The 144,179-nt window shown below is 37.2% G+C and overlaps 2 protein-coding genes across 7 annotated transcripts; one reads left to right on the top strand and one right to left on the bottom strand.

Annotated features, from left to right (window-relative positions):
• Positions 1–27,610: 27,610 nt before the first annotated feature.
• Positions 27,611–138,905, top strand: LOC137247475 (uncharacterized). 6 transcript variants are annotated; one of them, XM_067778403.1, is made up of 5 exons: positions 32,498–32,648; positions 36,766–36,979; positions 90,513–90,598; positions 93,352–97,226; positions 138,753–138,905. In XM_067778403.1, exons 4-5 carry the CDS (start codon positions 93,497–93,499, stop codon positions 138,755–138,757), a joined length of 3,735 nt encoding a protein of 1,244 aa, XP_067634504.1. In that variant the 5' UTR covers positions 32,498–32,648; positions 36,766–36,979; positions 90,513–90,598; positions 93,352–93,496; the 3' UTR covers positions 138,758–138,905. The 6 variants fall into 6 exon arrangements, with proteins under 6 accessions (XP_067634507.1, XP_067634504.1, XP_067634506.1 ...); XM_067778405.1 differs by having other exon boundaries at positions 32,498–32,661; positions 36,907–36,979; XM_067778402.1 differs by having other exon boundaries at positions 32,498–32,661.
• On the bottom strand, positions 115,014–124,047 carry LOC137247474 (uncharacterized). The gene is made up of 2 exons (XM_067778401.1): positions 123,974–124,047; positions 115,014–123,912 (listed from the first exon to the last, which is right to left on the bottom strand). The coding sequence occupies exon 2, from the start codon at positions 120,109–120,111 to the stop codon at positions 116,896–116,898; it is 3,216 nt and encodes a 1,071-aa protein (XP_067634502.1). The 5' UTR covers positions 120,112–123,912; positions 123,974–124,047; the 3' UTR covers positions 115,014–116,895.
• Positions 138,906–144,179: the final 5,274 nt, after the last annotated feature.

Below are 144,179 nucleotides of genomic sequence, written 5' to 3'. Positions count from 1 at the left end.
GTCATGTGATTATCTTCTATTGCTATTGGTGATGGTAATCGTTATACTAGATGTAAAGGATGAGATGTTTTCCGCCATTTTAATAATTAGGGAACTTAGCATTTACTCGGCTTTACTCCGGCTATCAAAGCGCTAAGCTCTGCACCGTGAGGTGTAGGGCTATAATGGTTTGCTTGAATTCACTTGCGGTTGCTTAGTGGTACTTCTTGATAAAAAATAAATTATAAGGATATCCTTTGCCGCTGTTATGTTGATCCCTTTGCTGAGCAGGTATTAGATACCTGAGTTTGTCCACTAGTCGATACTTTCGGATTCCACTGGCCACTTTCTCTCTATATCTGTGACCTAGTAAAAATGACCATATCCCGGTTCAAAAATAGTAAGGCGCCGGAAACTACTAACTACGAGCCGAGGTGAAGACGAAGAGTTGGCAGAGAGCATGCATCAACTCATATGCAAAATATGGTCGGATGAGCGCATGCGTCCAGTTTTGAATTTAAATGGTTCCGCCCAATTCAAGTAAAGAATGTAATCTTTCAACCCGTGCCTACTTAATATCACATAGCGCATTAACGAAAACTTAAGCTCTAAGACAATGATCTGATCAGTGCGTCACCCGACCTAGTATATGTACTTTCGACCAGATGTTCACTACACGTCAAATCTTTGAAAATACTCATTGTCGACTTCATAGTAGCTTTGGATATCGCGAAAAGGGGTTGTCTGTATGCTGCTATTTATATTCCATTGAAACTTTACTTATAAGGGTTTACCAAATGACGTTGAATTACACCACCTGCTCCATAAGGAATGCGAAGGACCTCTCGGAGCCATTCGAAACCAGGCTTCAAACAAGACGACTCCTTAATACGAGATTTCCGCAACAGCAAAACAACGCAACTATTTAAACTAACCAAGTTTTTCTTTAGACTGGGAAGGAAATTGAAAACTTAAGTCCCCTCTCGTGGGGAAAGTTGTATCGGAAAGATGTATGGACAACAGCTTGTATCGGCGAAGGTTTAATGATGGGCTGTGTGAGCTATACGCAGATGCGAACATATTGCCCAAATAAAACCCCTGATGACTCCCTCCGGTACCCATATTTGGAAGCAGAGGAGAAGGGTGTTAATTCGGAGAGGTAGATACAGAAAGTTGAACAGGAGTGCTTCTCACATTGCAATGCAAACTCACAATATCTGTTAAATAAAATTCAATAACTTGCAACTATTATTTGAAGTTTTGAATTGTTGAAATTTTCGAACAACCCAAATTGCAGAGCTTCCGTAGTATTTCGAGTTTGACGTTCACCACACATGGCATTTTCTTCAATCAATTAAATGCAAATTAGGACCTCAGTTGAAGGCAAAGACATTATCCGAAATAAGATTTTCCCACACCTTTGATGCAGCTAAAGTTTTTTAACCAAAGAACTCGTAAGCATATGCAATGCATGTGAGTATACAGTTACATATGTACATATGTTTTTACATACACGACTGCACGGATTGTGGTACATGGTACATGAGAAGCGTTCCTTTCAATTTCGTTGACTCGTTCATACTGTAATAAGCCCTCAAACACTAAGCCAGAACGAACACGCCCCACCCAAAGAACTATTCAGTAGCCACAACTGTAATTGACCACAAGTTGAACGATAATAGCCAATCAATCGGCAAAAAAAAATGCGGACAAAACACAGATCACCAAAACATACATATTACAAACAAAATGCTTTATCATTAACGGTCAAACTGAGCCCCAAACCCAGCTATGAGCGCACACCCACCGCATCCCCATGCTACCCATATGCTGCACATTTTATGTGAATGTAAATCACGAGACTCAAATTGCGGTGTGATAAACCCAATTCGGTTATTTATTTTCATGTGAATTCTCAGAATTTACATACTAAATTCCAATAAAAAAAGTTAAAAACGATAAAAAGGAAAATAAGCTATCGTTGGGATCAATAGCAGCGATGGAATATTACGCTTTGGATCACAAATTATGTACCGGCATCACAACTCAGTTGTGTGCCAAAACAACAAGGTATACAGGTGGACTATCAACACACACATACACACACACATATTACAAACAACCAGTGCCGTTTCGGTACGCAACTGCACTTTCCTTAAGAAAAGTTCCGAGTTCTAAATCTTCCAACCAGCAGGCAAATGCAACCGATCTTCAGCATCGCCAATAGCATCCGACTTCTGCACGCACAAACATACAAGCACACATCAACACACTTTTGTTCATACCCAAATGGCGTAACTCCCTTTTTTATTGATTGTAATTATAAAATGAACAGCTTCTGGTCTTTATACATTTGCGTATCTTACAACTTACCTTGCCAATGCCGTTTGAAGGCTGCGATTGCGTCAGTAGCTGCTCCTGCGCATACTGCACATTTTATAGTTGCCAGACACAAGGGATGCGGTGAGACACCGGCATTCAACTTTCTCAGGCTTTTGTTGATGGGAGTGTGCTGAATGTGTTGTTGTATATACATATGTATATATATTTGTGGTTATCAACAATTGCCGGTCCTGGTGGCGGTCTGCCGTAGCTGTGGTTGGATTGATTGTAATGACGTTGTTATGGCTGTCGGAGTATTATTAGTTGACTAACGCATACTTAGATCAGAACGGTATATTCATATTTAATGCCGCTGAAGTCTCACCATTTCACCACTCAAACGTCTATCCGTTGGAGGTGTTTTCCAATACTACTTTGCATACCAACAACCGGATTTGCAATGATTCTGTCTTACTTATATACACACACACACATGTATTGAATCCAAATGCTGCCAATGAATAATTCCCAAGATCGTTACGTTACTCGTTACTGTTTAATATATGTACATATGGATAAAGCGTTCAACTACAAATCCGAGTACAATGTTATCCTTTTTCAGCCGCTCGTAATTAGAATACAAATTATAGTGTTGACCACAGATTCGGTTGAAAAATTACACATTGTGTATTTTAGTTGTATGTAAAAAAGTATAAAAAAAGCAAGGATAAGTGGTGGTTTCTAGATAACTTATATAGGAGTCTAAAGAGCTTTAAAAAAATGTTGTCACCAACTAATGGATGCCAATGTTTTTAATAGTTATGTATATCCATCTTCTTGGGGGATATATGTATTCGTAAAACCAGACTGAGACTTTAAAGGCTCCAAGGAACCCTATAACAAAAATTTTCGGGACTATTCCTATTGCCCTTATTGCGTACTGTTCATAGTTTCTTTTTTCACAATACACAGTACGTACGTAGTGGGTGAGAAAAGTGCGCTCTCAGTGAGTAGGTGTGAAAGCCGATTAGCGAATTCATCAGCTGTTTGTTCCCTGACTCTTCTCGACAAGAAACTTTCTTTGGCATGTGCTTTTCTCACTGTGGTAGAACGAGTTTCGTGTTCGTCGATCGGGAGACAGCCAAGTACTTTGGTGGTATTTGGCAGATGGCCATATTTCGATTCACGGTAAAGTTGACCAAACTTCAGCCCGCTTAGAAGATATTGTATAGTGATGGCTAAACTTTCCAACGGCTTCGTTGCCCACCCAAGCTTGATTTTAATGCCAAGGTGGGAACGATGACTGTTCTACGTCTTTCACAGTGTTTCCTAAAACAAGTTCGTATCTAACTATGTATCACCGATTGACATGAATGCACAAATAAAATTGGTGGTGTTAGCGTGCTCCTCCTACCACACCGAAGATCCTGGGTTCACGCCGCGGGCAAAGTACTATCAAAATTTTAGAAACAAATTTTTCAATTAGAAGACAGTTTTTCTAAGCGGGGTCGCCCCTCGGCAGTGATTTGGTAAGCACTCCAAATATATTTCTGCCATGAAAACTTACTTACTTAATTGGCGCTTAACCGTCTAAACGGTTATGGCCGTCCAACAAGGCGCGCCAGTCGCTCCTTCGCTCCGCCAACCGGCGCCAATTGGTCACACCAAGGGAGTTTAAATCGTTTTCCACCTGGTCCTTCCAACGGAGTGGGGGCCGCCCTCTACCTCTGCTTCCATAGGCGGGTTCCGATAGAAACACTTTCTTGGCCGGAGCATCATCTTTCATTCGCATAACATGGCCTAGCCAGCGCAGCCGCTGCGTTTTAATTCGCTGGACTATGTTGATGTCTGCGTATAGCTCGTACAGCTCATCATTAAATCTTCTTCGGTACTCGCCATCGCCAACGCGTAGAGGTCCATAAATCTTTCGAAGAACTTTTCTCTCGAACACTCCCAAAGCCGCTTCATCTGCTGTTGTCATGGTCCATGCTTCTGCCCCATATAGCAGGACGGGTACGATAAGTGACTTGTAGAGTATGATTTTCGTTCGCCGAGAGAGGACTTTACTTTTCAATTGTCTACCTAGTCCAAAGTAGCATTTAGTAGCAAGTTTGATTCTGCGGTGGATTTCAAAGCTGATGTTGTTCCTAGTGTTGATGCTGGTTCCCAAATAAACGGAGTCTTTTACTATTTCGAAATTATGGCTGCCAACAGTAGCGTGGTTGCCAAGGCGCATATGCGCTGACTCTTTGCTCGATGACAGCAGGTACTTCGTTTTGTCCTCATTCACCATCAAACCCATCTTTACCGCTTCTTTTTCCAGCTTGGAGTAAGCAGAACTAACAGCGCGGGTGTTTAGGCCGATGATATCAATGTCATCAGCATATGCCAGTAATTGCACGCTTTTATAGTATATTGTTCCATTGCGATTAAGTTCTGCAGCTAGTATAATTTTCTCCAGCATCAAATTAAAGAAATCGCACGATAGGGGGTCACCCTGTCTGAAACCTCGTTTAGTTTCGAACGGCTCGGAGAGGTCCTTCCCAATTCTGACTGAGCTGATGGTGTTGCTCAACGTCATTTTGCACAGCCGTATAAGTTTTGCGGGGAAACCAAATTCAGACATAGCGGCATATAGGCAGCTCCTTTTCGTGCTGTCGAAGGCGGCTTTAAAGTCGACGAAGAGGTGATGTGTGTCGATTCTCTTTTCACGGGTTTTTTCCAAGTCTGCCATGAAAAGCTTCTCAGTAAAAACTCATCTGCCTTGCAGATGCCGTTCGGAGTCGGCATAAAACATTCTTGCATCGCGCGTGGGTCAACTAGAAGAACAATGGGAATCTCGCCAGTTTTATCTCTTTATATGAGTTGAACTGTCTCACGTTTTTACTTCCTTTATATTAGTTTTATTTCACATTTTTTCGCAGAGTGCAGTACATAATTGGGAAATCTTGAAATAAATTTCTGAGTAACTTGCCGTGGAAAGAGTCCTTAAATTTGGAGCATACTTCAGAACCTGAAGACAGTTTAACATGAGGGTGAAAAAAAGTCGTCCGCGTTTGGAAATTTCGCGAGTAAGTTTTAAGCTAGAGACTTCAAACTTTGAACATATCCTAAATCCCTATTAAGATGCAATATTAGGATAAGAAGATCTAACATATTGGGCAGGTATCGAGATATTTTGAAATATTTTTGAAGTTATCTTCTCATTGAACTGGAATATCTTCGTAGAGCTTCGGAAAACTATTCGCCATTCACCTACATATCGTGTGAATGAAGCGACAAAGATTCAGTGAAACAAGCAGTCAATCAATTTTAACATTTACTTTAAAGGTCTATGCTGCTTGCTGCTTCTAGATCCGATACCTGTAGGGATTGTTTAAAAATTTTATATTGTAACGTTTTTACTGGAACTCCGCTTATTTTACACCTTCTGTGCTTTTGCACCTAGCGTGCTTAAATCAAACTCACTGCCCATGCCTCAGCTGGTGCTGATTTTATATTCTTCGGTTTCCTCGTTCGCATACTTCTAGGCGTTTCTTCTTCTAGAATTTACTACTTCTCTCAGCTCTTCTTCCAAAACACCAATGGATTTCTTCACATTTCTCTCCGCATCGGCATCTATCCCAAACTTCAAATCAGCTGGCAGTCGAAGTCATTGCCAAATTTACTTTTGCAGTGGTTTGGCTCGTTGTCTCATGCACTGCTGATCGGTAAGCCATCAAGAATAATGGTATGCGGGTATCCCACTCTTTATGGAACTTGTCCACTACTTTCCTTAAATGCTCCTCCAATGTTCTATTGAATCGTTCCACCATACCATCGGACTGAGGATGCAATGATGTTGTCCATGTTTTTCGAATGCCCAATGATTTACACATTTCCTAGAACACAGCTGATTCGAAACTCCTCCCTTGGCCAGAATGTAACTTTATTGGTTCACCATACTTTGCAACCCAATTGTTTATAAACGCTTCTGCTACTGTTTTCGCTTCTTGATTTGAGATTGGGTATACCTCTGGCCATTTGCTGAAATAATCCATAACCACCAGTACATATTTGTTTCCGCAGTTGCTAGTAGGAAATGGACCTGCGACATCCATAGCGATCCTTTCAAATGGCGCACCTGAGTTATAATGCCATAACTTCGGGTTTTGGGCCCTTTCGCTCTGCTGCAAACCTTGCAGTTTGCAATCCACTTAGTGACCGACTGACGGCATCCAACCCAATTTAACCTCTGTTTAATCTTCTCGAGCGTCTTCGTGATTTCCAGATGACCTCCTCTTGGACCATTATGCAGCTCGAAACGCGTCTTCAACCCGGGGCCTTCGGTTTAGTAATCGAGCAAGCTACTTCCACACTACGGTGACTGCCATAAAGAGACAAAAGCACTTGAGGATCCAGGGGGCATGGGCATCGAATCGATCTAGCTTTTTTTGAACGAAGTTAGCTGCTGGTATGATGTGAATTCTTACAAACAACTAAAACCACAAAATTACGAAGGACGCCACAAAGCAACAACAAATGTTTTTCTCCACCGAAAATTAGAAACTTCGCACAACAAAACCGATCGTGAGTAATTTGGCATAAATTTCACAAATAACATAGCACGTACTAAATACAACAAAACCGCACATCAAGGTCATTATACATAACTCCATTTGTTGATATACATACCTTTATAAAGAAATGCATGGTACATCAAATTGACGTCTCTAATGAACCCGAGAGATATTTTTTATTAGACCACGCATGCAAATGCATATAAGAAACTGATTCTGCTTCCGTCTAGACGCAAAAGAAACTAATTAGCATTTGGTTCAAATGTTTTTTTTTACTGTCCATGTATCGTGCGTGCTGCTAGTGTATCATATATGTACATACATACATACATCTATCAGGAGTGAACCAGGACTGCCGTCGTATTTGCTGGGTATTCGCATGTGGCAAATAGAAGTTTTTGTATACAACATTCAAGAGGCATGTCCTTTTAATTATCATATAAAATAATAATACAAATGAGTAATTAATATAAATAAAATTTAAAAAATTATATAAAGAGTAGAGATAATTGTTTTATGTATCAAAGGTGTACAGAATATTATCTTTACTATTTTCAGAAAACGCAGTATTTATTTTTTAAAACGTTATCAGCCCAATTCTAAATATTCCTAAGAATTTTGTTCTCGCGGATTTTTTATTCCCGCGGAAAAATTCCTAGAATTATTTTTTTCTAGGGGGAACAATAAATGTGGGAATAGGAATTTCGAATTTTCGAAGTCAGCTGATTTGCCAACTGAAATTTTGTTGCGCATTTCTATTTTTGTTTAACAAATTGAAAAGTTTAGTTATTGTTGCGAATTTCTTTAAAATTGAGAAATAAACTATAAACAAAGCACAATATTGCATTTCATATGTTATTGACTGAAATGAGTACCGAATTGGTGCCACGCCATGGCAACACCAACAGAGGAGCATAGGAAAAGGACTGCCTGATAACACAAATCCGCTGGAGTTGCCTGCTTCCATTCAGCAAAACAATATTCTGGCGGCCAAAATCGATTCAAGCCTTCCTAAAAAATTGTTGCGCAATTTCTGGATGACTGCATCAAATTTGCTAAGAACTCTTGCGTTGCTTATTTATACATATTTCTTTGGACTGTGACAAAGAGTTGTGTGGTAGAATCAAAGAGGATAAAGAAAAATATTTGCTTATCTATATATATATGTAAAAAGAAGTGTACATTTTGATTGTCACTCCATAACTCGAGAACGGATAGAAAGATTGCCATGAAATTTTTAGGAAAGATACAGGAAGGAGAGATGATGGTTAGTTGATTTTGAAATCCCAAATCGGTTTAGCCATTCTTGAGTTATGATTTTTTTTTTAGAAAAAATTCAAAATTTGAAAATTTGGTATATAAATTTGCCTATATTTGTATTTACGATCCTTTTTTCCGGGAAGTTAACCAGAGACGGACTGGGACTGGGATTAGAACTAGGACCGGGACTGAGACTCGGAGTGGAACTGGGACTGGAACAAAATACATACCACCCTCTGGGACAGGCAATAAGGGATGAAGAAGAATGAGAAGAAGGTGTGAGAAGATAAAAGAGAGAAGTAGAAGGATACTGAGAAAGAAATAGAATGAGACGAATATGGAGATAGATGAAGCGAAAAAGACGGAAGGAGGAGTGAATAAAAGGATCAGAAAAAGTGAAGAGGCGTGGGGAGGGCAGAGTTAGACGGAAAAAGCTTATTAAAAAATGCAGATAGGCCAAATTTAGGGCAGAACAACGTCTGCCAGGTCTGCTAGTATTTTTTAAAATCTTTGGTAGAATGTTAATATATTTTAGCACAAATTTGTACAAATTAGTGTTTTTTCGTATAAGGAACAGTAAACTTAAACTATTTTGATGCATTCCCTTTAATTCAATATGCAAAAAAAAACTAAAAAAATGGCAGAGAAATCTCCCTTTTATTACATTCATAATTCATAATACCTACTTTTCTCTAATTGCAATAAAAACTTACAACTGGCTTTAAAATAGCGAGTTTTTATAATCACTAGAGTACATTCCCGGAAGATTTTGTTCTTCCCGAAAATAAATTTGCCTACATTAAACAAGTGGGCCGTGAGTCTCTATCCCATTTTCTTCTACTTTATCTTCCCTTTTTCTTCTATTTTTGTCCATCCCTTACTGTTATTATTTGGCTGCTCAAACACACCCATATTAATTGTGCATTAAATCTAAAATATAAAACTCAAAAATGACTCCGGTTGTTATGTCCGCAGCATTTATTTGTTTCAAAGTCACAGCCCATAATAGACAAAGCCATAATAGGGGGACTCATTAAAGCATATAAATTTATAAGGTGTAAAATTATATCGCTGTTATATGAACGCACCTAGTAATATTCTTGATAAACTTAATTTTCGATCAGCTGTATTAGTATTATTGCCAAAAAAATTTTAACTGTTATACAAATTAAAAAATGCTAAGATTAAGTGAAAAATCAAAACTAAAACATCTTTACTAAGAAATTCTTGTAAATGACTTGCTGATGTCGGAGATTTCTGATGAAAAGGACGGTAATTATGTTTGCAAGGTTGCATTCCTTTAAGTTTACCGCGTTTACACAATGAAATGTGCACGTAAATTTATAAAAATTTTTTAAATAATTTTTCATACAAAATTTGTCAGTTCGTTTACGCACTAGATATATTTATACGTTTATTCACTTTATAAGGCATTTATAAGGTTAAATGAGCCCCCCTGATAATTTACATGGGCCATCAATGCTTTCTCTGATTGAAAAGCGGAACTACCAGCGCTGCCGTCTTAGGAAGCATTTATCCAATAATATGTTTCGTATCAATTTATTTTTTCTTTTTTCCACTTGTGGTTCCAATGCCGCTCGTTGTTTTATTTTTTATATATTGTCCCTTCATTATACCCATGAATCAGGAAAGATGCCCATTTCTCCCAAAACAGCCGATTTTACCAGGCAATCAGAAAAAGGGAACAACATATTTGCTCGAATAATATTTCCACAAATTCCCCATCCTCAACTAACTTTCGAATATCGAATTTCCATATTGTCATCTTCCTCATCTGCATACAATTTTATTTTTCCCTCTTCCTCCCTAACGCATCATTCGTATTATTTTTCGAAATCATAGAAATTAGAAAATTGCGCGCGCAACTTTTATAAATTCTGAGTTCGACTACCGCGTCGAGTCCATTACATTTATTTATTTTTTAATTTTTTCTGCTTTGGTGGTTGAAAATCATTCAAAAACCAATAAAAATTTTCTTTTTATAAGCTACAGAGGAAGGCAGAAAATTTGAAAAAGAGTCCGATCAAAGACTCTCTAAATATAAGATGGTACATTGTAGAGTTCTAAAGCTTTGTGGAAATCTTCTCTCTTCTACGCTCTTTGGTCCGATTCACCAGGCCATCAGAAAAATATGTAGGGTTACTGGATATAATATAAATTGCATTTCGCATCTCTATTTACTAAATGAATGCTGCAAAGGAAAAAGTACTATACAAACCAAAGAGGATAATAAAACTATAAGTTTCGAAGTCAGAAATTACCGTTTGTTTTCACGCAACTGCTTTTGTATGTTATCATCCCTGAATCGTCTCAAATCTTTGTTACGGGCTTCCTGTGCTTCCTCAGAAAGTTGACCAATAGGTAAAATTGCTGATTTTATAATATCAGTACTATGCACTAAGATTTTATGAACTGTAACAGGTATATTAAACCATGGATAGAGATCTATGTATAGTTTTTTAGTCTCGACCGCAAATTTTTCAAATCTTTGGATATTTATATTGTACCCAGATGCTAATGCGCGAAGGAGAGTGTCGAATCTTTTGATGAGCGTAACATGAAGTCCCGTAATCTCAGCACCAGCCTCAGAATTTTCGAAAAACCTACGAGCAGTGTTGCCGTCATTAGTATTGCCGAAACCTGGTTTTGGTTTATCTACTATCAATCCAAGTTTTGCAGTATTTATATTACATTCAGGTATTGGCGTAGATGCTACAAAATGGGGTTGTTTTGTGTAGCGTTCCTGTGTGGTTATACCTGCATTAGGATTGCTTTGTATGTACCTGCTTTTATGCCTTGGTGACTGGTGCGGTAGGTTGTGGCAGGTTGAAGTCAGTGATCTTCGCCTTTTTGCTTTTGGTGTGCCCTTGTTGACCTTGCGCGTTTATTTTTGTGTGTTTTATGGCTACGTGTTTGTTCCCTGTACCTGGGAGTTGGTTTTGCCATTTGTAGATCAGCTTTAAAGGTTCAAATATCTCGTCGGAGCTGGTACGTACATACATCCTATTTTATATGTAGAGATAACTAAATCTACAAAAAAAAAAATTAAAAATAGATGTGCAAAGAATTCGCAATGGTTTTTTCTTTCGACTATTAGAGAATACTTGCGACTATAACATATGTAAAATTTAGCCCGGATGTCCGCGGATGTATGTAACTTTTTTGTCCCTAAAGTTAAAAATATAGAGAAAAAATACCTTTTCTTCTTAATAACGGAACGTTAAATATATTTAAAATACTCTAATTGCGAAATAATTACTATTAAAAAAATTTACTTACCTTAGAGCTTAGAATCCAACAAAAAAATTATATAAAAGTGTTCACTTAAAAGAAATATGAAGCTTAATATTCAACAAGAATTTTGCAAATTAATCAATGTATTTTACGGCGACTCCTGCCTTCTTACTTCAATTACTCAATATATATGTAGAGCAAAAATATCAAAAAAAAAAAAAAGCAAAAATCCCGTTATTTTGTTTGTTTTCTTTAATTTCTCATTACACTTTTCTTGGAATAAGAACTTTGTTTTTGTCCAGCTAGCTTGTTCTACACGAAACACTGTGCATTGTTGAATTACTTTCAATTGTTAGAAATTGTTCTCAAAGGTAAAAAGGGCATTTCAAGACCATCGAAAGCTGGCATGGTAAGAGGCGATCATACAAAATAGCAACTGTCGCTAAAAATATGCAAACATTTTTCCTAACTTCCATACCCGCCTTCACCCTAGAAAAATCCAATCTTGCTTTGTCTTCAAAGGTGTAAGAAAGAAGAATCATTAAGCAAGAAACATTTTTATATTACCAGGCACTCATAAAAATTGGCGCGTGTGTAAAATGTATGAAAATAGTTTTTTGGCTTTCGTACGCACATATGCAATTCCTTTTGCGCATGAGGCTATACCATACAAAATTTCATATTTCCATTTCTTTTCTGATATTTCAAAGTTTCGAATGAGGAGAAAAAAATCTTCTGTTTCCTCGCCTTTTCCTGGCCGACAAACAAAATAGCAAAAGCGAAATATTTTTGTGGTCGTTCGCACTTGCAAGCGCAATTATGCATGGTCAGTTGATAAGGTCAGAACAGAGAATTAATTAGGCCAGAATAAGGTAATCAAAGATTTGAAGCGCAAAATAGTCAAAAAGGGAAAAAATTGGCGCAATTTTCTATGAACTTGTCATTTGCACTTTGTTAGGGTAGAATTAAAATGTATACTTAAAATATTATTTCAAATTACACACTTAATAAATATAATTAACAAAACTGAATTTTTTCATACATTTATATTTTTATTTTATTTACATATACTTAACAAAAATAATTTAAACAAGCCTGAAATAAAAAAAGGGGAAAAAATTGTTGACAAACCTAAAACGAAAAGAGAAAATAAGATACAAAACAATTAGAAAAGGGATGTAATAATAATTATTTAAAAACCTGAAAGGAAAACAAGAATAATTAATAAAAAAGCTGAAGAGAAAAAAAGAATTATTAAAAATCTGAAAAGAAAAAAAGGAAAAATTAATTAAATATATTTAATCAGTTGAGTGAAAATTGGTATAAATAGACACGATTTACGAATTCGCCAGACTCTTAATGGCGAATTCTCTCAGGATATAATCAATTAAGATTAAATCATTTCTCAGAGAAGCGAAAGTGCATATTCTCTGATTTTTTTTACCTTGTTTACAAAAACGACTAATATAAACGATTTTGAAAACCTAGGCTCGTGTGTCAAATGTTTATTTTAAGAGATTTTTTAAAGGTAAACACGATTTGCGAGTTCGCCTAACACTTAATAGCGAACTCTCACACGATTTATCAATGAAGAATACATCATTTTCACGATGTAGGTCCCGCGTTCCGTATACATATGTATTCCATTTAGGAATATGGGCGTCAAGGGCAATGCCCAAAGCCGCCCTCCACTTCACGTCTTGAGAAGGCTTTACCGGCCAACGGAAGACCGGCAACACCCACGGACAACACATTTGCGTACGCGCGACATCGTAATTTATTGATTAAATTATATTTAAACACGCGTAACTTTTATATCGATCGCGTCAACCGCACTTTAAAGAAAACTTTTTGGAATGAGTAAAATGACATCGACTTTTCGGCTTTTGCTTATCGGAAATTCATAATTTGATATTTGAACGGGATTTCCCATCAAAAAAAAAAAGAAAAAGCCTTATTGAGACTCGAACCTGAAACACCTGCAGCCCCAAACAAGTGCCGAACATGTGCGGCAAACGTACTACCTTTTTATTTTTGTCTTATATGCTACTTAGGCCGTTCATACGTATTTGCAACGCCGCAAGGCCATTTTCAACCCTCCATTTACCATTGTTATTAAGCTTTTTTTGCTTTTTTTATAATTTCTAAATTATTGTAGTTAAATTCAAATTCATATTTTAATCCTATTAAATACCTATGTTCCCACAAAGAAATCATCTTAAGGAGAAAATCAAAAAATGTTAACACTGTTGAAACTATTAACAGAGAATTTTCTGCTGTTAACAGGCATGGCAGGTTAACATTGAAATTGGAAGGTGTGTGGTGAAGTGCAAGACGTGTTTACATGCAAAAAAGTTGGAATGAAAAAATTCTCGGCTATATGGTGTATGCACGCTCATCTCTGGTGAATACACTATCAAATAATGTGTGGTGAGTAAATTACTTTCATAAGCCATGATACAACCGCAAAAAATAATCACATGTAGGCGTCGCCGAAATGAATCATTACAGAATTCAACACAGATGCCGCAGTGCGCAGTTGCAGTGGATAACAGAATTTCGTGCTTTGGCAGGGGAATAACAGAATTCTGGTGTTGGGGCAGAGGGCAGCATTTGTATGAATACGGCCCATTATCCTTTTATCCTTAGAATTAGACTTTACTTTAACGGGGATACCCATAGCATTTTCATGACTAATCATGCATCCTTTTACAATAAAAATCTAAATAGAAAAATAAAATACAGACATTTATTTTATAAGTCCAAAAATAAAAGTTAAATCCGGACTTTTATTTTTTAAGAAAAGAACTAAGATACGGTTCAACCAAATGAAACGAATTTTTTACCACTCCATTCTCGTAAAACTGGAAACTTGTTATCGAAAAACTGTAACCAACTGTTGTTGTTGTTGCCTTTGTTTTAGTGATATAGATCCAGTACGTTCCGGTAACAAGCACCATTAAGTTAAAAGCCCGACCATCTCGGGAACGATTTAATATACCAACCCCCGCACCCCCAAGCTATATATGGGTTGAAAGGGTTGCACTACACAGCCCCTTCAATCACCACTAAAACAAACTCTCATAGTACTATACTTATACTTTTCCATAATAAGTTTGCATCTGTTTTTTGCCTTAAAGTATGCCCCTCTTTGCCCCTCTTGAAATTCGATACACCGCCTTTTGTTGCGACAAGAAAGATTCTGTATATTACATACCCAGCTGTACACTTGTAATGCTGTTGTTGTTTGTTTTGTGTGCTTAATAGTGTTACAAGGCTGCGAACTAATTGTTGTTTAAAATAAGCAAAAATGATACAGAGGCTAACACCAAAGACCTTGCGCGGGTAATAATGCAGTTTTCCTTCAGATATGGAGATTTCCCTACTTTTTATTTTAAAATATAGATATAACAGAACAATAACCATAAAGACACAAGTGCCATCGTACTAAAAATTACAAAAAAAAAAGGGCAGGTTCATTAACGAAATTTCCTAACTTTTACTAGAAATAGCTTATTGCCTGCATCTACGCACTTTCACAAAATCCTTTATATAAAAGAAGGCGATTTAACCGATTTAGTCCATTTTTACTGAAAATATTTCCTGTTAAACACCAAATTTTTCGTCGAGTTGGCTTCAGAAACGTTGGGAAATTGTAAGAAAGGGGCAGTGCCACGCCCATTTTTCAAGATTTGAAAATTTTCCCATTTCTTGTTATAATGGCACAAAATACGATTGGTACAAAACTATTTTTCGCTAAGATTTAACTTATTATTTTTGCCTACGACCCTATTTAAAGTCATTTATATAAAAGTGGGCGTGGTCCCAAACCAATATCTTATCCATTTTTACTAGAAATATTTCCTGCTATAGGGAAAATTTGTGCACCCAATTTTATTACGATCCGTTAACTTTTCTTCGAGTTATGGCTCCCGAAACATAGAGAATTGCCTAGTCATAAAAGGGGCGGTGTCACGCCCATTATTAAAATTTGAAGTTTTTCGTATTTATTGTTATAAATTCACTTGGGAAATGAAATACCATTGATATAAAGCTCTTTTTTGCAAAGATATAGCTTATTTTATTCGTCCAAGAACCTTTTAAAAATCTTTTATATAAAAGTGGGCGTGGTCCTTAACCGATTGCGTTAATTTTTCTTCAGAGCATTCCTTATAGTAAAGGCAACCTCTCTGCCGAATTTTATTACGATAGGTTTAACGATTTTTGATTTATGATTAATAATATTTGTAAAATTGATTTTATCACAAGTGGGCGGTGCCACGCCCATTTTAAAATTTTTTTCAAATTTTTATCCCAGGTCTCAATATCAGCCCACAAGTCAAATCTCAACATTCTAGGTGTATTGTTTACTAAATAATCAGGGTTTTTGTGTTTTCCAAAATGTTATATATATAACAAGTAAGGAAGGCTAAGTTCGGTTGTAACCGAACATTACATACTCAGTTGAGAGCTATGGAGACAAACTAAGGGAAAATCACCTCGTAGTAAAATGAACCTAGGGTAACCCTGGAATGTGTTTGTATGACATGTGTATCAAATGGAAGGTGTTAAAGAGTATTTTAAAACGGAGTGGGCCATAGTTCTATAGATGGACGCCATTTAGGGATATCGCCATAACGGTGGACCAGGGCTGACTTTAGAATTTGTTTGTACGACAAGGGTATCAAATGAAAGGTGTTAATGAGTATTTTAAAAGGGCGTGGGCCTTAGTTATATAGGTGGACGCCTTTTCGAGATATCCCCATAAAGGTGGACCAGGGGTGACTCTAGAATTTGTTTGTACGATATGGGTATCAAATGAAAGGTGTTAATGAGTATTTTAAAACGGCGTGGGCCTTAGTTCTATAGGTGGACGCCTTTTCGAGATATCCCCATAAAGGTGGACCAGGGGTGACTCTAGAATTTGTTTGTACGATATGGGTATCAAATGAAAGGTGATAATGAGTATTTTAAAAGGGAGTGGGCCTTAGTTCTGTAGGTGGACGCCTTTTCGAGATATCCCCATAAAGGTGGACCAGGGGTGACTCTAGAATTTGTTTGTACGATATGGATATCAAATGAAAGGTGGTAATGAGTATTTTAAAACGGCGTGGGCCTTAGTTCTATAGGTGGACGCCTTTTCGAGATATCCCCATAAAGGTGGACCAGGGGTGACTCTAGAATTTGTTTGTACGATTTGGGTATCAAATGAAAGATGTTAATGAGTATTTTAAAAGGGAGTGGGCCTAAGTTCTATAGGTGGACGCCTTTTCGAGATATCGCCATAAAGGTGGACCACGGGTGACTCTAGAATTTGTTTGTACGACAAGGGTATCAAATGAAAGGTGTTAATGAGTATTTTAAAAGGGAGTGGGCCTTAGTTCTATGGGTGGACGCCTTTTCGAGATATCTCCATAAAGGTGGACCAGGGGTGACTCTAGAATTTGTTTGTACGATATGGGTATCAAATGAAATGTGTTAATGAGTGTTTTAAAAGGGTATGGGCCTTAGTTCTATTCGTGGACGCCTTTTCGGGATATCAACATAAACGTGGACCAGGGGTGACTCTAGAATTTGTTTGTACGATATGGGTATCAAATTAAAGGTGATAATGAGTATTTTAAAAGGGAGTGGGCCTTAGTTCTGTAGGTGGACGCCTTTTCGAGATATCGCCATAAAGGTGACCAGGGGTGACTCTAGAATTTTTTTGTACGATATGGGTATCAAATTAAAGGTACTAATGAGGGTTTTAAAAGGGAGTGGTGGTAGTTGTATATATAAAGGCGTTTTCGAGATATCGACCAAAATGTGGACCAGGGTGATCCAGAACATCATCTGTCGGGTACCGCTAATTTACTTGTATACGTAATACCACGAACAGTTATCCTTCCAAGATTCCAAGGGCTTTTGATTTCGCCATGCAAAACTTTTTCATTTTCTTCTACATAATATGTTAGGTGTCACACCCATTTTACAAAGTTTTTTTCTAAAGTTATATTTTGCGTCAATAAACCAATCCAGTTACCATGTTTCATCCCTTTTTTCGTATTTGGTATATTATTATGGCATATTTTTCATTTTAAGTAATTTTCGATATCGAAAAAGTGGGCGTGGTAATAGTCAGTGAGTTCAGATAAGTACGTGAACTGACTTTAGTAAAGATATATCGATTTTTACTCAAGTTATCATGTTAACGGCCGAGCGGAAGGACAAACGGTCGACTGTGTATAAAAACTGTGCGTGGCTCCAACCGATTTCGCCCTTTTTCACAGAAAACAGTTATCGTCCTAGAATCTAAGCCTCTACCAAATTTCACAAGGATTGGTAATGTTTTGTTCGACATATGGCATTAAAAGTATCCTAGACAAATTAAATGAAAAAGGGCGGAGTCTTACCCATTTTGCAAATTTCTTTAATTTTTGTATTTTGCTGCACCATATCATTACTGGAGTTGAATGTTGACATAATTTACTTATATACTATAAAGATATTAACTTTTCTTTTAAAATTTGACTTTAAAAAAAATTTTTTTTAAAAGTGGGCGTGGTCGTTCTCCGATTTTGCTAATTTTTATTAAGCATACATATAGTAATAAGAGTAACGTTCCTGCCAAATTTCATCATGATATCTTCAACGACTGCCAAATTACAGCTTGCCAAACTTCTAAATTACCTTCTTTTAAAAATGGGCGGTGCCACGCCCATTGTTCAAAATTTTACTAATTTTCTATTCTGCGTCATAAGTTCAACCCACCTACCAAGTTTCATCGCTATACCCGTCTTTAGTAATAAATTATCGCACTTTTTCGGTTTTTCGAAATTTTCGATATCGAAAAAATGGGCGTGGTTATAGTCCGATATCGTTCATTTTAAATATCGATCTGAGATGAGTGCCCAGGAACCTACATACCATCAAGATACCTCAAAATTTACTCAAGTTATCGTGTTAACGGACGAACAGACAGACAGACGGACATGGCTCAATCGAATTTTTTTTCGATACTGATGATTTTGATATAAGGAAGCCTATATCTATCTCGATTCCTTTATACCTGTACAACCAACCGTTATCCAATCAAAGTTATAATACCTTGTGTACAAGTACAGCTGGGTATAAAAATACTTTTCATTTGGATGAGCCGTTCCATAGTTAAAAGGCCGGACTTTTATTTCGTCTACTTAAAAAAAAATAAAAGTTCGGACTTGTAAAATAAAAGTCTGGATTTAATAATTTAAAATCCCGAAACAATTTTATCTGAAGGACGTTTTGTACAAAAGGAATAAGAGTTTGGGTCCCTGGCTATAATTTGTATAGGTTTCTATTATGTTTTTTTTTATTCTTGTAAAATTTGATGAAATATGCATCCACATTGAACTGTCGTATACTTGCGAACGTTTTCCAATTAATTTAATTCAATTACGATTTTTAAGGTTTTAATGAATCTGAATAAGAATACTTTTATTCAGCGAAATTACAAAAGTATATATATTTGGTTTTAAATATCAATTTCTCGAAGCGTCGTCTTTTCTCGGTCGTTCACTAAACTCTACGGGTTGCCGTCTTAATCAGCAGGGCTGTATTTTTCAAGATGATGGGAGCAATTGCCATCTGAGGTGACAGAACGCAGCTCTAAATATAACCATTATCGACTGTCTATGGAAAATTTAAATTTTTTTCACGAAATGTAAAGATTCTTCAATTTTTACTCAAAAATCATAAAAAACGACAGTAAAAAATGATGTGAATGAAGCAAACGCAACCCAGAAGCAAGTGAATATTTTGACAGCAAAAATGAGTATTCGTGACACTTTGCGTCGCTATATAATACGAAAAAACGTAAGAGAATCACCTGCAGTCAGTCACCGATAGTCACTGAGAGTCACTGAAGTGATTGAATGCTCTTATATGATACGAAATTGGTTTCACTTGGGTGAAAGTGACTCCTCGCGTTGCGTTGCGTTATACATAATAACGCCGTAAGTGTTCTTTACCCAGTCCACAAGAAAGGGGATACTGTAAACTGCGCCAACTATCGCGGATTCTAGAAGGCTGATATCGCATACACGGTCCCTGTCAAGTGTATTGTGCGAAAGATTGAAGCCCACCGTGAATCGGCTGATTGGACCTTATCAGTGCGGCTTCAGACCTTCTACCATCGACCAGATTTTCACAGTACGCCAAATCTTGGGAAACCCCTGCAAAAAAAGAATCGACACACATCACCTCTTCGTCGATTTTAAAGCCGTTCGACAGCACGAAAAAGAGCTGCCTATATGCCGCTATGTCTGAATTTGGTTTCCCCGCAAAACTTATACGGCTGTGCTGTGCAAAATAACGTTGAGCAACACCATCAGCTCAGTCAGAATTTGGAAGTACCTATCCGAGCAGATGGAAACAGATCCCATAGTGAGAACAAGGTGAATTGGTAGTCCACCACGCCACCACGTAAGGGTTCTGACAAACGCAGTGGATTATGTACAACCAAATGCATTGAGTTTAGATTGACAGACGCAATAAACCGTATCATTGCAATTGAATAATATGGCCGTGTGGAATGAATATGAATAAATGTGGCAAATTTTAGGCTAATAATTGTTGTAGGTATTAATGCATTTCAACAACGCTTCATCTAAAAATCGAAAATGAAATATTATACACGAAATGTATGTGCATTTATAACTGCATTTAGAAGGTGATATCACTCGTTGCATTTAAACACTAAATGGAAATATGTATAACTTGTACGGCTAGTGGCCCAAACACCATGAGTAGCGATAGAACGATACGAATACTGAGTGAATAGTATCGATACTTTTCCAAAAAGTATTCGAGTGTAGTCCAGGATCACTAACAAAATTATGAGTTCATTCAGTTGATTCAAGGGGTTGTGTAGCGCAACCCCTTCAAGGTGTTGCCAGAGCAAAATATAGCTTCTCCAACCCAATTGTCAATCTCACCTACCCGTGACGAATCCTGTTATTTTAACAGCCGAGGCTCTGGCGACCCCAAGTTCCTCCTGGGTGGGAGGGCGGTTTGGCCTTGAAGGTTTCATGTACTCATACCAAATCGTACCCGAGATGGTCGGCTGGTGCCTTAAGTTACTGGAACGTACCGGATTTGCATCCGGCTAAGGACCATCAACATCGATAACACTCACCAAGGCCTTCGGGGAGAATCATTATCACTACAACAACAGGTTGTGAAACTTGAGGAGTGGTTAAAACAAAAAGTTACGATGTACAATACAGAAATTTATTACAATTTTGTAAAATAGGCGTAACAAAATACGATCTCATTTTAACAAAAAGTTGCTTCTCTTTCCGAAGTATTTACTTGGATCTAGTGTACTCGATACCTTTTACTCAGTATGAGTACTAGCATGTATACTTTGATCCGAGTATTTTATATATATGAGTACCGGTATCGATACTTTTTCTAAAAGTTTTATCACTAACCATGAGATAAGTAAGAAAACCGTTCTGTCAAAATCAAATTTCTCAGCAAAGGTTAAGGCTAAAGTTATGAAACTAAAACGTTGGAGCTTTCTATAGGGGGTAAAATATTTAGAGATTCCTCTGGACAAGAAACTGTCCTGGAGACCGAATGTGGAAGATAGGGCGAGGAAGACCGCGGTTGCCTTGTACTGCTGCATTGTGCTATCGGCTAGAGATGGGGCTTTGTGACTTCGTCACTCTAGGCTTCTTGCCGGGTGCGACTTTATCCCTGATAGGATGGACTATTGTGTGCGGATAACTACTCCCTGTGCAACCTTCCCTACAGTCATTCCTCCGAGAGATGGATGGGGAAGGGGACTCATCTGGGGCAGGGGATCAATTACCTTGTTTTAGAATAGGTCGAAGCTGGATGGAAAGTTTGGTGGAGGTTCTTTTGCCAAGAGTTGCAGTGGATGAAATATTATCCAGTGCTAATACGGTTAGGGTATTTAACAACTACTGTGATTGCCAAGTGGTTATTAAGACCTTGAGTTCAACTATAGTGCGGTCGAGGGTCCTCCGGGAGTGCCTGACCTCGTAAGCGTTTGCATCGAACTATTTTATGATTGAGATTATCTGGTACCGGGCCATAGTGATATCCCGGGCCACTGGCCAGCGGATCTCTTGGCTAGCATCGGTACAATTGAACCGTATGAAGATAGCTGTAGGAATTTCGAGATTCCGCTGGCCACCTGTGGTCTGCTCCTGTATAGATGAGCCTCGAGTCAGCTCAGCAAGCGTTGGGCGGACACAACCTCTTGCAGGGTAGCAAGATCCTTCTAGCCGGAAGTGGATGGCAGGAGGTCTGCTGAAATCTAGGCTCACCAAGGCTGATATATCAATGGTCATCGGGGTTTTGACAAGGCACTGTCAAATGGGAATCCATGCGGTACGTCTCAATTTATTGGAAACCCCATTCCGCTACAGCTGTAAGGATGATGATGAGGTGGAATCAACGAGTCATTTTATGCTTGATTGCCTAGCTTTTGCCAAAAGTAGGCAAAAGTATTTCGGTCGCGACTCACTTGGATCTCCGGAGGATTCATTCAAGGTTGAGATCGATCTGGTTAGAAACCATATCGTTGCTACGGAACGCTTCTCTAGGTAGCCATAGCTACGTCACCGTTATTCTATGCGGTATCACAACGGGCCTTCATGCTCTCCAAGTGAGTTTCCCCTACCAAAGCAGCTATCAAATAAAGTAACCTAACCTAGTTCGCATTTCGGCGCTGTTGTATATTTTAATTTTTTTGCCAAACTTGGTTACGCTTCCTCTTTCGATTTCAGATCTCGCTTTAGTCCCGCTTTCCGTTCCAGTTTTGGCTTTGGTTTCCTTTCCTATTTCAATTCCATATTTGATATCAGTTCTGTTTCGGCTTCTTTTCCGCTTTCGTTTGCGCTATAAATTTCTCCAGTTACGGTTTCCGTTTTGTTTTCTATCTAGATTCCAGAGTGGTGTCGGTTTCGGTTTGTTTTCGATATATGTTCCGGCTGGTATTTTGTTTTGGTTGCACTTTTGAGTTCGGGTTTCGATACCGATACCGCTTTTGTTTTTGATTTTTTACCTATTCTTTCTCTTTAGCTTCTTTCCTTTACCATCCAAGAACAGTTTTAGTTACATTACTTTATTTTTTCCTTAGTGATATTAGAGAAGAATTACAAAATTTGCACACGGCGATGGTTACTAGGACATGTTTTTGAATTTCACTTCTTCATCAGCTAGCTTTCCGGGAGCTGAGTTTTGAACTCGATAGCTTCAAGATTCATCTTATATATTATTTCTATTTGGGCGTTATTAGTCGTAGTGCTTTTGTTTAGCAATATTTTATTAAAATAATTTGTTAAAAATAAACGATTCTGAGTACATAAAGAAATCTGTTTGTACTATGGCAATATTGTGAATATTTGATTAGAACTAACACTGCATTACCGACAGTTGCTGCGCAAGCGCATGTAAGTTAACAGCTCCGACACATAAGCAGTTTTTCATATAGATGAGTTTAACACAAGCTTATGCATTATGAGTAGATAGCACGTATTTTTATGGAGAACGGTAGAATGAGCGACACTGGCGCCATCTGATATTGAAAAGTAGCCAACTCCCCAATTTTGTTCCAAGCAAATCAAAAGAAGAAGAATTTGACATTTGCTTTGGCTAAGGGCGTTGGCACACTTTGCAAGTGAAATTATTTTTCCCACTGGTTGGTAAAATTTCTAACATTTTTCGCAATTGAAAACTGCAATATAACAATCTAATACGACACAAAATATGTTAGCAAGTATTTTTGTTGTATAGGGAGAATGTTTACAACAGTGCTTCGCGAAATGGGCAAGGCGTAATAAACTTCAATTGCCAAGTCTGAAGTTCCTTCATATTTGCAAACGCAAGATCAATTTTTTTTTTTTTTTTTTGCAAGCGAGCTTGAAAAAAACGCTTCAACTAGCTAAACAGTTTCATTATGGCAAAAACATACAGATGGTGGAAGTTTATCAGCTACCTGTTACTTTGTTTAGCTGCTATGACATTTCTACTTCTAGCGCAGTATGTTTTTGACACTCAACGAGAGAATTACAAAAACCAAATACATTAAATGCGTGTGTTTGTTTGTATGTATGTCACCCTGCCGCCACGCTGTTATTTTGTTATTTTTGTTTATCTGCACATTCGTATGTTCATTTCATTCGCTCGTTCACAATAGTGCCCTATTTTTGAATATGCAACACTATACAGCGCTATCAATCAGGTCGACAATTACCTAAGCGGTTTCAACTGAAACCGCTTATCCAACTCAACTCGATTACTTTTTATTGTTGCTTTCCATGCAATTCGGTAAGCTAGCTAGTGTTTTAATTGTAATACATAGTTAGCAACGAAATGCAGCTAGCTTGGTTGATTGTGGCGATGTTATTGGAATGCATAAGTTTGTGTTAAGCCGGAGTCATTGGTGCCGTTTGTCGTATCGCTGTATCCGTATCCCTAACGTAATCAGCTGTTTATCGTTACGACGGTAAACCAAAACCCAATTGGTTGGCTACGATACGATTACGACCTTAGCGGCACCAATAATCGATTGCATTGATTCTCATAAGGTTGGTCGAATCAGCTGTTATAAGGTTATCGATACGGTTACCGATAAAGCACCAATGTCTCCAGCTTTAAATGCATCTATATGAAAAATGTCATTGTGTCACGGCCTTTATAGATCACACACAAGAAGATTGCGCATTGCGCATGTAAACATTAGATCAGCTGTTTTTTATGACGTATGAATTGACTCTTTTCCTTTAGCTCTTTTTTTCTCGCTCTCTTTTTTATCCGCTCAAGAGTCAATTATGACGTAAATGCGCAGAACGAAGCAATTTTGAACTCGTGAATGCGCAATCTGGGTAGGTGATTTGTGTTTATAGATGTTTGATTGATAGAACAGCTGATTTCTGTTGATATTTGATATGAGACTTTTATATTTGTTGTGCAAGATGCGCACGGGTCCGGCTCGTACCTCATAATAGATAGTGTAAAGGCAGATGCCTCTATTCACTCAGCCATATGAATGCCCTGCTGAAGGCTTTGTAATTGGTCGCTAGATTTTGCCTTTTTGTGGCTATTCCTCTTATACATAATTAGGTACAAATGTGTACATATGTGTATATAAATCCGCACTACCACTGCACTGTATTCATATAAAGGGCACGAAATTAAAGTAAAATATTTGTTTTATTCACAATTCAAAATAAAGTTACACAAGGTGAATATAATTATAATTTAAAATGAAAATAAAAACTAGATATTGGCGCGTAAACTTTGCGCGACGGCGGGCGGGCGATTTTACTTATCGATGACGGGCACGATCGGTGCGTGATTGCGGGTTGGTAGTTAAGATAAAACTAAAAACAAATGAGAGTCAGAGCGGTGGTGGTTGGCAAGCCACAGCTGAGCTGCACTGCCTGCGCTTGGCCGCACTGGCCGGGTGTTGCCAGACGGAGGGGGCGGACTTAGTCCGAAAATTGGATCATGTCTTCAACATGCTCCCCCCCCCCCCCCCGCCGACGCGTTGATGGGTTAAGGGCGGCATCAACCCTGTCCAGGGCCGCCCGGGCCTCGGCTACTAATTGTCGTATTCGGTCGTCGCGCTGTCTAGCCGACCGGCTTTGAATTGCCCGTTGGCGATGTTGGGCTGTTGCGCGCTGTGGTCCGTTGTCGGTGCGACGTGGGTTGGTGGGCGTGCGTCGAGCTCGGTGTAGGAGCGTATGATGGCCGAGGGAGCATTTGCGGCAGCTTGATTTTGAGTCACACGCCCCGGTGCTGTGCGACACTGCCAGACAGTTGATGCAGTACCGGTGGTTCCTCGCGCACTCGTAGCGCTCCTCCAGCTTCATCGCGAGGAACGCCCGGCACTGTCTTAGCGCGTGTCGCTGGCCACACAGCCGACATTTCGGCATCTCCGTACGTCTGCGGGTCCTGTAAAGACAAGAAAAGAAAAATACGTATTTTTCAAAAAAATGGGTTAGAAAAATACGTTGGTGAGGGTAGCTTAGATATCTTTCCAGATTGCTAGGGGCATGAAGCAGAGGGTACCAGAGGTAGGGTTGGCACTACTAGGCAGTTGGTAGCACGCACAGTTTGGCAATATTTCGGGTTATTAGTCCGTTTTGTGTTTTGAGTTCCACAACTCGAACATGTTTATCCGATCCAGGGTGTAAAGTGATTACCCGTCCCAAACGCCATTCGTTCGGGGGTAGTAAATCATCCTTTACCACGACTAAATCTCCAACTTGAATATTGCGTTGAGGGCATTTCCATTTGTACCGCTTATGCAGCTCCTTGAGGTACTCGTTCTTCCATCGTGTGCTGAACTGGTGGTGAAGCACTTTCAGTTTGTGCCATTTGTTGACCAAGGTGAGATGCTCTGCAGTTGGCTCCGGTAACGACAAGAGCGGCGCGCCACGTAGGAAATGCCCTGGGGTTAGGACTAGGGGATCCATTGGATCTTCGGACATAGGGGAGAGCGGTCGGGAGTTGAGGACCGCCTCTATGCGTACTAAGAGAGTAGTAAGCTCTTCGAAGGAGAACTTCTGGTTTCCTGCTACTTTCGTAAAGTGTATCTTGAAACTTTTCACGGCCGCTTCCCATAGCCCACCCATGTGTGGAGCGTATGGTGGGATGAATTTCCATGAGAATCCGTGAGTTGCATATTTTTTTTTGCGACGTCTGTAGCGACTTCCTTGAGAAATGTGGTGAATTCCCTTTGAAATACGCGTTGTGCGCCGACGAACGTCTTTCCGTTGTCAGAAAATATCTGATGGGGTAGGCCACGGCGACCAGTGAATCGGGCAAAGGCTGCGTTGAAGGCGTTGGTGGTGAGGTCAGAACACACTTCTAAATGAACAGCCTTTGTGGAAAAACAGACGAACACACAAACGTAAGCTTTCACATACGAAGCTCTGCGAAGGGGAGAAGTTTTTACCATAAATGGTCCAGCAAAATCGACTCCTGTTGTATGAAAGGGTAGAGAATATGTTGACCTCTCGGGTGGCAAGGCTGCCATTATCTGCGTTTTCATCTGCTGTTTATAGATGGTGCAGGTTTTGCAGTGGAAGACGAGCTTTTTGACCTTTTGCTTCAAACGTGGAATGTAGTACTGTTGCTGTACCATTCGGATCATCAGCTGTTTGTCGGCTTGCAGCAGGTTCGAATGGAGGAAGTCTAACAGAAGAGAACAAAATCGAGAGTTTTCGGGTATGATAATTGGGTGCCGCTCATTAAAGCCGGCGGGCGGGCGATTTTACTTATCGATGACGGGCACGATCGGTGCGTGATTGCGGGTTGGTAGTTAAGATAAAACTAAAAACAAATGAGAGTCAGAGCGGTGGTGGTTGGCAAGCCACAGCTGAGCTGCACTGCCTGCGCTTGGCCGCACTGGCCGGGTGTTGCCAGACGGAGGGGGCGGACTTAGTCCGAAAATTGGATCATGTCTTCAACAATATGTTTTTGATCCAAATTGTGTGGAGTATTTTCAGGTGCGTTCAACAGAACGTAATACGCCCTAGTGGGTATTTGAGCCGTATCAAAGAAATAGAGCCTCATTGCAAACATTTATCTTAATGTTTAAAGTCTATTTTTTATTAGTGGGATTTAGTGGTAGTGAATGCCTCTGCAAACCCATCATTTGAATTTTACATGAGAATAGAAAAACTTATTTACACAATTTTCTTTCTTTAAGAACTTTTTACATGAGAAATTAAGGTTTACTTTTTTTTCTAAACATACTGAAGAAATATCTAGTTTTTTTCTCGCTATGCGCTTTATATAAGTGAAAGAGCTTAGATGTCATTTTGTAGTCCAATCTCAATTTAAACGTTATTTTACAAAATTGATATTCAAATATGAAAGTTATGATTTTTATGGATAGAGCTAGATGTAATGGGCTCAGGGCAAAGAAATCTAAGTTTGCCACTTGGTGGTATTTGGGTCGTTTTGCATTTTGTCGATAGATGTTTTTGCAAAAGCATCGACGATTTGGTGATTAAGGTTATATGCACATGTGACGTTTTCAATCCATTCATGTTTCGGAATGCTGACTGGGTTTACTTGGTTATCTATCGAGTACTTCCATACCTTTACCTAAGCTTAATGTTTAACTCCTATTCGGAGACGGCAACTGCACAAGGTGAGATGGAGCTAACAAACATGGCGCATTTCACTCCAGACGCTTGGCGCGATATGTTGAGTCCAACATTCGTGGGAGCTTGACGCTACAAGTTTTCATCTCTATATTTTAAGTGTTTGTTTGTTTATCCTTGTTGTTGTTTGTCTCGATTTGCTTGTGTTTGACTTTTGTTATGATCTTGTGTGTACATTTTTGTGAGTTGCAGTGCGTTTTAATGAATTTGACAAAAGATTCACACATACAGGCACTGTGTGTACACATAAAACAGATGTACATACATACATATGTATGTATGGATTTACGTGCGGGAATAACTTTTTCGCGGCCTCGCTAAATTTAACTGCTTTTTAATTCAAATAACCAATGAAAAAGTGAATTTTATTTTAATTTGTATTGTCGCCAAAACACAAAATCCTAATTAACACCTTAAAGTGAATGACGGACGTACTGCATCTACAGACATTCTTATACACATACATATGTACATATATCCCCGAGTTCATGTGTTAAATGGAAAGGAAAAGAAATATTTAAGAATAACAACGAAAAAACGCGAGCTCAACGAGATCCACAAGAACCGGTTTGAATGTGATTTCGGCTTAGGCTTATGGGTTGTATGGGCAAGTAAAGCTTTACAAGCTCAACAAACAAAAAATATGAAATGAAATGGCCAAAAAATAAGTGAACTTCATTTAGAACCAAACCAGAACAAAAAGAACATAAATAACTACATATGTACGTGTGTACATGCTGTCATAAGCTCAATCACACATCCATACATGTGTATATACATGGATAGGTATATGCACTTAGAGGAAATTATGACAAACGTACGTGAACTCTAACCAAACTTAGTTGTCCCATTTTGTTTGTTTGTTTGTTTGTGTCGGACTGCATTGGCACATTGTTTAAGCCATTTATTTAACCGCCAACACTCTAATTCGTGTGCCGTAAAAGCAAATCTTCAAATAAATATATACATATGTATGTATGTATACAGTTAGTTATATGTGCATATATGTATGCATGTATATATATATTTTATTATAATTATAATGCTTATGCGCAGTCACTAAAAATCCATGGGAAAAAATGATGTGCTCCAAGACATGGTGATTGTGTTAGTGTTAGTGCGTTACGGTAATTAAACTACAAACAAACATATGTAACAATGATACTCATTTCCTGTGATAGCTTTGAAAGTATGTAATTACCGATGTTGTTTGAAAACTTTTCTGATCAGTAAAAGCTCGTGTAAATGGCGCCCGCAAGGGAAATTCACTGTAACGAATTCAAAGGTAAGATTATTTCATAATTTTAGGTACAATAATTAGTAATTTTGACATTTTCGATATGCTTGAGAAATAGGTAAATTATAATGACTTTTATTGATTTTTATACTCATCCGATGATGATAATGATTATACAATAATCTTAAAGCACTACTAAGCACACACATTTAGGCCGAACTTTCCGGCCGTGTTACTTTATAATTCTACCAACAAATTGGCGTAACAGGACCTACATGTTCGGACGACATTTGCAAGCAGATACATTTTAGCTGGGGAGATTTTGATAGAGGAAATACAGTTTGCCAAACCACTGGAAAGGCGACCCCGCTTGCACAATTTCTTTTTAATTGATAAAAGCATTTTTTTTGAGTATTTTAATGTTGCTTCTCTTAGGTCTTGAGCTCAGGACCTTCGGTGTGGTTGGCGGGCACCCTACCACCATTCCAAGACTGCCGACGTAAGCAAAGTATGTATGTATATTAATTTATTCGCCCATCAGCAATTGCCTAAATGAATCGGGGTAAATATGTCAAAGTTCGCTGTGGTTTTGGGATATTTATTAATTAAATTTGTGACCAAAGTGTGGGAGATTATATGAGGGTCATTGTTGAAGTATTTTAGTTTCCACTTAGCCATATGATTGGTAAGCATTTTTGCTCCGATCTTTTACCAGAAGATCAAGAAGACAGACTAAAGTTTAAAAATTACATTTACACAATTTCAGCCAAAACTAAAATTACGACTGTTTACCCCTCAGCTATAGAATTATCAGCCAGCAACTGAATGTAATATGGGGCGTTCTGTTTTGTAAAAACTCAAAGTTTTTTCTGTTTGCTGAGAAAAAATTTCATTTCATTAGAATTTTCTAACCCGACAGCGTCTAGAATAATAAAACTAAAATATAAAATAATAATAAAACTAAAAAACTAAACAGGCAGCTTTCAGCATCTAGATAGATTTTTATACCCATTCATAATAAAGCACCTCAGAATTTACTCTAAAAACTACACATAGAATAAAATAGCTGGGACCTATGCAGAATACACGGTGCATTGCTCCTTAATACTCCAGAAAAAAAAAACACCTAAAATGAGGAAAACATATCCTAGACAAGTTTTTCTTAAATTGAGGAAAATTTCTATGTAATGAGTAAGAATTTCATATTTTTGTATAAAATTTTCATTAATTTGAGGGAAATTTGTTCATCAAAAATACTTGTTTAAATATTTCTCAGAATATTTACATGTACAGGAGAGCTTAGAGCAATCGACTCTGAGGTTAAGGACCTGGACTTGAAATCCACTGTCGTGACAGTTGCACATTAAACTTTATATTTTTAATACAAATTTATATATTCTTAATTTCTTTTTCCTATAACCAAAGAAAAAACTTTAGTTTTTAAGAAAACTACTAGTCTTGATTGAGGGAAGGAAGGATTTCTATGGCGCAAAATCAATCCCACCTTTTCTCATTTCAATAGCTTTATTCCTAGGCTTTAAGATTTTTTTTTTGAGTGTAGGCTATCAAACACTTTCTTTACAAGAGCCTGTCTAGGCCTTCGACAGAGTTATCCATTGGAGGGCGTAACTAAATAGGGCCCGGCATATATATATATTTTCGCAGATAATTTTGTAGCCGGAAGTACCTATTCATGCTTGTGCGAAAAATTTACAAAGGACTTAAAAGTTGATATCCAGACAAAATGTTTAGAATTGCTTTGTTTTAAACAATATTTCATACAAGACTTGTATCGTTTTCGTCCTGCTACAAGGTGCGGATGAACGCTAACAATATCAGATGAGGTGGCTTTAAAAGTGCTTAGTAAAAGGTTAGGTAAGGTTCAATTGGCGGATTAGCAAAGAACTCGAAAGGACTGAATGTTTCCATAGTGTTGCCATGATTTGATTGACGAACAAACAGACAACCCCTATTATGTACCTGGGCTTATATTATAAGAAGTCCGTCCTCTTGGCAAATATTATAAGTGTTCTAAGACTTAGCTTAATCGCTGCCTAGAGATCTGGCAGCTTTGCCGCTCTTAATAGATGGAACCTTGACCTAGCGAGGGCAGAATACGAACACAGAACGTGCTCAACCGGTTCTTCCTACATCTTCTGCTAATAACAAGGCCTAGATTAAAAGCATATGACGCCAGAAGGCATTGTTAGTACGTCATAATATTTTCTTTCTTTAGAGATATCAGCTACTTTATGAGCCTAATATCGTAGGATTTGCATATCCCGCCTTGCCTGTGTGATTGATTATGTGCAACTTCGAGACGTCTACCGTTGATACCAACCCATATTCCTTTTCGTTACATTCTATCCCTTTATGACCGGGAATCCAATATACATGTACGATCAGTCCTGATCTCTTTAATGCTTGTTTGCATTCCAAGACACTTCTTGACGACGTGGGAGATAATTGCCTTAATGGCGGCCTGACTATGCATATATATGAACGCAAGTGCAGCTAAGCACGCTTCCTCTAAAATTTCTTTACGGCTACGATTTCGGCCTGAAGGATAGTACATGGATCTGGCAGAATGGATCTGCATTAGCACAATCTGCTTAATAACCTGAGTCCTTCCGCTAGTATGGAACCATTCATATACACGTTTAGCGTACGTTTGGCCTTAAGCTTTGTTGCATTGGTTAACGTTATATTCTTGGTCGTTAGGACTGCGGGCGGGATGGGCAGAATGGGGAGTAATGGCGAGTTTTTGCGCTTTTGTGATTTACCTGACTCCAGATGATTAGGTACATATGTACATCCCGATGTGCTTAATGACACACCAAGAGTTTGGCTCGTCGTCGAACCGCCGAAGCAGTTTATTGACGACCAGTGTTCAAAGCTTTGAAAACCCCCGTGGATTGATTGATATAGAGCTTTGAGTAGAAAAGATGTCAAATAAATGGGTCTGTAGTATTTAATTTGCAGATGTCTCCGCGTTTGAAGACTAAAAAACTTCTTGAGAAAGAAAAATTTTTCAGAAGTGTATAGGTCTTTACGCTTTGCTGAGGCGATTATCGAAGAATGTTGACCTGTATGAGCTTAACGGAAACCGCTTATGGAAGCATAGGAAGCGAGAGGTATCACTCCGTTAGAAGAACCAACGATTTGAGATTCCTTGGGTAGGCTCGAGTGCTGCACTCCCAAAATCGTAGAAACATTTACCGGCTAATAAGTAAGTTAGTAAGATCAGCACAAGGTAGATTAGTCCCGATTCGCGTAAGTTTCATGTGTTTATGTGTTGTTTTACGTATTGTTTATCAAGCATCTTTAGCTTGGTTGCGCAAACGCTCCACTCTTATTTCCCCCTAAATGAAGTATTATGGCTTTATACTCCAATCGTACAAAATATTGGTAGTTCATGCTCTGGAAGGTAATGATTCATGCTACAATCAGATTTTGTTAACACACGAGGAACGCTCAGAGAATTCAAAGCAAAATACCAATTTTATTTCTTCCAATTGGGAATACACATATACATATGTAGCCACATACGTACGTACATATGTATTAAGGCATATGCCAGCTACCCGCTCCGAGTATTTGGTGGTGAGTTCATTTCGAGAATGAATACACAACGAACAAACCAAAAGGCGTCCGGCACATGCTCGACTCGAACGGCTGATTGGGCGCTTCAGTTGTTAATGAGACAGAACGTGAAAAGGTTGTTTGTTACTCAAAGCAAAAAAAACAGTTCCAAGCTCAGGGCATATAAAATTGTAAAAAGTTTATGGTGAAGGGCAAATATATGTATTTGTGAATGTGTGTAAATAAATCCAATAAGACGGAATTGATTACAAACGAACGGTAAAGGCGCAATGTACGTAACACAAATCCATTAAAAGTAGTGTATTACATACACATGCAAACATACTATACGCAATTAAGTTTTGAATGAAAGCACGTGCGCATGCATGGGTTGGGATTCATATGGATGTGTGTGTGTGTGTGTGTAAGGCATTCGGCTAGGCTGCGTATTTTGTTTGTACGTAAAAGCGGCAGATGTGCGTATGAATGATAAAGCAGTAGTAAAAGCACAAAAACAAAAAGCAAAAATCGAACAAAAGGCGTCATGCAACGGCATACCCAAGAACGTGATGAGTAAGAGCTCGTGTGTGCGTGCCTTTGCTGCTTCCCACCCCTCGTGAAACCAATTTCAATAAAATCGTTGAAAAAAAGCTTAAGAAAAACAAAAACAAACAAAAACATTAGTAGGGGCCTGCGATCGCAGCTTGTCATATCCAGATGTGTTAGTGCCTGTGTATGTGTATGTGTGTATGTAGGATCTAGCTGCCATTGAAGCGTTTAAAAAACTTAACGAACAACAACAAGCTAAATAGGTACATATCTATTATGCATGGTTGTGCAAATATTTGATTTTCCAGAGCTTTTACTGCCGTCATTGCCGCCAAACGAGCGAAGCGCGTACAAACAAAAAACACCGGTGAATTATTGTAAATAAATGCGCATAAATTACACTTTGATATAAAATGTGCAAAAAAGTATACAACAAACCTTTCACAAGCTTAGAGTTTGATTGAAACATCAGATCAAAAAAAACAAAAACAATAACAAAATAGAAATCGGAATTTGCTAATAATCGTACACACGCCATTAGGCGATGCAAATGTTCAATTACTAAGCAAACGTACATGTGAACAATTGAATACAAATTACTATAAACCAAGTACATATGTGCACACCTACTTACATTTCTGTTTACATACATACTTACATATATACACACAATTTATAAGTTATTGCTGCATAATTCGAGCCAGTTTTAATAAAAACTGTTGCGCACCGCATTCGGCTCACCCTTGCTTTCATACCAACAACAACAACAACTATACATATACATAGCATTCATTAAGTGCCAGTAGTAAATTTATTAACAATTTCTAATCAGTGCGGTCGTCTCGCTTAGCTGCCGGTTTTATTTTGTAGTTAAATGAAATGTTGGAAAATTAAAAAAAAACTATAGCAATATCGTGTATAAAAGTATGTGCAGTAGGGTGCACGTATTTTTGTTTAAATTTTGGTTAATCTTCAAATGAAAACTCACCTAGAAATCTTTGCTGGTCATAAAGACGTGATGAGCCAAAATATGTACCTCCTTCCAAAACGTCTGCATGTATGATTAAAAACATTGATCCCTCAAGACATTTTTCCATCACTCTGAAATTCCGAAAGGCAATTTTTTGAAGCTGAATGGCCTTCTCAAATATGTCGATACATGAACATGATGAAATTATTACTATCAATATTTTCAAGTACACCGTTTTCCAACTCAAAATAAGTTTTCAAAATGCTATAATTTTTTCAAAAATTGACCGTTCGGGATCATTTTTTTTTTTAAATATGTTTTTAAATGTACTTTTCGGAAAAAATACAAAAAAAATTTTAAAGTTTTTATTTTTTCAATTAAATAAAAAAAAAAAAATTCTCGGCCCACTCCTAGATTAGTGGGGATGATTACAGAATTGATTGAAGTTTTTTAGGAGAAAAAAAGGGGCTAAATTCGAAAAATCTCGAAAAACTGAAAAAATACAAAAAAAAACTTTAAAAATTTTTTTGGAATTTTTCCGAAAAGTACGTTTAAAAACAAATTAAAAAAAAAAAAGATCCCAAAACGTCAATTTTTGAAAAAGTTATAGCATTTTGAAAACAAAAACGGTGTTTTTTTAAAAATTCATAACTTTTTTTGAGTAGGATGAAAAACTTCTGAAAAACGTCTTTCGTTAGCTAGAAAAGAAGAAAAACTTTCAGCCAATTCTAAAGGGGTCGGATTCAAAATTGGTCGAAATGGGATGGAATACCCCATATATAACAGTAATGAAAAGCAAAAAAAATTATATCAAAAACTATCTATGTCATGATCACGAAATAATCTTGAAATAGTGCTGAAATGGTACCCAATTCCGGAACAGTCTCGGGACTGCCCCAAAAAATTCTGATATTACCCGCTCGATTTGCAACAAGTTTAAAAATGACCCCTAAAAGACCCAGAAACAATCACGAAATCACACCAAAAAATAAAAAATAAAATAGTTTCGAAAGACTCTTGAAATAACCCTCAAGGGTTTTGATTTATCCAACAAAAAGAAATTCGCAACTATACCGAACAACCATAAAAAAATGTACAGGTGATTTGGATTTCCCCGATTCGTGACCAACACTTGTGGCTATTGGTCACCCCAAATGCAGTAAAGATGTAAATGCCAAAATTGCCGTAATTTTTCATATTCTAGAACCGCAACTGTAATAGGTACCTTTTATTTGTAACCAGTATACGGTATGTAATATATACATCAGTTGTAGCCCCCTAGAGTATGCTTCTTGCTTCGCCATACCAAGAATTAATGAATTGTGAAAGCGACTGAAAAGCTGAAAAGTAATGGATGTATAAGTAAGGATGTATAAAGTTTTTCAAGACCAAAATAATGACAAATCAATTTTTAAAGTTGAATTTCAATTTTTTTTTTATAATATGCTGTTTTGGCCATATTAACAGCGATCAAAAGAGAATGTCTTTTTTTTCGAAACCTTCTCAACAAAAGATACACATTTGTGGACGGTCTTAATAGGACAACTTTGCAAAACAAGGTTCACCCTAATGTACATAACATATTATGTGAATGTATGCACTTTTTGTATGTTATACATTCATATCCGCAGGGTCTATCTGGATTCACATTTGTCATAAGACTTTAAATAAGCAAGCTCTTCCCAATATCTAGACGACAAAAATTTAATTCTTAATGGGTACGCATTTGAAAATGTTTGCCAAAATTTCACACCATTAATTGGTGTTAACAATTTTTCAAACTTCGCTTGTCCTAAATTGTAAATTTCTTAATTCAGTGCGTTATATTTAAAATATTGTTTTTTTTTTTGTTAAGTTTTAACTCAAAATGAAAAAAAGTTTAAAATCTCCAAAAAGTTTTTTAAAACAAAACCAAAAAGTTTGAATTTACTGCTGAAAATCTAAAAATAGAAGCAGACATACTGTTTCGTTTGATTTCATTTGTGGAAACGCAGTTTTTCATATAAGTAGATGTGTTTAACTCAATCTTATGCAACATGAGTAGATTGCATTTAGAACGAGAACGGCAGATCGAGCAACACTGGCACCATCTGACATGGAAAAGTAGCCAATTTCCAACTTTTGTTGCGAGCAAAGCATAAGAAAAAGAATTTGACATTTGCTTTGGCTAAGGGTGCTTTCACACCTTGCAAGTGAAATTATTTTACCAACTCGTTGGTAACTTTTCTAACATTTTTCACAGTTAAAAACTGCAATTTAACAAAAGAATAGGATGCAAAATGTGTTAGCAAATATTTGTCTTGTATAGTGAGAATGTTAAAACAGTGCTTCGCGAAATTTTTTATGTGAATGGGAAATGCGAAATAAATTTAAATTTCCAAGTCTGAATTTCCTTTATATTTACAAACGCAACACCTTGCGTGATTGTGGCGATGTTACTGACATGCATACGATTGCGTTGAATGCATATACATACATATGTATGTGAAAACTTCATTGTGGCTGGGCCTTTAGATGTGGTATGTACTGCTATTTCTACAATCGCAGCTGTATAAAGATTACGCAAACAAATATATTACGTACAAAAAAAGCATCTCATCTACATATGTATGTATGTATATATGTACATATTTCTATGTATTTATAAATGACAATATTTGAAGAATATATTGCTTTTAGCAACAGCAACAAATACAATAACCAATAATTGATAACGAAAAAATCAACACTACAAATTACATGCAAACGTTCTATACGAAGAATATTGCATTTATGAAAGAATTCATTATCTAAGTGCACAAATCCATATACATATACTCGTTTCCATATACATACATACATATGTATATAACTTTGTTTACGTTCCCTCACATAAAGTGACACACGTTCGTACCCAAATTGCTTACTTCGACAGACTAATAATTATTTGTGGAACGTCAGACGCTAACTTTAGCAAAACCAGTCACACAAATCAACTGTAAATGCACTCAAGCTTATCATATCATCGTTCGTCTCCAGGCCCACCAACATCTTTTGTGATCCAGTGAAAACGTATTTTTCGTATACATCGTGAAGATCGTTTTTTATCAAGGTAAATATATGCACACACATACACACATTCATACATATGTAGGTACATACATACATATATACTACGTATGAACCTTCAAATTATGGATAAGAAAATTAAATTTGTACACTCATTTAACCTTTTATTTGTGTAGATACGTATGTTTGTGAACACTTATGTATATGTGCATATTACACATATATGTATGTACGTAGATGGCTCAATAGGGAGCTAACTCAAAAATTTGAAATTTCGAAGTTATGAGAAAATCCGCGCTTCCCAATTCAGTTCCTACCGAACTGTATACTCCATTTACTAATATCCCTACTAATCAGGGAGAAGAAGCTTTGTAAAAAAAGAATTGCATTGGCGCTTAAGTAGAAGGCAGTCAGTTTTTCTCGCTTTAATTCCCAGCTGTAATTGTAAACAGGGTATTATAACTTTGATCGGATAACGGTTGATTGTACAGGTACAAAGGAGTCGAGATAGATATCAAAATAATCAGTCTCGAAAAAAAATTTGGTTAAGCCATGTCCGTTCGTCCGTCCGTCGGTTAACACGATAACTTGGGAAAATATTGAGATATCTTCATCAAATTCGGTATACGGGCATATCCAGAATAGGTTGGTATTGAAAATGAAAATGAGCGAAATCGGGCCACGCCCACGTTTTCGAAAGCGAAAAAAAATTAAATAATTCAAAAACGAATACAGCTAAGCTAATGAAATTTGGTAGATAGATTAGTTTTATAACGCATAACATAAATTCTAAATAAATTTGGAATATAGGCGTGGCACTACCCACATTTAGAAGAAGTTTAACAATCCGTAAATCAAAAGCCGTTAAACATATTAAATTGAAATTTGGGAGAGACACTATTCTTGCCAAATTATATAGACTGAGTGAAGAAAATCAAAATCGGTCTTAAAGGTCTAACCTTAACAAAGTTTGCAATAACTCTATGGTATTTTACTACATTTGACTGATATTCTACCTCCATAGTGGTATGGTTAATCTAAGAACAAAACTTAAACAAATTTTGAAAGTGGGTATGACCCGCCCCTTAACGGGCAATAACGCTTTTTTGTTCAATGGAACTTTTGTTTTTATGTTTATTTTTCTGTTGTATCTTTATTTTAAAGTAAACAGTTTTTGATCTGAAGGAAAGCTGCATTTTTACCCGCTGTTGTTGTTGTTGTTGTTGTTGTAGCGATTAGGTTACTCCCCCCGAAGGCTTTGGGGAGTGTTATCGATGTGATGGTCCTTTGTCGGATACAGATCCGATACGCTCCGGTAACAGCACCATTAAGGTCCTGGCCCGACCATCTCGGGAACGATTTATATGGCCACATTAAACCTTCAGGCCATCCATCCCTCCCCACCACCAAGTTCCATGAGGAGCTTGGGGTCGCCATAGCCTCGTCTGTTAGTGAAACGGGATTCGCCGCTCGAAGGTGAGGTTGACAATTGGGTTGGAGAAGCTATATATTGCGCTACACAACCCCTTGAATCCCAGCTGAAGCTCATTAGTATAATTTTTGTTTCTTTTGAACGAAAATGTGTTCAGAATAGAATCATATATGTATTATTGTTCAGCCTTCTAACACTATTAATCGTACAAAGCAAACAACAACAGCGTTTCAAGTGCACAGCTGGGTATGTAATACATAATGTCTGGCTTCACCCGAATTTAGACTTTCTTACTTGTTTAACATGGCGCTTTTTTTAGTTGATCACGGTTTTGATCATGCATCCCTGTAGCAAAATAGTTGCAAATTGAATTAAAGCAGGGAATTTATTTTTACATATAAATATTAAAAACATGAGTTTGTAATTAAAAGCCCCGTCACATAAGCAGTTTTACATATAGATGCGTTTAACACAATCTTATGCAAAATGAGAATATTGCACGTATTTTTATGGAGAACGGCAGATCGTGCGACACGGGCGCCATCTGACATGAAAAAGTGGCCAACTCCCAACTTTTGTTGCAAGCAAAGCATAAGAAGAACAATTCGACATTTGTTTTGGCTAAGGGTGCTGTCACACTTTACAAGTGAAATTATTTTTCCCACTTGTTGCTACTTTTCTAACATTTTTCACAGTTAAAAATTTCAGTTTAACAAATAAAGAGGACAGAAAATGTGTTAGTAAATATTTTTCTTGTACGGTGAGAATGTTTATAACAGTGCTTCGCGAAATTTTGTATGTCAATGGGCAAGAAAAAATAAACTTCAATTGCCAAGGCTTAAGTTCCTTTATCTTTACAAATGAAACATCTTGCGTGATTGGCGCTGTTACTGGCATGCATAAGATTGCGTTGAACGCATCTATGTGAAAAACTTCATTCCAATAGCGATTTTCTTTATTTGCTATTTATACAAAATTCTTTAGCTAGAATTGAGAAGGCAGGCTAACGAAAAGTTTTTTGTTGAAAAGTTAGTTTTAAATGGTTTATGATATAAAAAAGACATTTGAATTGTGAAAAGACAGCAGTTTCGCCAAAAACCTTCTTCGTTCAGTGATACGCACAAACGTCTGCATAAGTATAGACACTTATTTTACAGGATGTGCATGAGAATATGTTTTGTGCAACAAGTTTATGCTCCTCAAATTTTTAATAGTTTTGAATTACCGTTTTGGTGGAAATCCGATAAAATAAATACTGTACGTTGATACTTGGGATGTTGCGAATATTCGCATTCACAAACGTAGAAATTCCGCAGTATCCGAAACCGCATCCACATTGAAACAATATACAGTATAAAGGCCCACTCAAGATGGAGACCCTCTTTCAAAGTACCTTTATGTTAACTCTCAGTTAAAAAATATGAAAAACTGTTAAAATATACGGAGCTTGTAAGCTCCCTTTCTTTTTAGTATCAAATTAAAATTTGGTGCTCCAACAGTTAATGTCTTTTATTCGTATACATATACTACCGGCTTTGTGGTTGTGCTCGTAGAACGTGTGGTGGTTGTTTCTTCACTGAATTCGGATTGGGGATACAATTTTGTCGGAAAGTTGACAGCAAGCAACTGATGCTATTCCTGTGCACATTAAAATGAAAAACTAGTAAAACATCGTATTTATTTACGAACTTACAAATTTTATGGTTAAAATCTGTCCCCTTATTTAATTCAAAGCCCTCGATGGTGTAAGTAATACATTGTAATACATGCACATATTATATAGGGAGTTTTATTCTGGGCAGTTTGATTTTGGCAGTTTATAACGTGATCTACGTATTTTAAGTTAATTACAATAAGTTCACGGATGGAAATGTAATATTAACGCTAAAAAATTTTGGAGAATTTACTCCAGCGGCAGTTCTTGTTTTTCTGATTTAAACAAAGCATATCAATTTTCATCATGCGAAGTGTTTTATAGCGAATGCTATAAAATTTAAGTGAATTTTATTGAAAAGCCCTTTGCTTCAGTAGAAAGTGATAGTTTGGTATCTTTCAGTCAGTTCAAAAAATAATTACTTTCGTGTGCATATACGCCCAATTTTAATCGACAATATTTCTTTTTGTATTTGTCTTCGTACATATGTATGTTTTTTATATGAACGTACATACATACATATATATATATATATATGTGTGATATGTAAACCAACCCATTAGTTAGAAATGAGAGGCGAAAGCCGAAAACCTAAGCATTCACATCTCCGCGGTTTGACAATCACAAAATAATTACAACTTTAAAGACCTCAAAGTTATTTACATTCGTTTAAGTACACTATATAATAGAGTCCGACCGAAGTTGTGTTCTTTGAACCGAATTCGAAAACCGAGCAATAGATTTTGATCAAGTAATCGGCCGACTACTGAAACCGATATGGCGTTCTTCAACCGAGTTCTGAAATATGATGTGTTCAAACTGGCATATTTCACCCAGCAGTCGAAATAAAATAAAGCCTTTAATATGAAAGTCATTTAATGGTCAAAATGACACTACAGCTCCGACGAGATTTTGACAGAGCTTAATCAGGAATTTGAAGTTTGGCAATTTATTTTTTTCAGATCTATCTTGCGGTCTACGAAAAAACAATTTTTTTACTGAGAAGCATTTTATCACAAAAATACTCTAGGAGATCTTGCAACTGTTGTCGAGCGACGGCCTTGTTTTAGGAAAACCTTTTCTGAATTTTTCCTTCCTTACACCTGCTTTACATATAACGAGATTATATTCATTTCCGTACTTAATTTCTTATCGGTAATTATATAACAAGATTTCCCAAATAAATGTTTCCCTTCTACGTATAATCGGTAATTATGAAAAAATTTTGGAGATGCCGATTTTTTTTTCTAGACCTTGAACCATTTCTATGTTGTCATCACTAAATGGAAGCATAAAGTAAACTAGAAACCTGAAAAATTGAGAGCTAATAATGAAGTTCCTAGGGATGTGTAATACTTGAACGCCTAGTTTAACTGTTGTGGATTTATTATAGATTAGTGCATATGTAAACGTGGTCTTATACTGTAATGAATTTCATTCGAAAACAGTTTTAGATTTCGTTATATTAACAAAAAATATCCAAATAAATTACCTAAGTCCAGTACCGGGTTCAACCTGGTTTAGGTATATGTGCGAACACTTGTGTATACAATGCTAAAAAACTTAATACAAAAAATCGCATTCATTTTTTATTTTTTATTTTTAATTACGTGTACATAGGTATATACATATATACATATTTGTTTTTCAGGTGAAACTTAAGCCGTTGTTAATATTAGCGACGCAAAAATAAATATAAATATTCACATAAGTATGTGTGTGCTTACTAAGAGTAAACCAAATTAATAATATTATTTGCCAAAATTGTAACAAAAAATACATACATATATACTTTTGGTTTAAAAAGTTTTTATGTACCTAAAATTACTTTCTTACTCAGCCATTTTTAATACCTAACAAAATTTTATAAACCGACAACAACTTTATGTTCCCTGTTGCGAACATTATTTTCGCAGAGCAAAGATTAAAACTTCATTTCATTTATCACGTTTTTTTAGTCCGCTTTGTATCTTTCTTATGAGGGTTAATGCTTGGATGTACAAGTTTTTAATTTATATACAATGTAGCCGCAATATTTTGTGAACGCGTTGTAAAATACCCGATAAAATGCTTAAATTCCTGTACAATAATAAACATCAGCTCGAGTAAGAAAACGCGTTGAAAATATTTTTATAATGAGCTGTTTAATTTTGAGATGGGAATATGGCAATAGAAAGGAAATTTTGGGACAGACCAAAATCAGACCGAGCTATGCTGTTTGATTACTTGTGTTGCTAAAATCTTGGTATGTTTTCTGAATATGAACTTTACGAGTGAGTACGCTCCCTACAGGAAATATATCAATGTTCAGCTCTTAAGTATAATAGTGAACATGCTTCCAGAAGAGCGAGGATCTTTGTTTTTATAAGCTCGATTGCCAAAGATCACAGGTTGTGTAAATTTTTAAATATAAGTATACAAATATAAATATATTTAATAAAATTTGATCTCTGGAAAACCTTTTTTGTACCCATAAGCTTGCACAGTCATACTCGGTCAAGCAGCAAAGGCGTGGGCCCAAGCGCGGGGCTACAAAGTTTTGAAGATCATGTGCAGGCCTTACAACGCTAGATTGACTGACTGGACGCTGCCTTCTGGTGTCGCATGCTTTCAAGCAAGGTCTAGTACGTGGTAGCAGATGTAGTAAGTGCCGTTTGGAGGAGTAGACGATCGAGCACATTTTGTGGTCGTGCCTTGCGGTGGCCAAGCTACGACGCCAGTTTTAGGTGTGAAACAGCTATCAGATCTAGAAGTAGCAAGCGGCATGGTTCTAGTATTTTCCAAGAAGATGAAATTATTTTATAACATCGGTCCTGGTTTTTAATAGAGTTTTGCAGTTTGGTTGTAAAACAAACTTCTAGTAACACTATGGACTCATTCAGTCTATGTAAGGTCCTCACGCACCGGCCAGTACACCCTTAACTAACCTACCTTAGGAAGTCCAGGATCAATAGCCTCCGCAAACTTTCGAAACAAAGAATATGTGAATAAAAGTCTGTTAGTGTTACCTAATTGCTTAGCTACATATTTCGTTTTAAATATTTGCATTCAATATTGTTACAATAGTAAATATAAATTACCTTTAGCAGCGCTTATGAAAATTTTAATCGATCTGTAGCAAATATCAAGTTTTAAAATTTCCCATTAACCGTGAACAGTTATTAATAAAAGGCCACGAAAAATTACCAGTAAATGCCCTCCATTTCCATCGTCTGGGATGTGGCAGTAGAATTCTCAATTGTAGATATTGAAAAACAATGTCAAGTCCTAATTATCAAAGTAACACATCGCGAAAAAGATAAACACATTCTCAAATGGTAGATATATGTCTATGAGTATATCACACGTATCCGAGCTTCAGCTTTGCCTGCCCCATAGGGAATTTTAATGCAGAAACTTGAATGGTGTTTTTTTTTATTAATATCAATGCACTACGCAAATCAGTAGTTACCCGGCATAGATTTTTAATATCATTTTCCCTGCGAAATTTTCATAAGAGTATTTTTTTACCGAAAATAAAAGCGAGTCACTCTTAACATTTTTGTTGCCGATAAACTGTTTACCATTTATTGAAATTTCTAAATTTAAGTCCATCAATATTAGGTCTGTGTTCGAAACCACATTTTTCGCTGCATTTTGGTCCGTTATCTACTTTTTATATTTTACTTTTTAGTGCTGTCTGAAAAACTACCCAATACTTTCGCAACATGAGAGAACATTTTTTCTTATATTGCTACGTCACATAGTTCTGTATTGGGTTCCATCATGTCTATAGCTCCAGTATTTCAGTCTTTCAGTCGGATCGCGCGGTAGACATTTCGTCTATTAGCGTGGACATTTTCGTCTACTTAAAAACCGATATCAATAAGTATACCACCCAACGGAATTAACTTCTGCTTTTTTTATTTTATTTTGGAGCCCTGTACTATTCCTGAATTTCTAAGGTTGTAGCTCAATGAAAACTTACTTAAAAATTGATCGCAAGATTTCTCAAAAATCTCTAAATATCTCCATCCTTGGGCATATAGAAGAATTTCGTATCCTTAATATATCATGTTCATTGGGCTCTAAGTCGCCATGTTGAACAGTTGTCGGGTTCTAAATGTTGCAGGTTTTAATACTATTGTCCCAGGTGAAGTTACTCACAAGTGACGTAATATAAAATAATAAAAATTGTGTTAAAAAGGACGTAAGAGGTAGTTCCGCACAATTTGGCACAACTAAGAATGTTCGTTTGGAATCTTGGCAATTTCACACAGGAACTTAATCGAATCACCATTTTGTTTAATGAAATAATCATCAATAACTTTAAAGACAATAAAAATGCCATGTAGTGTACTCATTAACCTGGGTCAATTTGTATGGATGAAAGTTAACCGATTTCGCGCCTTCGATTTTTCGATAGGATTTGGGCTCAGGAAAAAAAGTTCCATTACGCGTACCCAAAAAAATTATTTTCGAGCCTGCGAAAAAACAATTGTGAAAGGGTAAATTTTTCGACCAAAACAATCCCCAAAACCCAAAAAACAATCCTATCGAAAAATCGATGGCGCGATATCGGTTAATAAATCGACCCAGTCTAACACTCGTAGATGTTGCACTTAACCAAATATGTTCCAATTCAAAAAAAAAAAAACATTATTATCTTTTGCTTTTTATTATCTGTTGCTTTTTTGGTGTTTCTCTTTTCTTTTTTTTTTGTAAATCATTGAAAATATTTTTTTTTGATAGTCACTTGTTACATTGACAGGAAAATCCGAACTCTTAAGCAATACCATTTGGCATTCAATAAATTATAGTTTAAAAAACTAAAAAAAATACGTTTCGAACTAAAAAATAAAAAAAAAAATAATTTGCAATTAAAAAGAGTTTATATAACAGTAGTAGAAGGTCAAACAATCGTTTATAGTTAATCACCTCAAAATAAAATTATAATAAAATTTAATTTATTAACAGAATAATTTAATTCAGAGTAAAAAGCGTGGGGTGCATTTGACTACATTTCATAGCTTTCCTCTCAGATAGTTGCCAATAGAATGATTGTAACATTCAATATCAAGCACCCCACGCTTTTTACTGTGAATTAAATTATTCTGTTAATAACTTAAATTTTTAATTTTTAAATGAATGCGTTTTTCGCATTATGTGCAAGGTTTCAAATCTATGGTCATTTGGGGTGGTCACAAGTTCAATTGACCTTATGTCCGTTAACCTTATGTGACCCCACCATCACATTATTGCATTGTCATCGAGCCTTGATACATGTGCAAAATTTCAATCAAACTTATGGCCATTCAAAGTGGTAATAAGGTCAATTGACCTTATGGCCGTTGACCTTATGTCACCACACTATCACAATAATGCATTGGCATTGAGCCTTGATACGTGTGCAAAGTTTTAATCAAACGTATGGCCATTTGGGGTGGTCATAAGTTCAATTGACCTTATGTCCGTTAACCTTATGTCACCCCACCATCACATTATTGCATTGTCATCGTGTGCAAAGTTTCAAACTTGTGGCCATTCAAAGTGGTAATAAGGCCAATTGACCTTATGGCCGTTGATCTTATGTCAAAACACCATCACATTAATGCATTGCCATCGAGCCTTGATATGTGTGCAAAGTTTCAATCAAACTTATGACCATTGAAAGTGGTAATAAGGCCAATTGACCTTATGGCCGTTGACCTTATGTCACCACACCATCACATTAATGCATTGTCATCGGTCCTAGATACGTATGCAAAGTTTCAAATTAATCAGACTTCTAGAAACCGGTGAAAATTAAGCTCAAAGATTCCGTTACATACAGGCCAAGCTAATAAAAGCGTGTTAATAAAGCAATATTGAGACTGAGTTCAATAAAGACTTTAAAGTAGAAAATTTGACTACTTATTTCATTTACCCTCGGTGTGAAACTGTTATAAGATACATTTTTGAAAACTTCAGCTCAAAAGCAAAATTGTAGTGCTAATTTGTTTTGGAATATGAAAATCAATAAATAATCAATTCGTTATCGTCAAAATTAGGCTACATTTTTCCTACCATACATATTAAATTACATAACCATTTTAGTGTGCTATTAGTAATGTCAGTGGGTGGAAAGCGCTAATTTACGTCATGCCATGTGCAAATGTACATATGTATGTAGGTATATGCCTGACAGCTCAAACTATCTAGTACGCATAAAAAAGAAACAACGACGCGGAGTATGCCCTTTAGGAAAAATTAATACACTTTTCGTCGGCCAAATATAGTGAACCGCTGGCATTAGTTTGGGTATAGGCCTGAATCGGCTAGTATCAATGGAAAAGATCGGCATTGGCCTATTGTTAGCCATTTCTTTAAAGCTCAGATCGTTAATTTATAGGAGCCTCTCTTCCACAAATATGTTTTGACTTCTATCGCTAATTTACTGACGAAACGAGATGTTAAATTTCTCCAATTGAACTCCAGCTTTGTTATGTTTTGGTAAGAATACGATATTTCTCCCAGTTTAATATTTCTATTCCGAATAAATATAGAATTTGTTTGTTTCAGAATAGTAGCACAGCTGGGTTAAACATCCTGCTGTATGTTTAGCGACTGAAGTTAATATTCCCAGGCATTATACCCGTATGATATCACACTATTATTGCTATTCCCTTTTTAGCGCTTTTATAAAAGCAGACATAAAACATTTGGGTCCTGCATGCGAATTCGTATAGAAAAACTTTAAGTGGCACTCTACAAACGGAACATATGCTCCCAAATCTCTTCGGTCTTATTTATTTATGCAATTCACAAGATCTTCCACTGTCTTATGGTGTATTTTGTTGAACACGACCCTTTTGGACACTACAAGGAATTGAAATACATCCGTAAGAAGAGCCAGTAGTAAAATGCTTTAAAAATCTACATAAATTTATCAAACCGGTAATTTTTATCGATACTTACACTGGAGAAACATAGCGTTCTCAAACAAAATGGGACCTAATTAATAATAATTATAGTTCTCCAATCTAGATCGAATGCATTCCTCTAATAAGATTATACCGAAAATTTAATTTGTAATTGTTCTTTAATTATTCACGACCTGATTACTAGTGTAGTTTTCTAAAAACTTTTTCGAGTCGAAATTACCCTAGTTACCTAACGTGTCTACATAAAAATTCGCTATGTTGGAGAATGTGTTTGTTGGGTATAGGCTCTCCAATAGTATTAACAGCAAAGCACATTATGTAGGGACTAAAATCATATCACATACGTTGATTGATTGACCTTGCAAATCTATATATATAAAAATTAATGTCCGTTTGTGTGAGGCTTATAGAATCAAAAACTATCCTGTCGATTTTGTTCAAACTTTCTCATAAGTTGCGTATATCTCACACGGTGTTTTGCACATAGGTGCAAATGCACAGTGTTTCGAGATATAGGCCAAAACGTGGACCCGGGTACCCCTAGAATGTGTTTATAGAATATGGATATCAATGGAAAGCTCTTGATGAATGCTTTAGTAGAGAGTAATTTTCATACCCCTGGGTGACTAGGGTCTCGAGATATGTGGCCCGTGAATGCCTAAACAGTGTTTTTACATTATGGGTATCAAATTGAAGCTGTTGATGTGTGCTTTAGTACAGAGTAAGTTGTATGCCGCTGGTTGACTAGGGTCTCGAGATATGGGCCAAAACGTGGAACCGGATACCAATGGATATCAAATGAAAGATGTTGATGAGTGCTTTGGCAGAGGGTAATTTCCATATCCCTGGGTGACTAGGGTCTCGCGATATAGGCCAAAATGTGGACCCGGGTACGACTAGAATGTGTTTATAGGATATGGATATCAAATGAAAGCTGTTGATGAGTCCTTTGTATAGGGTAGATGAGTCGTTTAGTATTGGTTAAAGGAAAAAGCGTATTAAAATGTAAGCAGATATACCAAATTTAGGGCAGAACAACGTCTGCCGGATCTGCTAGTTACCTAATAATGTTACTATTATACATATGTATATTGTTAATTTCGCTGCTTAATCTGTTTAATTTTTAAGATATGTATAAGATTTCACTTCTGAAAATTATATACTTACATATTATGTATTTCTTGTATGCCGCTGTGTGTCAGCCTTTGGCCGGATATAAATTCGAATAGTTCCGGTAAAGCAGACTGAAGTGTCATGTGGAGTGGTTTTACAATAACGAAAACTATAATGCCGTGCAGAATACTACAGCAACGCACGTTGACAACGTGGACCATGTGCATATGTACAGTGCCGACCACAAGAAAAGCACTACGTGGCCCATTGTCTGTTTTATTTTTCCTTGTTTTATATTTCGTTGTCCCTTTACATTCTTTTTCTTATTCGTCCGGAAAATTTATTTTAATGTTATTTTATTACGTTATTGTTCCTGGCGTTTCTTTTGTTACAAAGGATTTAACACAAACATTCTTCCGGAATTTCCGCTCAGCTCACAAACTGATTTGCTTAATTATGTTATGTATTGTATTTAAGGATTGGTTCTTCATAATATACATACATACATAAATTAAAATCAGTGACGCAATTTAATTATTATTTGAAGTTTGGAATTAAAAACGTTGCCCGAATTCAAAAATTAATAAAAAAAACGTTGCTTTGTAATAAATTTCAAACGAAAATACGAATTTTGGTTTTTGAATAATAATTATAAGTCAATTTGTATTTTTTACGTTGCTTAATAATTATTACGAACGATAAGTATTTTTTCTTTGGCGGAAATTTTTATTTGATAATGGTCCCAGTCGATATTTGGTCCTTATTTAATCCGTAAAATGCGGTATCTGGAGTTATGCCTGACATTAGTTGTTTTGTCATTGATTGATAATTGATCCATGGATTTGTTTCCGATTTTTTTTTTTTTTTACTTTTTCGAAATTATGGAAACCAACATTAACGTGGTTACCAAGACGAGATTTCGATGATTCTTCTCGTGATAACCCTTTTATATAACGAAAGCTTTCAAAGGCTGAACCAAACTGTAAAACAAACCAATTCGGCCAGATTTTTTTCATACTAAAAATTTTTGAGAGCACTCGCCATCTTGCTCAATGCAATAGCAGGTAGCCTGAAAACTAGCTGTTTATAAGCCGGTAGAATATCCCAAATCACGCAAAACATAGGAAATGAAAGTTGTTATTGTTGTAGCAGTGCTTCGCCGCATCCAATAGGTGCCACCACTTACAAATTGTCATCCATATCCTCTATTGTAAGTTATAATAAGCTTGCAATTTCGACAGGGGCGGACCAGAGTGGGAGCGGTGTTAGAGGCATTGGTTCCACATTGTCATTAAAAAGATGGTTGGTGTCATGTGGTGACACGTTGCAAGCAGGACATACATTCTGTATGTCGGGGTTTATTCTGGATAGGTAAGAGTTAAACCTGTTACAGTATCCAGATCGAAGTTGAGCTAGGGTGACGCTAATCTCCATAGGGAGAGTACTTTCCTCTTCCACGAGTTCAGAGTGTTTATCTTTAAAAACGGGGTTCGCCGGGCGATTCCTGGCATAGATATCTGACGCTTTTTGTGGATATCACTGAGGACCTGTTTGTATTTTTTTTCTGCATACGGCTGTGTTCCCAGGTGCCGTATTCTGGGTATTCAACAGAAACTGTTTGTTTGCTTTGTAAGTGGTAATGAGCGTCTCCTTGTCTTTACCCCAAGTGCTTCCGGCAAAAGATTTGAGGATTTTATTAAAGCTCAGGAGTTAGGGTACAATTTCGGTTACATGCTCGCCAAAATATATAGCCGGATAGAACGTCACATCCCGTATTTGCGTAATGCCATCGACGTGGATGTCCAATATGGTTGACATTTGCCATGTCCAGCAAATGATCGAGCTTTGCTGCATAAATGATCTTGGTACACTCCGGTGAAAGTCTCGACCGAATTGAGACAGCTTAATAAAAACCTGGTTTCCAGGCTAATTGATAAGCGTCAGCTATTTCTAGGGAGAGATTGTTGACCGGCTTTGTTGGGAACAGACAATGTCGTCTCAGAAGCATTGCTATAAAGCAAATCAATAATATATAAGATGGAGAATAATTAGTATTTTGAAATATGAGAATTTGATACTTCCAGTTCATATATCGGTCGCTGAATTAAATATCACCTTCTTTCGGCTGCCGTTTCGAAAACATCTTACCTTTTTGTCAATATTGCCTTATATCAGAATTTCATTGACTAGCTATGTACCTATTTCAAATAAGTGGGCATGGTGATATTAGTTTTTCCACAGCTATGCATATGCTCTAGAAGATGTTACATAACTTCATGGCAACCGTAGCCACAACTTCTGCAGTAATGGGTTTTTTAACTGTCCAGCCATTTTCGCTTGGCGCCGTCATTGTGCTAAATTTTTGTACAAAAATTGATTTTCTGGCAACAAAAGCGAAGCATCAACACATGGAAAACAACAAATGGGCAACTTGCCCGCAGCTGTGATTTTTATACTCAGCGTGCCTCGCCCACAGAGTATATTAACTTTGATTGGATAACGGTTGGTTGTACAGGTATAAAGGAATCGAGATAGATATAGACTTCCATATATCAAAATCATAAGTATCGAAAAAAAATTTGATTGAGCCATGTCCGTCCGTCCGTCCGTCCGTCTGTCCGTTAACACGATAACTTGAGTAAATATTGATATATCTTCACCAAATTTTGTACACGAGCTTATCTGGACCCAGAATAGATTGGTATTGAAAATGAGCGAAATCGGATGATAACCACGCCCACTTTTTATATATATAACATTTTGCAAAACACAAAAAACCTGATTACTTAGTAAATAATACACCTAGAATGTTGAAATTTGACGTGTGGACTGATATTGGGACTCTTGATAAAAATGTGAAACAAAAAAAAAATGTTTAAAATGGGCGTGGCACCGCCCACTTGCGATAAAATCAATATTACACATATATTTTTAATCATAAATCAAAAATCGTTAAAGCTATCGTAACAAAATTCGGCAGAGAGGTTTTCTTTACTATAAGGAATGCTTTGAAGAAAAATTAACCAATTCGGTTAAGGACTACATCCAATTTTATATAAAAGATTTTTAAAAGGGTCGTAGACGAAAATAATAAGCTATATCTTAGCGAAAAACAGCTTTGTATCAATAGAATTTTACTTTCTAAATTGAATTATAACATTAAATTGGAAAACACTAAAACATAACTCGAAGAAAAATTAACATATCGTAATGAAATTGTGTACACATATTTTCCTTATAGCAGAAACTATTTCTAGTAAAAATGGACTGGATCGGTTAAAGACTACGGCAACTGAGATATAAAACAAGTTTAAAAGGGTCGTAGACTAGAATAATAAGCTATAACTTAGCAAAAACTAGTTTTGAATCAATGATATTTCACTTATCAAGTTTTATTGTAAGAGGAAATGGGGAGGGAGACATTTCTTTTAAACGGGCGGTGCCATGTGTTATGTAGAAAAGTAATTTATCTGAAATGAAATGTACAATTGAAGCTCACGCTGAGTATATAATGTTCGGTTACACCCGAACTTAGACACCTTTACTTGCTCTATAGTAAATTGCATTTGGCAAGCGATGGATGTACACACATCTGTACGTATGAACACCACCTCCGGGCTGAGGTCAGCGGCTTCTTGAATGTGCAATTGTCTGAGAACGGCTCCACTATATATTTATATATATGTATGTACGTGTGTTGGTATAACTGTTCTGGTGCAGTGACACAAATTTACGACGATTCTTTACGATCGAAAGCATAATTTCTGCACATTAGACAAATAAAACGAGGCGCCGCTTTGGTTCAAGCCGCTCAATCAAATCTGTTAGTACGAAGTGTGTACGTACTTATGTGCATTTGTTCATATGTTTATGAATGGATGTATGAAAGTGTAATTAATTTGCTGAGATACACCATTAAAACCCAAACACGCTCAAGCCATTATTGGGCATTTCCACTTATCAGCTAAATTCTTAATTTTTTTTTTTAATCCAAACGTCTGTAGTTTCACGGCGATATTGACTGTTACCCTAGGTGGAGATAGACATACACACAAATGTATGTATGTATGGGTGCATATGCAAGTACATATGAACGTTCAAATTTACAATCAAATCTGTGTATTAATTTATTCATGCACTATTGACTGGTTTTTAGCGAAGACAATGTGGTCATAGGTAATCGGCGTAAATTTAATTTGTGAGCTACTGCAATTCGTTGTGATGAATGTGCTGAAGGTTGGAGGAGGAGTGTAAACAGGGGCCGTAGAGAGAAAATTCGGGCCCAGGACTAAACAATTTACGGGCCCCAAAAAAAAAATCTACTAACACATTTGATTAATTTGAATTATTGACGTCTCATTTATAAATCATTATTGATGGATTACATCAAAAAAAAATTTTGCCACATCAACTAAATGGTTTTTGGACTAAGAGCTGAAAATAAAATTAACACAGAATATTTACTATTTATACTATTTTATTGTAACGTAGAAATAAAATTCTCTTTTAACATCCACATATTGTTTCAAATAATCTTTTCTAATTATTTGGTAACATTTTAATACATTTCTGATAAATTTAATGATGATTATAAATTTTAATTATTCAATATAGAAGGTTCGGATATCAAAGAGTGGCTTTACTTGCTTTTTTCGCTGGAAAATTTTTTGTAATAATATCAAAATTTAACTGTCTTGCCAAAACGGATTCAAAACAAAGCGTGGGAAGTCCTAAAACTTTCTCTTTAGATGAACACGATCTATGAAAATTTTTTATTCTTGAAAGGACGCCGAAGGAACGTTCTGCACTAGCTACAGTGACAGGTATAGTGCAAAAGATACGGAAAGCAACACAAATGTTGGGGAAAATTGTATACAGATTTTGAACATAGACGGCATTTAGCAATTCCAATGGTGACAGACCTTTATCAAAATTTGCTTCGTAAATGTGTTTCAAGTGAATTATTTCGCATTCTAAGTTTTAAGAAATGTCCGACTTGTATTTTTCGACAAATTTTGCTGCGCTCGCCCGAACCGTAGTTTGATCCATGTCTTCAAATTGCCACAAAAAGGAAAACGTCTTGTTCAAATTTCTCATATCAAATCTGTAGGTAATGCCCGTGATTACCGAATCAATGATTACCAATAATTTATTGGTTTTAAAATCAGACTCTGGATCATCCGTAATCATCTCGTTTCCATCATCTTCAAAACGTCTTTTGGGGTTTCTCTTTCGAATGTCCGGAAACTTTGCCGAGAAGTTCAATTGAATAGTAACTGTTTTGCATTCGTTTAAAATTATCTCCCATTGGTTCCTGATCAACTTCAAATCAGCTTATAAGGCATCTAGATGTCGCGGTGCCACCCATAAAAACAGAAACACATTTTTTCAGAAAACATTAGTCAGAACCGTTTTATAGAAAGACAAAATTCAGATGTCAAAACTCATAAGTGAAATCTCAGAATTCAAATTTCAGAAGTCAAATCGCAGAAGTCAAATTTGAGAAGTGAAAATCGCAGAAGTCAAATTTGAGAAGTGAAAATTCAAAAGTCAAAATTCAGATAGTAATCAGACGACAGAGAAAACATTAAATTTTTCTCAAAATTCAGAAACTTTTATTTATTTGGAAGGAATTATGTATTATAAAGAAAAAGTAGTAAAATCAAAAATTTTATATTATGTGCAATAGCAAGCATGTAATTAATTAAATCTTTTCGCGTTTATCTTTTCAAATGAAATTATAATATTAAAAAAAACGAAGTCTTTATATTTTATCTTGCGTTTCCCATATGGCTCGCCTACAGCTAAAAATTGCTGCAGTTTTGTTTCTGTTATTGCATGTTCGTTTTTTATTTTATTTATGAAATTAAATATGTTAGCGTGTGTTCCAAACGAACTTCGGATGACGTTGTGCCACCTTTCAATGTAATTATTTGTAGGACTTCACCCAATTTGGTGATATTATACATGGACCAGATGTCGGACGTCAACATCTATGGTGGCGTCTCTAGTTTGGAGTACGGCGTTTCTTTCATTAATGGTAGTCCGTATTTTGAACCAAATTGAGGACAGCAAGATACATTCGAACTTGCTGATGTACTTGAGAATGCCGGTAATATCTCCGTATATGCAGTCAAATTTAGCTTAAGTAATGCGTTTAGTGCTTGTGTTAATCCTGGAACATGGTTTGCGAATGGTCTAATTGCCTCAATTCTGGCCGACCATCTAGTATCTGAAAGACTGGGAAGAGAGCTCGGTACATTTTTTTGAGGATATCCCATCGTTGTGGACTGCTGCTGAAAATAATAAGACATTTTGTACAACTCAAAAGAAAGTAATTGCAGCCATAAAACATTCTGCAGCATCAAGGCAACATAAATTCAGACTGTGGGTTACACAAGGCGAGTAATTAGCATTCGAGTTTTTGTCGAGAATGTGACGTTGAGCTCCGTTGTAAGCTCTTTCATATTGGCGCCGTTATCGTACCCTTATGCACGACAATCTTTTAATGGGATTTCATGTTTGCCTAGAGTATGGCAAATTCAATCAGCGATTTCCTGACCAGTTTTTTCATTACAATCCACGAAAGCCAAAACCCGTTCTTGAATTGTAAAATTTGTTGCTTTCGAATTGGAATAGAGGTAGCGCAAAATTAACGTAGTCTGTTCAACGTGACCAAGATCAGGCGTAGCTTCAACGATATTAGCAAAATTCTTGGCTTCCTTGCGTTGATCTAATATAGTTTCCCTCACGTGTTTTGCACAAATTTCTATAAACTCGTTCTGAATGTCTGGGGAAATATAGTGAACTTGTAAACGTTTGTGCTGCTGTTATGAAATCCTAACTTTCTCCAAATGATCTCTAAGTATCGGATCATAATGGCTTATGAGTTCTAAGATGCCCAGAAAATTGCCATTGTTTCTTTCACCAAGATATATACTTTCGCCTCTGAAAGCTAGGTCTCTTTCACCCAAAAATAAAATAGCGTCTCCACTTTTGAGTTTCAGTTATCAGCTGGTCATTGATAAGTGTATCACTGGTAGCCTCCTTTTGTAAAGATCGCCAATGAATATAACATTTAATGCGATCTTGAATATTTTCGTGTGCTTGCAGTTTATCGTATAGCTTCTTCCACCACCTGCAATTTCGAATATCCGCCATGACAACAAATTTTAGGTCGATTTAAAGTATTGGTGCTTAACAGACGACATGGTAGGCAATAAAAAGTATTGCTACTGGCACTCCACACCAACCAGTCACACTCCACTTGCTCTCAATTTGGCAAGATTCTGTTTAACAACGACGTAGGAAATGCCTCGCCATGACGATCACGTGGAAAAATAACAGGACACTTTTAATGACCTCGAAGAATTATTTCGTTGACTATTTCAGATCGCAAAAACTCATTATTCACGGTACCGATGTCGAAGTCCTTTAAATAATCTGGACTTTGATACAGCGTTGGTGGTATTGTTGAAAGACTTTTTGAAGATGAACCTTCATTAGTGTCACCACGAAACTTAACGATTTCGGATTCATGTAGACATACATTTTTGTTTGATGTTTTTATTGCTCCTCACTGTTTGAAGGCACAGGTAAAAAATCATTATCAATAGTCGAAACGGATGCGGAACCCGAATGGTTTTCAGCCAGCTGCCAAATGAAATATATATTCTTAAATTTTAAGGAAAAGGAATTTTCAAATAATTGTTCACACCTCACTATAATATAAAAACGAAATGCAGATATACGTTGCTTTTGAAATTCGGCTTAAAAATTGCACATGGAAGAACTAAAGACTCTCCTGATTAAAAAAAAATGTCTTAGTACCTCTAAATCGCGGGCCCCCTCAGAAACCCCGGGCCCGGCGGGAATCCCCCACCCCCCATTGCCCCTCCCCTCTCGACGGGCCTGCATATGCAAGTACATATGAACGTTCAAATTTACAATCAAATATGTGTATTAATTTATTCATGCACTATTGACTGGTTTTTAGCGAAGACAATGTGGTCATAGGTAATCGGCGTAAATTTAATTTGTGAGCTACTGCAATTCGTTGTGATGAATGTGCTGAAGGTTGGAGGAGGAGTGTAAAATTTAAAGGCAAAATAATTCGTGCATGGAAATATGAGTAAATAGGTTGATTGACAATTACTTCATTTTCTGCCAAGCAAGCAAATTAAACAAACAAAAGAAACCGGTGAAAAAGTAAAAGGAAAATAAGCAAAAAGAAACATAGATCCACATATTTGTATTTATGTACATGTGTATATTGACAAAAGACTCTAATTCATATTGCCGGCCTCATGTGCTCAAACCAGTTCAGATGCACCGATGCACCCCAATACACATATGCTGCTGCACACGACATATGTACATACATACATGCATGTTTATGCATTGGGATGTGCATTTTTTTGGGAATTTCATTACTTGCCCTTCCTGGAAAAAATGAATAAAATAAATTACTAAGTATAGCCCGAGTTAAAGTTGACATAGTCATAACGCCATAGTCATAACCATATTTTTACTTATCCATATACCACAAAAAATAAGTATCTTAGTGAAAACGTATCCAAAACAATAAATAAAATCTACAAAAAGTTACTAAATTCTCCAACTCAAATATTTTTAGGTTATGGATATGGCGAAAAACCAAAAGCCAATTGGTTGGCTATGATAATTAATCGATTACATTGATTTCCATAAGGTTGGTTCGATCAGCAGTTTTATCTGGTTATGGTTAAGTCACCATTAACTAGCCCTTAAACTTCCAAAAGCTTTCATATTAGATATTTATTCATGTATGTATGGACATACACTTAAAGAAAATTCCTGAAAATTAAGAAAAACTGGCATAGACAAGTAATTTTCTCAAAAAAAAGGAATAATTTTCTTAAAAATGAAAAAAAAAAAATGAATATAAAAAATTAAAGTATTTAATTGTGTGCCTGCTGGATTTTTAGTCGAGGTCCAGAAATTTACATCCGAGTACTCACATTCACTGAATTCGTACATGTAAATATTGTGAGAAGTATTCAATCAAATATTCTTAATTGAAAAAATTAAGAAAAATTGTTTCTCAAATTAATGAAAACTGATAAAAAATTTAAAATTCTTGCTTATTTCATTGAAATTTTCCTCAATTTAAAGAAAATTTATTTAAAAAAGTTGTTCCTCATTTTAGGAAGTGTTTTTTCTGAGTGCAAGTAATAACGAAACCGCCCTCGCTTCACTTCGGTCTTGCGCCTATATAAATTAATCCAAAGTATTCTAGCCCATTGCATCAAATTCCCTTTTTACTTTTACTCTCAATGTTCTTCTTCTTTTCATACTTGTTCTTGCCCTTTTACTTAGTACACAGCGTTGATCTTCCCCTTTGCCTTTTGGTATTCTCTTCCGCATTTATCACTTTCTCTATCTATTTATATGCTCCTTTTCTTACACTCTACCCCCCTTTTCTTTTACCTCACTCTCTGTCTTTAGGATTCATCTTTCAATACCCTTTCTCTTCCTCTTCTAGTTCTCCGTTGCTCCCTCTCTTCCTTTCCTAACAAACAACCGACTCTTCTTCCGCCCCCCCCCTTCTCTGTCTTTATTCATCTATTATTTTTCCTTTGAACCGTTCTTCTCACTCGCCACCCATGTTCTTTTTATTTTCTTTCTCTGTTTTTCTTCCTGTTGCATTTTATCCTCTCTTCCTTTATTCCTGCCTTCTCATTCCCTCCAAGCTTTATTCCACTCAGCCATTTGCTTCACTTTCTCGCATTTTCCCACCTCGTCATGACTTCCTCATATCCCCATCTCTTCTCCATTTTCCTCTTCCCCCTTTATTCATCACCTTCATACATGGTATCAATGTACGAAGTATGGGTATATCCAACACTTGAAATATTTTCGAATCATAAATGCATATGTATATGGATTCACAAAAAAGATGGAAATGCATATAAAATAGTGGTGGTGAGAATTCTTATCAAAAGCTAAATTGGCTCCTGAAGTTACAAAAAGCGAAATCCCTGTAATATTTATAAAGGGAAATAGGATTTTTATTGAAATAAGTATCTAATACACTGAGAACTGTTTTCAAATCATGGGAAAACATGAGAACTAATAAATTGAAGTATGTAATATCGTTTAATCGCTGGCACACCCTTATAAGTGTACTAACATATATACAAATATATGAATAGTGTGTGAGGCAAGATAATATTTTCCATGTGGCACGTTGCAGTCCACCGATGAGAAGACATTTTGACACAACAATGACGAATATACGACGATGGACATACAAACCTACATAGGCGGTCAGACGATACCCGGTCGCTATGTAACAACCAGCAACTCCGTTTTCATTGATATTCGTTTGTTTGCATTTCGCTCATATTGCAATAATTTGCATTACACTTAAAATTTTTGCAATAAAATGACAAGAAAATTAACAAGACCATTAATAAGAACCGCACTAACGTTCTGGTTAAATACGCCCATATATACACATGTATGTGCATACATATGTATGCATAATTCGATGTCTATTGTTACACATTCACGTAATATACGACTTATTACATATACATACTGTCAAATTCTGTTGTAATTACAGTTGCTACTGCAACCGGCCTCAAAACTTCGTGATTGTTGTTTATATTGATCTAAAAAATCGCAGTGCATCACATTTTCGAAATACACAGAAAACTAATTTAAGTGCATTTCCGTGCTGCCTTCCCCAAATGCAAAAAAGATAAAAAAAAAAGGGATTTATATATCTTTTACCTTTTCAGGCGTATAAAAAGATATACAAATCCAATGAATAGGGGGACTCATGATAGCATATAAACTTATAAGGTGTAAAATTATATCCATTTACACACGCGGTTATATGAACGCACCTAGTAATACTCTTGATAAACTTGATTGTTTTTCAGCTGTATTATTTCCAAAAAATTTTTTTTGATTGTTATACAAATTAAAAAATACCATGGTTAAGTGAAGAATCAAAACTAAAACGCCTTTACTTGCTGATGGTGGAGATTTTTGATGAAAATGCCGTCTGTAATGTCTGCAAGGTTGCATTCCTTTGAGTTTACCGCGTTTACACAATGAAATGTGCGCGTAAATTTATACAAATTGTGTAAATGATTTTTCATACAAAATTTGACAGCTCCTGCGTAAACTAGATAAATTTATACGTTTACACACTTTATAAGGCATTTATACGGTTACATGAGTCCCCCTAATATTTGCTTCGATGTGCGCCCGCCGTAGTGTGGTGGTAGTGTGCTCCGCCTACCACACCGAAGATGCTGGGCTCAAAGTCGCTCAAAAATTAAGAAACAAGCTTTCTCAATTAGAAAAAAAGGTTTATACAGCGGGGTTGCCCCTCGGCAGTGATTTAACAAAAACTCCGATTGTATTTCTGCAATGAAAAGCTTCTCAGTGAAAAGTCTGCTTTGCTGATGCCGCTTCGAGCCGGTGTAAAACTTGTACATTAATTTTTAGGAAAAATCAGAAGGAGCACGATGCAAATTGATGAGATGATCGTGCTTGTTACCGGAACGTACTTCCGGCAAAGGACCATCAACATCGATAACACTCCCCAAGGCCTTGGGGGAGTGTGCTTATCGCTACAACAACACGTTTTATTTAAATATGTTAATTAAAATTTATGATTTAATTAGATTTTTTTTACACACTTGGTAAGAAGAAGCAATAAGAAATGCTGATGGAAGATGTTAAGCCATTGGCAGGTAGCTCACCAGGTTATGTACCACATTCGAAGGTTTTGATGGGTTTTGGGTTTGGGTTTACTTTCACCAACCACCGGTTATTGGACATAGCCTGATCGATCAACCATTCACCGGTTATTTGGACATCGCCTCTATCACATCTCATCATCCATCTGCCATCAAGAAACCGTTAAATTCGCTAGTAACTTTGGCACCGCTCTACTACTACTTGTTTCACTATAGTTTTCGTCGTTCTACACCATCTTAAACCACCTACACCATCACCCAAATTCAGCGGTCGTTCTGGAAACAAGTCATCAAATTAACTTGTACTAGAAATGGCTATTTTCCATTTTATCGATTATCCGTTTTTATATGTATATTATACGGATAAAATATTTCTATAATGGTTAATATGATCAGATATGTCACCTGATCTCCGGTTCATTGTATACAAGGTCGCCATACGAAATAAAAAAATTCAAATACCAAAATTGTTTCTTAAATATATTACTTGACATGCGCTTTTAAAAATTTGTAAGTCATTTATATTGGCCCTAAAAAGCTCTATATGTAAAAGTTACTTCAGACCTTAGAAGACCATTGGAATGAAATATATAGCTTCGGAAGACCAAGAAAATGGTAGGTATATCAATATTATAAATCGAATGTCAAGTAAACAAGTTGTAATAAAGAGAAAGAATCTTAGAGTTATGCTTCAAATTTAGAGGCAGTCTTTTGCATCTTCTTTATTACCCAGCGGTATACACTGACAAACTCTCAGTTTCAGAAACAAGAATAATTTCGTTTAACATCTGGTTGAAATAAAAACAAATCATGTTGCCGGTACTGTGGTAGCGATAAAGACACTCTCCGAAGGCTTATTGGAGTGATATCGATGTTGAGCACAAGCCCGATCATCTCGGGAACGATTTCATATGACCACGTTGAACTTACTAGGCCATTCCGCACTCCAATACCTAAGGAACGTACCACACAACTCGAATCCCACAAAAAATATTGAAGTGTGCAGTTGCTGTAAACTCCACCGCACCTACAACTTGATGTTTGTCTCGAAGAAAAGTACATATAGTAAATTTTGTTTGTTTGTCAAACAGTGCTACTGAATGAGTTCCTTCAAAAGGGAGTTTTTACCGCGAACCCAGTATACATTTTTATTTATTTATGTAAAATGCTTAAAATTAATCAAGCACATGAGTATGTTCATTAGACCGGTCTTATTTTATAACAAATTTTCACATTTCGAAACGCCGGGCAGAACAAGTTTGCTGTTCACCTATGTAAATACTCAAAATATAAAATTTGGTAAAAGTCGGATAAAATTTGATGGGCGCGCACATGCGAAAGTACGGGAAATGTAGTCATTAATAAGTTTGGTATACAAAAATTGTTGTAAAGTTAATTTCCATCGAAACCTCTTATACAGAAAGCTTTGAAAGTGTAAAATCAGTTGAAAATTGCCAAAGTTAGAGAAAGTTCCATATTAATTATTTTGTCGAAAATTCCCTATACATATATATGTATATAGTATGTAATACTTGTAGACTGCCTTCCTTTGATTATAATTTTAAAACTCATTGCGTATTATTGCTGTTGTATTATAGAAATATTACATAAGTATATGCCCATATAAAAATATATATAAAAATAAAAAGCTGAAATGTTTACAGGCTATTTTGTTGAATGACATGAGCAATATTTTCACAATATCAAAAAAAAAATTTAGCTCAGCCCACCCAAATTATTATACCTTATTACTTGTGCCACCCACCCACCAAGCGTTATCCGAATTACACCAAACTTTATATTTTGAGTACTTATGTAGGTGAAAAGGAAACATTTTTGGTCCGGCGGTTTGAAAACGGAACCAATTTTTTAATAAGGGCCGGTCCAATGTACATATGTATACGGTAGGAATTTTGCACACTTACTTACAAATGGCTGCGACAAACCTTAAACACATTTTTTTTTTTTTTTCATAAAACCCAATGCAGTCGTCGTTGCAATGCACCCAAATGTTATTTACGGGCGAAACGACATTTTGGAGCAGCGGCCGAAAGTTCATTCACATATTTTGGGTACGCTTAACGGTATAAATTTAACTATAAAAGATTTGTAATCTGCGGTATAAAACCACAAAATACTTACAACTGCTGTTTTTGTGCTTACAAAAATACATGTAATTGTTATACAGATGTAGTTACATACAGATACATATATACACATGAAAAGTTGGTATGTTATTTAAGAGACGGTTGATATATGGAGCTCCAAAGCTTTCACGGACATTGTGTCTCGGTACGAGTCCTTTTGGAAGAGAGAAAGAAGTTTTCAAAATTCTCGTGTAATGGAATTGCATAGTTAGGTTATATAGAGGCCGTGTTTTCTTTTACATGTATATACATCTGCATTTGCGAGTAAAAAAAATGCTTATCATCACTTAGATAATGCTTTGGACACTCATCTAGCGGCAATGATTGAAGACTCGCCGCAATGGTAAATAACTCGCTACAAAACGGGTTGTACCGAATAGCGGAGACACGATCTATCATTAAAGAGAGAGGACTGTAGACTCATGATGGGTATTCTGACTGGATACTGCCTTCTGGCGTCACATGCCTTTAAATTAGGCTTGGTCAGGTATAGCAGATGTAGGAAGTGCGGGTTGGAGGAGGAAACTCCAGCTATCAGATATAGAAGCAGCAAGGGGCTAAAGTCCTAGGAAGCTTCTAGTATTTGCCAAGGGGACGGAGTTATTTTACAACATAGGTCCTGGTTTTTGATAGGATTTTTCAGTTTGGTCGTTAAAACAAACTTCTGGTAACACTACGGACTCATTCAGTCTATGTGAGGACCTCATGGACCGAACAGTTCAACCTAACGTAACCTATCACAAGAAACTATCGTCTTATGTTGTCAGGGACTTGAGGAGCTTGATTTTCGGATAAAGGGATTTTACTTTTCAATTGCCTGTTTAACCCAGTTACCTGATAAAGGTCGTTAATATTTTGAAATTATGGCAATCAACATTAACGCGGTTATCAAGACAAGATATCGGATAGCCAAGCTTATTGAACCCAACCGCAAATGAACCATTCGACAAGATTTTCTTTATACTCAAAATCTTTGAGAGCCTCCGTCATCTTGCTCAAATAACTTTGATAGCCCGAAAAAGAGCCATTTTTAAATTGGTATATTATAAATTGTGTAAAACATAACAAATTAGGGATTCGATGGACACATGATGTTGGTAAACTCTGGTGGATGCCTCCACTTCATTGGGATAACAAGGTTATTAAAACTTGGTTTTCGGGCAGTTGAGGTTTAAGAGTCAGATATTTCTTGGTGGTTGACGTGCCTTGTTGGGAACGGTTAAAGTCGTCTCTACCAGCGTTGTAGACTAAAACTAATAAGAAACAAGTAAGGAAGGCTAAGTTCGGGTGTAACCGAACATTACATACTCAGTTGAGAGCTATGGAGAAAAAATAAGGGAAAATCACCATGTAGGAAAATGAACCTAGGGTAACCCTGGAATGTGGTTGTATGACATGTATATCAAATGGAAGGTATTAAAGAGTATTTTAAGAGAGAGTAGGCCATAGTTCTATGGATGGACGCCATTTAGGGATATCGCCATAAAGGTGGACCAGGGCTGACTCTAGAATTTGTTTGTACGATATGGGTATCAAACGAAAGGTGTTAATGAGTATTTTAAAAGGGAGTGGGCCTTAGGTCTATAGGTAGACGCCTTTTCGAGATATTGCCATTAAGGTGGGCCAGGGGTGACCCTAGAATGGGTTTGTACGATATGGGTATCAAACGAAAGGTGGTAATGAGTATTTTAAAAGGGAGTGATCCTTAGTTCTATAGGGTGACGCCTTTTCGAGATATCGCCATAATTGTACGATATCGGTATCAAATAAAAGGTGTTAATGAGTATTTTAAAAGGGAATGATCCTTGGTTCCATAGGTAGACGCCGTTTCGAGATATCGCCATAAAGGTGGACCAGGGGTGACTCTAGAATGTGTTTGTACGATTTGGGAATCAAATGAAAGGTGTTAATGAGTATTTTAAAAGCGAGTGGGCCTTCGGTGTATAGGTGGGCGCCTTTTCGAGATATCGGCATAAAGGTGGACCAAGGGTGACTCTAGAATGTTGATACGATATGGGTATCAAATTAAAGGTATTAATGAGGGTTTTAAAAGCGAGTGGCCCTTAGATGTATATGTGAAGGCGTTTTCGAGATATCGACCAAAATGTGGACCAGGGTGATCCAGAAAATCATCTGTCGGGTACTGCTAATTTATTTATATATGCAATACCACGAACAGTATTCATGCCAAGATTCCAAGGGCTGTTGATTTCGCCCTGCAAAACTTTTTCATTTTTTTCTACTTAATATGGTAGGTGTCACACCCATTTTACAAAGTTTTCTCTAAAGTTATATTTTGCGTCAATAAACCAATCAAATTACTATGTTTCATCCCTTTTTTCGTATTTGGTATATAATTATGGCATTTTTTTCATTTTTCGTAATTTTCGATATCGAAAAAGTGGGCGTGGTTATAGTCCGATATCGTTCATTTTAAACAACGAGATGAGATGAGTGCCCAGGAACCTACATACCAAATTTCATCAAGATACCTGAAAATTTACTCAAGTTATCGTGTTAACGGACAGACGGACGGACGGACATGGCTCAATCAAATTTTTTTTCGATACTGATAATTTTGATATATGGAAGTCTATATCTATCTCGATTCCTTTATACCTGTACAACCAACCGTTATCCAATCAAAGTTAATATACTCTGTGAGCTCTGCTCAACTGAGTATAAAAAAAGATAAAAAAGAAATATTTATTATTGCCAACGAAAAAAACTTATTAATTGATGATAATAATTTTCAACCAACGTTAAATACATTGTGAATTCATACGAGTGAAAAATCTTTCTATTCTTCCATTGCCATACCTACCTGTCAAATAAAAGCTGAGAGGGAGAATGGCTGTCGGGAATGGCCAGAGAATGGAAGATAGGTTTGTTTTTTTGCTCGCTGTGATTAAATTGAACTGCCATGAATTGCCCATTTGTGTCCCAAATCAGCTTTTCTTTTAAATGTGTATACTGAAAATCATAATACATATTTCTATTCATTTCTTAAGCAAACATTTTAAAATATGTAAATAATGCAATAAAGCAGTCGTCTACAAAATTTTTTGATAAACACTATTGAGCAAATAATTTAAGTAATCGAACAGCGATTGAACAGGTGACCGAGGCTGTTTACTATTGTGAACGTTTTTGTCAAACATTCGCCACTTGTATGAATTCACAATGGTTAAATATAAACATTGACAAGTAATTATTATTGAATACAATTTTTTCTATTTTCATTCAAAAATTATTCTGAAGCAGCGTTTATGCGATGAAACTTATAACTATTATGCCCCTGTTTATTTATTTTCTAACCAAGGTTCACTTTCTCATGGAACTTTTCTTATATATATAAATGTACATATATAAAATATTGCAAATTTAAAATGTCCATAGGAAGGAAATTTGGGAAGAGACTGCTAAACGATTTTGAGGTTTAACTACATATGTAGGTCTGTGTCTCTCATCTGCAGTAGGAATCATTCAGCCTCCAGACGATTGTTATTGAATATTTTCTTGATGGGGGCTTACATGAAACTGTACCTCATGCCACTATTATTACCGAAAAGTAAACAAACACATAGCTTCGAATCAAATATCATACAAAGCATTATAATTAACAATTGAAAGCCAAATCTCCATCAAAATGGCACAAAGGTCAAACCGGTGAAGAACTTAATTTTTTACCACAAATGATGAATAAATAATAAAAAGAAAAACATAAACGCCTATGTACTTATGTAGATATGCATGTACATATTTGATGATGACTCTGAAGAATTGTTTCATTACAAGCGACGAGGAAACGAACTTTCAGATAACAAAAACATTCACGGTCGTTGTTCGCTTTTAAGTTTTAAGCATTTTTAATTAACTGGACGTGTAGTGTAACAATTCACGAAATTCCATAGTCCATTAAATTGAAATATATGTATGTATGTGTTCATAGATAGAGTTTTTCTGCATGTGCTTTTATGTAAGACTGTAAGTTAATGTAATTTGGGTAGGCGAATAGGTACTTGGCTCATTTTGGTAGCATTATTGACTTGGACGAAGACTTGGCATCGTCTTCTACTGGCTATTAAAAGTACTTAAGTTTTTTGTTAAGCTATTTTACAATAATAATTTATTTTTCTCCATAATAAAGCGGTTTTGTGTGGTTCTTTAAGCTTCTTTAATAAGACGTGAAATAAATCCTAAGGCTTTTTGTTGATTGTTTTTATTTAGAGTGGATTCATACACATACATACGTAGATGTATAAAGAAGTATGGCTCCACATATGAATTTTCATTAGGGTGGTACCTAATCAATAAATAATGATTTCTAAATATTTAAGCGAGCAGACAAAATAGCTAATAGAGGGGACTCACAATATCGTTCTTTTTATTTTTAAGGACCTCTCTATATACATATATATGTATTACGATGTATAAATTATACTAACTTATGTTTTTAATTATAAAGGCTCAGTTGGTCTTACTTATGACTATCAATAGAAATTTGACGCGTCCAGCGATTTTATTTAATTGTCTGATCAACGCCCTAGATTGATGAAGAGTGCGATGACTAGTACCTAGGACCTACCTAATTATTTTCTAGCTTTTAGTATTATTATTACTTAATGCAAGTATTTTTTTCAATAAAACCATTTAACTTAAAAACTTTTTTAAAATTATTTTATTTTCAAGTTTTTAGTCTTTATTTAATTGCCTATTATTTCTCATTCTATTTAGTTCATTTAGTGACTCATTATTGCAAGGACTCTTTCCTCACAATTTGTTACAATCTAAGTCCTCAATACATAATCATTCCAAAGACTTTACTCGACCCGGCGCCACGAATGCTTGTCCCTCCTCGAACTCCAAAGTATTTTGATGTCACATCTACCGGACTGTATGTAACATTTATTCCAAATATGAACCAAATCGGACCACAAATACGATTTTTTGAAATATTTCGATCCATGCGCCACCTATCGGAGACTTGTTTCTTATTATTACATTGTCATCGAGTTCTGAACTATATTCCAAATTTCAAGCTGGTAGCTTATCGGGAAGTTACTTAAATTTGAATTACAAAATTCGTAAACAAACGGCCAATAGGCCGGCCGCTCCATACTGAGACTAAAATACTAGTACCCTTTTGTTTCATTATCGTAGTGTTTGTTTTGTTTTTTCTAAAACACCAATACGAAAAAAATTCAAACTATTTTGCTAGAGTTGAAAAGAAAGATAAACATCGGTAAGAATTCCTGCGTACTTACAAATTACATCTGTGGTCAATATGTCAAAAGTACATACACATATACATATGTAGGTATGTACGCATGTACATATGTGCATTCATTATTTTATAAAATAAGACCATATGGATTCCATATTATGGAAGCTATATCAATTGCTTCCTAAACAGTTGGTGGAATGGAATGTGGGGAATTTAAATTGGTTCATACTTATGCTTTACTGCAATCATATACCAAAGATATTTCCTTGCTCCAGACCTCGAGACCTAATTAAGTTTGCACACGTGTATGTACGTATGTATGTGGGTTTGCCTGTATGCCTGTACGTATGTATGTACATATATGTATCTCCAAGTTTTCCATTGGCTCCCATAATCTAGCAAAATCATGAGCGAATGAAAAAATTAATTGTATCTGTCTGCCTATTTGATTTGCATGATCATGGGTTCAAATACTAGCTCAAGTTCATAATTTCATTAAGCAAAAATGTTTCTGGCAAAATGGAGCCAATTTACATACATACCTATGTACAGGGAAATTTTTCTTCATTTTAAACTTTCCTACAGGACTTTTCATTTGTGCATTACGGCTTCTCCATGTATTTCTACAGTCAAATGTTTACGGCAGTTTGCGTATTTCTGTTGCAACACTTTTCCTGATTCTCTCTGTTTGGGTTCTTTTTTGCTAACAACAGCATTATTGTTAACAAAATTAGAAGCACCTAATAAATATATTTTGTGCTCTGCCTGCACAAGTTATCGGTCAATATTGTTAACACCAGACAACCTCTTACTACCACAACGTTTTTTCTGAGAAAATAGAGACAATTAATTATGCATTCATACAACTTATGTTGTTTTTTTTTTTTTTGACATGTATATAGATATCCACTTAAACACTATTTGGGCCGCTATGAGCATAACTCCATTACACTTATGAAATTGGTGCGTATAAATAAGTACTAAAAAAATGTACGTCGCCACTTTTCTCCACTTTCAATTTTGGTACGCCTTATACACTATGGCCGAAAAGGCTTGTATATCCACTAATTCTCCAATGCCTTATACATAAAACACATGACTTTAGACGGAAAAATTATAATATTTTCATTCATTTTATAAAGCGGTTTGCAAATTTTATTAAAAGCGGTGCGTCCGCGATACAAAATACGTTTTTTGTACTTCCGATATAAAGTGTGGCCATAAACATCGCCGTATATTCGAAAAAATAAAATAAAAATTGTCGTTAGGCTTGTAAAACAAGTGCGGTTTTTTTATATTTTTTTCCAATAGTCCGGAAAAAAATATACCAGCTTGTTTCGGTTTTCACAAAATAAATAAACCGGAACACGCTTGCGTATTTCCTTTTGTAAACCCCATTCTGGGGGGCGAGAAAACACATAATACTAAGTGTCCTTTTTAGGACAGCCTGTCTATTGGTTAGCTAGCGGGGCTAACCTAGTGGGGGACAGTCGGTAAGTCCGACTAAGTTCGGCACGGAAGGGGGGTAGGCATTCTCTAGCCTATAATTTAGAGAAAATCCGCAGACCGGATGTTCCTTTGTTTTCAAAAAAACAAATTATATAATTATCTTAACCAGACTTACCATTTTATAAAATGTATACCAAACGCGACAAATATTAACCGCATTTTCAAATAATACTGGGTTTACAAAATATTTACCTGATTTACAAAATTTGTTTCCTTTAAAATAATAATTTTCAATAAAATTACCCTGTTTCAAACACATGTCCGATCCTGAGGGCAATTCCAGCGATAAATCAAGCACCAAAGGAAGGTGTTCACTAAATCCTCAATAAGATTTTTTAGGATTTAGTGACTCAGATATCGTAGCAAGTAATAATTCAAATTTTTAGTCAATAACTAATACAAATATATAAATATATATATATAAAATAATTAGTACCTGACTTTTCCAATTCCCATTCTACTTCATATCCTTCTAATTTGCTTTCAACAAATAATTCTTCAGATTTACAATCGAATAACAATATTTCAATCATGGCAACCTCAGAACAGTAAAAATCGTACATTACCAGTTACGACTCAATTATTAGAGAAAACTAAAGTGGCGATCCGCTGGCATTAGAATCTTTTATCGACAAAATAAAGTTAATTGAAGTATTCTCAGATCAAAATTTAGATAGCACTTTTATAGCATTTTTGAAATCCAAACTTCTTTAGTTGCAATTGTAGATGATACGCGTAAAAAACACGGCTAATATTATGCATATAATGTTATTGAAAAGTTATCCGAAAAGGAAGAAAATATTTTTGCATAGGTGTCGAAGTGTTATAAACTTTCAATCGACAACAAAATTCATCGATTTTTTATCCTCAAGAACCGGTTTGTTATCGAAAATATATACGTTTATTTTCAAAAAGTTGTCGATTTTTTATCGGAGTGTCACTTGTTTGTTATAGGCGATTTATCGATTTGCGAACGACGACTCAAGGGTTCTTTATGAAACAAAAACCGATAAAACTTCAGTAAAAAAATCGATGACACGTCTGTAACGCGCCGATTACAATCCGATAACTAGACTATTATAATTTGCTATCATTAATAAGCAGATAATCACCTCTATCATGCATTTCGATTACGTTCCCGCTGTACGCTCCGCCGGAGTCGAACATAGGTATCATGCGTTGCAATTGGATTGAAAGAAGAAGAGGAAGAGCTATAACTCTTTCGAAATCAGCTGTTTGCCTTGAAATATGTGAAACTGGAACATAACAAAGCAAAAATACACAAATTAGTGCTGTTCAAAGAAAATAAACAAAAGCAAAATTTTTATATTGTTATTATTTTTATTAAACGTAAGTATGGAATCCTTATCGGCGGCGATATTACTGGTTGAGGAGGAGAGCAGCGCATCTCAGAATGCTGTGGTGAGAATTGAAAGAAGATTGCGAGATATGTGCGATCCCTTCCAGATGATCGAGGGGCTGTAAGTAATTGCACGTGAAAGTAGACAATTTTCTTACAATTTGGAGCCTGCACATCTTCCTTCGAACGCTGGTGGAAACCGTTGGCTATATCTGGCTTACTCTCCATCATATCTGCCAATTTTCCATATTGCTCTGGTGTTGTTGTTTTTGACCTGAAAGCATATCAAAAAATATCATTCGAGCGCAAAAACTGGAAATATCGTAAGTTTTACAACTCTTAAATACAAGTTTTACTTACATTTTAAGAAAATTAAAAAAAAAATCACGCAAATTAATAAAATTTGTACAGCTAAATAAAAAAACAAAAAGTTCTCCGCCAACAAAATTGCAACTTAGAAAAACGGAGCTACGATCGAAGTGCATGATAGGCAGAATTGTAAATTTCGAAGTAGAACTGAACGGAAACGGAACGCATGATACCAAAGTTGCCAAACGAAGAAAATTTCAATCCAAGTCGAAATGCATGATAGGGGTGAATAAAACAATAACTTGTCGGTATCGGTTGTTACAGATAAGAAGCCGACGAAGCTCTCAAAAAACCTAAAACTATTTGTTTCTAGTAAAGTTACCTGTGCTAAAGTTTAAAAACATTACTTTTCTACACACGCACCTTTATGTTTACACATCTAACTTCTCGAGTACTCTGTACTAACGCCTTTTTTTTAACAATTTTCCCTTCCTTGGTAAATTCCTGGTAGTTTGTAATAAAACTTTCGGCAACAAATTGTGCTGATTACTATCGGCCACAAACAAAAAAGCATGCAAAACGCAAATACTTTTCCTCGCTTTCTGTTTACGTATATTTTTATCTACGTATTCCGCCAAAAAGAAATTGGTCATTGCATTTGACCACCATGTTTCGAGCGTCGCTACAAAAAGCAAACAATTATTGAAAAAAATAAAAAATTTAATTTTTTCAGCTATATCCGTCCCCGAAACCAAAGGAAAATAGGTATTAAACGTTGTTTGCGTCCCCGTGCCTTTGTAAATTATGAAAGGCAATTTTAAACCACCGCGGACTAGAGAAAAGGGTGATTTCTAGTTTCCAACACTTTTTAGCCTTTTAAACGCTTCAACAATGTCTAACCAAGCTGGTGTGGTGTTTAATACTCTTTTTCGCTTTGGTAATATGTATACTTTTCAAGCACTTTTATCAACTAAAGTAACATTTTTTAATTAATTACACAAATGTGCATACACAAAAATGTAAACAAACATCTTGTTCTTCGTTTTTTTCAAGCGTACGTACGCTCAGCGGCCAACATTGCTGTACGCCTGTACGCTTAGCTACACAAAAATTTCATGCTTTGTCGCTTTCATGCCGCTGACGCTTCGTATGCTGCTCTCCATTCAAATACATGTGTTCGGCATCAAAGCGTACAAATTTCGCCTGCAGCGTTTATGACGCGTAGCTTCGTGTGCACCTTGCCTTACGCTCACCCTGTTTCTATCAATCATCACTGCAGCAAACTTTCGTTTAAGGTTTTACACACATTTGTTAATTTGCCTAAATGGCCAGAATAGTCATGCAACGATGCAACATTGCCGTTAGCCAGCATTCGATGAATGAAGTTGATTCTAAAGGTGTTTATTTTCCTCGACGTAAACAAAGGCGAAGGAAATAAACAAAGCAAAGAACCAATTAAAGAAGAAATTGAAACAAGTGAAATATTTAATGTATATATGTATAGGTATATGTCTATCGTAAATTTAAGCTTTAGAAATTGTTATACTGTACATATGTGAATGTAGTTTTATATACATACACACATACATACATATGTATGGTTGTGTACACATTAGGGTGAAATACATTCCTTTCGAAGGGTGAATATACATATGTACATACATACATATGTAGATGTTTTACCAGGTCACACTAAAATGTGTGCGTACGCAATGCCATCGCACATTAAAACGTATATTCGTATTTATCACGACACATTTTTTTTTGAAAATTGACGCATTTGATAGCGGTGCGTCAACGTACAAAAGAATTCAGACATAATTCTTCGCCTTTACGAAGATTTCAAAACTCAACACTGCTCGTTCACGTTCACAAAGAGGTGTGTGGGGTACTTAACGAATCATAAATTTCTGACCTGGAGAATAAATTTTTATGTTTACATTTTCTCATTTTCCCACGCAAACACTCATACTGCATCTTGTTGCTTATTTATGCAGGCAAAAATTACCAAAAAATTGTGGGTATATCTCAAACTCTTAGCCCAGCTTACAAGGAAAAAAGGACTAATTTATAGCCTAGGAAGATCAAACTTAATTTTTGAAATACATTATCTAAGCTATTATTGTTCTGAACTTAGTGAATTTTCCAATATTCTGTACACTTGTTTAGACAAAATTTTCCAAATAAAAAAATTCGAAAAGATCGCCCCTAAATTTTACGCTTATGTTGAAAATACAGCCAAAATTGTTTTTTGTTGTAACCTGATTATTTGGCAATCAATTCTTAGAATAAATTTGTCATTGCTTTTATCCTGATAGGCTATATAAGTGCTTTTGGTGGTTTTTCTTCTTTTTTTTTTTTGGTTTTTGGGTACTAAAGATAAAAGTATCTAAAGGAAAAGACTTCATAGCTTAAAAAAAAACATTAGAAGCAAATAGAGACCTGGGCAAAACCAAAATAACAAGCTTCGGCTTTATTTTTCCGAGAATCTCCCAATATATTTATGTATGTTTAAAACTTAGTGGCGGCCTTTAGTAATTTTTTTTTTTGAAGCCAGCCTAATGTACTACACACTTGTATGTGACAGCGAGAGTAAAGAGATTGTAATGATAGCCTGATTTTTAAGGTGTGAAAAGGTCACGTTTGGTCATACTATACTATAAAAATGTAATATGTACTTAGGTATGTACTTTATGAATATATAGCATGTCTGTGTATGTACATACATTCAATTTGGTATAGGTACATATGTACAGTTTTACTTCCGGTCAGCAATAACGTCGTTCAGTTTCCGGTGCAAGTGTTTCAACAAACGTTAGAGGCGACTTAGAAAGCTTACTTTTACATGCAGCTGCACTTTTGATCCAAAACTGACAACATAAATCAAACAACTGTAAAACGTAGTGTGAAGCGTGTCAAATGAAATGATATGTCGATGTAGCGTAACGATTGAAGCGCTGCACAGTGATCCGAGATCACATATGACCAACGTGCTTAATGAGGAAAGAGGGAAACATTTTCCATAAAATATATTACATATTTGGAGAATCACTCATATATTGGGTACAATAACCGAGCAATATAGTTTCTAATCTTTATTCCTCGCTTATTGCTTCGGTTTAAAGTAATAAAGGACTAACACTTTATAAGATCTTTCTAAATGCGGTACCTACATACATTTAATGCTCTATTATTAATCCTAATGTGTCAATTAAGGAGATTTTGAAATGATAAAATTCACGTGCCTTTAATAAACAACTATTTTTCAATTTCAGTCAGTTTATAATTTGTTGTCGAATTTTCTGCACGGGATTTAAGTGTCGTGCTTAGAGTGTACGTATAAAAAAAGTGGTAAATAATAAAACTGGAGAAGAACGTTTGAATGGATTGGCACTGTTCAATATTCACAGAGATATCGAAGTTACTCATGACCAGACCCTGGATATTCTGGCAAGAAAAGGAAGGAAAATTAATATTACTCTATAGGTTATGTAAGTAAATTGATCTGGCGGTATCTCGTCATCGTCGTTTATAGAAATGAATATCATTACTCAATAGTTATTGTAATGATAGAAGTATAACAATGAGTAAGTCCGTAACGTTATATATATCAACGTCTTTCATTCGAAAATTTATGAATACATTGCAAAGGTATAATAATTGTACTGTCTACTGTGTATGAATACATATATGAGTGAGTTTTTGTTATTTATAGCACCGATTATTATCTAATTGAAAAAACTTTTTTCTAAATTTGCGATGTAGCTTTGCCCGGGGCGTGAACCCAGGATCTTTGGTGTGATAGGCGGAGCACGTTTCCACCACACCACGGCGCCCGCTTTGGATAGAATTTAATGCTCTAAAAAACAATCAAAAGTTACGAACAGTCTAGTGTTAATTTTCAAACAACGTAAATTTAATAAATAACTAAGCATCCGTCAATGGTTGGCGCTCACTTAGTTTTGAAACGACAAGCAGAGCAAGAGTATGACGGATTTGGGCCTGAAATCCGGTTGAAACTCATCGCTTATTAACAAATTTTAAAACCATCAAAATTATTTACTTTTGCTTCGACATTGATATGCTGAATTCAAAAAACCTCCAGCCACAACGGTCGTTGGCTTCATTTTTTTTAATTTTATTATTTACAGTCTTGAACCGGATTTAGCAACACACGTGCCTGAACCAACACTGGAAGCGCGTGCCAATCCAACTGTCAGATTAAATTATCATTTAACAAATGGAATTTGCTTTTTTGATTTACGTTCATTACGTTATTCAAATATAAATTGCTTAGAATTTATTTTCAAGCTAGTTTAATAAATTTAATGCACAGATTCTATAAGTTATGTATGTATATGCTTAACAAGATCATCACACGGTAGGACATGGTGTTTCGACAAGATGTGTATGATAAGGAATGTAACAATTGGCGGCTATGTTGCTGGTACTCCCCAACAGCACTCCCACCCCGCAAATGCGAAAATGCAATGCCCGCTCAATGAAACCAGGCTAATCCTGCACATTTTTTCCAAGTTTTTGATGGGCAGCAGTTTGTCAAGCGACGGGATCTGAAGCTGCTCAGATACAGCTCAAGCGATATCATCAGCTGAACGCTTTAAGGATTGCGCTTAATAGAAATCCACAAAGGACCTTAGCAACAGAATTTTCGAAAGTGTGTTTTTGACCGATTTGTGTATGATACACCGCCAGGGAAAATTTCAAAGTTTTAGAACCAATAACAAGGTGGTTACACCACTTTTAAAACTCAATTTCCGCATGTAGTGAATGGGAAAACAATTCAACAACAATTGTATAAAGCAATATGAGCATGTCTCGCTAATTAAATACAGATATTAATATTGATATAATAGTGAACAGCGGAAGTACTGCTTATAAAAGCACTGCTATAAACCCAAAGTTACTAAGCTTCCGATAGCGCGCTTATAAGTATTCCACACAATTAGGATTAAAAACATATAGAATTAGTATATACATACCTAATGGTGTCTAAAGGAATAGCAACAAAAAGGCAATACTTAGCGGGGCATTCATATGGCTCAGTGGATAAAGTCATCTGCCATTACACTGGTATAGAGTACGAATGTTGGAGATTTCGAGTTCAATACTCAGCAGAAACATGTCCTGGTAACCATCGCCGTTTGTAGACTTGTAATTTTTCTTAATATCAATAACAAAAACAATTGCATAAAGCAATATGAGCATGTCTCGCTAATTAAATACAGGTGAAAAAGAAATGTGTTTTCCTTCTCCTGTGAAATTTTAAATTATATTAGTTAGGGCGTTTGTGAACTAAGCTAACGATACAATACATTAACTATCTAGAGAAATTCTTTTTATATAAAAATGGGAATCCGAGATATCAAATGTGTTTGAGTGAGAGTTAAAACGATGCATTGAACGTCTTACAAACGCGTCCGGCACAGATTCCAACCAGTCATATTATTTTTCCTCCTTCCAACAACTTTTTGTGATTCGATTTGAGATATCCTAAATTATGTTGCATATGTGCGATCAAGTGTATTTTTTTATTTAATCATAAGTTTCATACGGCGAACCAAATAAATCCATATAAACTCGCTTCATCATGTCTGACGGATTCAAACGAAATTCCTTGAACATATACGCGCTACAAATAAAACAAAAACTGTTTGGATTGTTTACATACATTCGTCTGGATAATAAATAACGCTATAATGGATTACAGCAGCTACTAAACCTACCATGGTAATATGTCAACTGAGAAGTATTTCAAAATCTCGAGCTATGAGAAGAAATTTGAGGGCAGATTGAAATCACCGACCCCAACATAGTGAGAAACAAAAACAAACTTCATGCAACAGACAAAAAGTGCGAAAAATCTATAAAAAAAAAGCTCAAGAAATACTGAAGAAATCTCTCGTTTGTTAAGTAGTATCTTCCTCTCAAGAAACCTCATACGCTTGCTGCTAATTTTTTTAATAAACGTGCACCGAAGAGACTTGGTTTCGCCAAGAGATGTGTGTCTTATTACGCCCTGTAAGAACACAGTCAGTTAAATACCAATGATAACAATTTTATATTGAAATTTTCAATTATATTTGAATTGGCGGCCGCCGTGTTGTGGTGGTAGCGTCCTACACTTACCACACCGAATATCGTGGGTACACGCCCCGGGCAAAGCAACATTAAAATTTTATAAACAAGTTTTTTTCAATTAGAGGAAAGTTTTTCTAAGCAGGGACGCCCCTCGGCAGTGATTAATCAAGCACTCCAAGTGGATTACCGCAATAAAAAGCTTCTCAGTCAAAACTAATCCACCTTGCAGATGCCGTTCGTAGCAAAAATTGTAGGAAAAAACTAAAACAGGAGCACGAAGCAAATTGGAAGAGAAGCTCGGCCTAAAATCTCTTCGAAGGGTATCGTGCCTTACATTTATTTATTTATTTGAATTAAAGTTCCCTTTTTTCTTGTTGAGTGTATTTTGCGTATGATCTGGATACCGCACTATAACGGCGTTCAATGAATGAGAATTAAGAAAATAGATGCTAGAAATATGCCTATAAGAATGTGGGTAGGTGGAAGGAAGTTGGCGATACTTCAAGCAGGTGTTGTCTGATAGCGTGTTCCAAACGTAACATCTACCAATAACAACTTTTTAAGCGTATTATTGTGCTCTAAAAATCTTCACCCGCTTTGTCTTTGTGAACTCATTACTTTATGGATTTTTTTAAAATTCATTCAAGGTTTATTTCGTGGCAAACTCATTTTTATCAATGCCCGTTTTTCTACACAATGGTTTGTCTAGCATATACATAGCTACTATGTATTTGCTTGTATATATGTATGTACGTTCATTCAGATGTAGAGGGACCAATACCTTAAAGTACTTCAAATAGTGACTTTTGGCAATATTATATTTTTACGGTTAGAAAATTCCTTAGTCCAAATACGTAGCTGCGGTTGGAAAAAACACCCTCACAAAGTACGCATGCATTTATTGTAGATTTGTATAACTACCCAGCCAGCATTTTAAAGAGTGAGTGATGACTTCGGACTTCAAAAGAGTTCGTATTCAAGATGCAAAAGCTACACGCTTCCTACTCACTGAAGTGTTCATATGTTGTTGATAGCTTTTCAGTTCCGTACTGTAGTGCTTTCCCTCCAGGGTTATCTCGCATAAAAATCGAGGTCGGACCGCGATTAGAGGACTACAAAAAATAACTCGTTTACGATTACCTTATTAAAATGTTAACTGGGATGTAAATGCATAAAATCATTCATGTGTATGTATGTATAAAGCGTGGGTGAAAGCAATCTCCCCTAAATATGCTCGACAATGGCTTTATCTGCCAGGCACGAGCTCATTTAGCAAACCCAAAATTGTATTGTGGGTACGTGAAGGCGCATTTGATATAATATATTTGAACATTCCTCTATTTTGTTTACATATGTATATGGGACCAGTAATAACCTTCAACTTCAACTATTTCAAGCAGTATGTAATAACCCAGTAGGAAGTGAATGCCATTTATTAACAAGTAAGGAAGGTTAAGTTCGGGTGTAACCGAACACTACATACTCAGTTGAGGGGTATGGTGACAGCATAAGGGAAAATAACCATGTAGGAAAATGAACCGAGGGAAACCCTGGAATGTGCTTGTATGACATGTGTATCAAATGAAAGGCATTAAAGAGTATTTTATGAGGGAGTGGGCCATAGTTCTATAGGTGCACGCCATTTAGGGATATAGCCATAAAGGTGGATCAGGGTTGACTATAGAATGCGTTTGTACGATATGGGTATCAAATTAAAGGTATTAATGAGGGTTTTAAAAGGGAGTGGTGGTTGTTGTATAGGTGGTCGCCTTTTCGAGATATCGCCATAAAGGTGGACCAGGGGTGACTCTAGAATGCGTTTGTACGATATGGGTATCAAATGAAAGGTGTTAATGAGTATTTTAAAAGGGAGTAATCCTTAGTTCCATAGGTGGACGCCGTTTCGAGATATCGCCGTAAAGGTGGACCAGGGGTGACCCTAGAATTTGTTTGTACAATATGGGTATCAAAAGAAAGGTGTTAATGAGCATTTTAAAAGGGAGTAATCCTTAGTTCCATAGGTGGACGCCGTTTCGAGATATCGCCATAAAGGTGGACCAGGGGTGACCCTAGAATTTGTTTGCACAATATGGGCATCAAACGAAAGGTGTTAATGAGTATTTTAAAAGGGAGTGGGCCTTAGTTCTATAAGTGGACGCGGTTTCGAAATATCGCCATAAAGGTGGACCAGGGGTGACTCTAGAATGTGTTTGTACGATATGGGTATCAAATGAAAGGTGTTAATGAACTTTTTCATTTTCTTCTACTTAATATGGTAGGTGTCACAACCATTTTATTAAGTTTTTTCTAAAGTTATATTTCGCGTCAATAAAACAATCCAATTACCTTACCATGTTTCATCCCTTTTTTCGTATTTGGTATAGAATTATGGCATTTTTTCATTTTTCGTAATTTTCGATATCATAGTCGGATTTCGTTCATTTTTCATACCAAGATAAAGTGAGTTCAAGTAAGCACGTGAACTAAGTTCATTAAAGATATGTCGATTTTTGCTCAAGTTATCGGGTTAACGGCCATGCGGAAGGACAGACGGACGACTGTGTATAAAAACTGGGCGTGGCATCAACCGATTTCGCCCATTTTCACAGAAAACAGTTAACGTCATAAAATATATGCCCCTACCAAATTTCAAAAGGATTGGTTCATTTTTGTTCGACTTATGGCGTTAAAAGTATCCTAGACAAATTAAATGAAAAAGGGCGGAGCCACGCCCATTTTGAAATTTTCTTTTATTTTTGTATTTTGTTGCACCATATCATTACTGGAGTTGAATGTTTACATAATTTACTTATATACTGTAAAGATATTAAATTTTTTGTTAAAATTTTACTTAAAAAAAATTTTTTTTTTAAAAGTGGGCGTAGTCCTTCTCCGATTTTGCTAATTTTTATTAAGCGTACATATAGTAATAGGAGTAACGTTCCTGCCAAATTTCATAATGATATCTTCAACGACTACCAAATTACAGCTTGCAAAAGTTTTAAATTACCTTCTTTTAAAAGTGGGCGGTGCCACGCCCAGTGTCCAAAATTTTAGTGATTTTCTATTCTGTGTCATAAGTACAACTCATCTACCAAGTTTCGTCGCTGTATCGGTCTTTTGTAATGAATTATCGAACTTTTTCGGTTTTTCGAAATTTTCGATATCGAAAAAGTGGGCGTGGTTATAGTCCGATATCGTTCATTTTAAATAGCGATCTGAGATGAGTGCTCAGGAACCTACATACCAAATTTCATCAAGATACCTCAAAATTTACTCAAGTTATCGTGTTAACGGACGGACGGACATGGCTCAATCAAATTTTTTTTCGATCCTGATTATTTTGATATATGGAAGTCTATATCTATCTCGATTCCTTTATATATGTACAACCAACCGTTATCCAATCAAACTTAATATACTCTGTGAGCTCTGCTCAACTGAGTATAAAAAGAATGAACTACCATACATTATTATATGTATGTTGCTGTTACGAAAGTTAGCTACTTCCCTTTTGGGCGTTGGCTGAAACAAGTTGAAGATGCTTACTTCTGCATCACCTGAAAACTGAACATAAGTTTATTTGCAGCTCGTCTTTTGTAGTGGTTACGCATGCCTCGAATGAAATGCTTACCTGTTTATTCATATAAGTAAAATAAAATAGTTTACCTATAAAGCTCTCGTCATTACAAATTTGTATGGAATATCATTTAAAAAACTTTATAAACCTTTTGTGTTTTTTAAGAATCAGGGGTTCAGTCTTCTTTGAACTAAAAAATATCGCTAATTTTCTTTTCTGTGACTGTATATTCTCTATATTCTGTGTATTGTATGTACAAGTGCATTAGTGTAGGCGGAATTTAAAAAGATCAGTTTGGTATAATGAAAATGTTTCTTCAGGGTATCGAAAGAGTTAAACAATAAATAAATGTAAGGCGCGATAACCTCCGAAGAGATTTTAGGCCTAGCTGCTCTTCGAATTTGCGTCTTACAATGTGAAAAAGCTGAAGCTAAATGAACTGCACGATAGAAGTTCACAGCTCTGTATATAGTATTCGGTGACATCCGAACTTAGACACCCTTACTTGTTAGTTATTATTTTTATACAATAAAAAATATATTTTTTTTAAATAAACAATTATTCAAGCTCAGCCTTCTCTTTTGATATTATTGAACTAAACCGTGGCGGCCACCGTGGTGTGATGGTAGAGTGCTCCGCCTACCACACCGTATGCCCTGGGTTCGCACCCCGGGCAAAGCAACATCAAAATTTTAGAAATAAGGTTTTTAAATTAGAAGAAAAATTTTTCTAAGCGGGGTCGCCCCTCGGCAGTGTTTGGCAAGCGCTCCGGGTGTATTTCTGCCATGAAAAGCTCTCAGTGAAAACCCATCTGCCTTGCAGATGCCGTTCGGGTCGGCTTAAAACATGTAGCACGACGCAAATTGGAAGAGAAGCTCGGCCTTAGATCTCTTCGGAGGTTATCGCGCCTTACATTTATTTTTTTTAAACCGATAATTTTACTTAAAGCCGGCAGCACCAAATAGTAGTAGATAAAAAGCGACTAGTCCCATTTCATACTCGTTCGGAAATGAAAATTGGGCAATTAATCTTTTCATAACCCGTTCCTTACAAAACGGCTAAGTGTTATAAGCGCATGATCGCCTTCGGCAAGTCCGAGGTGCATCCAAGACTAACCGAATTTTCGGCTGGGTATTTATTGAATGAAATTTTAATTTTAGTTGCATTCGCCTCAAGCGTCAGTGAGTGAGTGCTACCGCTGCAGGCTGAAGTTAAGCTTGCTAAACTTTTCATTCTTAACGCCGATTTTCGATACTTGGCTCTGTTGACGAATGTCACCCTTGTCGCAGACACAAAGAGAGAGCTATTTGTATTTATCGCAATAGCTATTTCCCTATGCATAAGTGTGTGTATTTGTATGCGTACCATTTATTAAACAACCCACCAACAAGCTGTCCGCATTTGCAAAAAGAATCCGTTGAAATTTTACCCAAAAAAAAGGAATGGCTGGCTGTAGTGAAAGTGATGGTCTTTCCTCCGCCGTATGATCCAAAAATCATAAAATACATTCAGAGAAAAATTACGTTCTGAAATACCAACGTAAGGCTAAACAAGTAAGGAAGTCTAAGTTTGGGCGAAACCGAACAATATACCCAGCGCGTGGTCCCATATGTACACATAATATAAAAAGAAATTAAAAAAAATGTTATTTCGGATGAGCCGTTTCTTTGTTATCAAGCGGGACTTTTATTTCGGCCTTAAAAAATAAAAGTCTTGATTTAACTTTTATTTCGGGACTTTTATTTTTAAAGGTCCGAGTTTAACTAGTTCTATCGGACTCAAAGAATAAAAATCCGAAAAAAATGTTTATCTTGATCCAAATATATTTAAAGTCCAAAATTAATAGTCTTGCAAGGACTTATATTATAAAAGGAATAACAGTTTCAGCCCCTGTTTAAAAGCATTCAAAGCCGAATTCCGAGCATTAAGTATAAGCCCCGCTTGAATCACCATAATTTCCTACTTATTCACACCTTATCTCAATTAATCCATTTTTTTATATTCATTCTTGTTATATATTGCGCAAAGCCTCATAAATCATTAGAAATATTTTGCAGAATTTCTTCTATATTGTTCTCTGTTGGCATACTAATTTGGAACGCGAGTTTCCCTTGCACTCTGAATTTGAAATAACTCACTATCACAAATTTTATAGATACGTAAACTGTTCTAATAAAGGTCGTCTGTGAACAACACCGCTAAGACTGTCCTCATTCACCCTATTCGTACGTTTACCATTGACGAAAAATCTTTAAGGGGAGCTCAACCCCATAACCAATTTATTTTTTTATTGCTCTTGTTGTAGTTACATTTGTAGCAAATGTATGTATGTATGTATATAGTATTTGTGCATGCACCACAAAGAGAATAGAAAATTTTTTATGAGGTATTTCACTGTAACTAGGCATATGTCGATATTTAAACAAAAATAACCTGTTGCGATTTGTTTAAAAAAATCGAAAATTTAGTAATAGGTCTGAAATTTAAGCAGATTGTATTAAAAGGGCCCTAGTTTTGCATTGTGCGCAACTCCATAAGTGCTTTGATAAACCATTAAGATTTGTTTGTATGTATTTGTTGATTGTTTTTAATGAAGTCGCTAAAATTTATGTTTTATCTTCCTTACTTACTTAATTGGCGCTTAACCGTTTAAACGGTTATGGCCGTCCAACAAGGCGCTCCAGTCACTCCTACTCTCTGCCAACCGGCACCAATTGGTCCCACCAAGGGAGTTAAATCGTTTTCCACCTGGTACTTCCAGCGGAGAAGGAACCGCCCTCTACCTCTGCTTCCATAGGCGGGTTCCGATAGAAACACTTTCTTGGCCGGAGCGTCATTTTTAATTCGCTGGACTATGTTGATGTCTGCGTATAGCTCGTACAGCTCATCGTTAAATGTTCTTCGGTACTCGCCATCTCCAAAACGTAGAGGTCCATAAATCTTTCGAAGAACTTTTCTCTCGAACACTCCCGCAGCTGCTTCATCTGATGTTGTCATGGTCCATGCTTCTGCACCATATAGCAGGACGGGAACGATAAGTGACTTTTAGAGTATGATTCTCGTTTGCCGAGAGAGGACTTTACTTTTCAATTGTCTACCTAGTCCAAAGTAGCATTTAGTAGCAAGTTTGATTCTGCGCTGGATTTCAAAGCTGATGTTATTCCTAGTGTTGATGCTGGTTCCCAAATAAACGGAGTCTTTTACTATTTCGAAATTATGGCTGCCAACAGTAGCGTGGTTGCCAAGGCGCATATGCTCTGACTCTTTGCTCGATGACAGCAGGAACTTCGTTTTCTCCTCACTCACCATCAAACCCTTCTTTACCGTTTCTTTTTCCAGTTTGGAGTAAGCAGAACTAACGGCGCGGGTGTTTATCCCGATGATATCAATGTTATCAGCATATGCCAGTAATTGCACGCTTTTATAGAATATTGTTCCAGAGCGGTTAAGATCTGCAGCTAGTATAATTTTCTCCAGCATCAAATTAAAGAAATCGCACGATAGGGAGTCACCCTGTCTGAAACCTCGTTTAGTTTCGAACGGCTCGGAGAGGTCCTTCCCAATTCTGACTGAGCTGATGGTGTTGCTCAACGTCATTTTGCACAGCCGTATAAGTTTTGCGGGGAAACCAAATTCAGACATAGCGGCATATAGGCAGCTCATCTTCGTTCTGTCGAAGGCGGCTTTAAAATCGACGAAGAGGTGATGTGTGTCCATTCTTTTTGCGCGGGTTTTTCCAAGATTTGGGGCACTGTGAAAATCTGGTCGATGGTAGATTTACCAGGTCTGAAGCCGCACTGATAAAGTCCAATCAGCCGATTAACGGTGGGCTTCATTCTTTCGCACAATACACTTGACAGGACCTTATATGCGATATTAAGAAGGCTGATTCCGCGATAGTTGGTGCAGTTTGTAGTATCCCCCTTCTTGTGGACTGGGCAAAGAGCACTTGGATTCCAATCGTCGGGCATGCACTCGTCCGCCCATATTTTGCGAAGAAGCTGATGAATGCGCCTTACCAACTTCTCGCCACCGTATTTGAATAGCTCCGCAGGCAATCCATCTGCGCCCACTGCCTTCGTTCTTACAGGAGTTTGTCCCGGTCTTAAAACCTGTCTGTGGCCGAATTTTTTGTTAAAATTTTCGGGCGTTATTCCTGGTGGCTAGCAGCTCAAGCTCCTCGCACTCACGCCTTTCTGCCTCTGCTTTTTTCTTCCTGAAAGGGCGTCTCGCTTCCCGTTTTAACTTGCGGTAGCGTTCACACACTCCTCTTGTTGTGCTCGCTTTTGCCCAGTAAGCCCTGTAAGCAGCGTCTTTTCTTTCGGTTGCAACGCGGAAATCTTCATCGTACCAGTTGTTTTTTCGTGGCCGCCGGTAACCAATGTTTTCCTCGGCCGCAGTATGAAGTGCTTTGGAGATATGCTCCAGCATTCCTTCAGGCTGAGTTGTGCTCTCAGATAGCAGTTGTGAGAGTCTAATTGCGAAACCATTGTCAGTCTGTTGCGATTGCAGCCTTTCGACGTCTAGATTTCCTTGTGTTTATTGTTCCTTGGTTTTAGCCGCGAAAGAGGCGGTTGCGTATTTTGGCTGCGACGAAATAATGATCCTAGTCGACGTAAGGTCCTCGGATCGTGCGCACATCTAAAACACTGGAGACATGTCGTCCGTCATCACAGCGTGATCGATCTGATCGCGAGTATTCCGATTGGGGGACAGCCATGTAGCTTGATGTATCTTTTTATGCATAAACCTCGTACTGGATATGATCCTGTTTCGAGCACCGGCAAAGTCAATCAGCCTCAGTCCATTAGGAGAAGTTTCATTGTGTAGACTGAACTTTCCGACTGTAGGGCCCAAAACACCTTCTTTGCCCACCCTGGCGTTAAAGTCGACAAGCACGACTTTTATATCATGGCGGGGGCAGCGCTCATATGTGCGCTCATAAAAAGCGTCTTTCGCCTCATCGTCTTTCTCCTCTGTCGGTGCGTGGGCGCAGATGAATGATATTTTAAAAAATTTTGCTTTTATTCGGATAGCGGCGAGACGTTCGTCCACAGACGTGGACGCCAATACTTGGCGACAAAATCTCTCTCCCACCAGGAATCCGACGTCGGAACTGCGCTTATTTTATTCGAGGCTTGTTGTTGATTTTCATTGGAGTGTGGTTTGACGTGGCGGGTCCCAGCGCTCAACCCGCTCAGCGGGGGTGAAAATATTACTTCCGCGTTTATATAGCGAACCGCTTGCTCCAAGACAGACGTCCGCTTGCAGCCGCAGCTCGTGTTTTATCTACATATATGTATTATATTGTTACGAATATTAGCAACACTAAGGCGTACTGTCATATGTAAGCGATGCTAAGCAGTGACTTGTATGCACATCAATAGATCAATCATTATGTCTACACATATGTATGTACACGCAGCGGAGAAGAGACGCACAAACACATGCAGATATCTTATCAGAGATGCTCCCAAAAGTATGCAATTATAATTGTGGAAGTTTCGCTCACAAATACACGCGCATATGAGAAGCTATACACGTGCCTCTGTAGTTATAATTATATAGCAGTAACTAAGTAAATTCTGGAAGAGCCTAGAAGTATGCAAACGAGAAATCAAAGAGTATAAAAGGCCGAAACAGTAGAGGCGCGATAATCAGTTTCATTTAAGCAAGCTATTGGTTGTGAAGTATCAGTGTTATTGTGAAGTACTTTAATTAAGGCCATTTTGCATTATTAAATATTGGAGTTATTTATTCAAGAGTTTAGCGATACGAACGTTAGTAGAAGGTTGCGAATAAGAGGATTTGCGCTAAATTCGTTACAATATTTTATTATCTACACAATGAGGCGAGAGTACTCCCCATTAGGGAGAGAAATGAAATGCTAACCAAAAAGTTTATGTTGAATACCCAGGAACCTGGGCATCCCAACAGACATCTGATTGATAAAGCTACACCGCCCAGAGCTTAAGGGGTTATCTCCGTAAGCATTATGAGAACCTGAGAACATAGCCGTATGAAGCAAAAAAGCACATGCAGGTCCTCGGTAATATCCACAAACAGGCGGCGAACATCTTTGCCAGGAGTTGCCCGGCAAATTCGTTACTTAAAGAAAAATACCCAGAACTAGCAGAGGAGGAACCCACTCTCCCTAGGGAAACGCGCGTCACTCTAGCTCAACTTCGATCTGGATACTGTAACAAGTTAAACGCTTACCTATCCAGAATCAAAGCCCGACATAAAAAATGTATGTCCTGCTTGCAATGTGTCCCCACATGACACCAACCATCTTTTTAATTGTAATGTGGAACCAACGCCTCTAACACCCCTCTCATTATGGTCCACCCCTGTTGAAACAGTAAATTTCGTGGGACTGCCGTTAGAGGACACTGGTGACATTTGTGATTGGTCGCGGAGGGCGATGGGCCAAGCACTGCTACCACAGCGACAACATTTATGTTTTATTCTGGCCATATGTTATCTTTTTTGTATTGTCAAAATATTTGGCTAATTCACGTCATCATTATTATCAGTTCATCTGTTGAAAAATTATGTCTGTACATATTTTGTTATGGAGTAAAAATTATCAACACCTAAGCAATTAAGCTGAAAAGCAAGCCTACGTGAATAGATAGCCTCATTGTTTCGAACGTCGAAAAAGTTAGGCTTCAAAAATCTCAGCTTTTAATTTTAATATTAAGAGGTTACTATGGCTACCATAATTATTTCCACTTTATCACTAAATAATTGCTTGAAAATGAATAATATTGTATTTTCCATGAAGTTTATCGTTCTTATTCTTAGTAAGAAAGTCTTTAGATTCGGAAAGTATCCTATAAGAATATGCATGTTTTGGTCATCGCAGCAGTACTATTACTTAAGCCGCCGATGCCTTTCCAATAAAAATATGTCCCATGTGATTTTTATGGTAAAACAAAAATCTCCATGAGCCACCTCTTAACAATAAAATTAAAAGCTGACATTTTTACAAATTAACTTTTTAGAGATCCTGAACCGAATTTCAACTACACCAAAAAGAAAAACAAGTAAGGAAGGCTAAGTTCGGGTGTAACCGAACATTACATACTCAGCTGCCAAATTACTGCGTGTAAAACTTTTAAATTACCTTCTTTTGAAGGTGGGCGGTGCCACGCCCATTGTTCAAAATTTTACTAATTTTCTATTCTTCGTCATAAGGTCAACCCTACCTACCAAGTCACCTACCTATCGGTATTTGGATTTTCGAAATTTTTGAGATCGAAAAAGTGGGCGTCGTTATAGCCCGATTTCGTTCATTTTAAATAGCGATCTGAGATGAGTGCCCAGGAACTTACATACCAAATTTCATTAAGATACCTCAAAATTTACTCAAGTTATCGTGTTTACGGACAGACGGACCGACGGACGGGCGGACATGGCTAAATGAATTTCTTTTTTCGCCCAGATCATTTTGTTATATAGAAGTCTATATCTATCTCGATTAGTTTCTGCCGTTACGGGGTACCGTTATGCGAACAAAATTAATATACACCTATCCCCCGATTTACACGGAAGATCGGTTCCAGACAAAACCGTGTAAAGTGAAATCTTCGTTTTCCTATACAAAAACCGTGTAAAGCGAAAAAACTACCCAATTCAGTCATTTATTTAAATAAAACAAAACTAAAACGTCTTAATGAAGGTTCACGAAAAGATAATTCAATCGATAACTTACCAGTTCAAACCAAAAAAACTCGCAATAATAGTAAAAGTTATGGCTTTTTGTTCAAATTTTCATCAAACGATTTTCCTTCCACATGAACTTTATATGTACTCTGCGTTTGGTTATATACATACATATTCACAATAAGAGGAATCCCTCAATATTGCAATCAGTGTCGCCAAGGGGACTCATAAAGGTTTTTAATGAGTTGTGAATCTTCGGAGTTTTTCAAATTTTGCTGATTTATGAACCGTGTAAAAGCGAAATCGTGTAAAACAAGTACCGTGTAAATCGGAGGATAGGGGTACTCTGTGAGCTTTGCCCAATAAATTTTGTGTTTCCACCCTAATGGACATATACCTAATAGCGTGTAGGCTACTAATTTTATTTTTATTTATTAATGCCTAGTTTTTCAGTGCGAGTTTAAACTCTAGTTAAAGTTGACTAGAGTTTAACCTTGCCAATTTGTTCGATAACATAAAATTTTGCTGCTCATCTCAGCTTAAGCGGCCTAAGTGGCAACTTTAACTGTAGTTTAAACTCGGTTGGTTTAGCTAAGCTTAAACTAAGTTTGCTTAAATTCTAGTCAAATTCAAACTCCAGTTAAACTACTGAGCAATTTTTCAGTCACAATTTAAAGCCGCCTTTGCGGTATGCGTTTTTGTGCGACAACATTAGTTCTTTTATTATCTAGATAATTTGTAAATACGGCAACAGCTGTATTTTGTTTACCCAACAAACAGGGAAAAAAATTCTCCAGCGAAATATATATCTAGTTCCGGAAGTGATATCCAGCATCATTATTTAATTATTCTTAAACCAGATAATTCTCGCATTGATATCCAACTTCATTCTCCAATTACTATCCAACCTTTTGAAAATTTTGTAAAATTAAAAGTTTTCGTGTTATTTCCAACGTCATTCATATTTTCCAATTATTTTCCTAATTTCGATAGATTTTGAGAAATGTACAGTTCTCAAATGAATATTCAACACATTTCTCCAGGTGATATCCTACATTGCATATCGGGCTGAGGTGTTGAATAAAATCTCCAAGGCGCCACCAAAACCAACAGCTGTTTATTGTGAGATATAAACACCTGGTTAGCAGTAATGAAGCGTAATTAATCAAAAATAAATTATATAGAAGGTCGCCGTGATGTGATGGTAGCGTGCTCCGCCTGCCACACCGAATGCACTGGGTTCGCACCCCGGGCAAAGCAACATAAAAATTTTAGAAATAAAGTTTTTCTAAGCGGGGTCGCCCCTCGACAGTGTTTGGCAAGCGCTCCGACTGTATTTCTGCCATGTAAAGCTCTCAGCTTGCAGATGCCCTTCGGGGTCGGCATAAAACAAGTAGGTCCCGTCCCGCCAATTTGTAGGTAAAATTAAAAGGAGCGCGACGCAAATTGGAAGAGAAACTCGGCCTAAAAATTTTTCGGAGACTATCGCGCCTCATGTTAATTTATTTTTTAAATTATATATATTTTATTTTTTTTCGTTAAAATTCTGTGGTATGGAATCTTACATTGAGTCCAGTTAGAGAATCACAAGTTGTTAATTAGATTTTTTCAACTTAAGTAATAGCATTTTTTGTTTTATAAAAAATGCCCTCTTTTGCTGAGTACGCTATGATTCTCGAGTTGAGCCACTGTTTCGAAACAACTCTTGAGATCTTAGAAGTATGCCTATTTATCAACATGAGCTCTAATGGTGCTCAAGCCTAAATGCTTGTTGGGTATATTCGACGTCATTGCCAACGAACGCAAATCACCGGTAGGTTAACTAGAGTTTAACCATGTCCGATCGGCCGCTTAAGCTCAGCTTAAACTTGAGTTAAAGTAGACTGAAAAACTGCAGAATAAGTTTGAGCGTGGTTTAACTTACAAACTAAGTTGAACTTGTACTGAAAAACCGGGCCTTAATCTGCTAAATCTTAATGCCATAATAAGACCAAATACCACGAGCTGTTTGCAATCAACAAGCAAAACAACCACAAAACTATGACCTTTCACTTAGTTTTCTCTTGCCTTTTAACCGATTTCAATCTTAGTCTTTGAGTATTCATTTGTACGTACGAGTATGATACTTGCATATACCTATATACATATATATGTAAGCATGTACATATGTATGTATTTACATCCAGATACAGTGCATAATTGCACTTTTTCCATTGACTGTTGATTTTGTGACTGAGATGGGCCTAATTTGAACCATGCCACAAGAGCTAAAAGTTTATCGTTTCCCATCCCCTGCTGATTACTATATTGACCGCAAACCTCTCTGGAGCCCTATAAGTTGCGGCATGTACATATACCTAACCGCATTTGCACTCACAAACATATTAAGCGCTAAAACAAAAGGTCTATGTTTTTATTGTCTCTTCAGAAATCCGTTATACGCACGCTTTCTGTAACCACAAACATGGCTCATACGATAAAATATTTATTAGCTTTTTTACCTAAAATATAAAACTCAAGTAAATGGAAAGAAATAAAAGAAATGAAGTGAAAGAAAACATTAAAAGTTGCGCAGGTAGAAGGGACTCGCTATTTCCGACTATCTATTGTGCGAAAAATTCCTATTTTTAAAACGCTGAAGTAAAATATTACGAATCTTAAAAAACTTGACCGGAGAATTATTTTGCTGTACATAGAACAGTGGCCTAACTTATTTAGTTTAAATATTAAATGTGGCTCACCAAATTTGGAGTCAATATATAATATTTTTTTATAATTAATTTTGAAAACTTGTCATTCCCTTTATTCTTTTCATTTTAGCTATACCTGGCGATCGGATAAAAATATGCTAATTACGTTCTAAAGTGGATTATTGATTTGGTGATTTAAAACAACAACCAAAATAGGTAAAATAGGCTAAAAATAAGATTACTACCTAATAGTAATTCAGTTTTAGTTTCCAAATTAGACAATTCAGCTATTACGTACGGCTCTGAAAATCTTAAAATCGGGTTTAAACTGCTCTTAATATTAACGAGTGTTGAACTTTGGAAATAAACTTATATGATTAACTGGCAGCTACGATTGAAAGTAGTAAAATCTAATTAATTCTAAGGCTGTGTACCAATAATGCCAATATGAGACTACTTTGTTTTGACTTGCATTCGAAGCTTAAAAAACTCACGGAACTTTAACGGAACATCATATTACAAGAACAATTTCGATCAAGATAAAGCGAGAGCAATATTTCTCCAATATAAAATATCTTGACATGTTATTCTTAACTTTCAAGATTTAATTTTCCATAGACTTTTTTCACAATAAAAACAGTTCAAACACAAAAAAAAACCAGCGACCATGATTCAATCTCAAGAGGTTTTCTCGACAGACAAATTTTCTGACAATTGCAGCCATTTTGCTTGTAATGGAGATGTCATAACGAAATGTACTCATTGACCATGTTAACTTATTCATTCCGTATTTTCGGAACATTCGTCTCCATTTAAGAATTTGGGGAATCGGTTTATATGTTGAATATTATGTATATTCGGACCTCGTGAGATAGTATAAAACGGACGTGTTCCGAATATTCCAAAATAACGGTTTATCCGGAACACTTCCATGAATACTTCACGTAAAGGAGCTTTCCGAAATTTCAGAATAAAAAGGTGAATACTCCCTGTGTAGCAGGACCCCATTAAAGCTGAACTCTTCTGTCAAAGTCAAGACCGGAATATAAAGTTCTAAGACAATAAGCCATTTTCTTTTATTTTTTTTTGTCAGACCATGTCCTATCTCAAAATATTTTTCAGAAACTTCCAATTTCGTGATTTGTCACAAAAACGCCCTATATTAGAATTAGATTGAAGAACGCCTCAGAATGCTTTTCATTATCTCCCTCTTATGTCAAAATCCATTGAACTTATGCTCATATAGTGAGTTTTAGAAACAAACTTTTATATAGTGTATTTTTGAATAAAATTCTAAACCAACAAAGCTCTTTATCAATTCACGAAATATTTAGTGGAAAATGAATTATTTCTTCCAAAACCTGTTGGCATTGACAAATTTATTATCACTACTAATATACTATTAAAGGTACTTTTCTACTACAATTTTCGCTAAAGGGGATTGAATTATTACCCGTTTTCCTTACTTCATAAAAGCAACTCGTACAGGTTTTCAATTTGGGAGTGTCAAAGCTCTGCCATCATTAGAGAACAAACCTCTAGTAATTGGATCATGACCAGCGACTGCCTTGAGAAAACATCGAGTAATTTGCCAAAGTACCGAAAGAAAATGTAGTGTCATATAGGAATAACAATAAGAATTCTCCACGATCAGTATCAAAATTATCCTTCGGTCTATCCATGGCGGAAAGATACAAGGTGGCAGCATGGTGACATACCTACAAACATAGATTAAAATTCCATGTACTTTGTTTTTGTAAATTCGATGGACAAATGTCAAAATCGTACTGCGCCGGAAGTTGATGTATCAAACCAAATAAAAAAGTTTATAATCAGCTGTCCCATGCTGCCACCTTGTATCGTTCCACCATGGGTCTATCAAAATTTCAAAAAGTGCACATTTATAATTTTTTCATGGTGAAATCATACAATTTTGGACTTAAAAAAGTTTTAGAAAATTTGTTAAGAAAAAACTGAAAACAAATATTTCGTTGACAAATACGCAGAAATAAATGACCTCTGAGATTCTTTCGCCGTTTTCCATACAAAAGTTGTTAGCTTCTTCCAAATGAATTGACCAGATACTAGTTCACTCATAGTTAGTTTCAGGCATGCTTAACGAACGAAACGATATCATTTCGTTACGATAATCAACGTTAATAAACGAAACGAAGTCATTTCGTTTCGTTTATTAACGTTAAGAACGACAAATTAACGAAGTGACTTCGTTTCGTTTATTAGCGTTGATTATCGTAACGAAATGATATCGTTTCGTTCGTTAAGCATGCCTGGTTAGTTTTTCCTGTTATGTACTTACTGCAGTACCCGTACATTTATATGGAGTGAAAACTATTTGCCTATTTAAGGAGCTGCCTCGACATCATTGAACTTATACAAAAAATTGGAATCAACCTCAAAATTTCGTATTTCAAATATTTCATAAGTTAATTTTACTAATCGCTTCATGTTGTAAGTATTTTAGTTTGAACAAAGAGTTTTTATTTGTTGGGAGCCGCCACTCGATACTTTGTCAACAACAAAGCAACCAATTCATGCCGAATGTTTTCTCACGGAAGTGTTGGCTAGTTTTGGTTAACTGCATCCCATATATTTATGCGGGGTAGTCACTTTGCGTAGTTGTGATTTTTGGAAAGAGAATTAATTAATTAATTTAATGCAATCATTAAAAAAACACAAATACACCACGAAAATGTATAGAAGGTATTTTTATGAATGTATGTATTTCACAAAAAAAACAACCAACGACTACCTTGAGAAAACATCGAGTAATTTGCCAAAGTATCTAGTGACGGCTCTTAAGAAATAAAAACTCTTTGGTTCGAATATGACCAAATTGCTATTATGACAACTTAATTCTTCCTCTTAAAACATGTCCTCACCCCACCTTAACATAGATACACATACAGTTCATTATAAAACACGTACCTCATTTTTTCAAATATTTGCAGATCAAACTATCATTACGAAACCGACAAACGAAGGCTCAATGCAATCCTATAATATAAGCTTTTTAATCTGTTTTCCACTTCCCTATTCACTATCCTCTTTAATCTTCGCTAATATTATTTCAACTTGGAGTTTCTCTTCGGAAAAATGTCAGAAATAGTAAGAAATGGCGTCAGTACTGAATCACTTTGTACTGTAATAGAAAACATCAAGGATACCACCAGCACTAATTCCAAACCTCACCTCAGGCCAAAAACCGTCTCAGAAATTTCAAATAATCCTACCAACGAAAATAGTATTAATTTATACAACAGTCCGGAAGGAAGAGAATCTCCTAGATACAGCTATAGCGAATCAGAAAAGTCTGTATGTGATACCTGTGATACTTCTCAAGATGAATCAAACGCGTCAAGATCCGAAAGGAATACGTCTAGTGGTAAATTGAAGAAATCAGTTACTTTCGATCCACAAGATGAAAAAGTACGCAAATTTATAGCCGGTGAACCCATTGTAGATCAGCAGAATCCTTTTATACAACATTACTCCACCTGGGAAAATTCGTCAAAAAATAAAAAAGTACCACCCCCAGTTCCTACGAAACGATCGACGTTGAGTGTACGCAAAACTGTTACCCAGCAATTAAGGGAAAGAGAACGAGAAAAAGAAAAAGAAAGAGAACGACTTAAAAACGAAACAAATAATCGAAAGTCAAATATCTCGTTGTCATCTCCCGAAGATTTTGTAACTACTGAAGAAGTTCTGAATCAATCAAAATATGTAAAAACGTATATAAAAAACCCAGATCCATATTTCGTTTATGATCCAACAATACTTGCACGCTTAAAATTTGAGGAATTACGTGAACTTGTCGATAAGAAACAACCAAAAAAAGTGCGTCTTACGAATCAGACTAGAGATCGTATAAAAGATTTAAAAAGTAAGCCTTCAGCGGAAACTTCGCTTTCATATTCAAAACTTCCTTTTAAGAAATGTTCGAAACCAAATTATCCAGAGCTCTGCGATATCAAAATAAAAGTTGGTACCGATTTAGAGGGTAATTTCTTAAATCCAGCCGAAGTTTCTAAGAATGTTAAAAAGTTTGATGATAGAGTAAAAAAACTTCATATAAGCTCGGACGATGATCTGGATGAAATAGATTGTCCCTTAACTAAAAGTGAATCGAGTGACGAAGTGACTCCGAATACAGGTACTAGTAAGGAAAAAACAAGTGAAGACAAAGAAAAGGATAAAGAATTAGAAAATATGAATGTTAAAGAAAAAATTGATAAGCCAATTGGAGGCACATTTACCAATACTATAAAATCGAAAGAATTTCAAGAATATCTTGAGAAAAAAGGTCTCACATTAATTCCGAGGAAAATTCCGAATGGTGCGCGTTCTGTTTATACAAATGGCTTAGATGCCACTAAACCAACTACGCGAATATCTTTCAGAACGCCAGAAAGTTTACAGATCTCAGTAAATAATACGGAATCTGCACAAAATAGTAAAAAACCCTCAGTATTTCAACGCCTACTTTCAAATAGCATTTTCGCTACAAGGCGCAAAACGACTCCCAAAGATGCCGTCCCTTCACCAAAATCTTTATACAACTATAATATGGAAAATAAAGACGACGCTCACAGGTCAATGAAGCGTGTAGTTTTAGAGAGACAAAGCTTTCATGGACGACCCCATACAAAGAATTTGTTAAGTCCTGCCGAAAGTGATCATGTCAAACATCAAGATCAACGTTCTCGAAAGAGTTTCGCTAATGGTGATAATCTTTCAATTTCACTATCTAGTGTGTTAACGAATGCTGAGCTTAACAATTCACCAGAAAGAAATACGCCCGCTGCAGTAATAAAACCACCAAGACGTACACATTCCCGCGAAAGATTAGCCAACACTCTACAAACAAAACAGTTGCAGCAAAATAATGTTGTACTACAACCAAAAGCTCAACGAATCCAACAAGTACCAAATAACATAGCGCATATGCCTCAGAAAGAGGTTAATAACAGCTCAGATGGTACTTTTAAACGGAGTACAGAGCGTCAGAGCCTTATACCAAAGCGCACTACGCAAACATTCGATCGTAAACAAGTATTTGGCCGATCCACCTCCATGGATCGTAATGAAATCTTGAAAAAGCGATTGCTCCGTGAACTACAAAATAGATCGAAAAGTGACAATGAGGCATCAAATATCACAACACCGTTCGTAACATCCAGAGAAAATATAGAAGAGCAATTGTCTACTTGGAGCAAGGGACCAACATTAACTTCAACTCCTATACGAGATGCAGATCGTGATCTTGAAAAGAGAGGTATTATAAAACCTATGGATCCACCAAAAAAAGTATATGTAGATAAACAAGAGTGGGAGCGTTTAAAGGCAATGAAGGAGCGCATGGATAACGAGTTATATTACCGAATGTTACAGGAACAAAAACATCAAAAGGATGCTGCTGAAAATATATATGAACGCGTTCAACCACAGCAAATATTTTTAGCGCAATCCAATCAGTTAGCAGTAAGTCAACCCAAAATATTGGAAGGAAATTTTATACGTGGCTCACCGCAAAGAAATACATTTGCAGGTTTAACCAGAAATCGTCAAACTAAAATTATTGATGGTAAAGCATTGATACCGCAAGAATACCACACCAATTGCGAACCAGCACAACCTCGGAGTCAAAGTGTCTTAGATAATATGACTTTAACGTCTAGATATGTAAATAGAAGCCAAAACGGCTATGGAAGTGATATTGGAACCCCGGTTGTACTACGACGAAAAGATAACAATCAATCGAAACAAACTGATCCTACAGAACAGCGTCGCATTGGCGGCATATTGACAAGAGATGAAATTTTGCAAAAAGTTAAAGAATTTTGTAGGAAATCTTTAAATAAAACTCCCACTAAACAGCAACCTCAAATTCAGGCTATACATAAGAAACTGGTAGGACCATCCGATTTATCACCGGTATCGTATGCCTCTGTCGAAACAACCCAACGTCCTGGATCGCGGATGTACGCCGCTCCACAAGTACCACAACGAATGCAGAGTTTGCCACAAAAATTCATACCAATAAATAACCAACAAATGATACATGAAATTAATCCAAACACGTCGTTACCAATATACGCACACGTAGTGAAAAGAAGCAGTTTACTCTCCAATCACTCGGAAACTTACGACAGTCCGCAAAGGCTGACAAATTTAGTGCGTGCAGACGTAGAACCTCCGGCATTGTATGTAACCCGCGGAAGTTTACCACCTCCCCAATATGTACTTGTTGAGGGCGATAAATTGCTCCCAGCTACGGAAGTTATTAGCTATTACCCTGTTCCGAATGATACATACGCACAGCCACACTACGTCAGACCATATAAGTTGCAACCAGTTCCAGGTGCTTATGGCTACATAAGCGTCCGTGAGCCTCTAATAAAACAACAATTCAGGCCCAGGCTGCTCGATGGACGAAGTACTCCTTTGATACTTGATCATTCAAGTCAACAGACGAGTCAAATATATTGGACATCTCACAATCCGCGGTGGCAACAGGATACTGAACTACTGCCCATTGAAACCAACAGTCCACGCTATACAGTTAAACAAATACAACATCCTGTGGCCGCTCCTAAAATGGATATAACGAATCACAATAATATAAAACCAACTACGACCGCTATTGTACAAAATAATCAACCAACAACAATCGAACACGGTTCCAGGCCCAACAGTAGACAGCATCAGACTATAAATCCTGCCCGTGAATTAGTTAAGCCCAATAGTCAACATCCTTATGAATGGGAGAGTGGGTCAGAAGCTGGCGAAGTTCAACGTATATTGGAACATCCTAGAAATAGTGGTGAGTTTAGAACAAGACATTTCCTGAGCAGTCTTAAAAGGAAACTGTCTCGATTACTACTTTAAGTAATATGTAATAATTTATACTTATAAGAAAATAATATATGTCCCTCGATTTTTGTGCTGCAGAAATAATTTGTACGAGTTAGAGTATACCCGTACTCCTCTAAATTGGTTAACTCGCACGTATCTTCGAATATGTTCAAGGACTACCGGGAACTTAGCCTTAAAATTCAAGTTAAGCTGTTGTATTTATTATTAAGAGTTCATGAGCTTAACACCGACTTATAACAATTGAATATTTAATTATTATGTTTTTTCTAAGAGAAACTGAAAAGAAAGAAAGAAACATTTACTGGCATATTGCGATGGTACCGTTTCGAAAACCGGCACGTAATATGTAAAACTGAGCACGAGTTTACAAAGCTCCTCATTCTCAACGAAAAAGAAACAAATACAAACAGGATAACCTAGTGGTTAAGGCAACTGCAGTTTCACCGTGTCATTCGCGGTTCGAATCTCGGTGAAACCTTTGAAAACATTACGAAATTGCCTCATGATAATTACGTGGCGGTTTTCGAAATGGTACCATCGCAATGTGCCAGTAAATATTTCTTTCTTCCTTTTCAGTTTCTCTTAGAAAAAACATAATAATTGAATATTCAATTATTATAAGCCGGTGTTAAGCTCATGAATTCATAATAATAAGTATAAATTGAACACACCATTAAAACAAACAAACATAAGCTGTTGTATTTTACTTGCATTCATTGAGGTTTCGGAAATATTAATATAATGTTATATACGAATTCGCTCAACACCCTACATCTAAGAGTTTTTGAATTTGGAACGATTGTAGCATAAAAATGTGTACCCAAGTCAAGTAATTCATTAGAATTTTCCACGTAGAATTCCTTATCTTAATATAGCATTTTCAAGTCAAATTAAACTTTTTTTCCAATGAAACCATTTTTGGCTTAGCATAGCTCTACTATATAGTAATACATGTTGTAAATTACCTTTTTTTTTATTGAAGCGACAACTTTTTAAATTTATCCTATTGAAGTCAAAATCTTTCACCTAATGCCCAGTGGTTTTGTGTGAGAATAAGCTGCAGTTAAGTTCAGCTGAACCAACATTTTCCAACCCTCGCTAACGTTAAAACTCCATCGCCAAAAATCTCTAAAACGGTATCAAGTGCGCAGCATGCAACATTTACTACCATGTGCTCATAAGGTAGAATCGCCTAAGTCCAATGTAAAAGAATAGGAGTTAGGCTGGTATTCCTTGTGGTACAGGCATACCTACCGCGGGTATTTTCTAAGCCCCATAACCCGCTTGGGGGTTTAGTGCAATACAAGTCTAAAATTACAGAAGGGTTTTAAATGAAACAGATATTTAAACCCCTTTTAGAAGTTTTAAAGGAGTAAAATTAGGACAATATCATCCATTGCATCCGTTGCATTTTACTTGAAAAAGATAGTTATATTAAGACCCGTCTCAAAGACCGATTCAAACTTAATGTATTTCGTTTTATAAAATTTATATTTCTTAGCCTAGGATATTTCGATATTCTCGGGAAGAGTATAAATTCACAAATTTTCAAATATGGGTGCTCGTTTCGGAAATAAATGCAACGGTTAAGAAGAGAAAAAATATTGCTTAAGCATAAGTACAAAATCATTGTATACCTAGGTCTGTATTTGCTCATATAGCAACTATCTATATTATTCTTGACAGTTTTACCTATAACTAAACATGAAATATACGATGTATTTATTACCAGGTTAATAATTATGTATAAAAGAAAAATATCAGAAAAAAGTGTGTGATTGTATATAAGGCGCTATTAAAATCAATAGTTATGTAAGTACTCGCAAACTATATACATGTGAATAAATCTAAACTGTATGTATATCGTTAGCTTAATTCGCCATGTCCTAACCAACAAATTGAAAATTTTACAGGAGAAGCAAAAAACGTTTTTTTTTCACATTCACAACATGCAGAAATTGCTTCCAGTTTTGAAAAATCTGTGGGTTAGCGCCTTTGTGAATTAAGCTTACGATATATTAAATCGCATCTCTTATTTACATCTTTTCATATATTTATAATGGTCCAAGCAGATATATGTAAATGTCACAAATCGTATAAGGCTGTGTAGGCAAATGATTTCCGAAATGGTCTTAATTGCACTATTTACCCGATCGTGCCGGATCCCGAAGATCTTTTGCAATCCTGGGACTTTTCGGGATCATTCAGAGACTATTACTTTTGAATTTCAGTTTAAAAATAATTATGTAATGTATATAACGTATATAAGTAGTTTACCAAAAAACATTTATATCCATATATATATATTGCTGCTACATGCTGGGTATACTCACAAACATCAGAGTGACGATATATTGATGTTTAAATGTTTTTGTTTTTGTATTCAATAATCGAATATACCTAAATTTAAATTTTTTCTTGTCACACTCATTCTGCTACAATCAAACAAATTTTGTAGGTTTTTGATTTCGAATTCAAAACTCATTGCGAGCAATTTTCTATTAGCAATATATCTGTGGTCACAAGGCTTAACAGCACAAGTCGATTTTTGGCCAAATTGAGTTATTATCATGGTTGAATTCTCCTAATTCGATTTCATATTGTGTCAAAATTTTGTGAAGATCACTCCAGTAGTTAACGAGATATTAAGAAAAGGTAAACAGCCCAAGTAAAATTTATTGCAGTTTGCATAGGCAAAGAGGATAAATACAATAAGAGCCGTCACTCGTTATTTTTTTGGCATTTACTCGATGTATACTGAGAGGTAGTCGCTACTTTTTTTTTGGGCGAGATGTTTATAAATGTCTTCTATACATTTTCGTAGGGTATTTGTGTTTATTTTTCGACTGTATTTAATTAATTTATTTATTTCTCTTTCCAAAAATCACAGTTGGACAAGGGGCCTACACGGCATGGATAAATGCGAGACAATTAAAAATGTCCCTCTCAGAAAACATTCGGCATCAATTTTTTCAATTTCCAGCGAGATACTCGCCACAAAATAACGAGTGACGGCTCTTATTGTATTTATCCTCTTTCGCATAGGGAATAACAACACATATCAGGTCTCTAAATATCAGCTGATTCTCGCTTCACTTGTGTTCATGTGTTCTGTTGGAATTCAGCAAGCGAAGCGGCTAATTGTTATTTTTTTGTGTGCAGAAAAATAGCATATCTAACTTCTGCTTTTATTCCATAATAAGTTTTTTGTTTGAAAACGTACATAAGTATACTTGTAATGTTTTATTCAATATATTTTCCTACAAATGCGTATCATTACTTAACTAATGCCCTTGTATAGCATATAATTTCCTATTATTTGTAAACAAAGTAATGTGACGAATATTAGCAACACTAAGGGATACTATCATCTCTAAGCCGATGCTAAGCAATGACTTGTATGCACATCAATAGATCAATCATTATGTCTACACATATGTACGTACACGCAGCGGAGAAGAGACGCACAAACACATGCAGATATCTTATCTGAGATGCTCCCAAAAGTATGCAATTATAATTGTGGAAGTGTCGCTCACAAATACACGCGCATATGAGAAGCTGTACACGTGCATCTGTAGTTATAATTTTATAGCAGGAACTAAGTAAATTCTGGAAACGCCTAGAAGATGCAACGAGGAAATCACAGAGTATAAAAGGCAGCAACAGTAGAGGCGCTACACATGCCAACCTAATAAAACCGCACTGCGTTTTCTTAGCGGACGCAAACAACCGGCGTTTTTTGGCCTAACCCATATAAACATGCGTTGCGACAATGTAAAGCATGTGTGCAAACGTCAAATCTAAATGTCACGCAGAACAAAAATTGGAAATCGAGTTAGGTTTTCACGCAGCAAATTCAATTTGGGTTGCTCTCATACAAGTTGTATGTGCATGAGACATTTTTCACAGAAAATGACTTGCGTGCGTTTATATTAGGTTGGCATGACAATCAGTTTGATTTAAGACGCTATCCGGCGGGCAATAGTAGTGTTATTTTGAAAGTACTTTAATAAAGACCATTTTGCATTATTCAATAGTGGAGTTATTTATACAACAGTTTAGTGATTCGAACGTTAGCAGAAGATTGCAAATAAGGAGAATTGCAGTAAATTCGTTATAATAAGATATATGTTATATTTGCAAAACGACTTATTTGTCTCAAATAAAGTCACTTGGCTTACTTTTTTTTCCAAGTGCTAGCTTCAAGAAATCGTTGAATAGTGTTTTTATTGTAATACACATTTTTTCATAAGTTAAAGTTAATAAACAATGGAAGAAAGAGGTAGGTTAAAGTTTATCCAACATCCATATTGAATTAAATAGGTTTTATTTCATTATGACACATCTTTGTCTCATTATAGATCCGGAATTTCGTGAGCTATACCAATGGTCTTTCCAAGAAGTTAATTTTCAGACGATCCCTCCAGCCATAGGCGATACATTTTTATACTCAGTTGAGCAGAGCTCACAGAGTATATTAAGTTTGATTGGATAACGGTTGGTTGTACAGGTATAAAGGAATCGAGATAGATATAGACTTCCATATATCAAAGGAGGATCGAAAAAAAATTTGATTGAGCCATGTCCGTCCGTCCGTCCGTTAACACGATAACTTGAGTAAAATTTGAGGCATCTTGATGAAATTTGGTATGCAGGTTCCTGAGCACTCATCTCAGATAGCTATTTAAAATGAACGATATCGGACTATAACCACGCCCACTTTTTCGATATCGAAAATTTCGAAAAACCGAAAAAGTGCAATAATTCATTACCAAAGACAGAAAAAGCGATGAAACTTGGTAGGTGAGTTGAACCTATGACGCAGAATAGAAAGATGGTAAAATTTTGGACAATAGGCGTGGCACCGCCCACTTTTAAAAGAGGGTAATTTAAAATTTTTGCAAGCTGTAATTTGGCAGTCGTTGAAGATATCGTGATGAAATTTGGCAGGAACGTTACTCCTATTACTATATGTACGCTTAATAAAAATTTGCAAAATCATAGAAGGACCACGCCCACTTTAAAAAAAAAATATTTTTAAGTAAAATTTTAACAAAAAATTTAATATCTTTACAGTATATAAGTAAATTATGTCAACATTCAACCCCAGTAATGATATGGTGCAACAAAATACAAAAATAAAAGAAAATTTCAAAATGAGCGTGGCTCCGCCCGTTTTCATTTAATTTGTCTAGGATACTTTTAATGCCATAAGTCGAACAAAAATTTACCAATCCTTTTGAAATTTGGTAGAGGCTTAGATTCTAGGACGATAACTGTTTTCTGTGAAAATGGGCGAAATTGGTTAAAGCCACGCCCCAGTTTTTATACACAGTCGTCCGCGTGTCCTTCCGCATGGCCGTTAACATGATAACTTGAGCAAAAATCGACATATCTTTACTGAATTTAGTTCACGTACTTATCTGAACTCACTTTATCTTGGTATAAAAAATGAACGAAATCCGACTATGACCACGTCCACTTTTTCGATATCGAAAATTACGAGAAATGAAAAAAATGCCATAATTCTATACCAAATACGAAAAAAGGGGTGAAACATGGTAATTGGATTGGTTTATTGACGCGAAATATAACTTTAGAAAAAACTAGAAGAAAATGAAAAAGTTCTGCAGGGCGAAATAAAAACCCTTGAAATCTTGGCAGGTATTACATATATAAATAAATTAGCGGTATCCAACAGATGATGTTCTGGGTCACCCTGGTCCACATTTTGGTCGATATCTTGAAAACGCCTTCACATATACAACTACCACCACTCCCTTTTAAAACTCTCATTAATACCTTTAATTTGATACTAATATCGTACAAACACATTCTAGAGTCACCCCTGGTCCACCTTTATGGCGATATCTAGAAAAGGCGACCACCTATAGAACGAAGGCCCACTCCCTTTTAAAAATACTCATTAACACCTTTCATTTGAGACCCATATCGTCCAAACAAAGACTAGAGTCACCCCTGGTCCACCTTTATTGCGATACCTCGAAAAGGCGTCCACCTATAGAACTAAGGCCCACTCCCTTTTAAAATACTCATTAACACCTTTCGTTTGATACCCATATTGTACAAACATATTCTAGAGTCACCCCTGGTCCACCTATATGGCGATATTTCGAAACGGCGTCCACCTATAGGACTAAGGCCCACTCCCTTTTAAAATGCTCATTAACACCTTTCTCTTGATACCCATATTGTACAAACGCATACTAGAGTCACCCCTGGTCCACCTTTATGGCGATATCTCGAAAAGGCGACCACCTATACAACTACCACCACTCCCTTCTAAAACCCTCATTAATACCTTTAATTTGATACCCATATCGTACAAACAAATTCTAGGGTCACCCCTTGTCCACCTTTATGGCGATATCTCGAAACGGCGTCCACCTATGGAACTAAGGATCACTCCCTTTTAAAATACTCATTAACACCTTTCTTTTGATACCCATATTGTACAAACAAATTCTAGGGTCACCCCTGGTCCACCTTTATGGAGATATCTCGAAACGGCGTCCACCTATGGAACTAAGGATTACTCCCTTTTAAAAAACTCATTAGCACCTTTCATTTGATACCCATATCGTACAAACAAATTCTAGAGTCAACCCTGATCCATCTTTATGGCGATATCCCTAAATGGCGTCAACCTATAGAACTATGGCTCACTCCCTCTTAAAATACTCTTTAATACCTTTCATTTGATACACATGTCATACAAACACATTCCAGGGTTTCCCTCGGTTCATTTTCCTACATGGTTATTTTCCCTTATGTTGTCACCATAGCTCTCAACTGAGTATGTAATGTTCGGTTACACCCGAACTTAACCTTCCTTACTTGTTTAAAATAAGTTTCATGCTCCCCTTGTACCGAAAGAAACATATTGTAGTGCTAATTGCGTTTTGTGTCGACTCCGAACGGCATCTGCAAGGCAGATGAGTTTTCACTGAGAGATTTTCATGGCAGAAATACATTCGGTGTGCTTGACAAACACTGCCGAGAGGCGACCCCGCTTGGAAAAATTTTCTTCTATTAAAAAACTTCTTTCTAAAATTTTGATGTTGCTTTTCCAGGGGCGTGAATCCAGGATCTTCGGTGTGAATGGCGGAGCACGCTACCATCACACCACGGCGGCCGCCTGAAGCTATTAGGGAGCATAATAATAGTTTTTCTGCGTACGAAAGCCACTATTGTCGGCGAAATTCAAGTGCAAAATATTTAAACTCCGATTTGTCAATAACAAAAATGTGCAGTCTGTACTGCAAATATGTTGAAACTCCTGTTAGCTTATCAAAATATTCAGAAATATTCCACATATCGAACTTAAAATTCAAACAACCGAAACTTGATACTTGTTGTAAATGCGATTACTTTAAATCCCAAATGGACCACATCAATAAAAATACGTCAGAATATAAAATACTTACTGAAAAACAGGCAATGCATCACAAAGATGCAGACAGAGCGTACAAATCTAAGAATTTTGACAAAGATCTGGCTGGAAAGCACAAAAATGTAAACACTTAGCCATTTGATTTGCAGCAAGTTTTGCCAACTCCTTACCTAAAATCCTCCATTTGCTACTATGAGAGGCAATTAAATACTTACAATCTTACCATATACGATTGTGAAACGAATAAAGCGTTTTGCTATATGTAGCATGAAGGAGTTGGCCAGCGAAGTGCTAACGAAATATCTTCATGTATTTTTCAACACTTAAAGGCCTTGTCCGCAGTTAAACATGTTGACTCTATAATTTTTTATTCATGCGTCTGCCGAAATAAGAACTCATTCGTAAGCTCTATGTTTATAGCTTTCTTAGAGCAATCATAATATTAAAATGATTGAGCAAAAGTTCCTTGAGCCAGGGCATACACATATGAAGTGAGATGTGACTCACGCCCTTATCGAACGAAAAAAGAAGAAGAGTACTATGAAAATCCACCATCCACGTGATTGGTATCAATTTGTACTTTCAGTTGGTAACAGGAATACATATGAAATAATTGGAAAGGAAGACAAATTTTACAATTTTGGCTAAATTGCTAAAGGTAAATTGAATTTGAGAAAAGTTAATGAAGATGGAGAGAAGTTTAGAGATTAAAGAGAAAAAGGAAGACTTGTTACGCATTTTGAATTTAATCGATCCCATGTTCAATAATTTTTACAAAAATCTGAACTCGGGAAATATACTGTAACGAATTTACTGCAAATCCTCTTATTCGCAACCTTCTACTAACGTTCGTATCGCTAAACTGTTGAATAAATAACTCCAATATTTAATAATGCAAAATGGCCTTCACAACCAATAGCTTGCTTAAATGAAACTGATTGTCGTGCCTCTACTGTTGCTGCCTTTTATACTCTGTGATTTCTCGTTCGCATCTTCTAGGCGCTTCCATTTCCAGAATCTACTAGTTGGCCATCAGCTATAAAATTACTACGTTTATAGCTTCTCATATGCGCGTGAATGTGTGAACACATTTATAATTGCATACTTTTCTGCGTCTCAGATAAGATATCTGCATGTGTTTGTATCTGTGAGCGACACTTGCACAACCATTGCATACTTTCGGGAGTATCTCAGATTTATGCATGTGGTTGTGCGTTGCTTCTCCGCTACGTGTATGTTCATATGTGTAGACATAATAATTGAATTATTGATGTGCATACAAGTCACTGCTTAGCATCGGCTTAGAGATGATAGTATCCCTTAGTGCTGCTAATATTCGTTACACTGCCCTCCACTTAAGTCTGATCGTCCCCATCAGAAAAGTCTCTCGATCTAAACGCTTCCAGCATCTCAAAATGTACCACTCTTCTACTTCGTGGTTTCCCAATGGTTTGTATGCGGTAGACGGTGCCACTGATCTTCTTCACAACTTTGTACGAGCCTTCCCAACTGCACCGAAATTTGGATGGAACACCTTTCTGCCGGTGAGGGTTGTATAGCAGTACCAAATCTCCCTCCAAGAAACCTTCCGAATAAAAGTTCTTGTCTTGCCAGTGTTTCATCTTACTACTCATTACCCTGGGCGGTTCCCTCACACTCTGTTGTTTGGCCAATGACCTACTTCGTAGAGCTTGCGCTTGACGGATTGGCTTCGCATAATCAGTATCGTTTTCACGTTTCACAACAGTAGTGCGCCCGGCTTGAAACTACCCTCACATTTTTTCTGGAAAATTCGTTCCTTCGTTTTTGTGTGTCCATTTGGTTTTGGCAGTGCCAGTGTTTCTCTCGCAGGCACTTTTGATTTCGCTTTATTTGGCCCATTCGACCCATCAACCTTTGCCTTTGACTTTCGTGGTCTTTGTCTAGTCTTCTCCACCAGTACTCGATTACTACTGAACCCTTTTGCCAAACTGAAGTTAAGTGGTATATCCTGGTTCTTATAACGCATAATCCTTCTCTGCATGTCGATCCTGATGTCATGGTCTATTAGGAAGTCCACTCCCAATATGACTTCATCAATAATCTTCGCTACAACGAATTTGTGTAGAGCCATGACCTCCCCAATTAAGACTTCACATACCACTTCTCCCTGGACTTGGTTACACTCGCCAGTAATCGTACGCAATCTTGCTCCAGGTAATGGCTTTACTCTCCTGTTGACCAAATCAGATCGGATCAAGGAATGAGATGCGCCCGTATCAACAGTCACTACACGTTCTTTGCCATCCACATTTCCTCTGGCGTTAATACTACTCGATTTTCTTCCAATTTGCGAGACAGATATCACAGGACATTCAACAGCTGGAGCTAGCTCTCGATTTTTACATCTGGCACGCTGTTGCTCATCTCCTCCCGCTTTGCGTTTACGGCCACCCAAGTAAGAACTACCAGGGCCGGTGCTCAATGACGTGCAATGTGACTTGGGTTACCGCACTTGAAACACTTCATAACTCCGGCATTTTTCTGTTGTAACCCCTTCAGTGCTTCCAAAATTGTGTCTATCCAGTCTGGTCTTTCCACTGTTTCCTGAGTCAGTGCATGCGATACCGTTTCAGCAAATGTTAGTTTTGGATTCGCATATGTAGCTCGTTTCGCTTCCACATCTCTTATGCCATTTATGAAGCTCTGGATTTTTACCCTCTCGGTGTATTCCACGGATGCGTCCGTATTTGCTAGATGGGCCAGTCTTTCGACATCCGACGCAAACTCCTGCAAAGTCTCATTCGCTTTTTGGTAGCGATTTTGTAACTCAATTTGATATATCTGCTCGCTTCCGTAACGTCTCTCTAGAGCGCTCATCAATGTTTCATAGTTGTTCTGTTCGTACTCTGGAATTGTCTGTAAGATTTCAGCTGCAGGCCCTTTCAATGCCACGAACAGTGCAGCAACTTTATCTTTATCATTCCAGTTGTTCACTGCTGACGTCTTCTCAAACTGAAGCTTGAATACCTGGAAAGGAACAGAACCGTCAAAAGATGAAGTTTTTACCTTCGGATTGCTCGCTGGAACAGCTGGGCGATTTAGTTGTAACTGTTGCATAAGACCTTTCAACGCTGCTATCTCGGCATAAATTTTGTCCTCGAGTTGTAAAATGTTTGTATCCTGCTATTCCAGTTTCGCAAAGGGCTGCGATGATACCTGTTCCGAAATTTGTGTCGACATTAAAGATATACGTGCCTCTTGCGCTTCCAGTTGAGATGACATATATGTCTTCTGTTCTTCCAATTGAGATAAAATATGCGACGCCATTCCTGAAATGCGTGCCTCCTGTGACTCCAGCTGAGATGCCATTGTCGATGTTTGTGCCCGTCACTGTCTGCGGTGTTTCGTTTTTTTCTTCCATTTTTGTTGTTGTTTTTTCGCTATCAAAATGAAAAACATACTCGTCAGCATTGATTCCTTCAAATACCATAGCTACACTTAATCGTTTTTGCAGCTGGGATTTATTGTCAAAAGTAGCCAATCCACGGACTTCCAACTCCTCCTTTAGTTGCTGGATCGTCAATTCACTCAACTTTGCCATGTCCAAGTTGTATTCCCAATCTTCGGAATTTATTCAACAATTCCTCTTCTGACACCAATTGTAACGAATTTACTGCAAATCCTCATATTCGCAACCTTCTACTAACGTTCGTATCGCTAAACTGTTAAATAAATAAATCCAATATTTAATAATGCAAAATGGCCTTCACAACCAATAGCTTGATTAAATGAAACTGATTGTCGTGCCTCTACTGTTGCTGCCTTTTATACTCTGTGATTTCTCGTTCGCATCTGCTAGGCGCTTCCCTTTCCAGAATCTACTAGTTGGCCATCAGCTATGAAATTACTACGTTTATAGCTTCTCATATGCGCGTGTATGTGTGAACACAATTATAATTGCATACTTTTGGGAGCATCTCAGATAAGATATCTGCATGTGTTTTTATGTGTGAGCGACACTTGCACAACCATTGCATACTTTCGGGAGTATCTCAGATTTATGCATGTGGTTGTGGGTTGCTTCTCCGCTGCGTGTATGTACATATGTGTAGACATAATGATTGAATTATTGATGTGCATACAAGTCATTGCTTAGCATCGGCTTAGAGATGATAGTATCCCTTATTGGTAATATTCGTTACAATACATAATACTAATAGATATTGCCATGTCTCTATATCTACTGAAAATATTGAGAACGATACCTCTCAATAGGATATGCGGTCATCATTATGTCAAATTGTTGAAATTCCTTTCAGATTCTTTACTTTCATATTCCATTATTTTTTTACTACTATCTCATTTTTTATGATAAAATTGGTTGAAGCTCCTATGTTTCATTCTTATTTTTCGCTTTACATTATTTACATACATTTACAAAAGGTTAATTTAATGAAATAAATGCACTTAACTGAGTTCAATCATATGACAACAGTTTTGACAAAACAGCACAAGTAGTCTTATACTGAAAACATTATATTTATTGTTACGGCATATCGGCATAACTTGAATTGTGTCACCAGATGGTAAGAATCTTAGTTCGGAATAATAGCATAAGTTTACTTACGTCTTTCGTCTATGTATAATTATTTTTAGGAAAAAAGGTATAAATTACGTTTTTAAGCGTATTCGGAAAACTAATAGTATTTATGTAAGTTACCTGCCAGCATAAGATGCATATAATATCATCTGAGATGTTCCAAAAAAGATTATGTTGTTGTTGTTGTTGTAGCAGTGCTTCGCCCCACCTAACAGCTGCGACCGATCACAAATTGTCATCAATATCCTCTAACGGGAGTCCAAGGAAACTTGCTGTTTCAACAGGGTGGACCATAATGAAAGGGGTGCTAGAGGCATTGGTTCCACATCACAGTTAAAGAGATGGTTGTTGTCATGTGGGGACACATTGCAAGCGGGGCATACATTTTGTATATCGGGGTTATTTCTGGATAGGTAGGAGTTTAACCTGTTACAGTATCCAGAACGAAGTCGAGCTAGAGTGACTCGCGTTTCCCTGGGGAGTATGCGTTCCTGTTCCGCAAGTTTTGGGTACTGTTCTTTGAGTACTGGATTCACCGGACAATTCCTGGCATAAAGGTCCGACTCCTGTTTGTGGAGCTCACCAAGGACCTGCTTGTGTTTTTTTGCTTCATACGGCTAAGTTCTCAGGTGCCGTATTTCCTCAAAATGCTTACGGAGATGACTCCTTAAGCCCCTAGGCGGTGTTGGCTCATCAATCCGATGTCTGTTGGGATGCCCAGTTTTCTGGGTGTTCAACAGGAACTGTTTGGTTAGCATCTATTTCTCTCCCTGATGGGGAGTATTCTCGCCTCATTATGTAAATGGTGTTCTGGGGACATAAGAAGACAGCCCGTAGCGATACTGAGAGCAGTATTTTGGCAGGCTTGTAGCTTCTTCCAATGGGTAGTTTTTAGGCTTGGCGACCATATAGGTGACGCGTAGCATGCAATCGGCTGGCCAATTGCTTTGTATGTGGTATGAGCGTTTCTTTGTCTTTTCCCCAAGTACTGCCACCAAGGGATTTGAGGATTTTATTACGGCGCTGGATTTTATTACGGCTCTGGATTTTATTACGGCTCTGGATTTTCGGAACAATTGCAGCTGCGTGCTCACCAAAATGTAGATCCTGATCAAACGTCACTCCCAAGATTTTGGGGTGTAGGACAGTAGGCGTAGTGCCATCAACGTGGATGTTCAAAATGGTCGACATTTGGGTCGTCCATGTTGTAAATAAGGTCGGGGAGGATTTAGTCGGTGATAATGCCGGGTTTCGCGAGGCGAAAAAACTGGAGAGATCGGGGAGGTAGCCGTTTATTCTGTTGCAAAGCTCATCGATCTGTGGGCCTGGGCCTGTGGCCATTATTGTGCAGTCATCGGCGTAGGAAACGATAGTAACTCCTTCTGGTGGCGAAGGTAGCTTAGATATGTAGAAATTAAACAAAAGTGGGGATGGGACACCACTCTGTGGCACCCCTTGTTTAATTCTTCTTGGTTTTGATGTTTCATTTCTAAATTGCACCGATGCCTGCCGACCACCCAGATAATTTGCGGTCCACCTTTTAAGACATGGTGGAAGGGTAGACCCTTCCAGGTCTTGCAGTAACGGGGCATGGTTGACCGTATCAAAAGCTTTTGATAGGTCTAGCGCAACGAGTACTGTTCTATGGTGGGGGTTTTGATTTAAACCGCAATTTATCTGGGTGCTGATGGCATTTAGCGCGGTGGTGGTGCTATGGAGTTTTCTGAAGCCATGCTGATGACAGGATAGCTGCAAATTTGCTTTGAAGTAGGGGAGCAAAATGGCTTCAAGCGTCTTGGCTACTGGCGATAAGAGAGATATCGGGCGATAAGACTCTGCTATGTTAGCTGGTTTCCCAGCCTTTATTAGCGGGACCACCTTGGCCGTTTTCCATTTTTCGGGTATGACAAAGGTGGAAAGAGACAGGTTGAAGACATGTGCTAGATATGTGAAACCCTCTTTCCCCAGGCTTGTAAGCATAGACATGGCTATGCCGTCTGGGCCCACTGCTTTGGATGGTTTAGCATGACCGATGGCATCCTCAACCTCTTTGGCGGTGATGGTAATTGGTGACGCGCTGAATTTATGTGTATGTGCATGTCTGTTGGCCCTCCGTCTATCTTTGTCGACCGTAGAATGCATTATATATTGTCGGCAGAAAGCGATCGCGCATTTTTTCGCATCCGACAGCACTTTACCGCCAAAGGCGATGGAAACTTTGTCATTGTGCCTAGACGGATTCGATAGGGACTTTACGGTGGACCAAAGTTTACCTACACCGGCAGAGAGTTTACAACCTCTTATAATTTAAATCTCTAAAATGTAAAAACGCAAAAAACACACTTGTGCTGTTAAGCCTTGTGACCAGAGATATGTAGGAGTATTACATATATGTTTATATCAGTAGCGTGTTCTTAAACGAATTCAAAACAAATTAAAAATTAATTTCGTTTTCAAACAAAATAAATAATTTGTGTTGTACACTTAAATACATGTGCATTGTGAATTCATACAAGTGGTGAATGTATGTATGTATGTATTGATAAAAACGTTCATAATAGTAAACAGCCTCGATCACCTGTCTTTTTCAAACATTTTTGTAGGCGACTGGTACATTGCATTATTTACATATTATAAAATGTTCGCTTAAGAGGCTGCTCACGTTTAATCAATTAACTATATTTTAGAAATGAATAATAATTTGTAGTCTGTAGATAAATTTAAAAGAAAAGGTGATTTGAAACACAAATGGGCAATTCATGGCACTTCAATTTAATAACCGCGTACAAAAAAACAACCTTTCTTCCATTCTCTGGCCATTCGCGACAGCCGTTCTCCGCGTCATTATATTATGAATTCACAATGCACATGTGTTACATAAGAAACTTCAGCCAATTCAAAATACTTCTTTATAACACAGTAGCACAGGCACACTTTGCAGTGTTAACACATTGTGTTGACACAATTGTGTTATAACTGATTATCGAAGGTCGATATGAGTGTAGGCACAATATCAGAGCACAGTACTGTGTTACTTACCTCTAACGCCACGTTTGAGGCCATTCAGAAGAGTAAAGCGGGAGTCATTGGTGCCGTATGTCGTATCCGTGTAGTCGGATCCCTAACGTAATCAGCTGTTTATCGTTACGACGGTAAACCAAAAACCCATTGGTGGGCTACGATACGGTTACGACCTTAGCGGCACCAATAATCGATTGCATTGATTCCTATAAGGTTGGTCGAATCAGCTGTTATAAGGTTACCGATAAAGCACCAATGTCTGCAGCTTAAATCATGGCAACATTTATCTTCTTTCATACTCCAAGTTTTCAAAGTCATATCATCTGATCAAGAGGATAGTAAGTGGCCCAGTGGACACCATTTTTTTATGAAAAATTCAAAATAAAATAAAAATTATGAGGGCGCAGTGAGAATTTTAAAATCTTTTTAAATGTCATTATCTTCTCACCGGTTTTATCTTGTAATATTTGTATCATGTGTATAGATATGTTTTGAGTGAAGTGTCATTGGAAAGCAATACAATCAACACACAAGCACAATGGACTATGTATGTATGTGCACTTACGATCTGAGTGTCATTTGCCGTCTTTCAGTGAGTTATACAGCTCCGGCTCACGCTCAATTCTCACGGGAATACTCTGGATCATTTAGAGACTTGAGAAGAAGATGTCGTGAAATTTTCGCACACGTGAAATGTGATAGGCAGATGTCGCCGCTGTTTCTCATTTAACTCATACGGCGAAAGGCTAAGCAGCGACATCTATTTTTGAAGAAGTAGGTATATTAAAGGCCGCGTTGCCAACCTAAAAAGAAGTAATTAACAAATTATCTGGCTCACAAATTGAACCACACTTCTATCTGGATTTATCTGGCTCAAATCGTTGTTGTTGCATTTGCTGTTATAAGGTTACCGATAAAGCACCAATGTCTGCAGCTTAAATCATGGCAACATTTATCTTCTTTCATACTCCAAGTTTTCAAAGTCATATCATCTGATCAAGAGGATAGTAAGTGGCCCAGTGGCCACCATTTTTTTATGAAAAATTCAAAATAAAATAAAAATTATGAGAGCGCAGTGAGAATTTTAAAATCTTTTTAAATGTCATTATCTTCTCACCGGTTTTATCTTGTAATATTTGTATCATGTGTATAGATATGTTTTGAGTGAAGTGTCATTGGAAAGCAATACAATCAACACACAAGCACAATGGACTATGTATGTATGTGCACTTACGATCTGAGTGTCATTTGCCGTCTTTCAGTGAGTTATACAGCTCCGGCTCACGCTCAATTCTCACGGGAATGCTCTGGATCATTGAGAGACTTGAGAAGAAGATGTCGCGAAATTTTCGCACACGTGAAATGTGATAGGCAGATGTCGCCGCTGTTTCTCATTTAACTCATACGGCGAAAGGCTAAGCAGCGACATCTATTTTTGAAGAAGTAGGTATATTAAAGGCCGCGTTGCCAACCTAAAAAGAAGTAATTAACAAATTATCTGGCTCACAAATTGAACCACACTTCTATCTGGATTTATCTGGCTTAAATCGTTGTTGCATTTACATGCAAAATTATTTATCTGGCTCTGGATTTTGCCACCGGATGAAAGCTATTCTCTGTGCTATAGAGCGTGTTACTGTATTATGAGCATTTACCAGTTTGAGCGGCATTGCACAGTCAACTTTGTGCCATCGAGTGTGCCACTGTGTTATAAATTAATCGATAAGTGGGCGTGTGCGTGCCGCACATTACTGAGTGTTAACACAATAACACAGCACAGTGCTGTGTTACTCAGCCTTACTTCTTTATTCTAAACAAAAAATCCTTAAACTGTTAGATCTTTTTTTTCCGGTTTTAGTAATTGAATCTTCCAATTCCGATAAATGGCAAGAGGACCCTTAAATTGCCTCTTAAATCGCCAGGTTAACAAACGTATAAGGGTAACATACTTGCAACATTTAGACGTGCCTAAGCAGCTAACACATGTCGCAAAGTAAAACCCCGTAGCACAAATTTTTTCCTTGTAATTGTTAAATATATGGCATGTCGCCATGTGCTTTTTCAAAATTTGTAATTCTTCGTGAATTTTATTTTTATGTCGGTATTATAATTTCACTCCCATCCAGCAAGTGGTACCCCCATCATGTCCAAGCCAGTGGCCTCAGACATCCTCCCATTGTTATAGAAATATTAATTTAGTCATCATGTGTCGTGTTGATTTGTTAAATAATTCAGCGTTTTGGGTAATTCCCAGTGGTGTCTTGTTTTCTTTGTGTAGATTATTAAATTTTTAATTGTAAAGTTGTAATTTGTAGGAATTTGTTTAATTGTGAAGTTGAAACCAGGTTAGACAAGGTACTGTAATGCGCTTATTACAGTTGTTATGTTATGTTTTTTTGCCAATATTTACATAATTTTATTTTTGTAAATGAATTTTCGTCGTATCAGGTGTCACATTTTAATGAACTTATATTCATTCTGTTTATGTGTTTCGTCGTATTAGGTTTATATAGCGTAGCAATTGTATGTAAAATGTGAATATATGCACATAACCATACATTTAATTATGTATTATGTGAATTTCTATCCAGTTACATGTGTACATGACTGTACATTAATATATAATAAGGGTATTTTCAATCCCGTTACTTGTACTTTTTGTCCTTTGTGGAGTTATATGTATGTTATCACAATTTATATGTAAGTTATAATCTCTACCCCGTTATATGTTCCGTTTATCATATATGTATGAATTTATTTAAAACAAAATTTTTACTTATATTTTTACATTTCACATAATTTCCAAAATAAAGCTGACAATATTTTTTAATTTATTTGATTTTAATTGTTCATCCGTGGCCACTCATGTGTCAAGTTAATTTGTTAAAAAAAAAAAACCAGCTGTCATACAAAATGCACATTCTACTTCACATAATTTTTAAATTAAAGTTGACAATATTTTTTAATTCATTTGATTTTAATTGTTCATTTGTGGCTACTCATGTATCAAGTCAATTTATTAAAAAATCCAGTTTTGTAGCTCCTATGCACATTATTAATATTTTATATAAACGAAAATTACATAAAAACGACTATGTATTAATTACGCGGACATCACTACAAAAAACAATGTTTCTGCTTCGACGGTATACTTGGGAGTGAACTATTAGATCATCTAAAGTAACATCTGAAAGGCTAGATCTTAACTTATTACATATATACGAGTGTCGTAATCGGCAGTTAAGATATTTCTTCAGAATCACCACTGATAGGGAAAATTGTAATTATACTCCATTTCTAAATTGGTGATCCATTGTGTAGAAAAATGTTTGTTTCTTTTGAAATTGGATCATTGTGATTTGCAAAGTCTAAAGCTGCAGACATTGATGCGTTATCGGTAACCTTATAACAGCTGATTCGACCAACCTTATGGGAATCAATGCAATCGATTATTGGTGCCGCTAAGGTCGTAACCGTATCGTAGCCAACCAATTGGCTTTAAGTTTTCCGCCGTAACGATAAACAGCTGCTTACGTTAGGGATACGACTAAAGCGATACGACAAACGACACCAATGACTCCGCTTTAAGGATGTGGCGTCGCAGCCAGAAAGGGGACTATTGAAATCAACGGGAAACGTTCAAATTTGTTTAGTTAATGATTTCCCATACGTTTATTTCTGAAGAAATACATAAATTAATACAACGTTGAATATTAGGCACAATTTCTGAAATACTCACCGCAGTTCACGTCCTCCTTCTTAACTTGTTGCGACACCAATGGCATTCAACTACTTTTAAAGTAAGCAATTGAGCTCGTACGAAGGAGAAACGCAAAGTGTGGTGAGTTGACATGAATATTTTAGAACATTGAGAACAAAAATTGTAATGACAGTAAACGAAATAACAGAAGGAAACGAAATACTCTTGCCAGTGTTCGGTATTTAAATGAAGAAAACTTATCGAGTGTGGATTCATAACATCCCCCACCCCGTGAATCACTATGATTCACCATTTTCAACGTCAAGCACGGCTAGTTTGAATGTCGGACGACGAAGAAGGCCTGCTTTCGTTCTGATGTTAGCTCGCCTTATTTAACTATAGACGCCTTTATACACTCGTTCCACTACTCCACGACCCCACTGACGTCGCGGCATACCAGCATCGCAAATGAAGACGAGGTCGCCCTCCTTCAACGGTTTTGTTCGAGCACACCATTTGACGCGCCTGGTTAATGTGGGTAAATACTCAAGTATCCATCGTTTCCAAAAACGCTGCCGTAATTGCCGCGCTATTTGCCACTGTTTTCGTAATGTCCATGTTTTTTCTTCCGGCTCAGTTAGCCGCGGAGTGTTCGCGGTATTAGCTGTACCCAACAGGAAGTGGTTAGGCGTAAGCGGCTCATCCTGGTCAGCTGATGTTGCTACGTGCGTTAACGGACGGGAGTTAACAATATTTTCAGCCTCTATAATGGCGCTTTGTAAGGTATGCTCCCGAGGCGACATTTCTTTTAACATATGATACAACGCTCGCTTAACGCATCTGACCATCCGTTCCCAAATACCTCCTTCGGACGGGTTACTTGGGCAGTTAAAAATCTACTCAACCCCTCTGCTTGATAGTTCACTCTGCACCTTCTCACAGTCGAAAACCTCGTCGAAACGCCGAGCTATCTGGTCGACACCCACAAAGTTCTTGACGTTATCGCTCCGAATTCTTACAGATACTCCTCGACGATTGATGAAATTTCGAATAGCCAAAATGCACGAATCCGTCAACTCATGCGCCACTTCTAGATGTACGGCGCGAATGGTTAAGCAGGTGAAAAGTGCTATCCACCGCTTTTCTGTCCGCCGCCCAATGGTAACTGTTAGCGGCCCGAAATAGTCAAGTCCAGTGTAAGAAAATGGACGGACAAACGGCGTCAATCGATCCACGGGAAGCTGACCCATTATTGGCGTAAACGGTTTAGCACGCTCCAACTTACATACCTGGCAACTCGCTATCACCTTTCGCAACTCTCGCCTTAGCTGGATGATCCAGAAGTTTTGCCTTATTTCTCCGATCGTAGCTTCAATATTTTGATGTTTCATACGCTGGTGGTAATCGCGGATAACAAGCGTGGTAATTGCATGCTTCGCAGGCAGGATAATTTGATGAACCGCCTCGAAGGATAAACAACTTGCAGCTTCGATTCTCCCACCTACACGCATAACCCCATCGCTATCCAAAATCGGCGATAGGCTTCGAATCGTACTATCAGTAGGCGCCATCTGCTTTTCCTTTAGGTGGCGTATCTCTGAGGAGTAAAAGGCAGCTTGAGCCTGGCGACATAGTAGCTTCTCAGCTGAATTTAACTCCGAACTGGTTAAACCGAATTGTTCCTTTGGATCCGATTGATGGCGCACACGCTTGATAAATCTTAAAACCCACGCAGTTGTTCTTTTTAAACGCATATACGATGAAAAACGACTGAAGTCGATGAGGTCCGAGTTGGTAACTACGAGCAGGGAGGCGGCCTCAACGGCTTCGGACATTGCAACAGGATCGGTGCGATCACCAACATGTTGCGGCCAAAAACGTTCTGCTTGTTTTAAAAACGCAGGTCCTGTAAACCATCGCGATGTGGTGGCTAAGTCGATGTCTTGAGCACGGCGTGTAGCGTCGTCCGCAACATTGTCCAGAGTTGAGATCCATCGCCAATCTTGGGGCTCCGTCGTGGCAAGAATCTCTGCCACTCGATGCGCTACGAATGGCTTATATCCACGTTGTGAAGACTTGATACAGCTGATCACCGTTGAAGAGTCGCTCCAAAAAATGCTCGAGTGAACTAAAACTTTATGTTCCTGAATTACCATCTGCGCCATACGCGTCCCAAGCACTGCTGCTTGTAACTCAAGCCTTGGTATCGATGTTGTTTTCAAGGGCGCACACTTCGTTTTGGCACATATTAAGGCGGTTCGTATGCCTTCGCTTGTCGTGAATCGCCAGTAGCACACAGCGGCATATGCCTCCTCACTGGCATCCACAAAGACGTGGAGTTGTAGCTGCTTCGAGTCATATTCAGGAAAGTAATGACGCCCAACTTGTACCTGAGTGGCTTTATTTACATTGGCTTTCCAGATTTCCCACCATGTGTTCATATCAGCAGGAATCGACGTATCCCACTCAATTTTTCGGCGCCAGACTTCGCGTAGTAGTAGATTCGCCCCAACCGTGAGGAGGCACAAGAATCCTAAAGGATCAAAAATTGAAATGACGTAACTGAGCAGCTCTCTCTTTGTCGGCGATCGACTTCCCTCGATTACATCTTTTTTCACACGCGGCAACCTGAGTTCATACCTGAAAGCATCATCTTGCGGCTGCCAGAACATACCTAAGACTTTCGTCGCTACTATATTTGATACGCCAAAGTGGATGTTCTCTTCAGCGCTATCACCCTTTTCCCGGAGTGAGTTAGCCACATCAGACGAATTTGAAATAAAACCACGCATTTGAAACCCCCCTGCTCTATGGATGTCGCGCACCTGCTTGGCAACACGAATCGCTTCCTCAACTGACTGGAAACTGTCAACAAAATCGTCAACATAATGGTGCTTAATTATAGCTTCTACGGCGCGAGGGAAAGTTTCTTTGTGTTGTAATGCATTTAAGGTTTTTACGTACTCTGCTATACAAGGCGAGCAGGCGGCACCAAAGGTCTCGTAAACGTCGGGCTCATATCTGTCATCGATCCTCCACAGAAATCTCTGCGCGTGTCTATCTCCTGGCTGCACTAAAACTTGGTGGAACATTTCTTTAATGTCACCACAGACTGCGACGGCGCCCATTCGAAAACTAAGTAAAACATTCGCCATCAGCTGGTAATCTTGTGGCCCTTTTAGCAAATAAGAATTCAGCGACACTCCCTCAACGGCTGCCGCTGCATCGAACACTAGACGTAACTTTCCTGGCTTGTTGAGGTTTACGACTGCGAAGTGAGGGAGGTACCATACCCTCGGGTGAGGCAAGTTGATCTCGGCGGGTGTCAGCTTCCGAACGTAATCGCTGTCTATGTACTTCTGCATAACGCCTTTGTAAGCGTCGGCAAAATTTGCGTCTTTTTTCATTCTTCGCTCGATCCCACACAACCTTATTTTAGCCATTACATAGCTATCCGGCAACTGAACACAGTCGCTCTTCCACAGCAGGCCCGCTTGGTATCTACCTCCTACTCGCGTAACTGTGGTCTTCAAAATATGCTCGGCTCGTGTGTCTTCCTCACCTTTCACGGGCGGTGCCGCTATGACTCCGAAGTTTTCAATATCGAAATATCGTTGCATCATTTCGTGTAGATTATCATCGTGAACTTGGCTTACGTGCATACACTTTGCTCTTGGCAGATTACTTTGGCTGGTTTGCCCAAATACGACCCATCCTAATTTCGTGTTTGCTGCAAAAGGGCCGCTGTGGCTAAGTTCTATGGTTCCAAAAGGTAGTCCTAAATGGCAATTGTCTAACCCTATTAATATTTTAGGCGTTGCATTGTTATAAGACTGAGGCTCGATGTGAAAAATTTCTTTAATTTTTGCGACGTCGCAAGCCCTAAGGCTTTGAGTTGGCAAGTTGAGATTCGAAACGGCATAAATGTGGCGTAATTTGTGCCTCTTACTCATACCCTTACCGCTAATTTTTAACTCGACCAAACTGGCCATCTCTTGCGTGGTTCTTCCACCAAACCATTGCACATTAAGTTCGCATTGCTTTCCGCCTACACCTAATTCATCGACTATTCCCTTGTCTACCATAGTAATAGACGAACCTTCGTCAAGCATCCATCGCGTAAGTATTATAATGTTTATCTTCGCTATATATAGTTACCGTGACTACACGGAACAATACCGTATCAGGCTTACTTAGAGTCAGCGTACAATTTAATACGGGTGGAATGGGGTTAGACTCACCTTCAACGCGCTTACCTGGTTCCGTGGACGTAGAGTTCTGATCGAATCCATGCAGTAATTTGTTGTGCCATCTTTGCATCCATTTGCAGCGCACATTACGCGATTACGACATTCGCGAGCTGAATGACCGTTCTTCAAACAAGAAAAGCATAGATGATGACGTTTAACCTCTGCCCATCTATTTGCTACATTGCTTTCTAAAAACTTCTTACACGTATGAACCTTATGCTGGCCCCGGCAGATAGCACAAGTGGTAGTACATTTGAGCCTATCCTTTTCTACTTTGACGTTTACTTTGTTATTGTTTTCAACAGCATGCAAGATCACTCTACTACGACGGTCCTCACAGTCTTGCAACGTACAAACTAAATTGGCGACTTCGGTTAGCCAATTGCTAAAATCGGCTATGGTTGCGTAAGGCCTTATTGTAGAGGCATATTTTGCCCAATCCATCTTTTTGCTCATTGGAAGCTTGCCGATTAATTCGTCTAGTAGAGAAGGATTTGAAAGGTGCTGATATCCATTAACACACTGCAAGAATATAGCGAGGTTTTTTGTTTTCGACCCAAAAGGTATTAACTTATCGATGGCTGCTTCGGAGATTGGAGGGATTTCTCCAACCTGACGAAGTTGACTTCGAATTAACAATTCCGGCCGCACAAACCGAATCTTTAGTTGATCCATCACGGCGCCGACGTTGTCCGGGTGTATGAGCAAAGATTTAACTACCTCTCTAGCTTCACCGTTCAGGCTTTTTAACAAGCGTTGGTTATTTTCCAGATTTGTGTAACCATAAACTGCATTGGTAAAAAACGTTTGAAAACAATGGCCAGTCCTCGGGGCAGCCACTAAATTCTGGCAGGTCTTGAACTTTTCGTGGCGCTGAGTAACTATTCGATATGTTCGGCAGTTGCATTGGCGGAAGTCCATTTACATGTGAATTTGGGTACGCTAATGTCGTTATGGTCTGACCAGACGACGTAGCTACAAAGCTATTTGCATATTGCGAAGTAGGCGCACGTGCACTTATGGGGGGAAGGCTATGAGTATTGGCAAAGACATTCCCGTGTGAGAAATATGGACTTACGCTGTTTTGCATGTTACCGACAGAAAATTCTGGAACAGCGATATTGCTAGGTGTACCGTTTTGCGTTGGTAAGAAGACTGCGACGTCGCTGCTCTGAGCTCTGCCAACAGTGGCGTTCGACGTCGGCATAGCAGAGTAGCCGCTAAGGCGCAGACTTTCTTCATATGTTGCGCGCTGGTTATTACATTCCCTTAGTTGGGCTTGAGTATCCCGCAGTTGGGTTTCCAAAGAATTTAATTTTTCTAATAGAAAACTCACCTGTTGATTTACCATATTTCCTTACCCGGCGGTATGTGTGGTGATTGGAGTGAGTACACTGGCTGACCTCTGTTGATCTGTAGTGACGGCGGTGTTGCTGTTGGTGCGGTTTGCTTCGGTAGTTACTGCTGCAGTGGTTACCGTGGTAGTGGTGGTGTTAACCAACGTGGCGGTTATCGGATGGGCTGTCTTGGTAGCTCCGGATATACTGGGAGTTGATGAGGCACTCTTAAGCAAATTCGTTGTTTGACTGTTGTTAGCCATACTCGAGGATACAGATGTTATTGGTGTTATATTTTCGTTAGCTAGGCGGGGGCTTCTTCTCGGAGGAGTTCGATGCATACCTTACTGCAATATTTCACTGGCAAGGCTATTTCGTTAAGACTTAAGAACACGATCGTAAAAAATAAACAACTAATAAAATACTAAGTAACATTTGTAGTCAAAGGTTTGCCTCTTGTCCAACGAGAAATGTGTTACTTCTTATGCCAATGTAATAATGACATCTGCTTTGAAAGCTGACTGCGCGGTTCTCAACAGGCGTAATTTCATGTATGTACGAGAATTTGATGTTCTATGTTACGGCGTCGACAAATGCTTGACCATACGCTGGCTGCGTTGGCCCCTACAAGAAACGCTGATAGGTTTACTAATACACTCACACTTGTAATTGACAGTGCTGATCCTGCGATGACGTAAACATTGATACTCAAATTTATGTATGTTCCTTTGTTCCCTCACGCATGTCCGCTTGTTCCCAACGACAGCCTATAATCATGAAAAAAGACTCAAACTGGGAAAGCTTCGGACACCTGGTACAGAACAAAAGAACATACAGCAGATACCATTATGCATGTGAGACAGATACATAATTCTAAACGGAATTTTATGTATGCGAGAACAGTTTATCCGATTTAATCATGTTGTCACTACTGACTGTCATATGAAAATCAAATGATTATCACGGTTGTTTTGTTATTTTTTAAATTCCTCCATTTTCAACCGACGAAAACCATATAAAAAATAAGTTTAAAAAATGAAAAAGAGAGCATTTCAAAGCTCCATGCTAAAAGAAAAAAAAATCGAAAATAATATTAAAAAATACCAAAAGCTGTCGGAATGTACATATGGGGCGCACTCAAAAAATTGATACGCGAAATATAATAGTGGTTAGTGGTGAATCATTTTTAAATGTGTTTCCGCATGAGGAAAGCGCTCTTCTGTTGTTTGGTTATTTTTCTGAATTTAAATTGAACATTCTGAACTCGAATTCTTATAAAACTGTTTATTTTAAACAAATAAGAAACGCGTATGCTTTTATCACGTACAAAATTAAAAACGTAATGAAGTAAAGTAAATAAAAAGCAAAAAGCATTGTCTCATTTTTGGCGGAATATAACAATGGTCATTTATGATAGTATAACAGTCAAACCTGATATCTACAGTAAACTATCATTTATGACACTTTTTGATAGTTAGAGTGTCAGCACTGATCCAGGAAAAGGAATTAGAGTGAGCAGTACGGCTATATACTTAATCAGTAGGCCATGTGGGTGTATAAGAAGGAGACAAAAATTCACACGTACACAGTTGTTTACATCACATTTGCGCAAGTCCCCTTAAGTTTGTGATAGAAAGTTTGTATGAAGTGCTGATCGTTAGGTTGACATTGCTGACAATCAGATGATAGTCATATGATAGTCAGTGTTCTTGTAGGGGCGTTAACGAAATGTACAATATTGGCGGCGGCAAATTTTAACACAACACTCGATGCGGTGGTGTTAATAAAGTTTTGTCGCTGGCGGCGACTGCGTTTGGCTCACAAATTATCTTCGCTGGCTGCGAATGCTTTTGCTATGCAAATTATCGTCGCTGGCTGCGACTGCGTTTGCTATGCCAATTATCTTCGCTGGCTGCGACTGCGTTTGGCCCACAAATTATCGTCGCTGGCTTCGACTGCGTTCGCTATGCAAGTTAACGTCGCTGGCTGCGACTGGGCTTGGCACACAGATTACTTCGCTGGCTGCGAATGGGTTTGCTATGCAAATTATCGTCGCTGGCTGCGACTGCGTTTGGCACCAAAATTATCTTCGCTGGCTGCGAATGCGTTTGCTATGCAAATCTGCTGGCTACGTTTGCTTTAACATTTGTCGCTGGCTGCGACTGTGTTTAACAAAATGGCTGCTGACTGCAGCTGCATTCCAATACAAATTCATTGACAGTGAATGCGCTGCGAAATAAAAATGTGCCGACGCAGCTAGGGGACTACTGAAATCAACGGGAAACGTTCAAATTTGTTTAGTTAATGATTTCCCATACGTTTATTTCTGAAGAAATACATAAATTAATACAACGTTGAATATTAGGCACATTTTCTGAAATACTCACCGCAGTTCACGTCCTCATTCTTAACTTGTTGCGACACCAATGGCATTCAAATACTTTTAAAGTAAGCAATTGAGCTCGTACGAAGGAGAAACGCAAAGCGCAAAGTGTGGTGAGTTGACATGAATATTTTAGAACATTGAGAACAAAAATTGTAATGACAGTAAACGAAATAACAGAAGGAAACGAAATAATCTTGCCAGTGTTCGGTATTTAAATGAAGAAAACTTATCGAGTGTGGATTCATAACAAAGGAAGACTATACTTTACCAGGAAAAGAGGATTTCCTGTGGCTTGAAATTGATACTTACAAAAATAAAAACAGGGACAAAATTCGCCTACTGAAGTTATTTAAGTTTGCAAAATGAGATCCCTAGAAATCCAGGGATTTTAATATATGTAACCACGAGATATCGGGATGGCGAAATGGCTCCGGATATTTTTACTTAACCGTATCTATTGGCATAGGTTAATGGTGCCTTAACCTAAAATGTGTGAAAATTTAAAAAAAGAAGGGCATACAAAAAATGAATAACGAATTGCAAAGATAATAATACGTCACTAAGTCAAAACGTATCCAAAGCAAACGATAGTGTTCAAAATGTTAATAAAATCACCAACTCAAATATTTATAGGTTATGGATATGACTATGGTATGGTTATGGTGGGCGTTGTGGAATGGCACCATTCACGGTCCTGGCAAAGTTGGCATAGTTAGTAAAGCGAATATTTCGATAATAAGTAAAAATGTCTTCATATACCGCCAAGCGTGTATAAAAGCTTTCAAAATTGTCAATTTCAGCAAACACATTAGTAAGTTCGGAAACTTCATGATGGGGAAATACAGCTACTATATTTTGAGCCATCTCATCCAAAAAGGTACTGAGTTTCGAGCTTTGGTGAGCGTTTATGAGCTCCTGGTGAACAGAGAGGCATATTTTAGCAATTTTTTAGCGCCCTGATGTGTTCAATACCTATAAACTTGATGCAGCCTAATATCATATTCCTCAAGAGTTTCAAATACCGTCCTTTTTATTTTGTCCCCGGTGTGTGGGTGTGACGATGGTCTCATTCCGAGAGTTTTTACAACTATTACTAATTTTGAATTTCAATATACTGTAGGTTAATGCCTAATATTGAGCGGTCAAGCCGAGTAGCGGCATCAATTTTAATTGACACACATTTTTTCCCAACCATATTTTTATTGCGTTTTTTATTTCTATAGCACGACTACTTATTAATCCATAATATAATCGGAGTTGATTATATTCATATTGTAACGAATTTACTTGCAAATCCTCTTATTTGCAATCCTCTGCTAAGTTCGAATCACTAAACTGTTGAATAAATAACTCCAATATTGAATAATGGAAAATGGCCTTTATTAAAGTACTTCACAATAACACTTATACTTTGCAACTAGCTTGCTTAACAACCAAACTGATTGACAGCTCAAATGAAACTCTACTATTGGCCGCCAGATCGCGTGCTTAATCAAACTGATTGATAGCTCAACTCAAACTGAATTACTTCTTACTCGCTTGCGCCACTTTTATAGTTTACGCTGCATACATCTAGGCTCTTCTATTTCCAGAACTTACCAACTATTTCGTGTGTTTATAGTTCTCATATAGTTTCTACTTGTTTCCAATTGTCTACTTTTCAGCGTCTCTCAGATGTGTGTGAGTTTGTAGTTTACAGTCTCTCGCACACACATAGGCGTATAAGTAAATGCATCTGTGTGTGACATCTCTCGGCTGCCTTATATATGTGTATACATGATTTGATTATTGACGTAAATACCGCTTAGCATGGCCTTAGCATCGCCTTAGTGATGGTATAGCTTAGTGATGCTAATATCCGTAACACTGCCCTCCACCTAAGTCTGATCGTCCCGATCAGACGAATCTCTCGATCTAACCGCTACTAGCCTCTCCAAATGAACCACCCTTCTATTTCGTGGTTTCCCAATTGTTTGTATGCGGTAGATGGCATCACTGATCCTTTTTACAACTTTGTACGGGCCTTCCCAACTGCACCAAAATTTGGAAGGAACACCTTTCCGCCGGTGAGGGTTGTACAACAGTACCAAATCTCCCTCCAGGAAACCTTCCGAATTATTCTTGTTGTCGTACCTGTATTTCATCTTACTACTCATTATCCTGGATTGTTCCCTCGCACTCTGTTGCTTGGCCAATGAAGAACTACTTCGCAGAGCTGGATCTTGACGGATTGACTTTGCATCATCAGTATCGTCTTGACGTTTCACAACAGTAGTACGCGCTGGCTTGAAACCACCCTTGCATTCTTTACGGAAAATTCTTTCAGTCATTTTAGTGCGTCCACTAGGGTTTGTCAATGCCTGTGTTTTTCTCGCAGGTACTTTTGATTTCGCTTCATTTGGCCCATTCGATCCATCAACCTTTGCTCGTTTGGTGTCTGTCGAATCTCCTCCACCAGCACTCGCTTACTGCTGAACCCTTTTTCAAAACTGAAGTTAAGTGGCACATCTTGGTTCTCATAATGCATCACCCTTCTCTGCATATGGATCTTGATGTCAAGGTCAACCAACCGTACACAACCTCGCTCCAGGTAACGGTTTTAGTCTCCTGTTGACCAAGTCAGATCGGATCAAGGAATGAGATGCGCCCGTATCTACAGTCAGTACACGCTCCTTGCCATCCACATTCCCTCTGACGGTAAGACTGCTTCCAATTTCCGACACAGATATCACAGGACATTCAATAGCCGGGGCAAATTTTCGTTCTTTACATCCGACACGCTCTTGCTCATCTCCTCCAGCTTTACGTTTACGGCCACCCACATAGTTGGAACTATTAGGACCAAGATCGGAATGACGTGCAATGTGACCGGACTTCCCGCATTTGAAGCATTTGATAACTTTTTCACTTCGCATTTGCGATCCTCTCAGCGCCTCCAATATTGCGTCTACCCACTCTGGCCTTTCTACTTCCACACGGCGTGCTTTGAAAACTGGCTTACACAGAAGCGACGCTGTTTCCTGAATCAGAGCTTGTGACACCGTTTCTGCGAATGTTGGCTTTGGGTTTGCGTATGTAGCTCGCTTTGTTTCGACGTCCCGTATGCCATTTATAAAGCTCTGAATCTTTACCCTTTAGCCTTTCAATATCCGACGCAAACTCTTGCAATGTTTCACCAGGCCTCTGGAAGCGGTTCAGCAACTCCATTTAGTATATCTGCCTCCTATGCTCAGTTCCGTATCGTCTCTCTAGAGCGCCCATCAATGCTTCATAACAGTTCCGTTCGCCCTCTGGAATGGTTTGTAAAATCTCAGCTGCAGGCCCTTTCAACGCCATGAACAGTGCAGCAACTTTATCTTCAGCATTCCAGTTGTTCACTGTTGCGGTCTTCCCAAATTGGAGCTTAAATACCTGGAATGGAACAGAACCATCAAACGTTGGGGATTTTACCTTCAGAGTAGACGTTGAAGTGATTGGACGGTTCAATTGTAACTCCTGAATCCGATCTTTCAAAGCATCTATCTCGGCCTCCATTTTATCTTGTCGACCACTGAACCCTTCCTGAAACTGCGTGAGTTTCTCTTCCATACGCGATTCTAGTTGTGCAGAGATCTGCGATGATACCTGTGCTGAAATTTGTGTCGACATTTCTGATATACGTGCCTCTTGTGCTTCAATTTTAGATGTTATTTCTGACGATATTTCTGAGATACGTGTCTCCTGTGATTCAATCTTCGCTGTTATACGGTTCTCCTGCGATTCTAGTTGTTTTTCCATCTTGGATGTTATGCGTTTCTCTTGCGAAGCCAGTTGAGATGACATTTGTGACGACATTTCTGAAATGCGTGCCTCCTGTGCCTCCATCTTGGATGTTATACGTGCCTCCTGTGATTTCAGTTGAGTTTCCATCTTGGATGTTATCTCTGTCGACATTTCTGAAATACGTGTTTCTTGTGCTTCAATTTTCGATGTTACTGTCGACGTTTGTGCTGATATTGCAGCCAATATCACGTTCAAGTCTGTGCTGGTAACTGTCTGCGATGTTACATTTTTCTCTTCAATTTTTGTTGTCCCCTCGCCATCAAGAGGAAAGACATACTCTTCCACGTTAATTCCTTCTGCTTCTATTGGTTCTCTTAGTCGTGCTTGAAGTTGAATTTTAATGTCGCTTGTATTCAATCCACGGCTCCCAAGTTGCTTTGCATGTGTGCGTCGCTTTATTTTCTAAGGTTATACAATTATATGGCAGCTCCAGAATAATTTGACAGCAGTTTTGACGTTTACGCCATATCTACTTTCGTTGTTGTGAAAAAATAGTTTATGCGTATTTAGTTTTTTCAATCTGTAAATTTTTTTGTATAGTCTCTTTACCAATTTATAATTAAAACGATATAACTTGTGTGCTGAAGTTAAAGAAAAGCAAAACATAAGCGATCAATTTATTTACGAAGTAATGTTCGTATTTTGTAAAGCTCATGTGGATTAACCAGGTAAAAAGTAATATTTTGCACAAAATCGTATAGTAAACATAGGTATGTAGGTTTTTTTAGATTTCTAGCATTTATCCGTTTACAACCTTGTATTAGCAGATATTTTATTGTCAAGATTCAGACAGGCTGGCGCACTTTGAGCATAGACTTTTCACACACAGTAGCTAACGTCCTTCCCAAAGGTTATAAAGATTGAATATGTATTCCCATTCATTTAAAACTGAAATTAAATATTTTTATAACTAGCATAGAACCAGCCTCCCCGAAAACTTGGTTCAAATCACTGATCCCTTGGTATGACGCCTTTCACCCTCACTGTCTTTAATATCGTTTTCCTACAATAAATGTTGCACTCTTATATACGAGAAACACACATGCTCGATGAATCCTCCAGCGGGTTAGGGGGTTAGAATATACCTATATATATATATATGCCTGTCGTAAGAGGCGACTAAAATATCATATTCAAGTGGTTGTGTACACAACCTTTTCAAGTTGCCAGCGCAATATATATGTAGCTTCTCCAAACCCAATTGTCAACCTCACCTTCGAGCGGCGAATCCCGTTTCACTAACAGACGAGGCTCTGGCGACCCCAAGCCCCTCATGGAACTTGGGGGTGGGGAGGGAGGTATGGGCTGAAGGTTTGGTCGGGCTAGCACCTTAATGGAGCTATGTTACCGGAGCGTACCGGATCTGTATCCGGCAAAGGACCATCACATCGATAACACTCCCCAAAGCCTTCGGGGAGTAACTTTATCGCTACAACAACAGCAACAACATGCACGATGAATGGTCAAATCAAATGATGCACACCGATTTTCAGACGTAGGGGATGCAAAGGCTTGTCAGGCCATTGAATCGAAGTGTCAAGCTCAAAGAGATCACTCACAACCACTGTTACCACTTTGGTCCATTTGGACCAAAAATTGTCCCTTTCAACCCCACTTGGTCCGCTGTCCCTTTTTTCAATTTTTTGGCCCTTTTTAGGCAGTAGCCACGACTTTGGTACTTTTTTTCTTTTTCACTTAGGTTAAAATTCACAACTCTGCCCACAACATTTGGCACCCTTTTATTAACCCACATATAGTTTTCAATTTACTTTCATGGAATTCTTACCACAAAAACTACTCAGTCAATAAAATGTAGCAGAACAATGACATTTCACCTAGGAGATAATTTAGGCAAGGCATTAATAAGAAAAGTGCTGGATCTAAGAGCAAACACATCACACGAACTTGTCAGAAAAAAATTCTTGTTTTAGTATCCAGATATCCAGATATTTCGATTGGTCATCAAACACTTTTCGTGAAAGATTTTTTTTTCACTAGTTGAGCTAAGAATATTTTTTCAAATGCACGTGTGGCTCCAAGAAATTTAACAGGGCTTGCCACTGATGGAGCCATTACAATGGCCGTCAAGTTAAAATTTAAATTGAAAACTAAGTAAATAATGAAACTAATTGGTTTTATGTTTAGTTTACTTGCCATTCAATTTATGTTCAGGCGTGCCGAGAGATATTGAGATTTCGCGAAGGAATATATCAAGAAAATCTTATGGTAAAATAGCACGTCGATATTTGAAACTTTCTCACACAGTTCAAAGTAGCTCAATGGGTTCAAGGAATTTCAGGAGTATTGTAGTGTTAAGGCACGCAGTATACTTGGAAGCTAAGTATGTAGCTTGGCATAAGAAATATTTTAACCGTAAGTAAGACAGGAATACTTCTCGCGGTAACTTTATAAATGAAGGACGAATCGCGATTGAACAAATTTAGGCTCTGGGCTCTGGTATGAAATTTCAACGTTCATGGGGAAAAGTAAGTATCAATCAAAATAGCATTACCTAAACTGCTTGGAAGAATTGCTTGATTTCATTTATGATATACTCAGTTTGCCACATAGTTCGGCTACACCAAAACGCTAATTTTTGAGCCGTTTCTTACCAAAACCTAACTGCGCTATACATTCTTTGCAATTAATAAAATAATGCTGGAACAAATTCTTGAAGTAAGGCAAAGTCTCCTATTCGCTATGTTTATTAAAATATATAAGAAACCATGGAAACATCCTGAAATTTTATATTTGACAACGACTACGACACTTGTGGATAGCCGAATTGCTTGTATCTCGATCAATTTTAACAAAAATTTGGTCCTTTTTTCTGAGATTTGGTCCTTTTTCCGATGAAATTTGGTCCCAAATGAAAACATGGTGTGGCAACCGTGCTCACAACTTTCGACGTGGTCATATCAAATCAATCGCAGGTCAGTGACGTAAGTTGTACCCGAACATACTAGCAACTTATTTGTTGGAGTCCAGAAACTTTTTTTGCTGCCATTACTCAAATAAAGGAGCAAATTCGACAAGAACTTATTCATTGAGCGTACCGGATTAATATCCACAAAAAACGGGCACATGAACAGCATCATCAAAACCTAAAAGAATTAGATCTTAAGGTATAAAGAAAGCCTAAATTTTTTAATACAATTTTATTTTCTCAAGATGAATTTGATTTAATTTTTTTGGTGCATTTATGCTTCTTTTACGAAATATGAAAAAAGCCATTTAAGTAGGTGCATTCAAACTTATTGCATATATTTACCTATGTTAACTATCAGATAAGTTAAGTGTAACTTAAGTACATACGCAATCGATTAATTTATTAGTAACGGAAAATGTGGGCAAGTTTTACTCAATCTGAGAATTTTCTAATTTCTATTGCCCAATTAGGAAAACAACTTTCAAGATTATAATTTTAGTAGAATAGCGGCTCAAAAATCTTGATTTTTTAAAATCTTTTTTGTTATGCAATATTTAATAAATCCTTAATCCTTCCTCGGACAATGTTGAAACAAAACAAGGATGGGACTGTCTTCGGCTGTCCCGAAGGCTTCTTACCTTTCGTGAATGGAGCTGACCAGTAATCTTATCGTAATATCGGAATAGTCAGCTGTATAAGATATGGAATATTTCGTGAATGGATGTACATAAGCGACATTTTCGAGAAATTTCAAATAAATAATAGATCGGTAACCCATTGAAATTAAAGTTCGTTTTATAATTTGAATATCTTAAATGCCCAAAAAAAACCGCAGTAAATCAAATATCTAAGACAGAAAAGTTCATCCTGTAGAGTGTAATCAATAATTGGATGCAAAATCAAACGTGAAAATTTGACAGGAAATAATCTATTTTCTGGGGATCTAACATATATAAATACATAGATTATCTATCTATTAGCGCATGTGTAAACGTGATCTAAGGCGCAAAAGCAGTATCAAATAAATATTACTGCTCTTATTCTCTGAAAATTGTTTATATAGAAAATTTTATATTTTAACATTGATACCATTATTTTTTCGGGATTTGATTGCGTGGAGGAGGACCTTCTTATCTTTGAAGGCCCAGTTCCAGGTTATTGTCCAATGCATAAAATGCTTAATTTCTGGATTAACTTTCCAAGTGTCTATGTTATTTTGGCACCACCAGTACACAATGGTAATACCATAGAAGCCAGAACGAAGTGTAGCAGCTAGCGATTGGTATTAATTATTTGTAATTGTTCCGTATTTTCAATTAAAATTGGTTTTTAAATGGCACCACGCCAGGTTATTTCCAAATTGACTTGAGTTGAGTTATTTATTTTCCATAAAAATTTGTTGGTGTTTTATCCAATCTTCAGGTAAAGATGTGGCAGAGATTGTTAATCTCTATTTGCCAGGTTATTTCAAGTTGAAATTAGTTAAGTTATTAATTCATTTATTTTTGTTGATATTTTTTTCTCCAATCTTCAAGATCACAATATGTTCTATTTTTGATTGTTTTCTTTTTGTAAGACAATTTTTTTCATATTTGGTGTTGCATGTATTTGATTTTTGTTACAAAATTACTTTCATATTTTATTAAAATTTGTTAATATCCAATATGGCACCTCGCCAATCCCAGAATTAGTAATGTTTTTTGTTTTTTTTTTTAATTTACTAGCCAGACCCGTGCGCATCTTGCGCAACCAATATAAGTCTCTTGTCAAATATCAACAAAAATCAGCTGTTCTCCCAAACAATTAAAACTTACAAGCTTGCGCTGCCATCTGGCTAATGTTAGCAACTGCCGGTAATGCAGTTTTAGTTCTAATCAAATATTTGCAATAGTGCGATAGGAAAAATAGATTACTTTATGTGCTCACAATCCTTTATTTTAATAAAATATAGCTAAACAAAAGCACTACGACTAATAATGCCCAAGGCTCGCTAATAGCCCGAATCTCCATCTTTACAACCATAACTTTATTTATAGATTTGGATTCAAAATAAATGCGGGGGTCCTTTTACATAAAAACAGCAATTAGAAATAATATATATGATTTATCCATGTTCAAAGTGAAATTTAATTATGCACTGAGTATTGCATAATATGTAAACCGAGCTGCTTATTCAGCATAAAGTATTTATGCGACCAATTTTCATTTATGTGCCGTAATTTATTCCGTCAGTATGTATGACAGGGGTCGCCAGGGCCTCGTCTGTTAGTGAAACGTGATTCGCCGCCGAAGGTGAGGTTGACAATTGGGTTGGAGAAGCTATAAATTGCGCTACACAATCCCTTGAATCCCTATTTTAATTTTCCACTCAACGCAAAAAAAAGCCCAAAAAAATTTCCGTTAAGTCGAGGATGACACCGCACGTCTACTCACGCGAAAAGACAAAACCGGAATCGATTGATATCATTATAATAAAATTTTACCATGGTATAAAAAAGAAGGTGTGTGAAAGAAAGAAATGTTTGAAAAACTATTAATTATTACTTGCTAATTAAACGGATGATATAAATTTTCACTGAGCAATTGCAAGATTTAACAGCTTAAATAATGCAACATATTATCAATTAAGTAGGTTTGTTGCAATACAGCTTTAATTTCTGGGCGGCTCAAACACACCCTCAATGGTTACTCAGTGACGCTCTTAACTCATTAAAAAAGGCACATTCATGCTTCTGGCGAGAGTACATACGTCTAGTATGCCAAAAACATGATTTATCTATATGACAAAGCGTATTTTTTTAATATGCTTGAAGGATTCTATGTAAAATCATTTCGAAGATTCGGGCCTGATGCCGCTACCAAAGATCTTATTGTCCAAAAATGTTGACAGATGTGTATTTAGCCAAGAAGAGTAAATGTGCAAATACGAGAGGTGATGAAAAAGTAATTATAATCAGTTAACTCTGTTGCATAAAAAAATGTATTATTTTATGTTCACTAAAGATATACACAGCGACTTATTAAAAACATTAGGGGACACTTTTCCCCCATATACAACCGTTGAACGCTTGATCGAGTGGTTTAAAGGAGATAATGTGAAAAAAAATGTGAATACTCTGTTTTAGTCGATCGAAGAATAATTATAAAGCCTGCCACTGAAATCACAAGAATCAAAGAATCCTTGCGAACGTATTACCTATGAAAAAAGGATCCGAGCATTGGGTGCTGACAATGTTAACCGACGAGCAAAAGATTTAACATTCCAAAGCAAATCTCGCGCAGTTCCAATCTGTTTTAGTCGATCGAAGAATAATTATAAAGCCTGCCACTGAAATCACAAGAACCAAAGAATCCTTGCGAACGTATTACCTATGAAAAAAGGATCCGAGCGTTGGATGCTGACAATGTTAACCGACGAGCAAAAGATTTAACATTTTTACACCTTTTGTGATTATGGATTAGACATGGACATAGAAACAGGTGGCGCCGATGAAGCTCAAAGTGGCAAACTCGGTATGAAAGGCTATTTCAGAATTTAATAAGCTCGAGAGATGCTTTCAAGTCATCCATTCATTTAACTACTAAATTTTTATATTTTACTTTTTTAAGTTTCTTCTGTTCTAAGTACTTAGTCTTAATAGTTTTGAACCTTTTCTGTAAGATCATTGATCATAGACCGAATAAACTAAACTAAACAAAAAACAAAGAAGATTCCCAGAGCCCCCAGCGGGTAAGGGGGTCAGAATATACCCGCGGTAGGTATGCCTGTCGTAAGAGGCGACTACAATACCAGATTCAAGGGGTGTGTAGCGCAACCCTTCAAGTTGCCAGCGCAATATATAGCTTCTCCAAACCCAATTGTCAACCTCACCTATCCGCGGCGAATACTGTTTAACTAACAGACGAGGCTCTGGCGACCCCAAGCTCCTCATGGAACTTGGGGTGGGGAGGGAGGGGATGGCCTGAAGGTTTAATGTGGCCACATAAATCGTTCCCGAGATGGTCGGGCTAGCACCTTAATGGTGCTGTGGTACCGGAGCGTACCGGATCTGTATCCGGCAGAGGACCATCACATCGATAACACTCCCCAAAGCCTTCGGGGAGCCACCTTATCGCTACAACAACAACAACAACAAGATTCCCAGAGGCGACTCACCAAGTTGCAGTTGCCATTCAAGAATATGGCTTTGAACTTATTGTCTTTCGTTAGGAACTGTAAGTCTTAATATATAGACGCGTTCAAATATATTATATATATTCATTGTGTTCATTATTGAGTTTTAGTGCCAATCTAATTCAGATTCGTGAACCAGTTAAACAATATTTTGGACCTAATTTTTGTCGATGAGAACCTCATAACTCACTTGACTGAATGTGTGTTTCCTATATATAAATCAGATATGCATCATGTAGCACTATCTTTATCTATTGAATTCTTCGACCTAGTGCCGAAAAACAATATAAATAATAATGAGCGCTCCTATAACTTTAAGAATGCAAATTATGAATCTTTAAACTCTCTCATATCTGAAATAGAATGGACATCTATTTTCTTTGCCAAAAATGCAACTGAATGTTTCTACGTTTTTCTGCAAAAGATGGCTGACATATTCAGAAGGAATCTCTCCTACCAGTTAAAGTTCACAAACTACCCTGGTACAATACTAGGTTGAAAAAGTTGAAAAATCAAAGAAATAAGTACTTTAAATTATACAAGGCTACCAGCGATACTGTTTTTAAAGATCAGTATACTTCTTATATGACGCAGTTCAATGTTCTTGATAAGTTTTTGTACAATAAATACGTTTCTCGAGTTGAAGATGAGTTGAAAGTTAATCCTAAATCTTTTTGGAACTATGTTCGTTCAAAGAAAGGTTGTTCTAATATACCTACCTGTGTCAAATTTAATGACATTTGCTCTAACAGTTTGGTCGATTCGGCAAATCTTTTTCCTGATTTTTTCAAATCTACGTTTGTTGTTGAGGCCGATAACTTTGATAACAGGTATCTTACTGATAGCCCCAAACCTTTGGACTTTGGGTCTCTGTCCGTGTCTGAAACCGATATTATCTTGGGTATATCCTCCTTACAGACCTCAATCAAAAATGATATTGATGGATTGTCCTCTTTTTTATTTAAGAAGTGTAGTATTTCTCTTTGTGTGCCACTGTGCCACATTTTCAATATTTCGCTATCGACTGGAGTTTTTGTTGATCGCTGGAAGCTGGCGTCTATCACTCCTATCTTCAAGTCAGGCAATAAAAATGAAGTAAAGAATTACAGGCCAATATCCAAACTGTCAACATGTTCAAAAGTTTTTGAAAAGGTAGTTAAAAACAAAGTATCATTCGCTATAAGTAAAATAGTCGATCCATGTCAGCATGGTTTCATTGCGGGACGTTCGACTGCTACAAATCTGGCTGTTTTCCTCTCAGTTTTGTGTCTCTGCGTTTAAGGATGGATGTCAAGTTGACACCATATATACGGATTTTTTCAAGGCTTTTGACACAGTTTCGCACAAATTACTTTTGTGGAAACTTGAAAACATGGGCTTTCACTCAAGCTTTCTGTCGTGGCTGAAGTCCTATTTGGAAAATAGAATATCTTTTGTTGAAATCGAGAGAACTAAGTTTTATGAATTCTCAGCAACTTCGGGTGTACCACAAGGTAGCATCCTTGGTCCTATTTTGTTCTTAATGTTTATTAATGATGTTGGCTCATGCATAAACTATTCGAATTATTTGCTTTATGCTGACGACTTAAAACTCTTTCGGAGAATCTCCTGTACTTCTGATGCATTGCGTCTGCATAAAGATCTGAATGCTATAAATAATTGGGCCTGTCAAAATAATCCGCGACTCAATATTAGTAAATGCTGTCACATGACGTATACTAAGTCTATAAATGTGGTTTCATTGGCGTACTCGATTTCAAATGTAACTATTAATGAGTTTCGCGATCTTGGCGTAACTTTTGTTCTAATCTTTTACTTTTTGTAATCATGTAAACTTTCTCATACCAAAGGCTTATACCAACTTAGCTTTCTTGCGACGATATGCCAAGGATTTCAAGGACCCATATATCAGGAAAATCGTATACAATGCCTTAGTGCGTTCCAAGTTAGAGTATGCATCAGTCATCTGGAATCCCATATACTCTTCACACTCTTTAAGAATTGAAAGAATTCAGCGCAAGTTCATACGATTTGCTCTTCAACCTCTGCACTTTGTTAATCCCCTGCCACCCTACAATGCAAGATGCATGCTTATCAATGTCTTGCCACTTGAAGTTAGACGTCTTGTTCAAAAACATAATATCCGGTGCCATTGACTGCTCAGAACTACTTGGGCAGTTGACTTTCAATGTCCCTAACAGAGCTCTCCGCTTTCACAGTACATTCCGCGTTGAAGTGCTGCGTTCGAATTACTTCAGTTTCGCACCTCTTCTAAGAGGTCTTGTAGAATTTAATCGCCTATCCAGAAGCCTTGACCTGGATTTTGCCATGCCAAGGTCTCTGTTTAAGGCACGCATTGAGTCCTATTACTTATTTCAGTAAATCTTACTTTAAAATTGTTAAACTAGTACTAAGTTAACCTGCAATCTAGTCAGTAAGGTTGTTACCATTTGACTTAATAAAGATATGAAATGAAAATGAAATGATTACTTTTCTCGTAAAGAATGATCATATGACAACATTTTGTTGAAATTGGTAACATTTAGTTCTCCCCGGAAGGAACGAACTGTGCTGGTCTTCCATGTGAACACGAATTAGTCTTACATGGGATTTTGAAACGTGCTTTCATGGGACCGATAATATGTTAGCTTCGAAAATAAAATTTTTAATTTTGTTTCTTGCTGTTATTTTTAGCGCAATTGTAGATATATGTAACTGTGGGAACAAAGAAATGCAATTTGACTTGTGCAGCCTGGGCTATTCTGCATTTATCTATTAGTTTCAGACGAAAAATAGCTGTTGAGGAACAAAGATATCAAACTAAATATTTGTAGTGCGTAGTGAGTGTAGTTAAGTTAGTATTGCTAAAATAAAAGCCTTTTACATACAACCATACACATTATCATTTAGGAAATTAAGTTTTATTTTAACCTTAAACTAATAGCAATTTAATATGAAGGGCTTAGAACCAAAAGGATCTAAGTAACATCGACGTTGAGTTGAGATAATTAGGGTTAATGCAAATTACTTATTGTAAATTCTGGGTAAATGCGTTTGAAATGATTCCTGTCTAAATGAATGCAGGTTAGTCAACTAATTCAAAGGATGTTTACTGCAGATGGAAAATAACTGTAAATTTCAAAAATTATTGCAAAAATTTCCAAAAATTAAAATTTCGAACGTTGATTGCTCGGCCAAAAGAATATGTAGAATTTTTTCGAGTATGCAGTCTTGTAGCACTTAGGACCTTTTTGGCTCCAAAAATTGTTGCAATAAAATTTCGAACGTTTATTGCTCGGCCAAAATCACATTTAAAATTTTTTCGAGTATGCAGTTTTGTAGCCGGTTTAATTTTAGTATAATAAAGTGCTAAACTTAAGTTCGTAGAATGTATCGCTGATTTTTGCCAATTTTTTTTTCTTTTCTATATAAAAAAAAAAATTACGTTAAAAAATTCCTATGGGGTGTAACTCAAGAAAAAAAATTGCCAAAAATTAGGGAAATTTTTACAAAACTAAGATTAACTTACTGGCTACAAAACTGCATACATGAAAAAATTCTGCATGTTCTTTTGGCCGAGCAATTAAATTTTATTTCTTGGAGGATCGCACTTAGATCCTTTTGGCACCAATAATTAATGCAATAAAATTTAGTACATTTTTGGCCTGGCAAATATATGGCACTAAAATGTCCAAAATGGCTTGGATCGCATTGTCAACAAATATACACTATATTAAATATACAAATATGGGTATAACTCAATTTAAAAAAAATGTCACTTAGATCCTTTTGGTTCTAAGCCCTTCATATATGAAAATACATACTAAAAATAAATGTATATTCTAATTTTTTCAGACTGAATTAAGTTTCACAAAATGAATAAATCAGCTGAGAATAATTCCGAAAAGGTCAGGTCAACACCACATACTGACGATGAATCAATAACGACCAGTACCGAATCGGATTCACTAGAAACATGGACATTAGTAAATGACAAAAAAAGGAAAAGTATTGCAGACAATATTTCTTTCCCATCAAATAGTTCCAACACAAATAATAAAATTGAGCTTGTAGCTACTAGCTTTGACGATTCGCAAACAGATGAAAACAAGGATACGCATGAAAGCGCTGAGTTCGTATAAATAAAACAACTTTATAATTCTTCGTTTAATAATACATGTAAAATCTTATTTCAGTCCCCGAGCCGATGATGATTCCAATGTTGACGATATTTCCGAAGGCATTTCGATCATTAGCGAAAGTGAAAGTGCTGGTCGTGCATCGCCTTTAGTGATTGCGGAAAATTTTGATAGTGTGGAGTTGAAAAGTTTTTCAAATCTAGATGACATTTCTCCTTCTTCGATGCTCCGGCTGCCTATACACATACCACAGTCATCATACATCATACCTCCCACTGTTGAACCTTCTGACCAAAACACCCTTAGACAACGGCGTTTCAAGCATTCTAGTTCAAATGAAACCCATCAAAAGATTATTTTAAACACAAAAAATGAGAGCATAGTAGAAACAGGCCTAGTATATGTATTGGCACGGCGAGGACTAAAAGGCATATTTTTCATTTGCGCTACACTTTCAATATTAGCATTTATAGGAAGATTGCGTAATCCAGATTGGCAACCTTTTTCCAGTGTTAATAATTTGTCAGTATTAGAACAAAAGTTGACAGATTTAGAGCTACAAAATAATCTGATGAGGGCTGAAATAGACATCTTGTCAAAGCAAGTCAACTATTTAAGTAGTCTAACTGAGAGCCGTCCAGTGCATTGGGACAAGGTGGAGAGAGAGCAAAAGCGACATCAGCGAAATTCCAAACAAACTGGAGAATGGATAATGAAGCAAAAGGGAAAAACTCTGAAGTCAGCACCAAACGTTGAAGATAATGTGAATCGAGTGGTATTAACAAAAGATGTAATAAATAAGCCATTTAAATGCTCAAGTGGAAATTTGTTTGATGGAATGTGTGTAAAAGAAACAGAGCCAATAAGAAAAAGTATGGATGATTATATAAGAACAATGGACGATGTTGCCGCCGACAAAATTGTCGAAGGGGTCCAATCAATTAAAGGTGAATCAAATGCCGACCCGGAAAATAATTCACAAGGAAGGGGGTTCCATTTACATGAAAGTGGAGGTAAATATAAAATCTATAACAAACATTTCCTCAAAAATGGCAATGGAAATTCGAAAGAACGCGAATACAATAAATATGATAAACAAAGAAGTTATAAACAAAAGTACAAACACCAATATCAAGATAGCTACGATGAAACTGATAATGACAACGATGACGATTTTAGTGAGGAAGATGAAGATTTCGATGACTCGCTAGAAAGTTTTGGCAAGTCCAAATTTTCTTCCAAAGAAAATAACAAGAACGCTCAGATTCGCACCAATGGCGGTGACAAGTACAAGCATCGTCATAAAAGTGACAAATTAGGCGATGGTTCCCAGGAAAGGCGATTTAACATTCATTCAAAAGAAACTCGTTATGACGATTCCGCTGAGCATTCGCTCAAAAATGGTGATTGGCATGAAAAGCTAATGCAACAGCGCGAAAACGCACGTCGTCACAATGATTTTCGGGAACATAATAAAAACTGGTTTATAAAACGCGGAGATAGTCGAGAAAAGATGCGTCACAGTTGATGTGCCTTCAGAGACGATTGATTAACTTGAATTTGGACCATGAATGTGTGTTGTTAATTAAAAAAAAGTATCACTGAATAAATCGTTACCGTAATAATATGTACATAATAATTTGCAAGTGATTGAAAGAAACCTTAAGGCAATAATTTGTTATATGTATGTAAATGGACATACCCATGCTGACAGTAATTGTAGAAAAGTGTATGGAATTTTTTTTTGTGATAAATTGTATTAATTTGTTTTTAAATTTTGATAACTCCTATAAATGCTTTGTATTTATTATATTTTAGTTACGATAATATGATATACGATTCTTTGGTGTCAATATAAAAATCATTGACTTCATTTTCGTATATATGCGTGCGTATATACGAACTTTTGTTTTTCCTTAAAATAAACGCAAATATGTGCTTTATATTTTGAGGAAAATTTTTGAGGCAATTGATTTCGATTTCTATGTAATAAATTTTTAGTTTTACGATTGCAGATAAAGTTATACCTGGAGGTGCAGACGTTATATTTCAAACAACAAATATATTTATTTAAAAAAATATAAGACGCGCGTTGTTTGTAATGTGTCCCAGTATGTAAATTAAAATAATATTTAGCTACATTGTGTGTACTATTATTTAAACAAAACACCTGTAAAATAAATATTCTCCATAAATATCTCATTACTTTATTTTAACTTGTTTCTTTATTTCTATGTTACTTTGAGGGAATATGTTCCCGTTGTTGCACCAATTGAATCGAGAACGATTTGGACTGCCATTTTAGTGTAACCCCATTTAATTTGTTGCGTCCCTCCCACAAATTGTCATCCTCCCAGCAGCTCCTTGCAGTTGGACTGCTCCATATTATCTTGCTCCGGAAAGGTATCGAACCCAATCCGGGTCCGTCTCCTGACCCCGGTCCTGAGAAATGGTTTTGCTGCATCTGCCGGAAAAGAATATTTTTAGGACGGTCATACTCTTGTCAGTCACCCCTATTACGGTTGTGAACGTCAACCATCACTTCGTATCGTCGTCGACATCACGTCGTATCAATATCAATGTCACGTCAATGCATAATTGGTATTTACTAAGGCAATGTATTGATGTCGACGTGATATCGATAAAAACACAATCCCTATATTTTTGACAGCTGTTTATTTACAATTTGTATTGAGTTAATTTTTTGTTTAGTTGATCTAAATAACTGCTGAAATCTATTAGTGCACAATTAAGCATTCCGGGCAAAATACACACAAGGAATTTGCTTACGAACTTTAGTGAATATATTGTAGATGATTGGATTTCTCTTTAGTACACCATTAGCAACTCCCTACCTCCCAGAGCGTGGTGCACTAATGGCAAATGTAATCGATTTCGGGAGGGGTATCAAAATATCCGAATTGACCTCGTATTAATAATCTGAAGGGGGAAATAAAAAATCCTTGAAATTTCACAAAAACCTTTTAATGAACCACTTGAAAGCTTGCAACTGTTTTTGCAAATTTTTCCTAACGCAAGTAAAATTTTTATATTCCGACTTCGGATTATTAAAATCGAAGTCAATACGTGTCTTTTGGTACCTCTCCTGAATTTTTTGGGCGTGTTTTAGCAGTCGACCGCTATCCTAGAACATTACCACAATTCTACTAAACTGACTGTTGTTGGTTATTTTGACTTATTTCTGAAATTGAATAAAAAATTAATAAATAAGAGGCATAAAAATCATAAAAAGGCTTATTTTTTGAATTTTTAATAGTTGAATTCTGTATTGCCGCGCTTGTCGTCACCAAAAACTGTGTCGACAAACTTTGTGTCGCGTCACGTCAACACAACTTCAATATTGTTTTAGCCAATATCAAAAAAGCGCCAACACCTATCAATAATTATCGACGTTGACAACGCCGATACCAATTCATGAACGTCGACACTAATTTTCTCACTATTGACAACCGTAATAGGGGTGAGTGTGTCTCGTGTAAGGGATGGTTGCATCGGAAAGGTTCTGGGCTAGATCCCAAAACAAGACGTCCACGTAACTTCTATAAATCTTTTGTGGCTCCTTGCTGTTAACGCCCTAGGACGTCCCGTAGTCTGCGCCTTAGCGCCCCCTCGCTACCTTCCAGCAGCCCCGCTGCTCAGCAAGCCACAACAAGTACCCGCTTTTGCTCGCGCCACCAACTCACACGGCTGCTCCCACTCATACTTACAATCTCCGTAGTAGAGTCGGGAGCAATGCCGAGCATCAGCCCCTGCCCGTCTCCCCCCCCCCCCCCCTCTTTTCCGACAGCAATTGTGTAGGTCAGGGAAACAGACTATTAGTCCCTACCTCCTTTTGCACCGTTTGCCAGCACAGAATATATACGTTTGCGACATCCGCCCAATGCAGCTCTTGCCATGGACGGTGCCACTTTCCTAGATGTTCTGGTCTCCGCGACGGCAACCCCCCGACGGGTTTCATTGCGCCATGTTGCCAGGCCGCATACCCAAATACACGGGGTACCCCAATGCTTACCCAAGGACGTCCAGTCCCAGGGCCACAACAGCAGTCGCGTCCTGGCCTTCCACAACCCAGGCGTAGTTATGCCCTTGCACTTCAGAATTCTGCAGTTAAACTGTAATGGATTAACTGGGAAGATCACGGAGATAGTCGATTTCATGAAGCGGTACAACATCCGCATTGCTGCTATTCAAGAGACTAAACTCACAGCAAGATCTGCATTGCAGACCTGTTCTGGGTATAATGTCCACAGAAAAGATCGCGAGAGCGGAAATGCAGGCGGCCTCGCGTTTATCATACACCACTGTGCAATATCATACGATCGCAGGGACAGTGTCTTAGAACATCAAGGATTATATCTGTCCGGTCGGGCGACGCAAACCTAGAAATCATCAGCATCTACATCCTTCCTGCCACCTGTTGCCCAATGGATACCGCCCTAATATCAGCGCCGTACTCACTGGCAACAATCGCATTATCTTAGGCGATTTCAATGCCCATCACGATCTCTGGCACTGCGATAAGGTGCTGTCGGATGCGGAAAAATGCGCGAGCGCTTTCTGCCGACAATATATAATGTATCCTACGGTCGACAAAGATAGACGGAGAGCCAATAGACACGTACATAAACGCAAATTGAGCGCGTCACCAATCACCATCACCGCTAGAGAGGTTGAGGACGCCATTGGTCGCGCTAAACCATCCAAAGCAGTGGGCCCAGACGGCATAGCCATGCCGATGCTTAAAAGCCTAGGGAAAGAGGGTTTCAAATATTTAGCACATGTCTTCAACATGTCTCTTTCCACCCTTGTCATACCCGAAAATGGAAAATGGCCAAGGTGGTACCGCTACTAAAGCCTGGGAAACCAGCTAACATAGGAGAGTCATATCGCCCGATATCTCTCCTATCGCCAGTGGCAAATACGCTTGAAGCCATTTTGCTCCCTTATTTCCAAGCACATTTGCAGCTAGCCTGTCATCAGCATGGCTTTAGAAAACTCCATAGCACCACCACCGCGCTGAATGCCATTAGCACCCAGATAAATTGTGGTTTAAATCAGAAGCCCCACCATAGAACAGTACTCGTAACGCTAGACCTATCAAAAGCTTTTGATACGGTCAACC

Source organism: Eurosta solidaginis, chromosome 4 (genome assembly GCF_040869045.1).
Source record: "Eurosta solidaginis isolate ZX-2024a chromosome 4, ASM4086904v1, whole genome shotgun sequence".
NCBI lineage: Eukaryota > Metazoa > Arthropoda > Insecta > Diptera > Tephritidae > Eurosta > Eurosta solidaginis.
The sequence above is the reverse complement of the archived record's forward strand: the minus strand, read 5'-3'. Positions and strand labels throughout refer to the sequence as shown.

Bases quoted from the DNA above. Each gene is read 5' to 3' on its own strand.
- LOC137247475 (XM_067778406.1), top strand. From the start codon at position 93,497: ATGTCAGAAATAGTAAGAAATGGCGTCAGTACTGAATCACTTTGTACT.
- LOC137247474 (XM_067778401.1), bottom strand. From the start codon at position 120,111: ATGCTTGACGAAGGTTCGTCTATTACTATGGTAGACAAGGGAATAGTC.